Source organism: Crotalus tigris, unplaced genomic scaffold (genome assembly GCF_016545835.1).
Source record: "Crotalus tigris isolate CLP2741 ecotype Arizona unplaced genomic scaffold, ASM1654583v1 scf7180000017997.644853, whole genome shotgun sequence".
Taxonomy (NCBI): Eukaryota; Metazoa; Chordata; class Lepidosauria; order Squamata; family Viperidae; genus Crotalus; species Crotalus tigris.
This window is the reverse complement of record NW_024096763.1, coordinates 519093-644853: the sequence shown is the minus strand read 5'-3', so window position 1 is coordinate 644853 and position 125761 is coordinate 519093. Positions and strand designations below refer to the sequence as shown.

The 125761-nt window shown below is 46.0% G+C and overlaps 5 protein-coding genes across 9 annotated transcripts in view; 3 read left to right on the top strand and 2 right to left on the bottom strand.

Moving 5' to 3' along the window:
• Positions 1-4366: 4366 nt before the first annotated feature.
• On the top strand, positions 4367-30701 carry PLEKHB1 (pleckstrin homology domain containing B1). The gene is made up of 7 exons (XM_039346473.1): positions 4367-4522; positions 7688-7758; positions 13047-13199; positions 16643-16745; positions 22076-22115; positions 23797-23899; positions 26040-30701. The coding sequence occupies exons 2-7, from the start codon at positions 7722-7724 to the stop codon at positions 26174-26176; spliced, it is 573 nt and encodes a 190-aa protein (XP_039202407.1). The 5' UTR covers positions 4367-4522; positions 7688-7721; the 3' UTR covers positions 26177-30701.
• Positions 30702-32174: 1473 nt separating this feature from the next.
• RAB6A (RAB6A, member RAS oncogene family) lies at positions 32175-95860 on the bottom strand. 4 transcript variants are annotated; one of them, XM_039346469.1, is made up of 8 exons: positions 95447-95860; positions 48286-48344; positions 42548-42601; positions 40221-40326; positions 35681-35792; positions 34343-34436; positions 33964-34030; positions 32175-32582 (listed from the first exon to the last, which is right to left on the bottom strand). In XM_039346469.1, exons 1-8 carry the CDS (start codon positions 95514-95516, stop codon positions 32518-32520), a joined length of 627 nt encoding a protein of 208 aa, XP_039202403.1. In that variant the 5' UTR covers positions 95517-95860; the 3' UTR covers positions 32175-32517. The 4 variants fall into 4 exon arrangements, with proteins under 4 accessions (XP_039202403.1, XP_039202405.1, XP_039202402.1 ...); XM_039346471.1 differs by lacking the exon at positions 95447-95860 and adding an exon at positions 49734-50661; XM_039346468.1 differs by lacking the exon at positions 40221-40326 and adding an exon at positions 40028-40133 and having other exon boundaries at positions 32178-32582; positions 95447-95856.
• Positions 95861-102924: 7064 nt separating this feature from the next.
• Positions 102925-117598, top strand: MRPL48 (mitochondrial ribosomal protein L48). Its single transcript, XM_039346467.1, has 8 exons — positions 102925-103083; positions 105418-105470; positions 106191-106234; positions 108827-108912; positions 112839-113011; positions 113918-114020; positions 115327-115416; positions 117270-117598. The coding sequence occupies exons 1-8, from the start codon at positions 103063-103065 to the stop codon at positions 117342-117344; spliced, it is 645 nt and encodes a 214-aa protein (XP_039202401.1). The 5' UTR covers positions 102925-103062; the 3' UTR covers positions 117345-117598.
• A 3702-nt stretch (positions 117599-121300) lies between these two features.
• On the bottom strand, positions 121301-124463 carry LOC120309333 (cytochrome c oxidase assembly factor 4 homolog, mitochondrial). 2 transcript variants are annotated; one of them, XM_039346466.1, is made up of 2 exons: positions 124362-124463; positions 121301-121755 (listed from the first exon to the last, which is right to left on the bottom strand). In XM_039346466.1, the coding sequence occupies exon 2, from the start codon at positions 121743-121745 to the stop codon at positions 121476-121478; it is 270 nt and encodes an 89-aa protein (XP_039202400.1). In that variant the 5' UTR covers positions 121746-121755; positions 124362-124463; the 3' UTR covers positions 121301-121475. The 2 variants fall into 2 exon arrangements, with proteins under 2 accessions (XP_039202400.1, XP_039202399.1); XM_039346465.1 differs by lacking the exon at positions 124362-124463 and adding an exon at positions 124202-124297.
• PAAF1 (proteasomal ATPase associated factor 1) overlaps positions 124430-125761 on the top strand; it is a 20266-nt gene continuing 18934 nt past the window's right edge. The window contains exon 1 of the mRNA XM_039346464.1: positions 124430-124548. Coding sequence (XP_039202398.1) covers positions 124496-124548 — 53 coding nt within the window. The 5' untranslated portion in view covers positions 124430-124495. The remainder of the gene's footprint in view (positions 124549-125761) is intronic.

Below are 125761 nucleotides of genomic sequence, written 5' to 3'. Positions count from 1 at the left end.
AGAAGCTGAAAAAACAGTGGACCACCTGGTAAGCTGCTGCAAGAAGATCGCACAGACTGACTACAAGCAGCAGCATGACAAAGTAGCAACAATGGTGCATTGGAAGATCTGCAAAAAATATCATTTGCCTGTAAGCAAAAACTGGTGGGATCGTAAAATAGAGAAAGTCATAGAAAATGATAAAATTAAACTGCTCTGGGACTTCAGAATTCAAACAGACAAGCACCTGCAACATAACACCCAGACTTAACAATTGTCGATAAGAAAGACAAAAAAGTCTGGATAGTGGATGTGGCAGTGCCTGGAGACAGCAGAAGAGAAGAGAAAGAACTGGAGAAGATAACAAAATACAAAGACCTACAAATAGAAATAGAAAGACTGTGGCAAAAGCAAGCCAGGGTAGTACCAATAGTGATAGGCTCCTTGGGTGCAATCCCAAAACAACTGGAGCACCACTTGAACGCCATTGGCATTGCAAATTCGCTATTAGTCAATTGCAAAAGGCGGCCTTACTAGGAACTGCTTCCATCCTGCGACGATATCTGTAATACCATCAAACATCCACATCTGCCTATCCCAGGTCCTGGGTAAGGACTCGATAGGTAGACAAAATGCCAAATCCAGTCTGAACATCTGGCTGACTGTGCGATGATCGATAATAATAATAATAATAATAATGTGATCCCCTCCCCCCGGGACACTGCAAGCTGTCATAACTATGAGTCAGTGGCCAAGTGTCTGAATTTTGAACACGTGACCATAGGGAGGCTGCAACAGTTGTGTGAAAAATAGCCATAAGTCATTTTTTTTCAGTCCCTTTGTAACGTTCAATGGTTATTAAATGAACTGTTATAAGTCAAGGATTATCTGAATGAGATGTAAACCAGACTATGATAGGAGATTATTATGTGGTTTGTTAGATGTCATATGAAGCTAGACAATTTTTGGGGGTTAACTCAAGAGTTCAGGCTTAGAATATTGCAGTGTTTCTCAGCCGTGGCAACTTTAAAAAGTCTGGACTTTGATTCCCAGAATTCCCCAGTCAGCAAGCTGAGTGGGGAATTCTGGGAGTTGAAGTCCACACATCGCAAAGTTGCCAAGGTGGAGAAGCATTAATCTACTGGGTGCATATAACCAACAAAGACATTTTTTTGCCAGATTTGTTAAGCGAATTGCTACAGTTGTTAAACGAATCGTGCAGTCGTTAAGCCAATCCAGCTTCCCGCATTTGACTTTGCATGTTGGAAGCTGGCTGGGAAGTTTGCAAATAGCCGTCATTTCCTTGTGGTCTCCTTTCCGCAGAAACAGGCCAAAGATTCCAAAGCCAGACGTAGTTAGCCCTTTGCTGGTGCATCTTATTAAATTTGTCTGAAATGGTATAGGGTTTCCTGCCTGAGTAGGGGGTTGGACTAGATGACCTCCAAGGTCCCTTCCAACTATTATTATTATTATGGATCATTGCACAGTCAGCCAGATGTTCAAACTGGATTTGGCATTTTGTCTACCTATCGAGTCCTTACCCAGGACCTGGGATAGGCAGATGTGGATGTTGGTGGTATTACCGGTATCGTCGCAGGATGGAAGCAGTTCCTAGTAAGGCCGCCTTTTGCAATTGACTAATAGCGAATTTGTCAATGCCAATGGTGTTCAAGTGGTGCTCCAGTTGTTTTGGGATTGCACCCAAGGCGCCTATTACTATTGGTACTACCCTTGCTTGCTTTTGCCACAGTCTTTCTATTTCTATTTGTAGGTCTTTGTATTTTGTTATCTTCTCCAGCTCTTTCTCTTCTATTCTGCTGTCTCCAGGCACTGCCACATCCACTATCCAGACTTTTTTGTCTTTCTTATCGACAATTGTTAAGTCTGGGGTGTTATGTTGCAGGTGTTTGTCTGTTTGAATTCTGAAGTCCCAGAGCAGTTTAATTTTATCATTTTCTATGACTTTCTCTATTTTATGATCCCACCAGTTTTTGTTTTATTATTATTATTATTACTATTATTATTATTATTAAATGTAGCCCCATTTTCTATCCCTGCCAACGCAACCCGTGATCTGAAAGAAAGGAAATGTTTATGAATAATTTGTCTTTGCTGTAGAAGGTGGCACCCTGCTGAGTTTTGAGCCAAGATCTTTGCAGCCAGCCCAGAGTGGATAAAAACATGCTATCCACAACTGAGGTTTCTCTGCCCAAGAGAACGAATTATCCTTATATATTTGATTTAAAGATGGAGCAGCAGGGAGCCTGATGCTTCCTTCAGCTTAATTTCAAACCTTACATTAAAAACTTTTTTTAGCTAAGGATTGTATAATAATAATAATAATAATAATAATAATAATAATAATAATAATAATAATAATAATAGTAACAGGGACGACAGAGTAACAGGGACGACAGAGAATGAGATGGCTGGATGGAGTCACTGAAGCAGTAGGTGTGAATTTAAATGGACTCCAGAAGATGGTAGAGGACAGAAAGACTTGGAGGAACATTGTCCATGGGGTCGGACGGGTCGGACACGACTTCGCAATTAACAACAACAATAAATAATAGTAAAGTTGGAAGGGACCTTGGAGGTCATCTAGTCCAACTCCCTGCTCAGGCAGGAAACCCTACACCATTTCGGACAAATGGCTGTCCAATCTCTTCTTAAAAACTTCCAGTGTTGGAGCATTCACTGCTTCTGGAGGCAGGTTGTTCCACTGATTATTCAAAGTCAACCTCTATTTATCTAGATTTTTGGCTGCGGTAGCAGCCTAAAAAGCTAATACAATCCTTTCTTTTTTTATTATTATTTTTTTCATCAACATATGTTAATTTTTCCAATCAACAAGTTGTCTGGAGTTTGCTAAGCTATTACATGTTCAATTCCTAATCCATCATTCTTTTCTCTAACCAAGAATAAAATAAATTCCAAATTCGATAGTAGTCTGTATCTTCTTTGTCTTTCAACCTCATAGTTAATCTGTCCATCTCTGCACATTCCAGTATTTTCCTGAATACAGTCCTTGATTGTATAAACAGAGGCGTAGAATCAAAATCACGTGAAGTATTAGTACCGCTTTATAAAGCCTTATAAAGGCCACACCTGGAATACTGCATCCAGTTTTGCTCACCACATTACAAAAAAGATGTTGAGACTCTGGAAAAAAAAATGCAGAGAAGAGCAACTAAGATGAATAAAGGCCTGGAGACGAAAACATGTGAAGAACAGTTGCAGGAATTGGGTATGTCTAGTTTAATGGAAAGAAGGACTAGGGATGACATGATAGTAGACTTCCAATATTTGAGGGGCTGCCACAAAGAAGAGGGGGTCAATTTATTTTCCAAAGCAGCAAACGGCAAGACCAGAAACAATGGATGGAAACTCATCAAGGAGAGAAGCAACCTGGAATTAAGGAGAAACTTCCTGACAGGGAGGACAATTAACCAGTGGAACCACCTGCCTCCAGAAGCGGTGAATGCTCCAACACTGAAGGTTTTTAAGAAGAGACTAGACAACCATCTGTTGGAGATGGTATAGGTTCTTCTGTTTGAGTAGGGGGCTGGACTAGAAGACCTCCAAGGTCCCTTCCAGATTCTATTCTATTCTATTCTATTCTATTCTGTATTTCTATTCTATTCTATTTCTATTCTATTCTATTCTATTTCTATTTCTATTCTATTCTATTCTATTTCTATTTCTATTCTATTCTATTTCTATTCTATTCTATTCTATTCTGTATTTCTATTCTATTCTATTTCTATTTCTATTCTGTATTTCTATTCTATTCTATTTCTATTCTATTCTATTCTGTATTTCTATTCTATTCTATTTCTATTCTATTTCTATTCTATTCTATTCTATTCTATTCTATTCTATTCTATTCTATTCTATTCTATTCTATTCCTTGCCTCCAGTAGTTGTGGGTACTCCATCACTGGAGACTTTTAAGAAGAGACTGGACAGCCGTTTGTCTGAAATGGTACAAGGTCTCCTGCTTGAGCAGGGGGTTGGACTAGATGACCCCCCAAGGTCCCCCTCCCAACTCTGTTATTCTGCAATTGAATAGAGGCGCGTCCTTACAGCAACAGCGGGATAATCGAATCTCGCTGCCCTCCTTTCCTAGCCGGTAGGTGACTCGGCCTCCTCCTCAGGCTGGGGATGATGGGTCAGAGGGGCCGTCATGCGCCAAGCGGCGCACGGTGCTGGGCGTCTCCGCCTCTCCCATCCTGGCGAGGGCGCGCTCCGTCCAGCCAGCCCAACGCAGGGCAGGCTCCGCCGGCTGCCTGGCTCGCTCGCGGGCGCCTCCTCCGGCCCGCGGGGAGAGACGGAGTCCAGCCCCGCCGCCTCTGCCCTGCCCTGCCCTGCCCAGCCCAGCCCAGCCCAGCCATAACTCCCGGCAGGCCGTGTCAAACGCCAGCTGGCAGGCGCGGAGGGGAGGCCAGCTCCGCCGACGCTTGCAGCTCCGTGGCGGGTCTGCCGGGGACGGAGGCGGCGGAGGAAGCCGTAGCGCAGCCCGCTCTAGGGCTCCCGAGCCCAGGTAAGCCCAGGAAGCTCCAGACGACCCGCCGCGGCCGGGATATCCGCCTGCCCTTCTCCCACTCTGCGCCTTTACGCATCATCTGCGCCTCTGCCCGGCCTCGGCAGCGCAGCGAGCCTGGCCCAGATGCGGGTAGTGGGGTGGGGGGGTCGTGTGAATGGGGACGGAGGAGGGGGGGAAGATTAGCCGGTCGCGGGACCCAAAGCAGCCCCTTGCGAATCGGGAAAGAGGGGTGAAGGGTCTCCCCTCGCCGGCTTTGGAGAGCGCCCGGGGTCGCTTCCAGGCACCTCTCTGCCTTCCTTGCTTGCATGGTAACCCCTGGGCACTCGGGCTAAGAAACGGAGTTGCTTCCCCTTCGTGCGCCCCTTGTCCCCCGAACATTTGTCATGTGCCCCAATATGTCATGTGCCCCAATATTTGTCATGTGCCCCTAATATTTGTCCTGCACCCTTGTGCCCCTATTTGTCATGTGCCCCTAATATTTGTCATGTGCCCCTATTTGTCCTGCACCTTTGTGCCCCAATATTTGTTATGTGCCCCTAAAATTTTTCCTGTACCCTTGTGCCCCAATATTTGTCATGTGCTCCTAACATTTGTCATGTGCCCCCTAATATTTGTCCTGCACCCTATTGCCCCTATTTGTCATGTGCCCCCAACATTTGTCCTGCACCCTTGTGCCCCAATATTTGTTATGTGCCCCTAACATTTGTCATGTGCCCTCTAATATTTGTTCTGCACCCTTGTACCCCAATATTTGTCATGTGCCCCTAACATTTGTCATGTGCCCCTAATATTTGTCCTGCACCCTTGTGCCCCTATTTGTCATGTGCCCCTAACATTTGTCATGTGCCCCTAATATTTGTCCTGCACCCTTGTGCCCCTATTTGTCATGTGCCCCTAACATTTGTCATGTGCCCCTAATATTTGTCCTGCACCCTTGTGCTCCAATATTTGTCATGTGCCCCTAACATTTGTCATGTGCCCCTAATATTTGTCCTGCACCCTTGTGCCCCCAAACCTGGCTTTTCACCCTCGGCCTTGACTTTGGGCTTAAGTGCAGATTCTCTGCATGTCCTCACGGTTTTCCTAGATTTGGCCTTTCAGGGCAGTCCCAAGTTCTGTTTGCCAATGACCCAATTTGTCTCCAAGCCAACGGAGAGGCTGGGGACTGGGGCCCCAGACTCCAAAACTGGATCTCACAGGTTGTTCCCTTCTGTTACTGGTCTGGATGCGAATCAGGCTTATCCTGGGGTTTGTAGAAACCTGGGGAAGGGGCAGAATAACAGAATGGCAGAGTTGGAAGGGACCTTGGAGGTCTTCTAGTCCAACCCCCTGCTCAAACAGTAAGCCCTATACTCATTTCAAACAGATGGTTGTCCAGTCTCTTCTTAAAAACCTTCCAGTGTTGGAGCACCCACAACTTCTGAAGGGAAGCCAGTTTCACTGATTAATTCTTCTCACTGTCAGGAAGTTTCTCCTTAGTTCCAGGTTGTTTTTCTCCTTGATGAGTTTTCATCGATTGCTTCTTGTCCTGCCTTCAGGCGCTTTGGAGAAGAGCTTGACTGCCTCTTCTTTGGGGCAGCCCCTCAGATACTGGAAGGCTGCTATCATGTCGCCCCTCGTCCTTCTCTTCATTAAACCAGACATACCCAATTCCTGCAACTGTTCCTTGTATGTTTTAGCCTCCAGTCCCCTGATCATCTTTGTTGCTCTTCTCTGCACTCTTTCTAGAGTCTTTACATCTTTTTTACATTGTGGTGACCAAAACTGGATGCTGTATTCCAAATGTGACCTTACCAAGGCATTATCAAGTGGTGTTTTGGTCTGTTTGCATTTTGCACCAATCCCAGGCCTCTTTTGTGCGGTTCTGGTGGAACAGCAGAAGGAGATGTTTTCAAACAGTTGAATGGAAAGGGGTGGGTGGTGTTACTCCCCTTTGGCTTCTGTTCCTGAATCTGTGTTTACACAGCCCAGGCGGGGGGGGGGCATTATGTGAACAGCCTTTGAAAAAAAAACCCAGAATAGGGATGTTTGCAAAAAAAAAAAAAAAAGAAGAACAAAAAAAACGAGTTGAAAGAATTTTCAGGAATCTCCAGGGATTCTCCTAATGAAAACAACAACAACAACAATAACAACAACAAAGCAGAGGGCTTTGGATCGAGACAAATTCAAGCGCTAATCTCTAACTCCCACCGAGGGATATGAATTATCTCTCTCTTGAGCTGCCTTGAAATATTTTACATAACGGGGATAATTCAGGAAGAACGTTTAAAAAAAAAAAAGAGAGAGAGAGAGAGAGATATCAGGTTAGCAGGAACTTGGGTCTATATTTAGCAGCCCTGTGACCTCGATTTTCTCACGGAAGCTGGCAGTAGGACTACAGTGTAAACCTCTTGCTAAACACCAAATTATTTTCAGGATTGGACAGCCATTTGTCTGAAAGAGTATAGGGTTTAGACTAGAGCATGGGGTTAGACTAGATGACTTCCAAGGTCCTTCCAGCTTTGCTTTATTCTATTCTATTCTATTCTATTCTATTCTATTCTATTCTATTCTATTCTATTCCATTCCATTCCATTCCATTCCATTCCATTTATTCTTCTCTTCTCTTCTCTTCTCTTCTCTTCTCCTCTCCTCTTCATTCTCCATTACAGTGATGGTGCTCCAGCACTGGAGGTTTTCAAGAAGAGATGGACAGCCATTTGTCTGAAATGGTATAAGGTTTCCTACCTGAGCATGGGGTTGGACTACTAAATGACCTCCAAGATCCCTTCCAGCTCTATTCTGTTCTAACAGACTGGACAGCCATTTGTCTGAAATGGTCTAGGGTTTCCTGCTGAGCATGGGGTTGGACTAGATGACCTCCAAGGTCCCTTCCAGCTCTATTCTATTCTAACAGACTGGACAGCCATTTGTCTGAAATGGTCTAGGGTTTCCTGCCTGAGCATGGGGTTGGACTAGATGACCTCCAAGGTCCCTTCCAACTATTATTATTATCGATCATCGCACATTTATTATTATTATTATTATTATTATTATTATTATTATTATTATTATTACTTCGAAGTCAAGAAGATGCTATGGAGCACAGCTTGATGGTTTAATATTCCTAACCCCCGGTGTATATATATATATTTTTTCTTCTTCTTCTTCCATTTGATCCAGATATTTCTGTGGAGAAAAAAAGACTTGGCAAAAGATGGCTCTATTGAAATGCGGCTGGCTCTGGAGACAGAGTAAGTTAATTGAGGAAATTTCCTAGTGTGCAATTGCAATTGGAATTTCTTTTACCAGGTCCATCACCAGGGGGGTTTTCCCCGTCTGGGTGGTGATTAGGTCCTTTAGGAGGCTCAAAGGGGGGGAAGGTACTGCTGATCACGGAAGCTAAGTAGAGACAGCTTGGGTTTGTATTTGTATGGGCGGATTGATGAGAATTCCAGAAGGGTGAGAAATAAAGGGGAAAAGATCCCAGAAGATGACAGTGGTAAATCATCTGTGCAAATACTGGTCCAAAAGTGACGTGGAGAGGAAGTTTGATGTAGTGGTGAAGGTGCTGGCTTAGAAACTAGGAGACTGAGAGTTCTAGTCCCACCTTAGGCATGAAAGCCAGCTGGGTGACTTTGAGCCAATCACCAGGAGATGGTGAGTTCTAGTCCCGCCTTAGGCATGAAAGCCAGCTGGGTGATTTTGGGCCTATTATCAGGAGACAGTGAGTTCTAGTTCAGTCTTAGGCATGAAAGCTGGCTGGGTGACTTTGGGCCAATCACCAGGAGACGGTGAGTTCTAGTCCCGCCTTAGGCATGAAAGCCGGCTGGGTGACTTTGGGCCTATTACCAGGAGACGGTGAGTTCTAGTCCCGCCTTAGGCATGAAAGCCAGCTGGGTGACTTTGGCCCAATCACCAGGAGACGGTGAGTTCTAGTCTCGCCTGAGGCATGAAAGCCAGCTGGGTGACTTTGGGCCAATCACCAGGAGACGGTGAGTTCTAGTCTTGCCTTAGGCATGAAAGCCAGCTGGGTGACTTTGGGCCAATCACCAGGAGACAGTGAGTTCTAGTCCCGCCTTAGGCATGAAAGCCAGCTGGGTGACTTTGGGCCTATTACCAGGAGACGGTGAGTTCTAGTCCCGCCTTAGGCATGAAAGCCAGCTGGGTGACTTTGGCCCAATCACCAGGAGACGGTGAGTTCTAGTCCCGCCTTAGGCATGAAAGCCAGCTGGGTGACTTTGGGCCTATTACCAGGAGACGGTGAGTTCTAGTCCCGCCTTAGGCATGAAAGCCAGCTGGGTGACTTTGGCCCAATCACCAGGAGACGGTGAGTTCTAGTCTCGCCTTAGGCATGAAAGCCAGCTGGGTGACTTTGGGCCAATCACCAGGAGACGGTGAGTTCTAGTCCTGCCTTAGGCATGAAAGCCGACTGGGTGACTTTGGGCCAATCACCAGAAGACGGTGAGTTCTAGTCCCGCCTTAGGCATGAAAGCCGGCTGGGTGAACTTTGGGCCAATCACCAGGAGATGGTGAGTTCTAGTCCAGCCTTAGACCCCGGACGTGCTCCTTTCACGCATTTCCCCCCCAAATCTGCATCCTTCCGAATTACGCATTGCAATTCAGTTTCAAAATTCTTCAGCTCGGCAGTCCCTCCCTGCAGCAGATCAGGGCCTCCGTGTGAAGGTTGCGTGGGTCAATCGGCGGGTTTTAAATGGGAAGCTGGAAGGGGTCCAAACCCCCTAGGAGAAGAACAGACGGAAAATCAATGCAAAGGCTCCAATCGCGAAGTGTTGGATGACAAGCTGGCCCTGAGGTTCTGCAACATTTGCACTTTCTTCGCTTCCCACATCTGTGGGCGACCGTTTCGCTCCAGGCTTCCGATCAAAAGGCGCTAGGAAAGAAATGCCCAGAAGGTTCTCGGAAAAGAGGAGAAGAAGAGGATGGCGGGAATTTGGAGAGAAAGCAGTTAAAATGTACAGGTAGTTCTTCACTTGCAACCATTCGTTTAGTGACCGTTCAGTGTTACAACAGCAATGAAAACAGAGACTTATCATCCTTTTTTCACACTTAATGACCTTTGCAGGTCATCAAAATTCGGACACTTGGCAACTGGTTCCTATTGATGACGGTTGCAGCATCCTGGGCTCACGTGATCCCCTTTGCGACCTTTTTATAAGCAAAGTCAACGGGGGGAAAGCCAGATTTACTTAACAACCGTGTGACTAACTTAACAACTGCGGTGATTCGCTTAACAACTGTAGCAAGAAAGGGTTGTAAAACGAGTCAAAATCCACTTAACAAATGTTTCATTTAGCCACAGAAATTTGGGGCTCAAAATCTCTGCCATGCCCTTGACTGCTGCAATTCCTCACTTCAAAGAGAAAAAAAATCAAATCCTTAGCACCCAAATTCATTCAGAAATGTGAACTACGAATAAATATATAAATATAGGTAGTCTTCGACTTGCGACCACAATTTGAGCCCAAATTTTTTGTTAAGCGATGTAGTGATTGAGTGATCAATTGCAACCAATTCTACATGGGACAAACATCATGTCAGTTAAAAAAACAGGATCCACGAACACTTGCTGGCAGTCGAATGCCCCAATCCCGAATCCTTAATCTCCACCCACACTGAGACCAAACAGCACCAGTTCGATTGGAACAACACAAAAACCATCGGCCACACTCCCAGACGCCACGCTTGTGAGTCCCTTGAAGCCTGGCCCTCCACATGCACTTCCATCCACAGATACATCGACCTATAACCAGCCCACGATCAGGATCCAAATCAACTGACCAGAGACAACACCAAGCTTCAACTATCCCGCGCAATCCCCCATTTTCCACCAGTGGTTTACCTCCCAATCACCCTGAGCTGATGTGACCTCCCTATACAAGATCCATCCCAAGACCCTCACTGATGACTCACACCTGACTCATCACGAGACCCTCGCTCAACACACCCACACCTGAAGCCCTTATAAGCAGAGGGACACTAAATTCTAAACTTCCCTAAACTCTGCTGAAGATGTTACCTAGCCTGGTAGCAAAGAAATCGACCCACAAGTTCGGAGAATGAGCCTCCACCTGCATAAGTGATTAATTTCCGGGGCCTTTTACTACCAGTTGGCTCATCTGTGCTACTCAACGTTCATGCACTTCTCTTAGTTTCTTTAGCTAGTGTGGTCATGTCCATTGGCTCTCCATTTCAAAAAGTTCTCGATCCACTGGTAGATGTAGGCTGCTGACCGATTCGTCTAGGGCAGGGGTAGGCAACCTTGGCTCTTTTATGACTCATGGATTTCAGCTCCCAGAATTCCTGAGCCAGCATGGGGGAACTATGGCCCTTTCATGATTGGTGGACTTCAACTCCCAGAATTCCTCAGCCAGCATGGGGGAACTATGGCCTCTTCATGACTTGTGGACTTTAACTCCCAGAAGTCCTCAGCCATCATGGGGGAACTATGGCTGCCTTTATGACTTGTGGACCAACTCCCAGAACTCCTCAGCCAGCATGGGGGGAACTATGGTCCCTTCATGACTTGTGGACTTTTTAACTCCCAGAATTCCTGAGCCAGCATGAGTGAACAATGGCCCCTTCATGACTCGTGGACTTCAACTCCCAGAATTCCTCAGCCAACATGGGGGAATTATGGCCCCTTCATGACTCGTGGACTTCAACTCCCAGAATTCCTCAGCCAACATGGGGGAATTATGGCCCCTTCATGACTCGTGGACTTCAACTCCCAGAATTCCTCAGCCAACATGGGGGAACTATGGTCCCTTCATGACTTGTGGACTTCAACTCCCAGAATTCCTGAGCCAGCATGGCTCAGCTTGGAAACCTCTCCCTTCCCCTCAGCATGGCGGGCTGAGGAATTCTGGGAGTTGAAGTCCACGAGGCATAAAAGAGCCAAGGTTGCCTACCCCTGCTCTAGGGAGATCGCAGAGATCTGTTCTCAGATCCTGCGACCACTTTGCAGTGGAGTTATAGGTCTTTTTTTTTTCTTCATATGTTCTTCCAGTAATCTTCCGTTTCAGCGGCTGGTGGCTGTGCTGCAAGCCCTCGACTTACGACCACAACTGAGCTCACAATTTCCTTTGCTAAACAAGTTGTTAAGTGACTTTGGCCCTGTTTTATGAGCTTTCTGACCACAGTTAAGGGAATCACTGCAGTTAAGTTAGTAACTCAGTTGTTCAGTGAATCTCGCTTCCTCATGGTCAGAAGGTCACAAAAACAGATCACGTAACCCCCAGGAAACCACAACCATCATAAATATGAGTCAGTTGCCACGTGTTTGAATTCTGATCACATGACCATGGGGAGGCTGTGACGGTCACAAGCGTGGAAATCGGTCCTAAGCAGTGGTGGGATTCAGCTGGTTCGCACCACTTCGGCAGAACCAGTAACTAATTTTTTGTTGCCCGGGCCCAGAATGGACTTCCGGAAGCGGCATCCACACACAGAACCGGTTGTTCACATGTCTGAATCCCACCACTGGTCCTAAGTCATTTTTTTGGGTGCCGTTGTAAGTTCAAGTGGTCAGTAAACAAATGGTTGTTAAGTCGAGGATCACCTGTGTGTGGACTAGCATTTCTGATGGCGCCACCTTGGCTGGCACATTTAGTTCACTTGTTTTGGATTGTTTTATAATCCTTTTAATTTGTTTTCTTATTTTTGTTGTTGTCTGGGAGCTTTCTCGAGTTCTGTCGCCCGTGGGCGGCTGCCTAAATCCAAAGAGGAAATGACAGAATAGAATAATGATGAATTGTACCAAAGTAAAATAATTAAGCTGCTTTGGAATCGTGTCTGTGCGATTACTCAGCCTATCCAAGCTTTTAAAGTGCTTAAAGCATTGAAGGATGATAACATATATGCTAAAGAGTTGATTCACAAGGATGTAGATGTAATCCTCGACTTACGACCACAACTGAGCTCAACATTTCTGTTGCTAAGCGAGGCCTTGTTAAATGAGTTTTGCCCCATTTTGTTTTACTTTTCTTGCCACAGTTGTTAAATGAATCATTGTTAAGATACCAACACGGTTGTTAAGTGAATCCAGCTTCCACGTTGCCTTTGGTTGTTGGAAGGTCGCAGAAGGGGAATCACATGACCCCAGGACACTGCAACCGTCGTAAATACAGGTAGTCCTTGACTTATGACCACAATTGAGCCCAAGGTTTCTGTCGCTAAGCGAGACATTTGTTAAGTGAGGTTTGTGCCATTTGACAACTTTCTTTGCCACGGTTCTTCGGTGACTCTGGCTTCCTCCATTGACCTTGTTTGTCAGAAGGTCACAAAAGCGGATCACATCATCCCGGGACCCTGCAGCCCGTCATAAATACGAATCGGTTTCCAAGCGTCTGAATTTGGATCACGTGACGGCAATGGTCATAAGTGTGAAAAACGGTCCTAAGTCACTTTTTTCAGTGCTGTTGTATCTTTGGTCATTAAATGAACGGTTATAAGTCGAGGACTATCTGTACTATTTCCCCATTTTTCTTAATTCTTTCCCCCATCCCCCCGGCCTGTGCAGGTTCTATTCTGCGACGCTGGAAAAGGAACTGGTTCGTGCTGTGGGCGGACGGCAGCCTCGTCTACTACCAAGATGATACCGGCCGCGAAATGGACGGAAGAATTAACATCAGATCCAATTGCCGAGACGTCAGGACAGGCCGCGAATGCCGTGGTGAGTAGACTTGGGGTTGCCAACTGGATCTTTTTCACAGATACCAGAATGAAAGCCCACTGTTTATTCTTAAGCTAAGTTTCTAGTCCTCAAGGCTGTGGGGAGACTGCCACAGAAGCAAACATGTTAAGATATTTAAATTTAGTAGCTGGAGCGGTGTTTGCGTTTCTGTGTGTCTCTCTCTCTCTCTCTGTGTGTGTGTGTGTGTGTGTGTGTGTGTGTGTCTGTGCGTGCAGTCAGCCAGAACAGCCAATTGTGGCTGATTGATTGGAGAGGGTTGGCTCCTGCGTGAGGCAATCTGTGCTGTGATTGGTTGTTGTGGAGGGGGAGGGGAGGTTCCTTTTTTCCCGCCTTTTTCTCCTGTGCGCTCTGTAATTTACCTCACGAAGCTCCTGCTGTGTTGATTTACCTCATGAGGCTCCAGTCAGCCGGACTTGTCTAGTTTGCTGTAAACACAGATGTTAAATAGGTTTATTTATACAAAACTGCAAGTTCATGTCAGTGGTCTCTAACTTCATTTGGACACCGGCTGTGCAATGTTCTGACCAAACAGCTCTTCCATTTTCTTTTCTTTAAAACCCCTGCAGTCGGTTCTCTAAGTCACACTTACAGGTAGCTGTTGACCGCCTGTCTTTCTGGCAGCCCCTCAAAGAGAAGAAGAGGAGAGGAGAGATGGAATGGAATGGAATGGAATGGAATGGAATGGAATGGAATGGAATGGAATAGAATAGAATAGAATAGAATAGAATAGAATAGAATAGAATAGAATAGAATAGAAAATATGGAATGGAATGGAAGAAAGCTGGGACCTTGGAGGTCTTCTAGTCCAGCCCCCTGCTCAAGCAGGAAAACCGTATACCATTTCAGACAAATCTCTTCCTGAAAACCTCCAGTGATGGAGCACCATCACTAGTAATGGAAAGGGTTGCATTCCTGTCTCCTGTAGTCCTGGCAGTGCTGGGCTGAATCACCCCAAATGTCCTCTTCCTACACAATGGAGGGACACAGCAAGTCGAAACAGAGGACCCTTTCATTTGACACCAACACAACTGCCAGCAGTGCTAAAGGAACAGTGGCTAGTTTTCTGCCAGCCTCCAGCTAATTCTTCCTTCCTTCCTTCCTTCCTTCGTATCTGTGTGTGTGTGTGTGTGTGTGTGTGTGTGTGTGTGAGAGAGAGAGAGAGAGAGAGAGAGAGAGAGTGAGAAAGAGAAAAAGAGAGAGAGAAAGAGAGAAAGAGAGAGAAAGAGAAAGAGAAAGAGAAAAAAAAAGAGAGAGAGAGAGAAAGAGAGAGAGAGGGAGAGAAAGAAAGAGTGAGAGTGAGAGAGAGAAAAAGAGAGAGAGAAAGAGAGAGAGTGAGAGAGAGAGAGAGAGAGAGAGAGAGAGAATTACAGGAAATTGATGGACACCATCCAATAACCTCATAGCCGTTTGTTCATCTTGCTTTGCTGCCTGATAGGAATAGAATAGAGCTGGAAGGGACCTTGGAGGTCTTCTAGTCCAGCCTCTCGCTCAAGCAGGAGAACCTACACCGTCTCAAGACAAGTGACTGTCTAGCCTCTTCTTAAAAACCTCCAGGGATGGAGCGCCCATGATTTCTGGTGGCAAGGAGTTCCACTGGTTAATTGTCCTCACTGTCAGGAAGTTTCTCCTTAATTCCAGGTTGCTTCTCTTTTTGGTCAGTTTCCAACCATCGTTTCTCGTCCTTCCTTCTGGTGCTTTGGAGAATAGCTTGACTCCCTCTTCTTTGGGGCAGCCCCTGAGATACTGGAAGACTGCTATCCTGTCTCCCCTGTTTTGTTTTTTTTAGACTAGCCAAACCCAAGTCCCGCAGCCGCTCTTGATATGTTTTAGGCTCCAGGCCTTGGATCATCTTAGTTGCTCTTCTCTGAATTTTTCCCAAACTCTCAACCTCTTTTTTGTGACATGGTGACCAACACTGGCTGCAGTACTCTAGGTGTGGCCTCCCTAGGGTTTTATAAAGCAGTACTAATACCTCGCGTGATCTTGATTCCGTGCCTCTGTTTATACAACCCAGGATTGGAGGGTATATTTGAAAATACATTTCACCCCCCCCTCCTTTACAGCTTGACACACTAGTGAGGGTCCCTTTTTGTCACACCTCCATTTCTGCTGCAGGCTCAGCTGCCTCTTCTCCGCCAGTTGTGTAGCTTGCAGTTCTGCCTCCTGTCTCCCAAGCTCGTTCCTGCAAACCATCCTTGCAAACAATTAGAACAATTAACCAGTGGAACCACCTGCCTCCAGAAGCGGTGAATGCTCCAACACTGGAAGTTTTTAAGAAGAGACTGGAGAGCCATTTGTCTGAAATTGTGTAGGGTTTCCTGCCTGAGTAGGGGGTTGGACTAGATGACCTCCAAGGTCCCTCCCAACTTTTTTTATTGTTGTTGTTGTTGTTGTTATTATTATTATTATTATAAACTGCTCTCCTGCCACATCTTCAGGCGTCTGGATTTTGGAAAGAGCTCACGACTTGTTTTTTCATCCTCTCTGAACGAACATCCTGGAATCTTTTCCTGGGAGGCAACAAGCCTCTGTGTTGTTGTGTACCACACAGACGAAGGTTTTGGCCCTCCGGGGTCAGTATGGCAGCTTTTGTTTGAGATTTGTTGTGTCCCCTGGGACATCCGCCAAGGCTGCCTAATCCCCTGCTGTTTGTTTCACTGTGACTCCACAACTCAAGAGTTACTTTGACAACTGATCCCCCGAGGTCCTAATTTTGCGGCGACTCTCCTGGCTTGCAACAGACAACTAGGATCGCTTCAGAGATATTTAGCCGGGAAGACGTTCTTTGCTTTAAAAAAACACCCACCCATCTTACGACGGCAACTTTTATTTTTAAAACTGCAGGGAGTCCTCAACAGTTCATTTAGTGACCAAAGTCACGACGGGCACTGGAAAAAAGGGACATGAACGTTATTCACACTTACGACCGTTGCAGTGTCCCCAGGGTCACGTGATCAAAATGGATGCTCGGCCACCGACTCACATTTATGATGGTTGCAGTGTCCCAGGGTCGTGGCAACTGGCTCGTATTTATAATAATAATAATAATGATAAAGTTGGAAGGGACCTTGGAGGTCATCTAGTCCAAACCCCCCCCCCCCGTCGCCCTGAGGGTGTTTCCTGCAGTTTTTTAATCAGGGACCTGCATGAAAATTATGCCTAATTAATTCTGAGTCTGTTGGGAGTCCGATGTTGATCCCAGGCACAGAAATGAAAATGAAATATTATTCGTAATAATATTATGACATGTTTTGATCAGCATTTCCCACCCAGCTTTAATGAAGAACAGGTAGGATTCGGAGGGAAGTCCTGGGGAGTGTCTTGTTTACCACGATCCCCTTGAGGTCTAGAAACCTATTATTGAGATAGAAAGAAAAACGCCGGCCGGCTCTCTGCTTATGTCTCCTTTCCTGTCTTTATAGATATCCAGCCTCCGGAAGGGAAAACCCGGGAGTGCCTGTTGTGCGTTGTGCAAAGGGCTGGGCCCAAGACCATGCTGTGCGCTGAGAGCGAAGACGATGCGTTGTAAGTTGTGGGAAGCGAGGACAGAAAAATCAAGATAGCTGAAGCCCTGACCCTTTTTGTGATGGGTAGGGTTTCAGTCATATAATCTTGACATTTCTGAAACCACTCATGGTCCATCTGCAACGCAGTGGCCACACCCAAGGACCGGTCATGGGAAATGGTGTTTTTTAGTTTTTATTTATTTATGACTAGCTGTACCCAGCCACGCGTTGCTGTGGCTCAGTGTGGTTAAATAGTGGTTCTCAACCTGTGGGTCGGGACCCCATTTGAGGTCGAACGATCATTTCACGGGGGTCGCCAAACAACGCAGTCGCCATTTTTTTCTCCCCTTTTCCTTAGCTGTGCTACTCCCTTTTATTCTATTGGCTTCTGAAAGCCAATAGAATAGGCTCTCTTGAATAGAGTCTAATTCTATTGGCTTTCAAAAGCCAATAGGAATTGTCCAGGCTGTCTCTGCCCTGCTGAGCCCGCCAAAAGTCCCATTCTGCAAACAGTGCTGCACCAGTTGAGTAGTCTTCGATTTACGACCAGTTGAGTAGTCCTCGACTTACGACCGGTTGGGGGTCGCGGCATTAAAAAGGTTGAGAACCACTGGGTTAAATGGAAAAGAAAGAAAAGAGAAAGCGCACGTTTGTAATATGTTTAATTTCACAATGCTTGTGGGTATACAATACTTTTTGTTGTTCCACTGTGTGTGCAGATATAGAGATTACGTCCAACAGATGGTGCTGTTTTTCAAAAAAAGCAAGTTTTTACCTGTCACAAGTGTGACATCTATATAATATAGGTGTATAAAAACACGCGCGTATTCGAATACAACGTTGTGTCAAAATTTCAAAGCAATCGGTGAAGAACTTTCGGAGATTTGAGATTTTGAACAAATGAACATTTACATTTTTATTTATATAAGATTAGATTTTATATATAACTTAAGGTGCCAAACATAACTAATATGCTTCCTCCTATTTTTTTTACCACATCTACTCTTTGAGTAGGTTGGGTTGAGAGAGAATGACTAGCTCAAAGCCACCCAGCTGGCTTTCATGCCTAAGGCAGAACTAGAACTCACCATCTCCTGGTGATTGGCCCAAAGTCATCTAGCTGGATTTCATGCCTAAGGCAGGATTAGAACTCATAATCTCCTGGTGATTGGCCCAACGTCACCCAGCCACTTTCATTCCTAAGGTGGGACTAGACTAGAATTTACTGTCTCCTGGTGATTGGTCCAATATCACCCAGACGACTTGCATGGCTAGTGAGGAACTAGAATTCACCGTCTCCTGGTGATTGGTCCAAAGTGACCCAGCCGGCTTTCTTGCCTAAGGTGATACTAGAACTTACCGTCTCCTAGTGATTACCCCAAAGTCACCCAGCCGACTTGCATGGCTAGTGAGGAACTATAACTCACCGTCTCCTGGTGATTGGCCCAATGTCACCCAGCCACTTTCATTCCTAAGGTGGGACTAGAACTCCCAGTCTCCTGGTGATTGGCCCAAAGTCACCCAGAAGCTTTTTATGTTTAAAGCGGGGCTAGCACTCACAGCCCCTGGCTTTTTAGTCTGGCACCTTAACCACCAAACCAATCTAGTTCTCCACATAGCCCCCACATAGCCCTCCTCTCTTCCTGTTTGTTTGTTCTGGTTCTTAAGCAAAACAGTTCCTCAGTTTCCCATCTGCAAAATGAGAAGGGAAAAATGATTGCCCCTCTAGGATTCAATATCCGGTCTCTTATGCCCCCAAAAGGAAATGTTTATGATTAAAAAGCTCAATGCAGGAGAAGAAGAGGAAGAGGAAGAGGAAGAGGAAGAGGAAGAAGAAGAAGAAGAAGAAGAAGAAGAAGAAGAAGAAGAAGAAGAAGAAGAAGAAGAAGAAGAAGAAGAAGAAGAAGAAGAAGAAGAAGAAGAAGAAGAAGAAGAAGAAGAAGAAGAAAGAGAGTTGAGAGGGACCTTGGAGGTCTTCTAGTCCAACCCCCTGCTCAGGCAGGAAACCCTACACCATTTCAGACAAATGGCTGTCCAGTCTCTTCTTAAAAACTTCCAGTGTTGGAGCATTCACCGCTTCTGGAGGCAGGTTGTTCCACTGATTAATTGTTTTAACTGTCGGGAAGTTTCTCCTTAGTTCCAGGTTGCTTCTCTCCTTGATGAGTTTCCATCCGTTGCTTCTTGTCCTGCCTTCGGGCGCTTTGGAGAAGAGCTTGACTCCCTCTTCTTTGGGACAGCCCCTGAGTTACTGGAACACTACCACCATGTCCTCTCTCGTCCTTCTCTTCGTTAAACTAGACATACCCAATTCCAGCAACCGTTCCTCATATGTTTTAGCCTCCAGTCCCCTGATCATCTTTGTTGCTCTTCTCTGCCCTCTTTCTAGAGTCTCAAAATCTTTTTTACCTCGTGGGGCCCAAAACTGGATGCCGTATTCCAAGCGTGGCCTTTCCAAAGCCTCGTAAAGTGGAATTAACCCTTCACCTGATTCCATCTCTCTGTTAATTCTATCCTGTCAGTCCTATATTGCCTTGTCTCAAAACCAAATCAAGAAAGGTCGCTTATGATTACGGTTATTCCTATCATCAAATTTATTGGCTGCCGGTCTCACCGTTCAAGGCCACCTCTGTATGGTTCCTTCCTTTTCATTTTAATTATCTATTTGGTTGTTTACGCTGACCGCACCTTTGGGGAGCTTGTGTTGGGAATGCAAAGCTCTCTGCAGGGAAGACACTCTTGCAAAATTTTCATCTTGTTGTTCCGGGTTATGTTTACAGGGGAAAAAGAGGGTTCACGGTTTCTGGTTTCATTCGGGCTGGAAATTATGTCATAGATGTCCCAAAGGTGCTTTTTTTTTCAGGAGGCAACCGGTGTTTCTTGTTTTTCCTTTGAAGACAGTTCGCTTCTCATCCAAGAAGCTTCTTTAGCTCTGATTGAACCTGGAAAAGCTGACAACTAGCCCAGGAGGGGATGACTTCAGATGAGTTCAAAAGAAGATGTTGAGAGTTTGGAAAAAGTTCAGAGAAGAGCAACTAAGAGGATCCAAGGTCTGGAGACTAAAACATAGGAAGAACGGCTGCAGGACTTGGGTCTGGATAGTCTAAAAGAAAGAAGAAATAGGGGAGACATAATAGCAGAATTCCAGTATTTGGGGGGCTGCCCCAAAGAAGAGGGGGTCAAACTATTCTCCAAAGCACCAGAGGGAAGGACGAGAAACAAGGGATGGAAACTGATCAAGGAGAGAAGCAACCTGGAATTAAGGACAAACTTCCTAACAGTGAAGACACTGTTACACAGAAGACAATTAACCAGTGGAATAACTTGCCTCCAGAAATCGTGGGTGCTCCATCACTGGAGGTTTTTAAGAAGAGACTGGACAGTCACCTGTCTGAGATGGTATATAGCAGTGGTTCTCAACCTTTTTAATGCCGTGACCCCCAACCGGTCGTAAGTCGAGGACTACTCAACCGGTCGTAAGTCGAGGACTACTCAACTGGTGCAGCACCGTTTGCAGACTGGGATTTTGGGCGGGCTCAGCAGGGCAGAGACAGCCTGGACAATTCCTATTGGCTTTTGAAAGCCAATAGAATTCGACTCTATTCCAGAGAGTCTATTCTATTGGCTTTCAAAAGCCAATAGAATGAAAGGGAGCAGCACAGCTAAGGAAAAGGGGGAAAAAATGGCAGACTGCGTTGTTTGGCGATCCCCGTGAAAGGGTCGTTCGACCCCAAATGGGGTCCCGACCCATAGGTTGAGAACCACTGGTATATAAGTTCTCCTGCTTGAACAGGGGGCTGGACTAGAAGACCTCCAAGGTCCCTTCCAGCTCTATTCTATTCTCAGTTCTAAATGTCTCTTCTGAGCTTCCTCAGCGCATTAGTCTCTGCAGCTAAAGGGATCTTGGCATGCTGATCACCCTCCAGGACTAACCGGAGATGGCAGGCTGACATCCCGGCTAATCCTGCTTAGACCTATGACTCAAGATGGTTTGACAGCCACAGGTGACCTTGAGGTCACGAAGGAGCCAGGATTAAGATAATCTCCCTCTAGGTAGGAGAGGTCCCAGCTAGGTCACGGAGAGGAACAAAAGTTGATAGAAAGATTCTTATGTTCCCACCTCCCCTTTGGCAAAGCACCCGGTCTGGTTTGAGGAAGACTTTCCACCCTAATGGAAACCGTCACAAGCCCAGGAGTTTTCCAGCTCAGATTCTCGCTTGCTCCCTCCATCAAGGCCGGCAGGGGAATTCTGGGAGTTGATGTTCACAAAGAAGAGGGGGTCAGCCTGTTCTCCAAAGCGCCTGAAGGCAGGACAAGAAGGAACGGATGGAAACTCATCAAGGAGAGAAGCAACCTGGAACTAAGGAGGCATTTCCTGAAAGAGAAAACAGTTAACCAATGGAACTCCTTGCCACCAGAAGTAGTAAATGCTCTAACAGTGGAGGTTTTTAAGAAAAGACCGGACAGCCACTTGTCTGAAATAGTACAGGGGGCTGGACTAGAAGACCTCCAAGGTCCCTTCCATCTGTTATTCTGTTATCCATCCTTCCTTCCTTCCTTCCTCCCTCCCTCCCTCCCTCCCTCCCTCCCTCCCTTTTAAGAAGAGATTTTACAGTCATTTGTCTGAAATGGTATAGAGTTTCCTGCCTGAGCAGGGGGTTGGACTAGATGACCTCCAAGATCCCTTCCGACTTTTATTATTATAATTAATAATTATTATTTATTTATTATTATTAATTATTAATTCAAGTTCCAGAGTCCTCGACTTAGAATCACACTTGAGCCCCAAATTTCTGTCGCTAGGTCAGACCGTTGTTAAGTGAGTTTTGCCCCATTTTACAACCTCCCTTGCCCCCGTTGCTAAGTGAATCAGTGGAGTGGTGAAGTTAGTAACACGGTTGTTAAATGAAACTGGCTCCCCCCATTGACTTGGCTTGTTAGAACAGGGGTCCCCAAGCCCCTGTATGTGGACCGGTACCGTGCCGTGGCACACACCAGCAACCGGTCCGCACAAACAAGCCAAGCCCCATCCGCGGGATGCAGGCAGCACACGAAACCACGCCCCCTCCGGTCCACGGAAAAACCTCTCTCCACGGAACCGGTCCCTGGTGCCCCAAAAGTTGGGGGGCCTCTGTGTCAGAAGGTCGCAAAAGGGGATCGCGTGACCTCAGAGACACTGCAACCGTCCTAAACATTTAGTCAGTTGCTGGTCTTGGACCGTGCAGGAACCCCCTGCAAGATTTCCATAGTTTATTCTTGCAGGGAATTGTAGGAAAGCCACTGATAGGAGAGGGCTGTTAAAATCTCTCCTTTCCCTTCGGGCTGAGCTGATTTTCCTGTTTTTGTCCACAGAGCCTGGAAGATGGCCATTTTGGAAGCGAAAGCAACCCAGGTGAGTCTCCTTTACGGCCCTGTCTTGAAGTGGGGGGGGGGGTAGCTGAACATAATTGAATGCTTTGACAGTAGCTCAGGGTTGAACTGTGGGGCCCTCGGTGCTCTCTGAGCTGGATTGCTTTCTTGTAGAACAGTGGTTCTCAACCTGTGGGTCGGGACTCCATTTGGGGTCGAACGACCATTTCACGGGGGTCGCCAAACAAGGCTGTCCGCCATTTTCCCCCCTTTTCTTTGGCCACGCCCCTGGCACCCGGTGATATATAAGTGGTTGGGAGTCACCACAACATGGGGAACTGTATTATGGGGTCGTGGCATTAGAAAGGTTGAGAACCACTGGTGTAGATGTTTCATGACCCAACTAGGTAACATCATCAGGGCTAGGAGAGTTTGGAGAGAGGAGAAGAAGGAGGAAGAGGAGGAGGACTGTGGGGTCCTCTGTGCTGTCTGAGTTTGGTTGTTTTCTTGCAGACATTTTATTATCCAACTAGGTAACATTGTCAGAGCTAGAAGGGAATGGGGTTTGTGGAGAGGAGGAGGAGCAGGAGGAGGAGAACTGTGGGGTCCTTGGTGCTCTCTGAGCTTGGTTGCTTTCTTGCAGACGTTTCAAGACCCAACTAGATAACTTTATCAGTGCTAGAGGGGAGTGGGGTTTGTGGGGAGGAGGAGGAGGAGGACGACGACTATGGGGGTTCTTGGTGCTCTCTTTGTTTTCTTGCAAAAGTTTCAGGACCCAATTAACTAACTTCATCAGTGCTAGAAGGGAGTGGGGATTGTGGAGAGGAGGAGGAGGAGGAGGAGGAGGAGGAGGAGGAGGAGAACTTCACCTCTCACCTTTCCCCAGCCAGCCTGTGAATTTTGCCGAGTCACTTTCTGATTTTCAGCCCTGTCTGGTTACAGATCGATAAATGCAGTTCTTATAAGGTTGCAGAAATGTCTCGAAGGCTGGATCGATTTTATAAAGAGACATTGGAAAGAAAAACAAATATTGGGTGGCCAGCCAGGTGTCCCTGTGGGGTTAGGACAGGGGTAGGCAACCTCAGCTCTTTTATGACTCATGGACTTCAACTCCCAGAATTCCTGAGCCAGCATGGGGGAACTATGGCCCCTTCATGACTCGTGGACTTCAACCCCCAGAATGCGTGGCTCAGCTTGGAAACCTCTCCCTTTCCCCTCAGCATGGCTGGCTCAGGAATTCTGGGAGTTGAAGTCCACGAGTCATAAAAGAGTCAAGGTTGCCTATCCCTGATCTAGTCCAACCCTCTGCTCAGGCAGGAAACCCTATACCATTTCAGACAAATGGTTGTCCAATCTCGTCTTAAAAATCTCCCAACGATGGAGCAGCCACTGGTGCTGGTGGCAAGCTGTTCCACTGGTTAATTGTTCTCACTATCAGGAATTTTCTCCTTAGTTCTAGGTTGCTTCTCTCTTTGTTCAGTTTCCATCCGTTGTTTCTTGCCCCGCCTTCTTCAGGGGCCATTAACCGGTCTGTCTTTGGTTTGCAAGTTTGGTTTATCTTGTGAAGGGCTGACAGGGATGGGTTTAGTAGAGAAACCTGCTGGGAAGAGGGCTGGACTTGATGACCTCTACGATCCCTCCCAATTCTGTGTCCGCAGCCCAAAGGGACCAGAGTCGCTTTGGGCTCTCAAGTGCCGACCTTGGGGTGTCCTTCTGTCTTCCAGGTTCACCTCTACGACCCTTACGATGACTACTACCAAACGGTACCCCTGGACTCGTACCAGGCGATGTACGTCAGCTCGGATTATCACGGCCACTCGTATATCGGTAAGTCTGCCAGCGCCATCTCCCAGGTGACGTTTAAAGAAGGAATCCTGATTACAGGTAGTCCTTGACTTAACGGCCATACCTGAGCCCAAGATTCCCGTTGCTAAGCGAGACAGGCGTTAAGCAGGCTTTGCCTATTTTTACGAGCTTTCTTGTCACCGTTGTTAGAGCTCACAGCGCTAGAACTCACCGTCTCCTGGATTCCAGCCTGGAGCCCTTATCAGCCCTTATTCATTGGCACTGCCGGCCCTCCAAACACGGCTGTTTAACAGACTCACAGAATTGGAAGGGACCCGAGAGGTCATCTAGTCCCACCTCCCGCCCAAGCAGGAGACCCATTGCTTTTTCAGACAAATGGCTGTCCAGTCTCTTCTTCAAGACCACCAGGGCGGGCGCATTCACAGCCCACAAAAGGCAATTCGTTCCACTGACTGTTCTCGCTGTCAGGAAAGTTCTCCTTAAATTTCATTATCTTTGTGAGAATACAAACATTATTTATTTTATTTATTTATGAGACTTATATACCGCTTTAAGTGCAAGCACTCTCTAAGCGGTGTACACCAGTAAGCAATGTATATATATATATTTACATTGCCTCCAACAATCTGTGTCCTCATTTTACCTACCCCGGAAGGATGGAAGGCTGAGTCAACCTTGAGCCGGTGAGATTTGAACCACTGACCTGCTGAACACAGTCAGCTAAAGTGGCCTGCAGTACTGCACTCTAATTGCTGCGCCACCTCGGCTCTTACAGAATCACAAGAGTCGGAAGGGAACTTGGAGGTCTTCTAGTCCAACCCCCTGCCTCAGGCAGGAAACCATGACCATTTCAGATGGTAGGGCCAGAGAAACGGTGTTTTGCCCAGCTGTCTGGACCAATGTTACCTTCTTCAGCTGATGCACAAGGGTCAAGGGTCTCCAAACCTGGCAAGTTTAAGAGTTGTGGACTTCAACTCCCAGAATTCCCTAGCCTGAGAAATACACAGAATTCTGGGAGTTGAAGTCCATCCACCTTAAATTCACTGAGGAGTGGTGGCCTGGAGGACAAGGGTCTCCAAACCTGGCAACCTTTAAGACAGTGGTTCTCAACCTTTTTAATGCCGCGACCCCCAACCCGTCGTAAGTCGAGGACTACTCAACTGGTACAGCACCATTTGCAGAATGGGATTTTTGGCGGGCTCAGCAGGGCAGAGACAGCCTGGACAATTCCTATTGGCTTTTGAAAGCTAATAGAATTAGACTCTATTCAAGAGAGTCTCTTCTATTGGCTTTCAAAAGCCAATAGAATAAAAGGGAGTAGCACAGCTAAGGAAAAGGGGGAAAAAAATGGCGGACTGCGTTGTTTGGCAACCCCTGTGAAATGGTCATTCGACCCCAAATGGGGTCCCGACCCACAGGTTGAGAACCACTGCTTTAAGACTTGCGGGCTTCAACTCCCAGAATTCCCTAGTGTAGGACTAAGAAACGCACAGAATTCTGGGAGCTGAAGTCCATCCACCTTAAATTCACTGAGAAGTTGCTGGCCTGGATTAAATTCCAATTTCTCCCAAATCAGCCATTCCTTTGGGCTGAACACTTCTTGAGGGCTGGAGGGACATCTAGTGGCCGAATCAGGTATTGCCGTAGATACAACAAAAGATTAAAAAAAATCTATTACAGGCCGTCCTCCATTTGCAACGGTTCATTTAGCGACTGTTCAAAGTTACAACAGCACTGGAAAAAGTGACTTTTTTGCAGTAACCACCGTCGCAGCCTCCCTGCGGTCACGCGATCAAAATTCAGAGGCTGGCAACTAGTTCCTATTTACGACGGTCGCCGTGTCCCGGGGTCACACGATCCACTTTGGCGACGTTCTGACAAGCAGTGGTCAGTGGAGGAGCCTGACTCGCATCACAACCACATTACTAACGTAACAACTGCAGAGATTCACTTAGCAGCCATGGCAAGGAAAGTCATAAAACGGGGCCAATTTCGCTTCACGAAAGCCTCACTTAACGAGAGGAATGTTGAGCTCAATTGTGGTCGTTAAGTGGATAACCTGTTCCAATTTTTGGACCATTCGCGAATTTCCAGTCACAACCTCTCCAGGCGTGCTTCGGCTTTGCCGCTGACGGGTGTCTCCTCCCTTCCTTCCTTGCAGCCCCTGGAACGACGCACGTCATCATCCGCGAAGACCCCCACCGCGTGTCCGGAGATCAGATGGCCCTGGGCCTCCTCGCCGGAGCAGCCACGGGCGCCGCTTTGGGCTCGTTCATGTGGATGCCTTGTTGGTTCTGACCCTCTGCTTTTTGGTAGACCGGCCAGCCCGGCCTGGCTGACCCCCTCCCCTTCTTTTTTCCAGGCAAGACCCCCCCTATTTCGAAAGCAAAGAGGGAAAAACCGACGGGTCTCTTGGCACATAGACTCCCGGGAATTCTGCAAGATTTTTGGGAAGGTTTTTAAGCACCTGCTGTGTTAACAGTAACTTAGTTCCCATGTTGCACTGCTAGGCACTCCCTGGTTCATTTTAAGACTCCCGGGGGCAGATCTAGGGCTAGTTAGGAGGCCGCTGACCCTGCCCCAAGTCTATAGGTCAGCATTTGGTTTGAGAAAGCTGTAGTAGGGTTATGTAGGAGGAACCACCAGCTTGGAAATCCATTCTAGACACTCTCATAAAATCCCTTTCTGCACTAGCCATGTTCCTGTAACCTCCTTAGCCAAGGTGGAATCCCAGTTAAGTCTTTTTTTTTTTGCAGCTCAGGGCTGAGTCTTAATGGGTTTTCCGTAACCAGGTTCGGCGTGTTGTGTATGTGTATGCGGCTTCCCTTTGGGATGTCCGGCTTGTTGGATTCGCAAGCGAAATGGTGCCTCGCGCAATGTCCTTGCAGTGGCGCGTTCTCAGCGTCTTCCTGCTCAGATCATGTGTCTTGGCTGTTCTTCTCCAGGGTAGTGCCCCCCCTTTCCACCAGGGTACGATCAGAAAAGTCCAGATGGGGCCACAACGGTGCAACAGAAACTTCGTTAAGTTTTTTGTGGCTGCACATTACAAAAAAAACCCCAGATTTAACTGCATCACTGAGTGGAATATTGGATCATTATTATTTTTTTTACACCATAGGAAATTGTGTTAAGTTTTTGTGGCTGCACATTACAAAAAAAAAAACAACCCAGATTTAACTGCATCGCTGAGCGGAATATTGGATCATTATTATTTTTTTTACACCATACCCTGTGGGTACAATTCCTTTGCCCGCCCTTTTTGGCCACCTTCCTATTTCCTCCACTTCTTATGTTAGAAGATCTCCAAGTTATGTGAAGTTACTGCATCCTGGTCCCTGAGGTAGCTACCGCAGCTCCTGTCCTGCCTTCTTGGCCCCGTTGGCTGGGGATAATGGGCGCACACTACCATAGGAAGGCTTGGAGAAATATGGTGCAAAACCGGAGCGATCTCCAATTGGTTTCCAAGCAGACGGGAATCTCGCAGAGCTGTTTGTGGATGCATAAAGTCATCCTTTTTCTAAAACAGGTTCATCTCTGTGCAGGAGCAAAGTAGATCCTTCCCAGAGCGCTTTTGAGAAAGAATTGTGGGTAAACATGAGGGGGAAAACTTTCATTTCTCACACACCAAAATTTTACTTAGGGTTATTCCCGTGTCTGCCACAAAGATCTCTCCCCCCCACCAGGTGCTGGTTCATCCTTGGAAGGCGTGCAAACACAGCCTTCGCACAGACCCTTTTGTGGGGTTGGCGCAGCTAAATGACTGAAACACTGCCAGGTCAGCACAAGAGAGATTTCTGGGCCAAAAAAAACCTGCACAAAAGTCACAATTGCTAGCAGTAACATGGCTGTTGAGTCACACCCCAGTAAATACTTATAATAATAAAGTTGGAAGGGACCTTGGAGGTCACCTAGTCCAATCCCCTGCTCAGGCAGGAAACCCTATACCATTTCGAACAAATGGCTGTCCAGTCTCTCCTTAAAAACTTCCAGTGTTGGAGCAGTCGCCGCTTCTGGAGGCAGGTGGTTCCACTGGTTAATTGTTCTTGCCAGACCGCTCCTGGTTGTAAGGGTTACTTTACCCTCGTTTCCAGATGAACTGATCGCTTTCTTTACAGCAGTGACCAATTTTTTTTTTTTTTTAGGGAAAAAAAGAAAAAAAATCTTACCAAAGGCAAAATTGAATCCTGCAAATATATATATCCAAATTTCTTTTTCTGACAAAGAGTTAAAGAATTAAATTAAATATATATATAAATTCCCTAGTTGTTCAGAGGGAGCATTTCCTGCACATATCCATGCACACCGCGGAATGAGAGTTGCACACGAAATTTAGTCGATTTGCATTGGAAGAGAACGGCTCGCGTTTTAAAAGAAGCCACCGGGAAGCGGTGCCCACGGTTCTCGATGGTCGTTTTTTTTTTTTTTTTAGCCAGTAGTGGCTTTCCTGGGGGTATCCCATCCCTGTGGCAGAGTCTGCTTCAGATGGTGGGTTGGGGGCTTCCCAAGCAAGCCAGGAAGCGGGCCAGCCGGGCCTCCCCCTGTAGTCATGTCAAAAACACACCTCGCTTCGCTTCTCTACGCACCACGCAGCCATTCACATCCCAGTTGTGTCTGTTAGTTTGCCGTTTGATTCCATCAAACGCTTGAAGCACTAATAATAATAATAATGTATATTTTGGAAGAAAAGCTATTTAAGGATTAAAAACAAAATGCTCTTCAACGCAGTGGCCGTTTTTTTTTTTCTGTTCTTCCGCAACATCAGATTGCAATCTTGTAGTTTTTTTCCCTTCTGGCTTGGCTGGGTGCCAATCAGCTGCTAAGCAGTACCTGTTGAATATCCACTTTTTTCTCAAGAGAGTAAATAAGCATTATTAAGGCGATGCAGGCTCCTAAATTCAAAAGGCTGTTTTAGCCTTGGGCCTCTGCTCCCCCCCCCAAATTGTATTTAAAGTTCATCTGCATTTAACTTAATTAGGGAGCATGAGAGCCTAGTGGGGGGGGGGAAGTACCAGGATTGTCATTTACACGTGTGTTTAAGAGAAGAAAGGAAATTGTCTTTATTTTCCAATTAGTTCCTCTCTCGGTATGTAAAGAGCAGACTAAATAATAACATTTGGCCTTCTGACAAGTTCATAAAGCTGCTGCATTCAGTCAACAGGTCTGCTGCTCAAGTAATGTGAAAAAGCCACTCTTGAAACTGTAATTTACAAATGGTGGATAATGCACACACGCACACACACACAAATTCCTGGTCGCAAAAAAGTATTGCTGTGCAAAATGCAGAAAAGGAATGAAAAGGAGCAAAACAAAGATGACACAAGAAAAAAAAAAAAAAAGGAACTAGCTAAAATCTGGTTCACGACCGAAGGCGAATCTACGTGTCCCGGGATAACGCTGCAGGAGCCAATCTGGGTGGGTCACCGGGACCAAAGGTTTTGTCTTCTGAGCTGCGTGCTCTGGGCTGTTGTGCGTGTGATATTTATACGGATGCCAGGTTGCATGTGGCTTTTTAGATGTTGTTTGGGGTGTTGGCTAAGCGGTTGTCTTGTTGTTTCCTTGTGCTGCCCAGCCCTCGCCTAAGTAATTGATAGGCTGGTGGTAAATCAGACCGATTGAAAGGGACCCATTTCCCAGGCTGTTTTTGTACCTGCCCACCCAACAATCTGAATAGCTGCAAATCTAGTTCACGCTTCACTGTACCCGTTTTTTTGTGAAGCAGCTTTACAAGTAGTCCTCAACCACCACAATTAGGACCGGGATTTCTGTCGTTGCGGTCGTAAGCAGAATCAAGACCCCATTTTTTAATGTTGGTTAAGCGAATCGCTTAACGACTATGCTGGCTGGGGAATTGTGCAAATTGAAGTCTGCCCACCTTAATGTGGGCAAGGTTGGGAAACTCCAGTCCTACTTGGGAGTTGCACACTCGCTTCCTGTTTGGAGGCCAAAGAATGAGTGTGATGCTCAGCTCCGGCGCCGAGTTCGAAACAAGCCAGAACTACCGAGGCCGGCGATGGGGAAGGGAGCAGAAGCAAAAGAAACAAAAGGGAGAAACCTTTTTTTTCTCTCATAGTGTTTTGATTAGATACTTTATTGGAAGCAAAAAATTCTGTGCATGTTTTAAAAATCTAACCCGTGTACACATTTAGTTGCTCAAAGAACCCAAACCACGGAAAACTCAAAAAGTTATTCAAAAGCAGCGAGATGGGATTCTTTTCTTTAAATTTCCGCACACGTAGAGTAACGACGATACAAGGAAGAGAAAAGAAAAAAGAAAAGAAAGTAGCCCAGTCTCTTTGAGTTTCTTTTCAGGATTAAGTTCATCGTCGGTTGCCGTAGTTTAAACATTTATTTCTAGACATGCTACTTTGAAGAAGAAAAAAAAAAAAAAAAAAGGAAAAAAAAATCACCTCTTCAATATTGCATTAAAAGCATCTGTAGGTCAATCTGCCCTTTTAACATGAGATTATGCAAAATCACTGGAAACTCAAGTCAAAAGTAATGAATTTGCCATTTTTGACTCCAACAATGCAAAGGGGGGGATTTTGCGTTGAGGCCTTTTCAAAAACCAGCCCTTGCAAGGAAAAAAGGGAGCGTTTCCCACATCGCCCCTCCCTTCCACAAACTCTCCTGGCAAACAATGTATTTACAATTGTGTTAAACTTCTGTAGCAACTTCACAATGACTAGTACAGATTAAGAGTGCACTTCTGCAGTGTGTGTGTGTGTGTGTGCACGCGCGTGTGTGAGACAGAATATGCATGTCTGTGTTTCCTAAATCGTGGAATCTTGCAACATTGCCAAAGCTTTAAATGGAAAAAAAAAAAGAGAGAGAGAGAGAGAGAGAGAGAAAGAAAAAAGAAAGAAAGAAGGGAGGGAGGGAGGGAATAAAGAAAGAAAAAGGAAGGAAAGAAAGAAGGGAAAGGAAGGGACAGAGAGAAGGAACGAAAGAATGGAGAGAGGTAAGAAAAAGTAGGAAAAGGAAGGAAGGATGGAAGTGAGGAAAAAGGAGAAGGAAAGAAAAAGAGAGAAGGGAGGGAGGAAGGAAAGAAGGGAGGAAGGGAAAGGAAGGAAAGGGAGAGACAGAGAGAAGGAAGGAATGAAAGAATGGAGAGAGGGAGGAAAAAGGAAAAGGAAGGATGGAAGTGAGGGAGGGAGGAAAAAGGAGAAGGAAGGAAGAGAAAAAGAAAGAAGGGAAGAAAGAAAGAAAAATAAAGGAGGAAAGAAAAAGAAAGAGAAGAAAAGGAAGAAAAGAAAGGAAGAAAAGAAAAAGGAACGACCTTCTTGAAGGTGAACCAATTTAAAGCAGAGAAAATAAATAGGGAAGGGAATCACCGTTAATGATAGTTAAGTTAAACATAATGCTAAACAAACAGTTACTTCACCAAATTAAGTAGCACATAACGTAGATTCGAGACCGAATGTTTAAAAAAAAAAATACATGCTGAAAGTAAAGGCAACAGTCTGCATAATTGAAAGCTTTCTTTCCATCTTATGCCACCACCCCCCATTCATCCTTTTAAAAATGGACTTTTATAACTGTCCCTGTCTCCAGTTGCGTCTTTGAGCCTGCCAAACGGCCTCATTTGTCCCGTTCGTCCTTCCTCGCTTTACGGAGAACTTACAAGTAGTAGTGTACCCTGCCTCTGTTTTAGAAACGCGACTCCACCTGCGGGTGCCGGTTCTGAAAATATTGCCAGAAACGCAATAAACAAGAGACTGCACTGCCAAGCCAGTTTAACCGTACTTTGGGCTTTCTCTCCAAGGAACTACGAGGTTGTCGAGGTTTTTTTTTTTTTAAAACACCCCAGATGGGCGTCGCGAAGAGATCTGGAATCCATGCCTCTTTAGCCGAGGCCGGTTTGTTCGCGCTACGAAAGCACGGAAGCAAAGGACGCAGCGGAAAGCACGATTTAAGACGCCGGCGTCGGATTTTGCTTTTCCCAAAAGCAAATGTGGGGCCGAAAAGGCAGCGCAGTCTTAAGGTTTTTGCCCTTCCGTTAACGCTCTACTACGGCCTTGCAACGGCGTCTTCCTACCCTGCGCAACCCAACGCCCTCCTTAGCCCCCCAGTTTCCATCCATTTGACAAGTGCAATGTTTTACATTTAAAAAAAAAAACCAAACAAAACAAAACGACGGGGCCTTAACAAAGTTGTCCCCACCTTTTCTAGGACTACTGGGAGACGTGTAGGGCTGCTCTGGGCTGTTTTTTTTTCCCCAGCCCCTTTTTCCTTCTAATGCAGGGGTTCTCAACCGTGGCCACTTTAAGACTTGTGGACTTCAACTCCCAGAATTCCTCAGCCAGCTTTGCTGGCTGAGGAATTCTGGGAGTTGAAGTCCACAAGTCTTAAAGTGGCCAAGGTTGAGAACCCCTGTATCTCATGTGATGAAGACACCGACTTTTGTGCTTGTGAAGCTAAACAGAGCACCTTCACCAGACGACAGGCAACGATGAGGGTCCCGTGCTGGGGTTAGTGGGGAGAAGAAGAAGGAGGCAAGGCAATTCGTCCACACGGCTGTCGCCCCGGGAGGAAGGGAGGGAGGAAAGGAAGGGGGGGGGCAGGAGAAGCCAGTGATGGTTTGAGGAGGAAGAAAAAACGAAACAGAGCAACAAAACAAAACAAAACAACCCAACACACTATTAGCAGGAGCAGCCTCCTTCGCTGACTGCTTGCTCTTGAGGCTTTTCGAGTTTGATGTCAATCACTGGGGGGGGGGGGAGAGGTTAAGGAAAACGGAAAGGCAAAACGGCATCTCAGCTCCGGTTTCATGGAAAGGGCCTGGCATATGGGGGGCGGGCTTGGTGATCTCTCTGAGCTGTTTTCCTGCAGATGTTTCAGGACCCATTTAGGGCAGGGCTTTTCAACCAGGGGTATGGGTACCACCTGTGGTACATTGGCACCTGGCAGGGGGTACGCGGCCATCCTAGAATAGTAGTAGTGGGGAGGGGAATGAGCTGAACCGGGGGCAGCACCGCACAAGCCTGAGCGAGAGACGGCTGGAGCTGCAGGGCTGTCGGGGCTGAGCGGAAGTGCCAGGATCAGCGCCAGGCTCCAGCTGGAGCTCGGCGCTGATCCTGGCGCTTCTGCTGAGCCCAGAAGAAGCGCCGATCAGCTGGAATGTTGCAGCCTCTCCAGGGTCTTGTGATTTACATTCAGATGCTTGGCTACTGATTCATATTTATGACGGTCACAGTGTCCCAGGGTTATGGGAAGTGACCAAAACCTGCTGCAACCACCCAGCAGACGGGGGGGGGGGGAATAAAAACCAAACACCCCCCATCCCACCCCCGCTGCCAAACCTCAACAGAAATGCTCACAACAATGAAAACCTCGGACAGGAGGAAGAGCGCCACCGGGCAGGCAGGCGTCTTGCTCAGCTGTTGTTTGGGGGGCACTTTTTTCAGTGCCATTGTAACTTCGAACAGTCATTAAGTGAACTGTTGTAAGTCGAGGACTACCTGTACTTTATCACTCCCCCCCCCTTTTTTGATCATCAAGTTTTAGACACACTATGCTAGGCGACTGGTGGTACTCGGATATTGCCATATCCTAAAAGTGGCACAATGGGTGAAAAGGTTGAAAAGCCCTGCTGGAAAGAAAGAAAGAAAGAAAGAAAGAAAGAAAGAAAGAAAGAAAGAAAGAAAGAAAGAAAGAAAGAAAGAAAGAAAGAAAGAAAGAAAGAAAGAAAGAAAGAAAGAAAGAAAGAAAGAAAGAAAGAAAGAAAGAAAGAAAGAAAGAAAGAAAGAAAGAAAGAAAGAAAGAAAGAAAGAAAGAAAGAAAGAAAGAAAGAAAGAAAGAAAGAAAGAAAGAAAGAAAGACTGTGGGGTCCTTGGTGCTTTCTGAGCTTGGCTGTTTTTTTGCAGACATTTCATGACCCAACTAGGGAACATCATCAGTGCTAGAAGGGAGGAGGAGGAGGAGGGGCCTGAGTGGCCAAAGCATCCTGCAATTTATTTATTTTTTACAATATGCTGTTCAGCTGTCCTCATACCCCTCTGCCTGCTGCACTCATCCCGCCCCCCGTAAGCCTCAACCCCGATGACTAGATTGCTCCCCTCCACCAAAGATGGTAGACCAAAGGATACTGTCTTCCCTGCTTTTGTCCTGCGTGCTCTCCATGCCGGGCAAAGCAGCAGCCACACGTCGGAAAAGCTGAAGGAGAAAAATCAAGAAAGAAAGAAGGGGGGAAAAAAATCAAGAGGGATCAATAGAAGAGCAGCAGGACAATCTACTGCATTTTCATTCTCCACATTTTTATGTTAAGGGGGAGCAGAACTGCACTGAGGCTTTTCCAAAACATCTGCGCCCAATAAAAAGCATTGGCTTGAATGGAAGGCCTAGGCCAGGGGTCTTCAGATGTGGCCCTTGGATGACTGGTGGACTTCCACTCCCAGAATTCCTCAGCCAGCCATGGAGACCCCTGCGGTTGAAAACGTTACGGACCTGCAGCTCCTGATTACTCACTTGTTTTACATTGTATCCGGCCTTTGCGCTGGTCTCAATGAACATCACGTTCAGCTCTTTGGCTTTCCTTTCCCCTTCCTCAATAGATACTTGCCTGGAAAAGAAAGGAGGAGAATCGTAGTAAGGGAAGGGCAGCTTCCTCTAAGAATTGCGCTCCTTTTATGTACAAAGGAGAAAAACAGTTTCAGAACGGTTACAGTTCTACAGCTTAGATCAGGAGTCTTCAAACTTGGCCCTTTGAAGACTTGTGGACTTCAACTCCCAGAATTCCTCAGCCAGCATGGGGAAACTATGGCCCCTTCATGACTGGTGGACTTCAACTCCCAGAATTCCTCAGCCAGCATGGGGGAACTATGGCCCCTTCATGACTCGTGGACTTCAACTCCCAGAATTCCTCAGCCAGCATGGGGAAACTATGGCCCCTTCATCACTTGTGGACTTCAACTCCCAGAATTCCTCAGCCAGCGTGCCTGTCTGGAATTCTGGGAGTTGAAGTCCACAAGTCATCAAAGGCCCAAGTTTGAAGACCCGTCTTAGAGGCTTCAAGGAACAAACCCCCATGAATTAGTGGGGCTCCTGCTTACGCTTTTATTTACATGGTAATTTACAAAGCAAAGTCCAAGGGCTAATTTGTAGGGAGGGGGAGTGGAGAAGACAAGCGCATGAAAATGCTGTTTAAATGGTGAGGAATAAAAATTAAGCAGTTTAGCAGGAAAGATTGCAGGCGGGCATCCCAACACTCAATGGATGCACAGGTGTTAAAAAAAAAACCAATAACCCCGGAGCAACCTCTAACGCAGGGGTTCTCAGCCTGTCGGTCGGGACCCCATTTGGGATCGAACGACCATTTCACGGGGGTCGCCAAACAACGCAGTCCGCCATTTTTTCCCCCCTTTTCCTTAGCTGTGTTACTCCCTTTTATTCTATTGGCTTTTGAAAGCCAATAGAAGAGATTCTCTTGAATAGAGTCTAATTCTATTGGCTTTCCAAAGCCAATAGGAATTGTCCAGGCTGTCTCTGCCCTGCTGAGCCCGCCAAAAGTCCCATTCTGCAAACGGGGCTGCACCAGTTGAGTAGTCCTCGACTTACGACCCGTTGAGTAGTCCTCGACTTACGACCGGTTGGGGGGTCGTGGCATTAAAAAGGTTGAGAACCACTGCTCTAAATAAAATAAACGGAGCCCTATTGCCACATCTACACATTCTCCGAGTTCATACTTTAATACCACTTGACAAGGCCTTGGTAAGGCCACACTGGGAATGCTGTCTCCAGTTTTGGTCGCCAGGCTGTAGAAAAGATGTTGAGACTCTAGAAAGAGGGCAGAGATACTCTCCTTACCTCTTGTCTGCTAGATCTGTTTTGTTTCCTACAAGCATGATGATGACATCACTCCCCCTTTCCGTTCTGACATCATCGATCCATTTTGTGGTTTGCTGGAATGAGTTTACATCTGGAAAGGAAAAACACACCAAATAAAACCTATAGCGTGTTGTTGACAAAGCACATTGTCTACAAAACATCCGTTAAGCCAGGGGTAGGCAACCCTGGTTCTTTTATGACTCGTGGACTTCAACTCCCAGAATTCCTCAGCCAGCATGAGGGAACTGTGGCCCCTTCATGACTTGTGGACTTCAACTCCCAGAATTCCTCAGCCAGCATGAGGGAACTGTGGCCCCTTCATGACTCGTGGACTTCAACTCCCAGAATTCCTCAGCCAGCATGGGGGAACTGTGGCCCCTTCATGACTTGTGGACTTCAACTCCCAGAATTCCTCAGCCAGCATGAGGGAACTGTGGCCCCTTCATGACTTGTGGACTTCAACTCCCAGAATTCCTCAGCCAGCATGGGGGACATGACTCGTGGACTTCCTCCCAGAATTCCCAGCATGGGGGAACTGTGGCCCCTTCATGACTGGACTTCAACTCCCAGAATTCCTGAGCCAGCATGGGGGAACTGTGGCCCCTTCATGACTCGTGGCTCTGAGCCAGCATCAGACTCGTGGACTTCAACTCCCAGAATTCCTCAGCCAGCATGGGGGAACTGTGGCCCTTCATGACTTGTGGACTTCAACTCCCAGAATTCCTCAGCCAGCATGAGGGAACTGTGGCCCCTTCATGACTTGGACTTCAACTCCCAGAATTCCTCAGCCAGCATGAGGGAACTGTGGCCCCTTCATGACTTGTGGACTTCAACTCCCAGAATTCCTGAGCCAGCATGGGGGAACTGTGGCCCCTTCATGACTCGTGGACTTCAACTCCCAGAATTCCTCAGCCAGCATGAGGGAACTGTGGCCCCTTCATGACTCGTGGACTTCAACTCCCAGAATTCCTCAGCCAGCATGGGGGAATCTATGGCCCCTTCATGACTTGTGGACTTCAACTCCCAGAATTCCTCAGCCAGCATGGGGGAACTATGGCCCTTCATGACTCGTGGACTTCAACTCCCAGAATTCCTGAGCCAGCATGGGGGAACTATGGCCCCTTCATGACTTGCGGACTTCAACTCCCAGAATTGGGTACCTGGGTCAATAGTAGTAACCTAGTAGCAACCTAGAACTAAGGAGAAACTTCCTGACAGTGAGGACAATTAACCAGTGGAACAGCTGGCCTCCAGAAATCGTGGGCGCTCCATCGCTGGAAATGTTTTAAGAACCAACTAGAGATTCACCTGGCTGAGATGGTATACTATAGGTCAGTGATGGCGAACCTTTTAGAGACCGAGTGCCCAAACAGCAACCCAAAACCCACTTATGCATGGTCGGGTGCTGGGTGCGCATGGCCCATTGGGTGGGCGTGGCTGCGGTGGTAACGGCAGACTGGGTGGGACTAAAAAGGTTCAACCAATCAATTCCAACTTTGCAAGATCTTTTTTTTTCCCCGCGAGAAGTTGAAATTGACTGATTGATTGAACCTTCTTTTTTTTTTTTCCACATGGTGGCGGAGGCCTAAAGCGAAAAGATTTTATAAAAGCCAGCTGAAGGCCCAGGACTGGGGCGCGCGTGCCCACCGAGAGGGCTCTGAGTGCCGCCTCTGGCACCCATGCCACAGGTTCGCCACCACTGGTATAGGTTCTCCTGCTTGAGTAGGGGGCTGGACTAGAAGACCTCCAAGGTCCTGTCCTGTTCTACCCTATTCTATATTTCTTTTCTATTCTATTCTATTTTTCCTATTCTATTTTTCCATTCTATATTTCTTATTCTATTCTATATTTCTATTCTATTCTAGTCTATTTTTCTATTCTATTCTATATTTCCTATTCTATTCTATTCTATTCTATTCTATTCTATTCTATTCTATTCTACTCAGTGGAAGACAGTTATCATGTCACTCCAGGTCCTTCTCTTTTATCCCTCAATCGTTCATTATATGGTTTAGCATCCAGACCCCAAATCCTCTTCATTTATATGAGGACATAGCGCTAGAAATAGCAAGCAAGAAGTCATCTAATAGGTACTTATGGAGAAACTGCCTGTTCAAAAAGTGTGCTTTTGAAATCTGGGTGCTTCTGGCGTTAAATCCGTGTTACTGGACAGCAAGTGACCAGCCTGGTTAGAACCATCGCCTAGATTGTGATATGACCAAACTGGAAAAGCAGAAAAAAGAAGAACAAACATTTCTACCTTGAAATGGTATCATCTGCAGTCCATTAACAGTATTTTTTTTTTCCATGCTTGGAAATAAGTGGAGTCATTAAAACTCCCAAAACTTTCCATTCCAACTAAGCCTAGATTTTATAAGAATAATAAAAAAAAAGATCTCAATTTTTCCACTTCGTCTTTCAACATCAATTCCTCTTCGTTCGGTTTGTCTATTTCAAAGGCAGATTTGAACCTGAACAAAAACAGGAGTTGCTTAGCGTGATAAGGTTTTTTAAAATGGTTATTAGTAGTGTGTGTGTGTGTGTGTGTTTCAAATGGAGATGGAAGAATCTAAATGCAGTTCTTTGGAAAGCACATACCTTTACCAGGAAATTTAACCGTGAAATTAATTAGAAGGAAGGGGAAGGAGAAAAAAAAGAAGGTTTTTGTCTACATGAGAACGGGATGTTACAATCCCTGGAGCTTTTGGGAGCGATGCAAAAAAAAACAACAAGAAAGGATTTCAATAGAGGAACTCGAACTTAAAAAGGCAACACAGGACAATAACACCCCACAGAACAGCCGATGAATGGAGAGACCGTGATGAGACAGACCGGCCTGCTTTCCGGCAATCTGAGCACGCACACAGGGAAGAGAAGGAATGCAGAAGAGAGAAGACGGAGAGAAGCAGAACCAACAAAAACAGAGAGGATTTGCCTCTAGAGCAGTGTTTCTCAACCTTGACCATTTTAAGGCATGTGGACTTCAACTCCCAGAATTCCACAGCCAGCATTGCTGGCTGTGGAATTCTGGGAGTTGAAGTCCACATGCCTTAAAATAGTCAAGGTTGAGAAACACTGCTCTAGAGTCAGCAACCTTTGGGCAAAAACTCCACGGTTGTGCTCAGGAGATGGACAGAATGTTTAAAATTTAAAAAAGAGCTGGAGAAAGCAGGAGTCGTCTTTCCCCAAAAGCCCAGCGTTTGAGCCGGAGTCCGTTTTCGAATCCTTACCACGCAAATGAATTTGGCCTAATCCACGGGGGGAGGAAAAAGCCTCCTGCACATGTTCAAAGCCATCCTTGTGGTCTCGTTAAGATTACGGGCGCAGGACCTGGCCGTCTCTAGGGTTGAGCCCCGGTGGAGGGGAAGCGCCTAGAACAGGGTCCCATCCATTTGAAACACGGTAGAGAGTCTCCCGCTTGAAGTCTCCAGGCAACAAAACCATTTTCATGCCACAGTGAGGGACAAGCACAACTGTGGTATAGCATGCACAGCTTGCCTTGAGGGAAGGGGAGAGAGAGAAAAGGAAAAGATGGGAAAGGAAGGGAAGGGAAAGGAAGAGAGAAGAGAAGGGAAGGGAAGGAAGAGAGAAGGAAAGGAAAAGAGAGGAAGAGAGAAGGAAACGACAGGAAGGGAAGGGAAAGGAAGAGAGAAGGAAATGACAGGAAGGGAAGGGAAGGGAAAGGAAGAGAGAAGAGAAGGGAAGGGAAGGGAAGGAAGAGAGAAGGAAAGGAGAGGAAAGGAAGAGAGAAGGAAACGACAGGAAGGGAAGGGAAGGGAAAGGAAGAGAGAAGAGAAGGGAAGGGAAAGGAAGAGAGAAGGAAATGACAGGAAGGGAAGGGAAGGGAAAGGAAGAGAGAAGGAAACGACAGGAAGGGAAGGGAAGGGAAAGGAAGAGAGAAGAGAAGGGAAGGGAAAGGAAGAGAGAAGGAAATGACAGGAAGGGAAGGGAAGGGAAAGGAAGAGAGAAGGGAAGGGAAGGAAGAGAGAAGGAAAGGAAAGGAGAAGAAAGGAAGAGAGAAGGAAACGACAGGAAGGGAAGGGAAGGAAAGGAAAGGAAGAAAAGAAGAGAGAAGGAAAGGACAGGAAGAGGGAAGGGAAGGGAAGGAGAGGAGAGGAGAGGAAAGGGAAGGAGAGGAAAGGGAAGGGAAGGAAGAGAGAAGGAAAGGACAGGAAGGGAAGGAAGGGGAAAGAAAGTGAAACGGGAAGGAGGGAGAGAGGGAAGGAAGGAAAAGGAGGGAGAGGAGGGAAAGAAGGAAGGAGGGAAGGGAAAAGAGGGAGGGAGCACATGCGCCAAGAATACTGGAAATGCCCCCCCCCCACTCACTTGTGATATCATACACAACAACGGCAACAGTGGAGTCACGAATGTAGCTAGGAATCAAGCTCCTGAACCGCTCTTGGCCTGCCGTGTCCCACAATTGCAACCGTACCTAATGGGAATCAATCAAAACAAGCAAGAAGGGGGAAAAAAAAAACACACGTCAAAAGCCAGAGCTTAAAAAAAAAAATGTACCTACTTGTAATATCGTATACTACTACAGCAGCAGCAGAGTCGCGGATGTAACTGGGAATGAGGCTACGGAAACGTTCCTGGCCCGCAGTGTCCCAGAGCTGCAACCTGATCTGTGGGACGGGAGGAAAATTTACAAAGAAAAAGAAAAAAAGAAAAAAAAAAAAGCCAAACTGCCACTCCAGTGAACAAAATTTTCAACTGCCTTTTTTTTTTTAAATAAAAAAAGCAAAAAGCAAAGCTTTTTAAAATAATAATAATATATATTAAAAAACCCATCGTGCACAGAAGGTGTTAACTTTGAAAGAGCAAGCAGAAGCAGGCCGTGAGAATTACTCGGGGGACCTGGTTGAGTCCAGGAGCCCTTTTTGGGGGGAAAAGCAGGGAAACTCAGCTAACTTTGCAGATCTGGCAGGTGGCCTCAGGCGTCTCTTGGGGCAGCATGCAAACAAAGGAAGATCAGGGAGAAACCCAAGCAGGCAGATGCCACCTTGGCAACGATGACTTGTGGACTTCAACTCCCAGAATTCTCCAGCAGAGTGACAGAAGAACAGAGTTATAATAACAATAAAGTTGGAAGGGACCTTGGAGGTCATCTAGTCCAACCCCCTGCTCAGGCAGGAAACCCTAGACCAGGGATGGCGAACCTTTTAGACACCGAGTGCCCAAAATGCAACCCCCAAACCCACTTATGTATCGTCGGGTGCTGGGTGGGCGTGGCCCGTTGGGTGGGTGTGGCCCATTGGGTGGGCGTGGCTGCAGTGATAATGGCAGACTAGGCGGGACTAAAACATTCAATCAATCAATTCCAACTTTGTGAGATCTTTTTTTTTCCCCGTGAGAAGTTGAAATTGATTGATTGGTTGAACCCCCCCCCTTTTTTTTTTGCACATGGCAGCGGAGGCCTAAAGCAAAAAGGTTTTATAAAACTCAGCTGAGGGCCTGGGACTGAGGTGATGGCATGCGTGCCCACAGAGAGGACTCTGAGTGCCACTTGTTTGCCACCACGGCCCTCTACCATTCCGGACAAATGGCTGTCTCTCTTCTTAAAAACTTCCAGTGTTGGAGCATTCACCGCTTCTGGAGGCAGGTGGTTCCACTGGTTAATTGTTCTAACTGTCAGGAAGTTTCTCCTTAGTTCCAGGTTGCTTCTCTCCTTGATGAGTTCCCATCTGTTGCTTCTTGTCCTGCCTTCTTCAGGCGTTTTGGAGAATAGCTTGACTCCCTCTTCTTTGGAGCAGCTCCTGAGATACTGGAACATGGCTATCCTGTCCCCCCTCGTCCTTCTCTGCCTTAAACTAGACAGACCCAATTCCAGCAACCGTTCTTTGTATGTTGGAATTGGGTGCGTCTAGTTTAATGAGTTGGAAGGCACTGCTCAGGCAGGAGATACGATACGGTGGCGGGGGAATCTGGGAGTTGAAGTCCACAAGTCTTAAAGTCGCCCAGGTGTGTGTACACACCCCTGCGCTTGAGTTAAAAGATTTTGCAAGAAACTTGGGATAACTAAAAAGCAGCTGTTTGGAATCAGCGGGCCTTATGAACAAAGCCAATCGCCAGCCATATGCTGGGTAGCTTGATCCCGCGTTGAATTTTAAAGCAAGGTAAACGAGAAACAAGCACTGATGGTAATAAGAGGGCTGGAAATGTTTCCTAACGGTGTGATTTTAAAAAATTTAACCAATCTGGCAAAGGGTTATCATTTTGAGAGCGTTCTCTTCAAAATGATTTGCTGGATTGGGACGGTAAGAAAAATTTGATAGCTTGATTGACATTCAAACTGGAGATGGTCAGAAGGAACTCAGGGCCCTTGCAGCTAGAGAGGGCCTGAATCTCCACATTGCCTAGGCCAGGGGTAGGCAACCTGGGCCCCTTCATGACTCGTGGACTTCAACTCCCAGAATTCCTGAGCCAGCATGGGGGAACTATGGCCCCTCATGACTCGTGGACTTCAGCTCCCGGAATTCCTCAGCCAGCATGGGGGAACTATGGCCCCTCATGACTTGTGGACTTCAACTCCCAGAATTCCTCAGCCAGCATGGGGGAACTATGGCCCCTTCATGACTTGTGGACTTCAACTCCCAGAATTCCTCAGCCAGCATGGGGGAACTATGGCCCCATATGACTTGTGGACCAAGTCCATGCATCTTGGCAATGTTGAGGCATATGGACTTCAACTCACAGAATTCCCTAGCCAGCCATGCTGGCTGGGGAATTCTGGGAGTTGAAGTCCACGCATCTTACAAACTTCACAAGGTTGGGAAACCCTAATTTAGGCAACGCAATGCACCATCAATGTTAAAACAGGCTAGTTACTGCAAAACTCTTACTCACTGTGCGATCTTCCAGGTACATAGTTTTCGATAAGAAGTCAATGCCGATTGTTGCCTGCAAAAAGCAATTCAACAGTGAGTACATAAATGCACACACACACACACACACACACACACACACACACACTCCTTTTGCTAAAATATGCACAATCCACTCAATGAGCGGTCAAGAATAGTGAAAATCTGAAATATTAGCCATTGTGCTCGATCCATTTAATCAAGGCAATTGGCGTTTTCAAATTGTAGATGAACAGCTGGCAATTAATCTAGAATCTAATCTAAGGCAAAGATCAAACTTTTACATCCATTACAGGTCGTCCTCAACTTAAAAGCTAATACAATCCTGGGTTGTATAAACAGAGGCATAGGAATCAAGATCACGCGGGTATTAGCACCGCTTTATAAAGCCCTACTGAGGCCACACCTGGAATACTGCAGCCAATTTTGGTCACCACATCACAAAAAAGATGTTGAAAGTTTGGAAAAAATTCAGAGAAGAATAACTAAGATGATCCAAGGCCTTGAGGCTAAAACGTACGAAGAACGGCTGTGGGACTTGGCTTTGGCTAGTCTAAAGAAAAGAAGAAACAGGGGAGACATGATAGCAGTATTGCAGTATTTGAGGGGCTGCCGCAAAGAAGAGGGGGACACGTTATTCACCAAAGCACAAGAAGGAAGGATGAGAAACAACAGTTGGAAACTGACCCAAGAGAGAAGCAACCTGGAATTAAGGAGAAACTTCCTAACAGTGAAGACAATTAACCAGTGGAACTGCTGGCCACCAGAAATCGTGGGCGCTCCGTCACTGGAGATTTTAAAGAAGAGACTGGACAGTCATCTGTCTGAGATGGTATAGGTCTTCCTATTTGAGCAGGGGGCTGGACTAGAAGACCTCCAAGGTCCCTTCCAGTTCTATTCCTATTCCTATTCCTATTCCTATTCTATTCTATCCTATCCTATTCTGTAATCCTATTTTATTCTGTAATTCTATTCTATTCTACTCTATTCTATTCTATAATTTATCTATCCTATCCTATCCTATTCTACAATCTAGTCTATTCTATTTTATTCTATTCTTATTTCTATTCCATTCCATTCCATTATTCTATTCTATTATTCTATTCTGTAATTCTATTCTATTCCATTCCATTAAGAGGCCTTTGGAATTGGGGAGAACGTTTCTCTTGATGAAAATTCCCTTTTAAATCTTTCAGACGGCTGTTCTGTCGACAAGGAACTTATGCTGCCAACTGAGGAGGAACAGATTCTGCCCAGTCGGCTCCTAAACGATCTCCCCTTGTTGCTACTCTCCGCCTTCCCTTTGAGCAGCTTCATCCCTTGTGCTTAGTAAGTGAATCCAGAAGCCCGACATTTGGAAGCAGGGAACGTTTCTCCTGTTGTGCAAATTTTATCTGGGCACGCAACTGGACATTCGTCTTGGTGCGGGCAGAGGTGGTCTCCCTCCCTCCCCGTCAGAAAGCTCGTTGTGTGCAAAGCCCCCGAAGCCGTGGGCTGTGCAGGCATGAGAGAATGCTCCGGGGCGAACAGATTGACGGAGGACTTGAAAGAAGCCTTGCACGTCACTATTCAGCCGACCTTTTCTTCTTCCGCACGGCTGCTCTCGGGCTTCCTCGTGCCTCACAGTGCAGGAAGCAGGGTTTCTAGCTTGGAAAAGGCAATGGGGGGGGGGTCTTTCGAACCTTGCCCTCTCCCCCCGCTATCTGTTTCCAACCAGAGGAGGGGCACAGAGACGTAGCTGCACTGGGCTTGCTCAGTCACCGACGGAGAAAGCGAGAGAGGAAGGAGCAGTGTGCTTAGCAGAAGAACGGTATAACAAGAGTTGGAAGGGACCTTGGAGGTCATCTAGCCCAACCCCCTGCTCAGGCAGGAAGCCCTACACCATTTCGGACAAATGGCTGTCCAGTCACTTCTTAAAAACTTCCAGTGTTGGAGCATTCACCGCTTCTGGAGGCAGGTTGGTCCACTTGGTGGGGAAATTATCAAAACAATTAAAAAACGAAAATTAGAATATTTCGGACATGTGATGCGGCACCCAGAAAAATACGGCCTACTCCATTTAATCCTCCAGGGAAAGATGGAAGGCAAACGAGGTCCAGGCAGAAGAAGAACATCATGGCTTCAAAATCTAAGGGACCGGTTCGGACAAAACTCAGCAGCACTTTTTCGTGCAGCTGCTGATAAAAACAGGATCGCCAACGTCCGGTAACGGATATGGCACAAGAAGAAAAAGAAGGTCACTTTAGTACATCAGCTGTGCTGATGCTAAAGCCTCACTGCGGAATAGCATCTTGGAAAGGCCTTTATAGTTCTGCAAAACTCTTCTCCTGAAGAATGCCAAAACTAAAGTTTGAGTATCCTCAAAGAAGAACGCAAAGCACTCGTGCACAGGTTTCAGAGATGAGGTTAATTGATCGTGGCTGGGACTTTTAATTGAAATAAACGAAAAGAATTAGTCACCTAACCCAGTGATGACGAACCTTTTAGAGACCGAGTGCCCAAACTGCAACACAAAACCCACTTATGCATCGTCAGGTGCCAGGTGGGTATGGCCCATTGGCTGGGTGTGGTCAATTGGGTGGGCATGGCTGCGGTGGTAACGGCAGACTGGGTGGGACTAAAAAGTTCAATCAATCAATTCCAACTTTGCAAGATTTTTTTTCCCCCGCAAGAAGTTGAAATTGACTGATTGATTGGATCTTTTTTTTTGCACACGCCAGTGGAGGCGTAAAGCGAAAAGGTTTTATAAAACCCAGCTGAAGGCCTAGGACTGGGGCGACGGCGCGCGTGCCCACAGAGAGGGCTCTGAGTGCCGCCTCTGGCACTCATGCCATAGGTTCGCCACCACTGACCTAACCTATGCCTCTTTTTATGCAATCTTCCTCAACTTTCAGAACGAGGAAAATACAACAAATGCATGAGTATTTTTTTTAAAAAAGGAATTTGCTTGGTCTGATTAGTCTCAGTCAGAATTTGCCTAGTTTGACTTCCAGTCTCTAAGCAGGTGAAATAATGTTTATGTTGCCAATTCCTGGATAACGTGAATTTAACAATTAAATCAAACATTGTTAAGATAATGCATTAATAATATGTTTAACTGAAATACAAAAAAATTGCAGGCACTCAGTGTGGAAGGAGATAATTATAGAGCTTTTACAATCAGCCATTCAGCAGCTAATGAATTAGTTCAAATTAAAAAAAAAACACAAGATAAAATAACAGTGCTGCAGAATGGTAGGATGGTTTTGTTCTTCCCTATAAAGTATTATAAGCCAGAAGAGAGAGTTCAAAATTACAGATAGTTAAGTTACTAAAAGAAAAAATGGCACCTTCTTGGCTTATATTCCAAAATATGGATGGAGGCCAAAATTCAAAACTCAATTCCGTTAAGTTTTGCAGAGAACACGAGACTTAATGGAATACTGAGAAACCAAATTAAAAATATATCTAGTACAAATTTCTGGCTATTCGTATTTACTTCAAATACGAATAGCCAGAAATTTGTGCTAGATATATTTTTAATTTGCTTCTTGGACTTTTCCAGCTGCTTTGAGATTTCAAACCTCACATCGAAGCTTGTCGAGGCCAAGCCCAAAGATGATACAGTGAAATCCAAACAAATTAAATCCTTTATTTACTTATAGTCAACTAATAGCATCTTGGCATATTAAAGCTATAGCCTTCTAACCTACTAGATCAATGGTTCTCAATCTGTGGGTCGGGACCCCATTTGGGGTCGAACGACCATTTCACGGGGGTCCCCAAACAACGCAGTCCGCCATTTTTTCCCCCCTTTTCCTTAGCTGCGCTGCTCCCTTTTCTTCTATTGGCTTTGGAAAGCCAATAGGAATTGTCCAGGCTGTCTCTGCCCTGCTGAGCCTGCCAAAAGTCCCAATCTGCAAACGGTGCTGCACCAGTTGAGTAGTCCTTGACTTACGACCGGTTGGGGGGTCGCGGCATTAAAAAGGTTGAGAACCACTGCACTAGATCTATCCTGAGAGTTTCCAGGGTGTGGCTGCCGTGAACATCTTCCCTCCTGCCCCATCCATCTCGGGTTTCTGCAGCCTCTTAATCTGGGCTTCTCTCTGGGAAAGCTATAATAATAATAAAGTTGGAAGGGACCTTGGAGGTCATCTAGTCCAACCCCCTGCTCAGGCAGGAAACCCTATACCATTTCGGACAAATGGCTGTCCAGTCTCTTCTTAAAAACTTCCAGTATCGGAGTATTCACTGCTTCTGGAGGCAGGTGGTTCCACTGGTTAATTGTTCTAACGGTCAGGAAGTTTCTCCTTAGTTCCAGGTTGCTTCTCTCCTTGATCCGTTTCCAACCGTTGCTTCTCGTTCTGTCTTCAGGCGCTTTGGAGAATAGCTTGACTCCCTCTTCTTTGGGGCAGCCCCTGAGATATTGGAAGGCTACTATCATGCCCCGCCTTCTCTTGGTTAAACTAGACATACCCAATTCCAGCCACTGTTCCTTCTATGTTTTAGCCTCCAGTCCCCTGATCATCTTTGTTGCTCTTCTCTGCACTCTCTCTAGAGTCTCAACACCTTTTTTTACATCGTGGTGACTAAAACTGGATGCCGTATTCCAAGTCCAAGCTGTGCGTTCTCAAAATTGGCCTCCACTTAAGTCTCCAGGTCCACATTCCATCACAAAGGTATTGGGAATGGTGGATGATCCATTTTCTATCCAACCTCTGGCCACAGCCTTCTACCCTTTCTTTTCAAAAGACTTCATGTTTTCCACATTGGCCAAAGTTGAGAAGGAGAAGAAGCAACAGATGGAAACTAGTCAAGGAGAGATCTAGGAGAGCTAGAACTAAGGAGAAATTTCCTGATTAATCAGTGGAGCAGAAGTTGCCTTCAGAGGTTGTGGGTGTTCCATCACAGGAGGCCTTTAAGAAAAGACTGGACAGCCACCTGTCTGAAATGGTGTAGGTTCTTCCGCTTGAGCAGGGGGGGGGCTGGACTAGAAGACCTCCAAGGTCCCTCCTAGCCCATTTATTCTATGTTCTATCTCAGAATGTACGTGCCAGAGCACCCTCCTGTAATTCAGGCTGAATGTTTTGAGTGTGGGACTGCCATCTGACAAGTGGGTTACGTTCACTACATATACAAAAAGATCTGTACCTTTTAGTTTGCATAAACCTTTTTCCTTACTTATTAAAGTATCTGGTTACTTCTGCAGAACCAATATTAGCCAGAAATACAGAAACACATAAGGGATAGTTGTGAAACACGAAAAGAGAAAACAGTTTCCAGTATTTTTTACAGGGTGCATAACTAGTACAGTCTTTCCTTGAAAGCAGACATATTGACAATAAAGCCAGAAGCATTTCTGATTCCTATGTGTTAGTAACAGAGGCCTGACCTTCTACTATTTCTATTCTATTATTGAACAATCTCGAGAAACATCTTTATCACTTTCCTGCTGCATGACTTTAAAAAAGAGACAGAAATCTCTATTAACCTGAAACATTTCAGAAAGGCTCTGAAACAAGTTTGGAAGTATTTAATATTTATTTGCTACGAATATGTAGGGATGTGGGTCTACACATATGTTGTTCATAGTATGTTTAGGTGTGCGTCATGTATGCGTTTCACTTTGAGAGCGGGCAACTCAATTTCATTTTTTGATGTGTGCCGTTGTGCCCACAGTAAAAAAAAAATGACAATAAAAGTTATCTTATATCTTAAGTCAGAAAACCAAAACGTTCTTACCTGGTAGGTATTGTCAAAGCTGTCATACATGAATCTGGTGATCAAGGAAGTCTTCCCAACTGGAAAAACAAACAAACACATTGGTAACATCCAACTAAATTCTAAGCATCAATCTAGAGCAGTGAAGGAAAAGGCAATCTGACATCAATCACATTTTGACAAGGATTGTAATTTAGTGACAACAATGAAATGAGCCACATGGCCCCAAACTGTTCACTTTGAAAGATTTTTAGCTAACAGCATGTGAGCGAACATTTATTGTTAACAACTGTCTCCATTACAGTAAGATTCAGTTGTCAAAAAGCTTTCACACTTTTGCAACTGTGGCTCTGTGTTGTCCAGTTGAACTTTGGGAAAAAGAGCCTACTAATCCAGGATTGGCCAAACACAATGATCAAGGACAGAGCCTCCAAACTTGACAACTTTAGGATTTGTGAACCAACTCCCAGAATTCCCCAGCCAACCAGAACTGAAGCGGCTTCTTGGATGAGAAGCAAAACATTTTTAAGGAAAACAAAACAAAACGAGAAAATCCAGTTGCCTTTAGGAAAAGCAGCTTTTGGGCTCCATCTCCCCTCCTGATGTTCCAGGAATCCTTAGCTATGTCACCAGCCCCAGGGAAAACTGGAAATATGTATAGATATCCAGTACAGAGGTGAACGTACTTATTCTCTCTCTGCCTAGGGTTTGTATAATTTATATTTAGCAGTATTTAATTTTTAATACTGATTTTACATTTTATCATGATAGTTTATATTTGCATTGTGCTTTACCGGCAGCCCAGTCATTTTTCTTGTGATGGCAGCCATGATAGATAAGATAGAGAAGATAGATAAATAGATTAGATATAAAGATAGACACATAAATACATGAATAGAGATAAAGATAGATGTAGATTAGATATAAAGATATAGATTAGAGAGATAGATAGATAGATAGATAGATAGATAGATAGATAGATAGATAGATAGATAGATAGGAGAGTGAGTGTGAGTGAGTGAATCACAAGGAAAAAGTAATTCAATTCAAATGGAAAATTATGAACAACAAAATTTCATTGGGTTGTCAACCATAAGTCACCTGTTGCAAAGAACGAATAAGGAAGCTACTGCCAGTAACTCTTATGAAAACTTGAAATCATCCCCCCCACCTCACCTTGAACTCAATAATTAGAACAGGAGAATGGAAACCTCACCAAAGAACCAACTGTTGTGTGTTACAAAAAAAAAAAAGGCACTTAGATTCCTTTAATTCCTTAAGTAGGTTTAGTACTAAAAATTGCAGCTCAGTTGGCAGGGAATATATGAATATTCTAAAATTCGTGCAAAGAAAGGAGGCAATATGCAGGATTACAGCTCTCATCCTCTGCAGCCGATACCCCAATGTGGCAGAATTAATGGGAATTACAATCAACACAAGGCTTTTGTAGAGAAGGGGCGTTGTCTTACCTGAACGCTTTTTTCCTCAGCATGACGATGGAGAATCCACGCATGGGGTTGATTTAGCCTTTCTGCCCTACAGACTAAGTCAATCAATTTTGGCCACGCTTCTCTTCTTCCAGCTAGGAATCCCCAGTCACGACGAAGGCACAGCGGTGGATGATTTTACGAAGTGGTGTTGGCTCAAAAAAAAAAAAAACAACCCTGACACAGGACTGGATGGATCCAAGGGGGGTGGAGTGGATTCTCCATTGTCATGCTGAGAAAAGGCGTCCATGTTAAGACCTCTTCTCCAGCATGACGAGGGGAGAATCCACGCATGGGACATACCAAAGCTTCCACTGTGGAGTGCCCTCAGGAGTGTCAGCGGAGGCAAACTCATCTAATTTATAGCACCTAACAAATGGGGAAGGAGATGACCAAGTCTCTGCCTTGCATTATCTCTTCGATGGATACCTGCGTCGCTGCAGAAGTAGCCACAACTGCGAGTGGGGTGTGCGGTGATTCAGCTGGGAACTGGCAAGGAGTGTGTTTGGTACGCTCCTGCTATGCAAGCCTTAGTCCATCCGCCAACAGTCGAGGCAGTCACCTTCTGACCCAGTGAAGAGGGGTGGAATGAGGCGAAGAGGGCTTCAGATTTGCAAAAGAAGGCAGTTCGCTTAATATAGCAAGGCTCTACAAACGTCCAAGGGGTGCCGTTTACGTTCCGGGTCGTGGGACGGCTTCGGGCAAAAATTTGGCAGCACAAGCTCCTGTGTCCTGTGAAACAATGAGTTGATTTTGGGGACGGAGGGGTTTAAGCGTAGGACCACCCTGTCACTATGGAAAATGCGTACATCATTTCTAACCGAGAGAGTAGCCAATTCCGAAATGCACCTAGCCCAGGGGTAGGCAACCTTGGCTCTTTTATGACTTGTGGACTTCAACTCCCAGAATTCCTGAGCCAGCATGGCTCAGCTTGGAAACCTCTCCCTTTCCCCTCAGCATGGCTGGCTCAGGAATTCTGGGAGTTGAAGTCCATGAGTCATCAAAGAGCTAAGGTTGCCTACCCCTGACCTAGCCGATGTGATGGCTATTAAAGAAGGCAACCTTGAGTGTCAAGAACCATAGAGTGGAGGTTCTGACGGGCTCAACTGGAGGTGAAGTGAGAAACTGCAAGACCTTGGACAGGTCCCCAAGCGGGATATCTGTGAACCACGGGCAGTTTGCTGTTGATTGCCTCCCTGACAAAGGAATGTACCATGGGGTGTTGAGCCAAGGGCTCAGAGTTGTCATATCTGAGCACCGTGGATAGAGCAGCTACCTGCCTGCGGATTGTGTTGGGTGCTAAGCCCTTCTTAAGTCCCTCCCATAAATAATTCTTGGAATAGTAATTGTAGCTGGGTCTAACTGTTGCCTTCCACACCAGTTGCAGAAATTCTTCCAAGTGGACTCATAAATTCAATTTGTTGCCGGATTCCTTGAAACCTGAATTATGGTAATCACAGCTGGTGAGTAGAATTCCTTCATTAAGAGTCTCCTTTCAAATGCCAGGCGGTTAACTGGAACCACTGGGGCTCTGGGTGTTGTAGAGTCCCCTGGCTGAGGGAGATTCAATACTGAGTAGCCTCCATGGAGGAGAGATCAATAGACGTACGAGGTTGGCAAACCACGTCCGTCTTGGCCAGCAGGAAGCAACGAGTATCACCTCTGCCCTTTCCGGCAGCACCTTCCGGATGACTGCTTGCATCAGAGGCAGAGGAGGGAACGCATACAGGAGTTCTCTGGGCCACGGGCTGCGTAGGGCATCTACCCTTTCCGCCCCTGGAGATGGGAACCGGGAGAATCTCAGGAGCCGGGAATTCGCCGGGGTAGCGAACAAGCCCAGTGCTGGATGACCGAACCTCTCCGATATCTCCTTGGATGCAGGCGCCGCTCGGAGTGGTCCACTGTTGTCCTCAAGAAGTCCGCTTGCCGGTTCGTCTCTGAGAGGTTGGTCTCTGCCCAGGTTCCCAATAACTGAGCCTCGGCCATGAGAGATCTCGAGTCGGTACCCCCTTGCCTGTTGACATGGGCTTTTGTCGCCCCATTGTCCGTTGAGGACTAGAACGTCTTGCCTTGCCACTGTGTTGCAAAAGTGGCGTAGAGCCAGATGGATAGCCCTGAGCTCCAACCAGTTTCTGTTGTGCTTGAGCTCTGATCGGGACCACCGGCCCTGGGCCAACTGGGATTGTAGGTGCGCTCCCCCAGCCGAACAAGCTGGCATCCGATGTGAGGATGAGTTGGTTGGGCTCCTTGAATATAAGGTCCCCTTGGCCATGGCTGGTGAGACCCACCACTGGAGGGATTTCAGGGTCTGTGACGGGACCTGTACCCTGCAACTGTGGTGCCTAGTCTCTGGAACGGTAGTTAAGAACCATTGTAGGGTTCTGGAGTGGAGTCAGGCCCAAGGAACTACCGCTATGCAAGACACCATCTTTCCTAGCACTTGAGAAAGAACTTCTAAGGTGACTAGAGATCGGATGCTGTTCCGACGTTCCTGAGACAGGTAAACCTCACACTTCCTTGTATTTATCACCATGCCCAGGTAAAGGATGTGGGTACAGGGAATTATCTGGCTTTTTTGAACATTTACTGAACACCCATGATCCTGGAGGGTCTTGATGGACAATGCCAGGTCTGACTGAGCCAACTGGACCGATGAAGACTGAAGGAGGATGTCCTCCAGATAACATTGGACATGCACCGGAATGGTGCTTAGATGCGCTGCCTCCACCGCCTTTGTGAATGCTCTGGGAGCCGATGACAGGCCGAATGGTGGAGCCCTGTATTGAAAATGGTGGTCTGCGTAGCAGAACCTGAGGAATTTCTGGTGTCCTGGAAGGATGGGAATGTGAAGGTAGGCCTCTGTCACATCAATGGGCATCAGGAAGTCCCCCTTTCTGACGCTTGCCAATATGGATTGGAGCATTTGCATCTTGAACTTTTTATATGTCAAACGTGTATTTGATTTTTTTAAATCTAGGATTGCTCTTCACCCTCCCGAGGCCTTTGGAACGATGAACAGGATGGGATAAAACCCCCGCCCCTTATGCTCTTCTGGTACTGGTTCTATGGGCTGGATCTCCAGATGTCGAATGGCTTCTTTCATGAGGCCTTTTTTGACCGGATTTTTGGATAATGGGCAAGGGACGAAATGTCTCGGGGTGGGGTGGGGGGTGGAGTGGAACTCTAGAGCCAGTCTGAATCCGATGGGGTTGAGAACCCAAAAAGCTGTAGTGGTGGCCTCCCATTTGTGTACAAAGAGAGCCAACCTGCTCCCTATGGGAGGGACACCTGTGCAGTCACTTGGATCGTCTAAAAGGACGGTGTCCCGCGCCTCGAAAGGGCCGCTTGGCCTGAGATTGCTGTCTGGACCTGTCCCTATTATCCGGTCTGTTGAATTGAGATTCTGGTCCGGGAGAATAAGGACTGGAGTAATGGGTGAATTCCGACCCTGTGTCGGTTGAGTGAAAGGACCGCTTGCGGGGGTAAGGGGTAGCTCTCCTGTCTGCTCTCCTAACAAGATGGGATATGACCTTACGCTTATCCTTGTTCTCAATCAGATAAGAGTTTAGCGCCTCTCCAAATAACTGGCCTCCCCTGTAAGGGGCTGTTGCCAACTGCCATTTGGACTTAGCATTTGTTTGCCACTGTCTGAGCCACAAAAGTCTCCGAGACAAAACATTAGACGCCAATGCCTGAGAGGAAAATCTGGCTGCGTCCAAGGACGAGTCCGCCATGTATTCTGATGCAGCCACTAATTTATTTAAGTCTTGATGCATCCGTAGGTCTTCTGGCCGGACCCTAGCTTTTAATTGGCGGAGCCAGAAAACTGAAGCTCTGGCGAAAAAGGAAGTAGACAGAGCTGCCTTTATCGCCCATGCTATGGCTCGATGAGTCCTGCGGAAAGTAAGCTCTGCCTTCTTATCCTCGGCTTTCAAAACCTCTGCTAAATCTCTGGGAACGGGCGAGGAAGAAACCAAAGTTGCTAACGGCTCGTCCACCTCGGGGACTGCTAGCAACTCGGACAGCGCTGGTGCCACATTAAACAACTTTTGAACGGTCTCCTCTGGGGATGGAAAAGTACCAGGCGTCTCCCATTGTCCTCGGACCACGTTGAGAAAAAGCGGAGGGCAGGGAATGTACTGCTCAGTGAAAGTCGGCTGTGAAAAAACCCCACTGTTGGGTTCCTGGCTGGGGGAAGGCTCAGCCTGAGGAATTCCGTCAGACTCAATCGGAGCAGCGTTCCTGGCCTTGTGGAGCAAGGACCTAAAGAGGGCCGGATTAAACAGGCCCACGGATGGAGGAGGATCCTGGGCTAAGTCCTCACAGTCTGACATCGCCTCGTCCTGCCTGTCTTGTTCCTCGTCCCTGGGGTGGTCAGACCGATTGCAACGGCGGGGAGGCTATCGAATCGCCTGAGGGCAAAAAAGCCTTGGGATGAAAGAGCCGGCGGACTTCTCTGCAGCAAGCTGCCGAATTTAGGCAGGCAGCCTTCCGTGAAAAGCCTCGGTTTGAACTTGGGGGGGGGGGGAATCCTTCTTGGGAAAAGGCGGTCGCCAGAAACGGGTCTCCTGTGGTTTGAATTTTAACCGGAGCTTCCAGGTCGGTTAGCAAAAGTCGCCGGCTGGATTCCTTTCGAAATGACCGTTATTTAAATGCAAATAGGCGAGCTGGAAGGGAGAGATCTCTTCCCCCCCCCCCGCTCCGGCCTAGGAAGCGACACGTGCGGCGCTCAAAATGGCGATCGCGATCGATCCGGCCTGCCTGAAATCACAAAGACTTGGAAAGCGGGAGGCTTCGGCCGAAGGCTGCAAAAAAAAAAAAAAAAAGCAGCAGCCGTTCTGAATAACAAGAGCGGTTTAAACCCAGCGCTGCTCTCCCCGCTGGGAAAGGAAGGGAAGGGAAAGGTACGACCTGGTTGTTTAGCCTTTCTGCTAAAGATGAAGAGCCAACCTTCCCCGCGTCTCTCTCGGGCTAAGACTGACTCAGAACTGGAGCTTCCCAGCCGGAAGAAGAGAGGCGTGGCCAAGGTTGATTGACTTCGTCGCTAGGGCTGGAAAGCTAAATCAACCCCATGCGTGCATTCGGCATGCTGGAGCAAACCGGAAATACGTGTAGATATCCAGTACAGAGGTGGATGCGCTTATTCCCTCTCTGCCTAGGGTTTGCGTAATTTATGTTTACCAGTATTTAATTTTTTAATACCGATTTTACATTTGAGCATGAAAAGTTTTATAATTGCATTGTGCTTTACCGGCAGCTCAGAGTCATTTTTCTTGTAATGGCAGCCATGATAGAGAGAGAGGGAGAGGGGTAGGTAGGTAGGTAGAAGATGGATGGACAGGTGGATAGAGAGAGAGAGAGGGAGGAGAGGTAGGTAGGTAGAAGATGGATGGACAGGTGGATGGATAGATAGATAGATAGGGGTGGAAGGATGGATGGTTGGATGGAACTAGAAAGGAGGATGGATGGGTAGGTAGGTAAGTAGATAGATAGTAGGTTGGTAGGTAGAAGATGGATGGACAGGTGGATAGGTGGATAGATAGAGGGGAGGGAGAGGTAGGATGGATAGGTGGATAGATAGAGAGAGAGAGAGAGATTGGTGGAAGGATGGGTGGTTGGATGGAACTAGAAAAGGGGATGGATGGATGGATAGATAGATAGATAGATGATAGATAGATAGATAGTAGGTTGGTAGGTAGAAGATGGATGGACAGATGGATAGGTGGATAGATAGAGAGGGGGAGGGAGAGGTAGGTACAGAGGTAGGTAGAAGATGGATGGATAAGTGGATAGGTAGAGGATAGAAAGATGGTGGAAGGATGGATGGTTGGATGGAACTAGAAAGGGGGATGGATGGGTAGATGATAGATAGATAGATAAATGGTAGGTAGATAGAAGATGGATGGACAGATGATAGGTGGATAGATAGAGGGGGGAGGGAGAGGTAGGTAGGTAGATGGATGGATAGGTGGACAGAGAGAGAGAGATTGGTGGAAGGATGGATGGTTGGATGGAACTAGAAAGGGGGATGGATGGATGGGTGATAGATGGATGGATGGATGGTTGGAGCAAGAGGGGATGGATGGATAGATATGGGTGGATGGAAGTACAAAAGGGGATAGATAGATAGGTAGGTAGGTAGGTAGATAGAAGATGGATAGATAGATATGGGTGGAAAGATGGATGGATGGTTGGATGGAACTAGAAAGGAGGATAGATAGATGATGGATGGATGGATAGATGGAGCAAGAGGGGATGGATGGATAGATATGGATGAATGGAGGAAGAAAGGGGGATAGATAGAGTGAGTGAGTGAATCACAAGGAGAAAAAGTAATTCAATTCAAATGGAAAATTACGAACAACAAAATTTCATTGGGTTGTTAATCATAAGTCACCTGTTGCAAAGAACGAATAAGGAAGCTACTGCCAGTAACTCTTATGAAAACTTGAAATCATCCCCCCCACCTCACCTTGAACTCAATAATTAGAACAGGAAAGTGGTAACCTCATCAAAGAACCAACTGTTGTGTGTTGAATAGGCAGATTCCTTTAATTCCTTGAGTAAGTTTAGTAGTAGAAATTGCAGCTCACTCCCAATTGGTAGAGAGTATATGAATATTCTAAAATTCATGCAAAGAAAGGAGGCAATATGCAGGATTACAGCTCTCATCCTCTGCAGCTGATACTGCACCTTAGCAGAATTAATGGGAATTACAATCAACACAAGGTTTTTGTAGAGAAAATACCAGGGGATTCCTGTATAGTATATATAATATTAAACTCACAGGGTGGCTTAATATTAAAGAAGGCTGAGGCAAGAATTTGCATCCCAGCTATACTTAAAGTTGGCTGGCTTAACCAGCCTTCCCTTTCCTATTTGATAACAAAACAAAATGCAAAACTAACACAAAGAAATTTACAGCCGTGATCTGGACCCTAACCCAGGGTCTTCCAAGCAAAAATCAAAGAGAAGATAGCTTTGCACGCTGTGTAAAACTCAGATGCAATTGCCATCACTCTGAGGAAGCAGCCTTTTGTGTCGTTGCTGCTTCAAGCGAGGCTGTATTTCAGCCAAAATGTATTTACTGAGAAAACAAGAGGTTTATATAGTCCGTTAATAGGTGGCAAGTATTTTATATGTCACCCTTCAAACGAATAAGCGTGGTACGTATGATTTAACTCTGAAAATCTGAGGTTCCTGGCTAAATCACTAAATTTAGTTGTGCATTTATGAAAGCAAGTGCAGGAAGCTAGAAAAGCTATTTCCGGTACACCAGGCTCTGCCCACGTAGATTTCAGCAGCCAGGAACATCATGTACTGCTAGCAAAGCAAGAGGACCCTGCTCAATAGCACGATCTTTTTTCACAGATGTGCTGTTGGAAAATTTCTCACACAGTCTGAGTGAGGATGTAAATTGACAAAGCCCAGGCCCCCACGGGCACCCTTGACGCGAACGATGTAGAGCAGCAGTTCTCAACCTGTGGGTCGGGACCCCATTTGGGGTCGAACGACCCTTTCACGGGGATCGCCAAACAACGCAGTCCGCCATTTTTCTCCCCTTTTCCTTAGCTGTGCTACTCCCTTTTCTTCTATTGGCTTTTGAAAGCCAATAGAATAGACTCTCTTGAATAGACTCTAATTCTATTGGCTTTCCAAAGCGAATAGGAATTGTCCAGGCTGTCTCTGCCCTGCTAAGCCCGCCAAAAGTCCCAGTCTGCAAATGGTGTTGGACCGGTTGAGTAGTCCTCGACTTACGACCGGTTTGGGGGGGGGGTCGCGGCATTAAAAAGGTTGAGAACCACTGATGTAGAGCTAGCCACACCCACCCAGTAGGCCACACCCACCCGACCCCCTGAGGGCAACTGCAATGCTGATGTGGCCCTCAATGAAATTGAGTTTGACACCCCTGCCCTATGAACCTTTGTATACCTTAGTCCTGCCTCTTTTCTGCAGTCAGGACTTGGTACTTTCAAGGGGTGTGCTATCTTCTCTCCTGATCCCAACCTATGAGATAGGGTTCTCGCTCCCTGCTCTGACAAAGTTCAGATGGTCCTCAACTTACGACCACAATTATAATAGTAATAATAATAAAGTTGGAAGGGACCTTGGAGGTCCTCTAGTCCAACCCTCTACTCAGGCAGGAAACCCTATACCATTTCGGACAAATGGCTGTCCAGTCTCTTCTTAAAAGCTTCCAGGGTTGGAGCATTCACCGCTTCTGGAGGCAGGTGGTTCCACTGGTTAATTGTTCTCACTGTCAGGAAGTTTCTCCTTAGTTCCAGGTTGCTTCTCTCCTTGATGAGTTTCCATCTGTTGCTTCTTGTCCTGCCTTCAGGTGCTTTGGAGAATAGCTTGACTCCCTCTTCTTTGGGGCAGCTCCTGAGATACTGGAAGACTGCTATCCTGTCCCCCCTCGTCCTTCTCTTCATTAGACTAGACCAGTGGTTCTCAACCTTTTTAATGCCGCGACCCCCAACCGGTTGTAAGTCGAGGACTACTCAACTGGTCGTAAGTCGAGGACTACTCAACTGGTGCAGCACCTTTTGCAGAATGGGACTTTTGGCGGGCTCAGCAGGGCAGAGACAGCCTGGACAATTCCTATTGGCTTTTAAAAGCCAATAGAATTAGACTCTATTCAAGAGAGTCTATTCTATTGGCTTTCAAAAGCCAATAGAATAAAAGGGAGTAGCACAGCTAAGGAAAAGGGGAAAAAAATGGCAGACTGCGTTGTTTGGCGACCCCCGTGAAATGGTCATTCGACCCCAAATGGGGTCCTGACCCACAGGTTGAGAACCACTGGACTAGACACACCCAATTCCAGCAACCGTTCCTTATATGCTTTAGCCTCCAGTCCCGTAATCATCTTTCTTGCTCTTCTCTGCACTCTTTCCAGAGTCTCAACATCTTTTTTCCTTCGTGGGGACCAAAACTGGATGCAGCATTCCAAGTTACCAAGGCCTCGTAAAGTAGTATTAACATTTCATGTGATCTTGATTCTATCAATTGAGTCCAAACTTTCTGTTGCTAAGTAAGACTGTTAAGTGAGTTTTGCTCTGTTTCTCGCCACGGTTGTTAAAGCAAATCACTTTAATTGTTCATTTACCAACACGGTTGTTAAGTGAATCTGGCTTCCCCCACGGACTTCGCTTGTCAGACAGTCGCAAAAAGGGATCACAACACACACACACACACACACACAAACAGCCGGGCTGCTGCAACCATCATAAATACATGCTGATTGCTAAGCAGTTGAATTTTGGTCACGTGACCACGGGTAGGCTGCAGCAATTGTTTAAGTGTGGAAAAAAACGGTCTTAAGTCACTTTTTTCAGTGCCCTTGTCACTTTGAACGGTCAATAAATGAACAGTTGTAAGTCAAGGACTGCCTGTATAACATTGCTTTCTTCACCGAGAGAAGGAAGATTTTAAGGAGAGATTGCACCCATCTCCCTGGAAGACACAGAAATATTTCCTAATGTCATTTTGAGCTATGCAGAGTGCAGGGGTTCGGCTGACACCCCCTTTTTTGAGGGGAGGAAAAGAGCACCACCATTTCCTGGCTAGCTGACAGGTCACCAGGTATCTCCATTAGCGTCGCTAAGTGTGTCATCGCTTTTCTCTATTAAGGGTCCATTGGTTTGCCGCGACTATAACCTCATTAGTTTTAAGTATCCATTTCTTTACCCCTTTCGGTTATTTATAACAGATTATAACATGAAACACATCAACCAAAGGATTCCTTCCCTTTATGATAACTGGTTCCTCAGTACCCCTGAAAGGAGAACAATGGCTATTGCCCTGTAGATGATGATGATGATGATGATTATTTGCAGAGGCCACTTGTTTTCTGAGCAGTTTAATTTGGCTATACCTCATAAAACCTCTATAGCATTCTCCTTTCATGTTTTTACCAGCAAAGGAATTGTCTGGGCTTAGTCTGGGAAGTTAAAGAACATTTCGAGGAAAAGCCATGGAAAATCATTTCTATAGTGTTGCCAAGAAAACTGCATGGGTGAATCATGTATTCGCTAGGAAATAAGTTGGGGAATGTGGGGATTGCTGAAGCCTGGAAAAGGTCAAATCACATCTCTGTTATTCAGATGAGAATGGAATGGAATAGAATATAGAATAGGACAGAATAGAATAGAATAGAATAGAATAGAATAGAATAGAATAGAATAGAATAGAATAGAATAGAATAGAAAATATGGAATGGAATAAAAAATATGGAATGGAATAGAATAGAAAATATGGAATGGAATAGAAAACATGGAATGGAATAGAATAGAAAATATGGAATGGAATTTAATGGAATGGAATGGAATAGAACAGAACAGTGGTGGCGAACCTATGGCACGCGTGCCAGACGTGGCACTCAGAGCCTTCTCTGTGGGCACATGCGCCATCACCTCAACCCCGCCTCCCCCCACAGCCCCATCAGCAGCCCCCCCCAGAGGAGAGTGGCCGAAACGCAGGCCGACGGAGCAGCGCAGCCAAGGATATGGCAGCCAGGCATCAGGGACAAGACTCCGCCCTCGTATCCCATCGCTGTGCAGTTGATGCTACGGGGTGCAGGTGGAGGGTGTAGCTGCCATGGTGCTACTGGGCCACCCGGGCGATTGGCGGGCTGTAGAGTCAGTGGGTGGCCTTGCGGGTGAGCAGAGCGGGGGCGGCCCGGGAGTGGAAGATGGGGGCAGTTTTGGGGCACTCGGTCTCTAAAAGATTCGACATCACTGGAATAGAATATGGAATGGAATGGAATAGAATATAGAATAGAATGGAATGGAATGGAATAGAATAGAGCTGGAAGGGACCTTGGAGGTCTTCTAGTCCAGCCCCACACTCAAGCAGGAGAACCTATACCATCTCAGACAAGTGACTGTCTAGCCCAGTGGTTCTCAACCTTTCTAATGCCGTGACCCCATAATACAGTTCCCCATGTTATGGTGACCCCCAACCACTTATACATCACCGGGTGCCAGGGGCGTGGCCAAAGAAAAGGGGAAAAAAATGGTGGACAGCCTTGTTTGGCGACCCCCATGAAATGGTCGTTCGACCCCAAATGGGGTCCCGACCCACAGGTTGAGAACCACTGGTCTAGCCTCTTCTTAAAAACCGCCCACAATTTCTGGTGGCAAGCTGTTCCACTGGTTAATTGTCCTCACTCTTAGGAAGTTTCTCCTTAATTCCAGGTTGCTTCTCTCTTTGGTCAATGTCCAACCAGAATGACAGACCATTCTGATAAGCAAGCTATATTAAGTAGAAGTCGCATGTTATGTGTTTCCGATAAATCCATTCAAATGGCCATGGCAGTACCTTTACGCTTCTCCTACCTTTTCTGAATACTTCTATTATACTATCTGATTTTTAATTGAAGCGGTGCGCTCTTAATTAAGATTAAGAGAAACTTCCTGACAGTTAGAACAATTAACCAGTGGAACAACCTGCCTCCAGAAGCTGTGAATGCTCCAACACTGGAAGTTTTTAAGAAGAGACTGGATGGCCATTTGTCTGAAATGGTCTAGGACAGTGGTTCTCAACGTGTGGGTCGGGACCCCATTTGGGGTCAAATGACCATTTCACGGGGGTCGCCAAACCACACTGTCCGCCATTTTTTCCCCTTTTCCCTAGCTGTCCTACTCCCTCTTATTGGTGGCCACACCCACTTGGGGCTCACTACAACATGGGGAACTGTATTATGGGGTCACGGCATTAGAAAGGTTGAGAACCACTGGTCTAGGATTTCCTGCCTGAGCAGGGGGTTGGACAAGATGACCTCCAAGGTCCCTTCCAACTACTACTACTACTACTACTACTACTATTACTACTACTACTACTTCTTCTTCTTCTTCTTCTTCTTCTTCTTCTTCTTCTTCTTCTTCTTCTTCTTCTTCTTCTTCTTCTTCTTCTTCTTCTTCTTCTTCTTCTTCTTCTTCTTCTTCTTCTTCTTCTTCTTCTTCCTCTTCCTCTTCCTCTTCCTCTTCTGCTAAGTAATGCTGGAATCAAAGACCCATCAAGCAAAGAAATACTGGGGCCAGATTTTTTTTTTTTTTACTCTAATTCAGATGATTCTTAAATGAAATGGGAAAGTGAAACCAGAGCTTTTTAAGTCTTGTATGCATAAAGATGGATAACATGAATTCCCACAATGGAAGAATGAAAAAGTGACTTAGGACCATTTTTCCCACTTAACAACCGTTGCAGCCTTCCCGCGGTCACGTGACCAAAATCCAGATGCTCGGCAACTGGCATGTATTTAGGGCAGTTGCAGTGTGTGTTTGTGTGGGTGGATCATCCCGGGGTCATGTGACCCCCCTTTTTCGACCTTCTGAGAAGCAAAGTCAATGGGGGGGAGCCAGATTCACTTAACAACCGTGTTACCAGTTTAACAACTGCAAGGATTCCACTTAACAACGGTGGCGAGAAAGGTCCTAAAATGGGGCAAAACTCATTTTAAACTGTGTCACTTAGCCGCAGAAATTTTGGATTCAGTTGCGGTGGCAAGTCGAGAACTTCCTATACGTACATACATCATAATAAAGAATAATAATTTAAAATTTAGTTTTGGCTTCCCTTTGCTGAAATAAACTTCCAATTACTAAGATGCAAGTCCTTGTACACCAAATGTAATAGCAGCCACGTGTTTAACTTCAAATCTTTGGCTTCCTGAACCTGAACCATCTATAAATATGTATTTCTCTATCGTTGTAGGGTATTTTCCATCTCAAGTAAGATCCCAGCCTTTAAAAAAGGGCCCCATTTTAACTCTCAGGCGCCAATTCTCTTAAGCAGCCCCTCTGAGCTGCCAAACTAAGACAAAGACTTTTTTAAAAAAAGCAATACAGGCCATTAGCTAAGAATACAAGATTAACCATCATGAATATTCATGACTGTCTGGTTGCAAAAGAGCAGTGAAGGGAAGGAAGGAAGCGAACAGAATAGCCCGAAATGGCAAGAAATAAGGGAAAAAGAGACATGTATTTAACAAAAGAGCAAGAAATGGCAAAAAAACCCCCAGAAAATATTGTACCGAGAAAGGAAAATATTTGCAGACGTTTCATGAGCCAAACAAAGTAACATCATCGGTGCTATTGACCAGGTTGAAGTTAAACTGGTACTACCATTTCTTTAAAGCAGAGATGTCACCCTGCCAACAAAAGTGTGTATAGTCAAGGCCATGGTTTTCCCTGTTGCAATATATGGCTGTGAAAGCTGGACCATAAGAAAGGCTGAGCGCCAAAGAATGGAGGCCTTTGAACTCTGGTGCTGGAGAAGACTCCTGCGAGTCCCCTGGACTGCAAGGCGATCCAACCGGTCAGTCCTGGAGGAGATCAACCCTGACTGCTCCTTAGAAGGCCAGATCCTGAAGTGGAAACTCAAGTCCTTTGGCCACCTAATGAGAAGGACGGACTCACTGGAGAAGAGCCTAATGCTGGGAAAGATGGAGGGCAAGAGAAGAATGGGATGACAAAGAACGAGGTGGCTGGATGGAGTCACTGAAGCAGGAGGTGTGAGCTTCAATGGACTCCAGAAGATGGTAGAGGACAGGAAGGCCTGGAGGAACGTGGTCCATGGGGTCGCGATGGGTCGGACACGACTTCGCAACTAATAACAACCACCATTTCTTTCTATGGGAATTTTCAATGAAAAGACAATCTCCCACTCTCAGCCATTTTTTTCTGTGGACCGGATGGTAGACAACGCTAAGCCCGTATTGCCCAATGGAAAACGACAGAGAAATGCACTCATTTTGAGTTTTCATTGTTCCTTAAAGAAAGAACACCCGATGAGGCTTAAAGTTCTGTTCAGACAGAAGGCTAGGTATTTAAAATGTTCCAGCAGCTGGCATTGCATTGTTCCAAGCTCAATAGCCAGATTTGAAATTATTTCTTCTACAGATATTAACGGAAAGCGTGTCTTCCGGTTCTTTGTAAATCAGTAGCGGCGTACATTAAAGTAACGCCACAAATGGAATTTCAGAAGCCCGCTGCTTGCTGAATTAATTAAATTTGTCTTTCTTTCTATTAAACACCCAGCGCGACCAATAGCAATTACGTAAGAATTAAAGATAATATAATTAGACTAAAAAGAAAATTTAAAGGTATTGTTAAATTCAAAGCTAACCATTAAACCAACAATTAAAAGGTACGAAGAAAGAAAAATATTGATTTCCTTTCTTTTCCTAAAGGCTGCTGGAGTGGAGGCCAATTGCACTTTCTTAAGGAATGCATTATACATCCTTTCTTAAACAAATGAGATGGGTGAACAATAAAGGAGGGTCTTCAAAAAAAAAGCCTCTTAATATAAATAGGCATATGTATCTAGAGAGGGAGAGATGGTGCTCCCTCAATCAGGCCCTAAGCCATACCACCATAAGCTGGTTATTTTTATTTTATTTTATACTTTATACCCCACCTTTATTATTTTATGAATAACTCAAGGTACCTTGCTCAATAGTAGCAACTGTGAGAGGGATCTTGGAGTCCTAATGGACAATCACTTAGATATGAGCCAGTAGTGTGCTGCAGCTGCCAAAAAAGCCAACACAGTGCTAGGCTGCATTAACAGAGGGAGAGACTCAAGATCACTTGAAGTGTTAATACCATTTTACAAGGCCTTGGTAAGGCCACACTTGGGATCCTGCATCCAGTTTTGGTCACCATGATGTAAAAAAGATGTTGAGACTCTAAAAAGAGTGCAGAGAAGAGCAACAAAGATGATTAGGGGACTGGAGGCTAAAACATATGAGGAACGGTTGCTAGAATTGGGTATGTCTAGTTTAGTGAAGAGAAGGACGAGGGGGGACAGGATAGCCGCGTTCCAATATCTCGGGCTGTCCCAAAGAAGAGGGAGTCAAGCTATTCTCCAAAGCGCCTGAAGGCAGGACAAGAAGCAACGGATGGAAACTCATCAAGGAGAGAAGCAACCTGGAACTAAGGAGAAACTTCCTGACAGTGAGAACAATTAACCAGTGGAACCACCTCCCTCCAGAAGCGGTGAATGCTCCAGCACTGGAAGTTTTGAAAAAGAGACTGGACAGCCATTTGTCTGAAATGGTATGGGGGGGGTCTCCTGCCTGAGCAGGGGGTTGGACTAGATGACCTCCAAGGTTCCATCCAACATCATCATCATCATCACTACTACTACTACTATTATTATTATTATCCCTGCTTCCTGGCTCTGGTGGATTGGGTAGATGTAACTGGGAAAGGACAGTCCTTCAAATAACAGGGAGGGAGCCACCACAGAGAAGGCCCTTCCTTCTTCTGGGTCCCACCAGATGGACCTCCTCAAGAGACGGGACCCATAGCATTCCCTGCCTCTCCGCTCTTTTCCTTTGAAGGAACGCGTGCCTGGCTGAGGAATTCTGGGAGTGGAAGTCCACAAGTCATCAAAGGGCCAAGTTGGAAGACCCCTGACCTACTACTACGTTTTTCCCCCAAATGCAGACAGTTTTCAAAGGCAGCCCCACATGAAGCATTGCGGCAGTCAAGCCAAGTTGTAATCAAAGCACGGAGAAGTAGGAGAAGTAGCCGTAAGCCCAACTCAATCAGAACGGCTCGCAACAGCACACCTCTCTACTGTTATGCAAAATGAACCCCTTTATCAACAGCCCCTCCCCTCCCAAACGAAAGATGGCTCAGGCCAAAAACCACTTTCAATATTTATTCCACTTATATCATTAGCAATGCACTAATAAGAGCTGTGGCTATTGCAGAGGCAATTTCTTCTACTACATTATTGATGCCATTTCAAGTGCGCCTCAAAGCAATGTATTCCAGGCTTGTTTCAGACAAGATTCTAGACTCTTATCTTTTGTGTTAGATCAGTGTTTCTCAACCTTGACCATTTTAAGGCATGTGAACTTCAACGCCCAGAATTCCACCGCCAGCAATGCTGGCGGTGGAATTCTGGGCGTTGAAGTCCACATGCCTTAAAGTGGTCAAGCTTGAGAAACACTGTGTTAGATTAAACGTTCAAGGCATGTATATTCTTTAAAAGGTTTCCTCAGGCAGACATCACAGGGCGTAGAATAGGCAACCTTGAGGTTCTGTTATTTTAACAGACCACTTTAGCATTTATTATAGCATTTCTTTTCCTTTTAAGAAAAAAAAATCTTCAGACTTCAGGGGCAGCTGCCGTTGTGGTGCACGAAGTGTGAAGCGAGAGTGGTAACACTTTCGGCAGGAGAATAAGCTGCGCCTTTTTCTGGGTTGCTTGCCTACCTTTCCCTCGGCTTTCACCTGTGCTCCCTCTACCTCAGTGGTTCTCCACCTGTGGGTCGGGACCCCATTTGGGGTCGAACGACCATTTCACGGGGGTCGCCAAACAGTGCAGTCCGCCATTTTTTCCCCCCTTTTCCTTAGCTGTGCTACTCCCTTTTATTCTATTGGCTTTCGAAAGCCAATAGAAGAGACTCTCTTGAATAGAGTCTAATTCTATTGGCTTTCCAAAGCCAATAGGACTTGTCCAGGCTGTCTCTGCCCTGCTGAGCTTGCCAAAAGTCCCATTCTGCAAACGGTGCTGCACCAGTTGAGTAGTCCTCGACTTACGACCGGTTGAGTAGTCCTCGACTTACGACCGGTTGGGGGTCGCGGCATTAAAAAGATTGAGAACTACTGCTCTACCTGCTCGTAGATACCTGGGCAACAGCTTCAGCATGCCAGCCCAACCAAGCAAGGTTAGCCAATAGGCCTTAAACCCTCAGTGAGACAGGGAGCTGCAGATCTCAGCAGGCAAAGTTCAGACACTGGTGGATGGAGTAGACGAGACCACTGGAAGGGACAAGAGTCAGGAAGGTGACCTACAGGCTTTGTAGAATAATGCAAAGAGGATAATAATGCAAAAAGCACAGGAGACATCTTGATCATCCACTGCACTTAGTCCCATCTCAAGATGCTGAGACTCTAGCAAGAGTGCAGAGAAGAGCAACAAAGATGATTAAGAGGACTGGAGGCTAAAACATACAAGGAACGGTTGCAGGAATTGGGTATGTCTAGTTTAATGAAGAGAAGGACGAGGGGGGACATGATAGAAGCCTTCCAGTATCTCAGGGGCTGCCCCAAAGAAGAGGGAGTCAAGCTATTCTCCAAAGCGCCTGAAGGCAGGACAAGAAGCAACGGATGGAAACTAATCAAGGAGAGAAGCAACCTAGAACTAAGGAGAAACTTCCTGACAATGAGAACAATTAATCAGTGGAACGACTTGCCTCCAGAAGTTGTGGGTGCTCCATCAGTGGAGGTTTTTTAAGAAGAGACTGAACAGCCATTTTGTCTGGAATGGTATAGGTCCTCCTGCTTGAGCAGGGGGTTGGACTAGATGACCTTCAAGGTCCCTTCCAATTCTGTTATTTTATTAATTAACCAGTGGAACAACCTGCCTCCAGAAGTTGTAGGCTCTCCATCACTGGAGATTTTAAAGAAGAGACTGGGCAGTCATTTGCCTGGAATGGTATAGGGTTTTCTGCTTGAGGTGGGGTTGGACTAGATGACCTCCAAGGTCCCTTCTAACTCTCTATTCTATGCTATGCTATGCTATGCTATTGTATTCCATTCCATCCCATTCCATCCCATCCCATTCCGTATTTCTTTTCTATTCTTTTCTATTCTATTCTATTCTATTCTATTCTATTCCATTCCATTCCGTATGTCTATTCTATTCTATTCTATTCTATTCTATTCTATTCTATTCTATTCTGTATTCTACTCTATTCTATTATCTAATTCTATTCTATTCCATTCCATTCCATTCTATATTTCATTTCATTCCATATTCTATTCTATTTTCCATTTCATTCCATATTCTATTCTATTCTATTCTATTCTATTCTATTCTATTCTATTCTATTCTATTCTATTCTATTCTATTCTATTCCATTCCATTCCATTCCATTCCACTCCACTCCACTCCACTCCATCCCTGCATCATGCTGGAGTAGCTGTTGGAGTCACCTCTGGACACTTATTAGCCTCACAAGAGTGTGACCAACCAACTCACAACACTAAAGCTTCCGCTACAGAACATGGCAAGCCAGACTGGTCAGTTCCTATGGCCCAGAATGACCAACCCAGATGAGACAAAAGACAAATCCTACGAAGAATTAGGTGCCCTAATTAATCTTGCTTGGCTAACTTCAATTAAAAAAAAGTAGGGTGCAATTCTGCAGCCTGGCAGAGCGTTGCTGGTAGGTATGGTGTAACCAAGTACAGGTAGTCCTCAACTTACGAGCACAATTGAGCTCAAAACCTCTGTTGCTAAGCAGACAGTTGTTAAGTGAATTTTGCCCCATTTTTTTACAACCTTTCTTGCCCCTTTTTGTTCAGTGAATCATTGCAGTTGACAGGTTAGTAACACGGTTAAGTGAGTCTGGCTTCCCCGTTGACTTTGTTTGTCAGAAGGTCGCAAAAGGTACAGAGAAGAGCAATAAAGATGATCAGGGGACTGGAGGCTAAATCATATAAGGAACGGTTGCAGGAATTGGGTATGTCTAGTTCAGTGTTTCTCAACCTTGACAATTTTAAGGCATGTGGACTTCAACTCCCAGAATTCCACAGCCAGCAATGCTGGCTGTGGAATTCTGGGAGTTGAAGTCCACATGCCTTAAAATTGTCAAGGTTGAGAAACACTGGTCTAGTTTAATGAAGAGAAGGACCAGGGGTGACATGATAGCAGTCTTCCAATATCTCAGGGGCTGCCCCAAAGAAGAGGGAGTCAAGCTATTCTCCAAAAGCCCCTGAAGGCAGGACAAAAAGCAACGGATGGAAACTCATCAAGGAGAGAAGCAACCTAGAACTAAGGAGAAACTTCCTGACAGTCAGAACATTTAACCAGTGGAACCACCTGCCTCCAGAAGTTGTGAATGCTCCAACACTGAAGTTTTTAAGAAGAGACTGGACAGCCATTTGTCTGAAATGGTATGGGGTTTCCTGCCTGAGCAGGGGGTTGGACTAGGTGACCTCCAAGGTCCCGTCCAACATCATCATCATCATTATGTTGTTGTTATTGTTGTTAAAAGGTCATCATAAATATGAATCAGTTGCCAAGCATCTGAATTTAATCACGTCACTGTGGAAATGCTGCAACGATGGCAAATGTGAAAAATGGTCCCAAGTCACGTCTTTCAGTCCCATTTTAACTTCGAACGGTCCCCAAATGAACGGTTAAGTCGAGGACTGCCTGAATAATCCGTTAACGGCCTACTCTTACTGGAGACCTGTGTAGCACACAACGTCCTCGTCCCCCGTACAATTTTCCGCCTGCCTATTTATAATAAATTCTCCTAGGTGCATCTTATGGACTGTGTCGTTGTCAGGAGGAAAGACAGCAGGATGTGTCAGTTGAGTGACCAAGGCCGTTGTGTGGTGCCGACTCTTCGCAGTTCACAGGCCCATTGTCTCCGCACCAACCCAAGAGGCAACCCGAAGGAAACAAGGCCATGAAAAGAATTAAGCCCAGCGCGGCTTCGGCACCGGCTGAAGCTTGCTGACCTACATCTTGCTGGCAGGCAACGCTGAGGACGACCAGGAATGCTTCAGGAATATTGTCCATTCAACTGCACTGAAGTTGCTAGCTAGGGAGTTGTAGTCCACAAATCATGAAGGGGCCAAGGTTGCCCCCCCCCTGCCCTACACCATTTCTGACAGATATGACCAATGGTGTTGAGGTCTTCATTGATGACATGGAGTACAGGCAGTCCTCGATTTACAACAATTCGTTTAGTGCAGTGGTTCTCAACCTGTGGGTCGGGACCCCATTTGGGGTCGAATGACCATTTCACGGGGGTCGCCAAACCACGTTGTCCGCCATCTTTTTCCCTTTTCCCTAGCTGTCCTACTCCCTCTTATTGGTGGCCACACCCACTTGGGGGTCACCACAACATGGGGAACTGTATTATGGGGTCACGGCATTAGAAAGGTTGAGAACCACTGGTTTAGTGACTGTTCAAAATTACAATGGCATTGAAAAAAATGTGACTTATGACCGTTTTTCACACTTACAACCATTGCAGCATCCCCAGGGTCACGTGATCAAAATTCAGACGCTTGGCAACTGACTTGTATTTATGACATCTGCAGTGTCCCGGGTTCCTGCGATCCCCTTTTGCGACCTTCTGACAAGCAAAATCCATGGCAAAAAAAGGGTCGTAAAATGGGGCAAAAAGATCACTTAACAATTGCCTTGAAACGATCATTATGGGCTCAATTGTGATTTACCTGTAAACAAAATAAGAGTGTTAAAGCTACAACTGCTTTCTGATCATTCTTGGTGGTCTGATGCCCTCCCCGTATTTTGGCTACATAGTATTTGAATAAATGATTGAATCCCAATAGCTATCTTTTAATATTTTAGTTGTTTCTTCCATTTATATTCTGATGTAATGGAACACTGTATAAAATCTTGTACTCCAATCTTGTGCAAGCAAATAATCAGCAAGTGATATAGCGGAAAAACTTAAAAAAATACATCGTCAGCCTTTATTTCAGATTTCTTGCAATGGCAGGTGGTTTCCAATAACCATGGAAATATTGAGCCTGCTTTCAAATTTACTTGCATAACGTGCCAGTACCAAGTCCATAAAACTTAGCCAATCATTTATGATAAGACACATTAAAATGGGAGGGGTTGTTCTTTTTTCCATTCCAGTAGAAAACTCTTCCTGGAGCATAGAAATTAGATTATTAGCTCAGACATGTCAAACACAAGGCCCGGAGGCCGGATGCGGCCCGCGAAGTGGTTTCATGTGGCCCGCGAAGCCATCCTGGAAACAGTGAGGGAACGGCCCCCGCTGCCTTGGCCCTGGCCCAGGCCGGCCGGGAGCCAATGTACAATTTTGTGGTGGCCATCTATGCTGAAACGCATTCAGTCTTAGCTCCACAAGGCTGTCTAGAAACAACGAGGAACCAGCCCCTGCCATGTTGGCCCCACCCCCTGGGTGCATGCTGGGGAGGTGTCCCCCTTTGTGAGGAATGAAGAAATGGACCATACCTGGGCACTTGCCCCGGTCCCACCCCCTTCTGCCAGAGACCCTCAGATCTGCCCCACTCCTGCCCACGCCCCCACGGGCACCCTTGACGCGAATGATGTAGAACTGGTCACGCCCACCCAGTAGGCCACACCCACTCCATCCACGCCCACTCAGTAGGCCTCACCCACCCTGGCCACCCCCACCCCCAGGGCAACCGCAATACTGATGCGGCCCTCAATGAAATTGAGTTTGACACCCCTGCTATAGCTTAAACAGCAGGCAAAATGGGTGATAATCCAGGAGGAAAACAAACGTTGGCGATGCTGAAAAACAGGAGGTGATGACCTCAAATGAAATACTGAGAGAAGCTGTGCATCTTGGGTCACCTTGTGGAAGGCAACAGAAGAACCTGGGTAGGCGTAAACAAAGGGACAAAACACTTTGCTTTCATACAAAAGACCATTATCTCACAAAGGAAAATTCAGATACTGTTGATTTTTCTTACTCAACTGATCTGTAAAGCAGGGCTTTTCAACCAGGGGTACGGGTACCACCTGTGGTCCATTGGCACCTGGCAGGTGGTACGCGACCATCCTAGAAAAGTAGCAGGGGAGGGAAATGAGCTGAACCGGTGGCAGCACCGCACAAGCCTGAGCGAGAGACGGCTGGAGCTGCAGGGCTGTCAGGGCTCAGAGGAAGTGCCAGGATCAGCGCCAGATTCCAGCTGGAGCTCGGCGCTGATCCTGGTGCTTCTGCTGAGCCCTGAAGAAGCACCAATCAGCTTGAAAGCAGCACTGATCCTGGCGCTTCTGCTGAACCCCGAAGAAGCACCAATCAGCTGGAATGTTGCAGCCTCTCCAGGGCCTTGTGATTTACATTCAGATGCTTGGCATCTGATTCATATTTATGACGGTCACAGTGTCCCAGGGCCGTGTGAAGTGACCAAAACCTGCTGCGACCACCCAGCAGACGAGGGGAATAAAAACCAAATACCTCCCACCCCACCCCTGCTGCCAATCCTCAACAGAAATGCTCACAACAATGGAAACCTTGGACAGGAGGAAGAGCGCAGCCGGGTGGGCAGGCAGGTGTTTTGCTCGGCTGTGGCTCGGGGGGCACTTTTTTCAGTGCCATTGTAACTTAGAACAGTCACTAAGCGAACTGTTGTAAGTCGAGGACTACCTGTACTTTATCACTTTTTTCTTTTTGGGGGGGAGTCATCAAGTTTTTGACACCTTGCTAGGCGACTGGTGGTACTTGGATGTTGCCATATCCTAAAAGTGGTACAATGGGTGAAAAGGTTGAAAAGCCCTGCTGTAAAGAATCAAATTGCTAGATTCGTATAATACAGGTAGCCCTTAATTTACGACCACACAGCCAAGCCCATACTTTATGTTGCTGGGTGAGAAATTTGTTAAGTGTGGGTTTTTTTGCCCGGTTTTACAACTCCTCTTGCCATATTTGTTAAGTGAATCACTACCGGCGTTAAATTCGTTAACACGGTTGTTAAGGGGATCTGGTTCCCCCCCACTGACTTTGCTTGTCGGAAGGTCACAAAAGGGGATCACGTGATCCCCGGGACGTTGCAACCGTCATGAGTATGAACCAGTTGGTCAAGCATCCGAATGTAAATCGCGTGATCGTGGGGATGCTGGAACGGTCGTAAGTGTGAAAAATGGCCGCAAGTCACTTTTTTCAGTGCCGCCCTTATCTTTGAACGGTCAGTAAACAAACTGTTGTAAGTCGAGGACTGCCTGTAATGGGAGAAATGCAATAAAGACTAATGGGGAGAGTTGAAGAAGAAGTGGTCCCTTACCTTGAAATAACCGACGCTCGGGATGGCAGGGACCAAGCCCAGAATGGCTTGGATTGTGGTGGGACAACCGGTGGAATTTGATTAACAACTGCAATGGGGAGTGCCAGGATTGCTGTCACTAAGTGAAGCAGTCACGTGACGTTGAGCTTTACAACTGCATTGCTTAGCATTGGGACTTTAGTCCCAATTATTGTCATAAGGACTATATATATATATGGACAGATCTAATAAAAATAAAAATAATAAAAATAAAGTTGGAAGGGACCTTGGAGGTCATCTAGTCCAACCCCTTGCTCAGGCAGGAAACTCTATACCAGGAGTAGGCAACCTTGGCTCTTTTATGACTCGTGGACTTCAACTCCCAGAATTCCTGAGCCAGCATGGGAGAACTATGGCCCCTTCATGACTCGTGGACTTCAATTCCCAGAATTCCTGAGCCAGCATGGGGGAACTATGACCCCTTCATGACCTGTGGACTTCAACTCCCAGAATTCCTGAGCCAGCATGGGGGAATCTATAGCCCCTTCATGACTTGGGGACTTCAACTCCCAGAATTCCTGAGCCAGCATAGCTCTGGAAGTTGAAGTCCACGTGTCACAAAAGAGCCAAGGTTGCCTACCCCTGCCCTATACCATTTCGGACAAATGGCTGTCCAGTCTCTTCTTAAAAACCTCCAGTGTTGGAGCATTCACCGTTTCTGGAGGCAGGTTGTTCCACTGGTTAATTGTCCTCACTGTCAAGAAGTTTCTCCTTAGTTCTAGGTTGCTTCTTTCCTTGATTAGTTTCCACCCGTTGCTTCTTGTCCTGCCTTCTTCAGGCGTTTTGGAGTTACAACACTATGGAAATGATGTGCCAATGCCATTTTTTAGGATATACTGCTGCTTTTTAAAATCCTAGTTTAGCTTAGTATACTACTTTTAACGTTATGCTTATGAACGTACTATGAACGTACTATATACTGCAGCAAAACACCAGGCCTCTTTTGTTATCCGCAGGGGCAGATAGCTTGGTTTACAGCTATGTTTAATCCGAGTCCAGATCAGAGGGATTCATGGGAAACATAAGCCGCCTCCAAGAATTAATATATTACATATTTCAAAAGCCCAGATTGCAGCACTTCTTTTCAAACAATCGATTTGTGAATCCCCAGCTCAGCAGTCTGACAAGAATGCAAAGGTGGCAAGCAAGATAAACCTGAAAGAGAAAATAAGATTCCAGCTATAGATGCCTACAGCATGACGACGACTGTGATCGTCAACCTGAATAAATAAGCATTAACAACGGGAACCATTACAAAGAAGCATCCAGCTGGAAATACTCTTAAGAGAACTTTTATCAATTTGCAGAGCTGGAAAGCCATCGGTGTTACAAACTGAAAGAAGTCAAGAGACTAAAGCATGCCTGCCACATGGAATAAACGATGAGTGGGCTTATGTTGCAGGGTGATTTAAAAACAGAACCGTTAGAAGGGAAATGCAGAAATTGCTTGGAATACTCTCCCGATAATAAGACATTTCAAAAGGAGTAGAGTCATCAAACAAATTTATGCTTAAACTTGAGAAATTATTATTCTTATATTCTTATATTATTCTTATATTCTTATTCCCTTACTGGGGAAAAAATCCCCTTTGGGGTCTGAATTTCAGTTCCTGCTCTAGGAGAATTTAGACATTTTTAGAGTATTCAATTAAAATAACCTGTTTAATTCCAACTAGCTTAAGCTAAAAATCCTAGCTACAGTAGAAATAATCCCCCAATGGGAGAGACTATACCTGCCTAGGAGCCAAAGTTGAAAACGTCTATCTTCTGGGCAAGATCAGTCAAGACTGGGAAGTCGTGGTCCAGGACAGGCGTGGCAACTTTGGCTGACTGATCTGATTGGGCAGGAATACAGTCTCAACCCACTGAGTGGATTATCCATCTCCAGTGCTGGAGAATTCAGCCCCCCGAGTGATAGTGGGTGCTCCTCGGTACGCCCACGTTACACCTATCCTCCGTGAGCTGCACTGGTTGCCTATTGGTTTCCGGGTCCAATTCAAGGTGTTGGTTATTACCTTTAAAGCCCTATGTGGCTCAGGGCCAGGCTATTTGCGAGACCGCCTACTACCTCATAGTTCCCTTCGTCCGGTTAGATCCCACAGGCTGGGCCTCCTTCGGGTCCTGTCGGCCAAGCAGTGCCACTTGGCGGGGCCGCGGAGGAGGGCTTTCTCTGTGATGGCGCCCACGTCTTGGAACCAGCTCCCCCCGGAGATTAGGACCGCTCCCACCCTGTTGGTTTTCCACAAGCTGCTTAAGACCTGGCTTTTCCGGCAGGCCTGGGGTTTATAAAATCTGACCCCTGGATGACTGTTATTGTACTGTTTGTTTTGTCATGTTTTATGTTGTTTTTATTGTTAGCTGCCCAGAGTCCTGCGGGAGTGAGGCGGTCTATAAATTTTAATAAATAAAATAAAAATAAATAAATAACTTTTCACCTCTCCCTCCTTCCTGCACATGCAGTTTCTTCAATTTTTGTTGCGTTTGCTTGAAGGGGAAGAATATACCTAATCTGCGAGTCAATCCAACACGGCACAAGCGATGAACAAGCCTTTTCTGATACCCACGAAAACAACTGCACAACACTGAGATACAATTACAGTATCCTATAGGATATTAGTGCTGTTAAGACTCTTGCCACCTGCCACTCAACACCTAATGTGCAAAATTAATAGCAAAAAAACCCCGCTTTCTCGTTTGTCTTCTTTGTTGAAAAAAAAAATGTTACAATCTCCAGTTGGGCCATACTTTTTTAAGGGTCATATTCTGCAAAAGACTAAGCAGGTTTCAAGTCCTCCGGCACTCAGTGAGGTTGAAAAGGGATGCAAAACACAAGAGAAAGAAAAAGAGACCAAGATTCCAAAACCAAGACGGATGTCTTGAGGTCATGAGGTTTGTTTTAACAGCGCTTGTTGTGGCATTTCTATTCCACTCATGTCTAGACCAGTGTTTCTCAACCTTGACAATTTTAAGGCATGTGGACTTCAACTCCCAGCCAGCCATGCTGGCTGTGGAATTCTGGGAGTTGAAGTCCACATGCCTTAAAATTGTCAAGGTTGAGAAACACTGGTCTAGACAGTTAATATTCAAGTAAAAACTATCATCATCACTCCGAATGAGATGACAAAAATACATAGGAGGATTACGGGACTGTTTAACTCTCCAATACTCTCTTCAAGAGAAATATGTTTCATGCTCTACAGAATGCAGAGGCAGCATATTCTATATCAGGGGTGTCAAACTCAATTTCATTGAAGGCCGCATCAGCATTGCGGTTGCCCTCGGGGGGGGGTGTGTGTGGCCAAGGTGGGTGTGGCCTACTGTGTGGGTGTGGATGGAGTGGGTGTGGCCTACTGGGTGGGCATGGCCAGCTCTACATCGTTCGCGTCAATGGTGCCTGTGGGGGCCTGGGCAGGAGTGGGACAGATCGGAGGGTCTCTGGCAGAAGGGGCTGGGACCAGGGCAAGTGCCAAGGCATGGTCCACTGGAGGAGCCTCAATGTTCCTTTCAGGCCATATGGGGGGGGGGCTGGATGGTGGTGCGGGCTGCCTGGAGCCTTGGGCAGCAGAGGTCAAACGCCCAGCCTGGCCCTTGAGCACCCGTGGCACCAAGCCCTGCCCCACTACCCCAAGGGGGTGCCCAGCTGCACTTACCGCCTCCTCAAGGCTGCTGCTGCTGTGCTTGCTCTCCTTAGCCAGGTTGCTCATGATGGGTACCAGGGCAAAGTCAGAGGGAGACTGAATGCGTTTCAGCATAGATGGCCACCACAAAATTGTACATGGGCTCCCGGCCGGCTGGCTTGGGCCAGGGCCAAGGCAGTGGGGGCCGTTCCCTCACTGTTTCCAGGATGGCTTTGCGGGCCACATGAAACCTCTTTGCGGGCCGCATCCGGCCCCCGGGCCTTGTGTTTGACATGTCTGCTCTATATGGAATGGGGTAGCTATCAGAATAACAATATAACAGAGTTGGAAGGGGCCTTGGAGGTCTTCTAGTCCAACCCCCTGCTGAAGCAGGAAACCCTACACCATTTCAGACAAATGGCTGTCCAATCTTTTCTTTAAAACCTCCCGTGATGGAGCATCCACAACTTCCGTTCCACTGATTTAATTGTTTTCACTGTCAGGAAATTTCTCCTTAGTTCCAGGTTGCTTCTCTCCTTGATTAGACTCCATCCTTCATCACTGCTTCTTCTGCCTTCAGGTGCTTTGGAGAAAAGGTGGATTTCCCCCCCCCCTTCTTTGGAGCAGCCTCTTTCTGAATCCACCCATCTATTGGGGAGGGAGAATCGAGAGCTTCATTATGTGGATAGATCAAACCGGAAAGGTAATTTCTCTCTGGAAGGGTTGGATCCATAAGTATGACCATATATTCCTCAGCCTTGTAGGACTTTGCAGGTTATAATCAGCACCTTGAATTATACAGTATGTAGAAACAGTCTGGCAATTAATGCATCGCTTGTATCGTTGGTGCATCATCCACCAGCATAGAGGTGGCTATATTTTGCATAACTGAAAATGTCTGACTAATCTTCAAAAGCAGTTCAAAGTACAAAACACTGTAGCTTACATCTACATTGAAAACAAAGTACAAGCAGTCCTCCTGGGGCATCCATTTGTTCAATGACTCAAAGTTTCAATGGTGCTGGAAAAACATGGACTTTTCTCTAAAAGCTTTGGCCAGCACAGCACCCTGTGATCAAGTCCAGGGTATAACTGGGAACATCTGCATATGGATGGTACCTCACTCTGAACAGAGTACATTTCTTAGAAATTCCATACAGATGCTAAATAATATGGGACAAGACAGACTAATCTGTCTGGGGGGACATGATAGCAGTCTTCCAATATCTCAGGGGTTGCCCCAAAGAAGAGGCAGTCAAGCTGTTCTCCAAAGCCCCTGAAGGCAGGAGAAGAAGCAATGGATGGAAACTCATCAAGGAGAGAAGCAACCTGGAACTAAACTTCCTGACAGTGAGAACTATTAACTAGTAGAACAACCTGCCTCCAGAAGCGGTGAATGCTCCAACACTGGAAGTTTTAAAGAAGAGATTGGACAGCCATTTGTCCAAAATGGTATAGAGTTTCCTGCCTGAGCAGGGGGTTGGACTAGATGACCTCCAAGGTCCTTTACTACTACTACTACTACTACTACTACTACTTCTTCTTCTTCTTCTTCTTCTTCTTCTTCTTCTTCTTCTTCTTCTTCTTCTTCTTCTTCTTCTTCTTCTTCTTCTTCTTCTTCTTCTTCTTTCTTCTTCTTCTTCTTCTTCTTCTTCTTCTTCTTCTTCTTCTTATTATTATTATTATTATTATTATTATTATTATTATTACAAAGATGATTAGGGGACTGGAGGCTAAAACATATAAGGAACGGTTGCTAGAATTGGGTATGTCTAGTTTAACGAAGAAAAGGACAAGGGGGGACATGATAGCAGTATTCCAATATCTCAGGGGCTGCCATAAAGAAGAGGGAATTAAGCTATTTTCCAAAGCACCTGAAGGCTGGACAAGAAGCAACGGGTGGAAACTAATCAAGGAGAGAAGCAACCTAGAACTAAGGAGAAACTTCCTGACAGTGAGAACAATTAATCAGTGGAACAGCTTGCCTCCAGAAGCAGTAAATGCTCCAACACTGGAAGTTTTTAAGAAGAGACTGGACAGCTATTTGTCCGAAATGGTATAGGGTTTCCTGCCCGAGCAGGGGGTTGGACTAGATGACCTCCAAGGTCCCTTCCAACTTTACTACTACTACTACTACTACTACTACTACTACTACTACTATTATTATTATTATTATTATCTTTATATGGTAGAGTAATCAGGGCTTGAATACTCTGTTCCAACTTACAGGTAGTCCTCAACTTATGATCCCAACATCTGAGCCCAACTTTTCTGTCGCTAAGCGATATAGTTCTTAAGTGAGCTTTGCCCCATTTTATGACCTTGCTTGCCACAGTTGTTAAGGGAATCCCTGCCGTTGGCTGCTAAGTGCATCTGGCTTCCCCATTGACTTTGCTTGTCAGAAGGTCACTAAAGGGGATCACGTGACGCCGGGATACTGCGACCGTCGTAAATACGAACCAGTTGCCAAGCGTCCAAATTTTGATCACGTGACCGTGGAGATGCTGCAATAGTTATAAATGTGGAAAATGGTAATAAGGAGGTCACTTTGAACAGTCACTAAACAAATGGTTGTAAGTCAAGATGGGTGGCAAATACATTTAATAAATAAAAATAGATAAATATCAATTAAAGCAGCTAAATCACAACAGAGCCAATGGTTCCTGGTATCAAATGTCGCTAAGAGAGGTACAAGGACCAGGAAAACCATGCTTCTTCTCTCCAGATCCCATTGGTCATTTACAAGAGTAATGTAGACTAAGTTAATGTAGGATTAATGACATTCAGCCTGAACCCTAACGGAGCAATTTAAGCAAAATATAAAGGGACCTTCAAGTTTCTAGGTTCTATAATATCCCAAAGACTTAAAATGGACACCTAACATCAAAAATGTCATCAAAAAGTGGCATTTCCCACCCGTAAGGCTAGCCAAAAAGGGTTCAAACATCTCACCCCTATGCTGGAAATGAAACAGCGATAGGTTCATACTACCATATGTGGTGGGAATGCCCAAAGACTCGTGAGTATTGGAACAGGACACGAAACTGGTTGAGGGATATATTAACATTGGACTTAGAGTTAAAACTTGAACTCTTCTTGTTGGGAATAACGACAGAAAAATACGACAAGGGAACAATCTACCTGCTGCTACACATCCTGACTGCAGCTAGGCTTGCTTTAGCGCAAAAATGGAAGAGCAAGGAAATTCCCACAGAGGAAGAGTTAATATATAAAATATTAGCATGTGCGGAAATGGACAGGCTCACAATGGTATTAAAAGACAAAAGTGGATCAGTTTATTATGAAACCTGGGATAAATTTTACCGCCGGAGGAATTTGAAGAGGACGGTCGGGATTAAAGATGAATGTTAAGAAAGATACGTTATTTTAGAACAAGCATTGTACATAAAACTTAGATGTATATGTAGAGATGAAGAATTCATTGTCAAAAGTGGAATAATCTGATAAGAATGTATATACTGGAATGTCACGTTAAATCCAATGTTTGTTTGTTTTTAACTGTATTATAAATAAAATTTGTAAAAAAAAAATGTCATCAAAAAGCACAAGAAAGAATGTTCTTCCTGTGCCAACTCAGGAAACTGAGGCTGCCCAAGGAGCTGCTGAGACGGTTCTACGGAGGAACGGCTGAGTCTGTCGTTTGCACCTCAATAACTGTCTGTTTTGGCACAGCAACCAAACAAGACGGACACAGACTTCAACAGATAGTTAGGACTGCAGAAAAAAAACTATTGCAACCAGCCTTGCCTTCCATTGAGGAGTTATATATTGCACAAGCCAGAAAGAGGATTGTAAAAGTATTTACAGAAACCTCACATCCTGGATATAAACCGTTTCAACTTCTTCCTTCAAGACGATGCTGTAGGGCATTGCATGCCAAAACAACCACAAAGACAGCCCCTCCCCCCCATGTTGTCACTCTGCTAAAGAATTAATTCCCACAAAACTGTCTTATTTCCTGGGATGTCAAACCACCTGGTAGAGCTGTATTACTATTATCCTTCTCATCTTTCCTATTACCTATTCCTTTAGCACCTTATGACTATAACTTTGTTGTATCTCATGATTTATGTCAGAGGTCTTCCAATTTGGTCCTTTTGACTTGTGGACTTCAATTCCCAGAATCCCTCTGCCAGCGTGCCTGGCTGAGGAATTCTGGGAGTTGAAGTCCACAAATCATAAAAGGGCCAAGTTGGAAGACCCCTGATTTATACTGATAGTTTCTACTTAGTATCTTTGTATCTTGATTTGTTTGTATCTTACGATTATGTTGATTGTTTTTATTTAGTATCCTGTTATGATTTATGCTGACGACTATCTTATCACTTGTTGCTTGTATCTTATGTTGATTGTTTCTATTTAGTATCCTGTTAGCATTTATGTTGACGACTATCACTGAGTGTTGCATCTTATGCTTCATGATGATTGTTTATGATTATGATCATGATTTATCATTTGTTGCTTGTATCTACATTGAGAACTGATGTAGGAACAAATTCCTTATGGGTCCAATCACACTTGGCCAATAATGAATTATACTCCATTCTAATTTTTAAAAAATAAATAAATAACTTTTTGTATTTTGTTATCTGTCAATTTATTGTTAGATACTTAAAGCGTTTATACGAGCGACCTTAAAGTCTTTTGAATAAAAATTAAATATATGTCAAAATTTACGGTTTGTAAAGGAATATTGTGACTATAGGTTTAATTCTTCTGGGCTTTTAGAAAGATTTAGCATGATCTAGCACAGGGGTGTCAAACTGAATTTCACTGAGGGCCGCATCAGTATTGCGGTTGTCCTCGGGGAGGTGTGGCCAGGATGGGTGCGGCCTACTGGGTGGGCGTGGATGGAGTGAGTGTGGCCTACTGGGTGGGCGTGGCCAGCTCTACATCGTTCGCGTCAAGGGGACCCGGGCAGGAGTGGGACAGATCTGAGGGTCTCTGGCAGAAGGGGGTGGGACCAGGGCAAATGCCGAGGCATGGTACATTTCTTCATTCCTCACAAAGGGTGACAGCTCCCCAGCATGCACCCAGGGGGCAGGGGCGACGCAGGAGGGGCTGGTTCCTCTCTGTTTCTAGATGGCCTTGTGGAGCTAAGACTGAATGTGTTTCACCATAGATGACCACCACAAAATTGTACATTGGCTCCTGGCCAGCCTGGGCCAGGGCCAAGGCAGTGAGCCGTTCCCTCACTGTTTCCAGGATGGCTTCACTGGCCACATGAAACTACTTTGCGGGCCGGGCCTTGTGTTTGACATGTCTGAGTTAGCAAATCGTAAAAGAAGAAACTTTGAGAGGTCCATGAATATGGGCCACTGTAGACGTTTCCATTTTGTGATGAGGTCAGCTCAAAGCGGTGTGACACGTAGAAGCAAATAAAGAAGTCAACTTAAATATTGCTTCACTGCCCTTGACCCAGCTAATGGCACGGTGACTCTACCAGCATGACCAAAGTCCAGGTGACGAAAGCCGTGAAATTCTTTGAAGTGACCCTTAAAGTATTAATTCTATTGATTTTTTGTTTTATTTTTAATGGCGACTAAAATAAAAACCAATTGTAAAAAAAACACAGCTGAAAAATGCACACGAAGGTGTTTGGAAATTGTCTAGCGAGAGACAAAAAGGGACATTCCAAAATGATAAAGTGAAAGACTCATCTTTTTTTTTTTTTTAAATTACAACAGTGCCTCTAATCCAGTGGTTCTCAACCTGTGGGTCGGGACCCCATTTGGGGTTGAACGACCATTTCACGGGGGTTGCCAAACAACGCAGTCCGCCATTTTTTTCCCCCTTTTCCTTAGCTGTGCTCCTCCCTTTTCTTCTATTGGCTTTTGAAAGCCAATAGAAGAGATTCTCTTGAATAGAGTCTAATTCTATTCGCTTTCCAAAGCCAATAGGAATTGTCCAAGCTGTCTCTGCCCTGCTGAGCCCGCCAAAAGTCCCATTCTGCAAACGGTGCTGCACCAGTTGAGTAGTCCTCGACTTACGACCGGTTGAGTAATCCTCGACTTACGACCGGTTGGGGGGGGGGTCGCGGCATTAAAAAGGTTGAGAACCACTGCTCTAATCAAAAGAGAATGTCGGCATCGGTTGTTCAGATTGAGCCACCTATCATGATGAAAGCAATACACGCTGAGTTGGCCTGGGCTCCATTCTCAGCTGCAGAATGAAGCTGCTCCTTCGGCCGCAGAAGAAGTGGGCCGGCGAGGTGTGCGTCGATCCACGGGAGGCCTGCTTGCAATGGTAAGCTCCAAACCCCCACCCCAGCTTGATTTTTAGGCATGTGCCTCGCCCCAAAACTAGGGCTTATATTAGGCCCAACCCCCCAAAAAATCAATCTAAGGCTTATTTTCGGAAAAACACGGTAATTTATGACATTTGCGGCGTCCCCGGGTTATGTCATTACTTCCTGCAATCTTCTGACAAGCAAGCAAAGTCAATGGGGAAGCCGGATTTACTTAACTATCGTGTTACTAACTTAGCAACTCCAGGGATTCCCTGAACCGACCGTGGCAAGAAAGGCTCCAAAATGGGGCAAAACTCACTTAGCGGATGTCTCGCTTAGCAACGGAAATGTTGGACTCAACTTTGGTCGTAAATTGAGGACTGTCTGTATAAGCAGACAGGGAGCTATTAAAAGCCTCTGTGAGTCTGTTAGATAACTTCCCTCTATGCCTGCCCTTAGAGCAGGGGTAGGCAACCTTGGCTCTTTTATGACTCGTGGACTTCAACTCCCAGAATTCCTGAGCCAGCATGGGGGAACTATGGCCCCTTCATGACTTGCGGACTTCAACTCCCAGAATTCCTGAGCCAGCCATGCTGAGGAGAAAGGGAGAGGTTTCCAAGCTGAGCCATGCTGGCTCAGGAATTCTGAGAGTTGAAGTCCACAAGTCATGAAGGAGCCATAATTCCCCCATGCTGGCACAGGAATTCTGGGAGTTGAAGTCCACGAGACATGAAGGGGCCATAGTTCCCCCATGCTGGCTCAGGAATTCTGGGAGTTGAAGTCAGCAAGTCATGAAGGGGCCATATAGTTCCTCCCTGATGGCTCAGGAATTCTGGGAGTTGAAGTCCGCAAGTCATGAAGGAGCCATAGTTCCCCCATGCTGGCACAGGAATTCTGGGAGTTGAGGTCCACAAGCATGAAGGGGCCATAGTTCCCCCATGCTGGCTGAGGAATTCTGGGAGTTGAAGTCCACAAGCATGAAGGGGCCATAGTTCCCCCATGTTGGCTGAGGAATTCTGGGAGTTGAAGTCCACGAGTAATGAAAGGGCCATAGCTCCCCCATGCTGGCTGAGGAATTCTGGGAGTTGAAGTCCACGAGTCATAAAAGGGCCAAGGTTGCCTACCCCTGCCTTAGAGCGTCAAGAAATCTAAAACGCCAGAGCTATGATACCCGTTCAACTTTTCCAGGCGCAACTCAAAGACTCTGAGGAGATCCAGTCTCAAACTACTTCCTCTGGTGGGACAAATGTCAATCATCATCCTTCAAGGAAAAGGAGGAATTTCTGACAGGCCCTCTGTCTCTTACGACTGCAAAAATTCTATAAAGCCCATTAGCCGTCCAGCGATTTCTCCCAGGGGGGGTTGAACTGACTAGAAGAGATATTACAGCTGCCTATATAAAGCTTCAATTAGCTGTAGGATGCGCTGATGCCATTAAACTTGAGTAGAGTAAGAAAGCTGCTGAGACAATCTCTCTCGAATTAACGGAACTGCAATAAGCCTGACCAGAAGCCGTTCAGTACAACTGGAGCTGACCGAGGTTTTATTTCTTGCTGCCCTTTTTCATTGAGGGCCTGTGCCTGACTTACTTAATTTGCTAACTGCTTGGAAACTTTGGAAAAAGTGCAGAGAGGAACAACAAAGATGACCGGGGGGCGGGGGGGCTGGAGGCTGAAACATATGAAGAACGGTTGTAGGAATTGAGTGTGCCTAGTCTAGAGAAAAGAAGAACCAGGGGTGATAGGATAGCAGTATTCCAGTATCTGAGGGGCTGACACAGAAAAGAGGGGGGTCAACTTGTTTTACAAAGCAGGACCAGAAACAATGGATGGAAACTGATCAAGGAGAGAAGCAAGCTGGAATTAAGGAGAAACTTCCTAACAGTGAGGACAATTAACCAGTGGAACAGCTTGCCTCCAGAGGCTGTGAATGCTCCAACACTGGAGGTTTTTAAGACGAGATTGGACAACTACTTGTCTGAAATAGTCTAGGGTTTCCTGCCTGAGCAGGGGGTTGGACTAGAAGACCTCTAAGGCCCCTTCCAGTTCTATTGATAGACAATAGAGCAGTGGTTCTAAACCTGTGGGTCGGGACCCCATTTGGGGTCGAACGACCATTTCACGGGGGTCGCCAAACAACGCAGTCTGCCATTTTTCCCCCCTTTTCCTCAGCTGTGGCTACTCCCTTTTATTCTATTGGCTTTTGAAAGCCAATAGAATAGACTCTCTTGAATAGAGTCTAATTCTATTGGCTTTCAAAAGCCAATAGGAATTGTCCAGGCTGTCTCGGCCCTGCTGAGCCCATCAAAAATCCCATTCTGCAAACGGGGCTGCACCAGTTGAGTAGTCCTCGACTTACGACCGGTTGAGTAGTCCTCGACTTACAACCGGTTGGGGGTCGCGGCATTAAAAAGGTTGAGAACCTCTGCAATAGAGCTTTCTCTTTCAACCTGGCACCACCAATTTCCTCTGCAAACCTCAAAGTAGCCATACAACCTCCAATAGAAATAGATGTTCATACAACTGTGGTGCAGTCCACATTTCGACACTGTGCAGGTACAGCCTTAAGAGACTGTACCATAGGGGTCAGGCAGGAAAAAGAAGCAATTAGCCATCCCTCTGACGGCAAGGATGGATAATAATTCAGGGCCATTCTTTGGAACTACGGGTAATCCTCAACTTACGATCACCATTGAGCCCAGCATTTCTGTTGCTAAGTGAGTTTTGCTCCATTTGGCAACTTTTTTTTTTTTTGGCCACATTTGTTAAATGTTGTTAAGCCGGTAACACAGTGGTGAAGTGAATCTGGCTTCCCCATTGACTCTGCTTGTCGTGAAGGTTGTCAAAAGGGATCACGGGACCTTGAGACCCTGCAATTGTCGTAAATATGAACCAGTTGGCAAACATCCCAATATAAATCACATGACCATGGGGATGCTGCACTGGCCATAAAATCATTTTTTTTTTCCAGGGCGGTCATTAAATGAACTGTTAAAGTCGAGGGCTACCCGTATTAGGCAGAAACACAGCCTTTGGGGGCCCCTCTGCAAGAACCCAATCTGAGCATCTGGTCAAGCAATGTGTTCAATTAAACTTTGGTGTTCAAGGCTTTACTGCCTGGCACTTTTAAGCTCCCAATAAGGTCGCTTGGACAGTTCCTGCCATGGATGTCTAATATTACCAGCAAATTTTATTTTGGATATGGCAAGGCCTGTGCAGCGGAATCCACTGCTGTGGAAATAGGCACCTCTTTATCACACTTTAGGAATGGGGTGGAAACCTATAATTTTTAGGTTTAGATTTAGATGGGCTTTTAGGCCTAGTGTTCCTTTTAGCGTTTTAATTCATGCTATTTATTATTGTTATAAACCACACGCCCAGCCATTGAAATAGGCATGAAATGTATACATTTATAAATAGGATTAAATATAGATTAAAATTCTGTATGTAATATGCGGCCTCCTAACTGCTACAATTTTATGTTCAGTTATATCTGACAATACCATTTTTGCCCTATTATAACTCACTGCTGGTGGGACGATTAGTGTCCCTGGTTCCCTCAGCTAAAGATTGCTTAGTTTTATTGCACCAATTCCAAAGTGTCTTGTCAACACTGCTAACATCGGATGTTTTTGCTTTGACAACAGATGGAGATGCAACCATTTTCTTATGGTTTACTCTTAGAGTTAGAGTTAGATGATGCTAGGGGGAGGAATGTGCATGAGAGGTTAGCTAGACATAACAATGCTAAACCTAGTGTGAGAACCAAGGTTATTGAAATAAGAGATGATAAGAATTGTCGGGCTGGAGAACTGGAGGGGAAGCCTGCATTTCAAACTAATTGGAGAATGTGATTTATGACTGTTAATTGGAGGAGGGAATTGTGCTTTGATACTATGTGCACAGGGGAGGGGAATTCAGTTTTTGGCTTTGACTATGTTAATGCCGATGCCATGTTACTCAAATAAAGATTCTTTAAGGTAAACAATGCCTCCAAGTTCTTTGAAGAGTTTCATCTGTTGGAACCATGACAGTCTCATTTTTTGAAAACAGTCATAATTTCCAAAATTATTCCAAAATTCTTAGCCTTTCTTTTACTCTGGCCAAAGGCTTCTCACAGTAATAAAAAAATTGTGTCACCTCGTAGTATTCAATTTAATTAAATTTTGGGTAGCCTATAAATCACACTAACTGCTCAATAACAGAGTTCTAACAGCATTCCAAATCAGTTCTATCTGGAAAACCTCAATTTCTTGAACCCCCCCCCCCCCAAAATATATTACATCACCTTACTCCCAACACTGGGTGCTGTGTTTATACAGCTCACAGAATGGACAAGGATTGAATTGAATTAAATACTTTATTTGGCCAAGTGTGATTAGACACGGAAGGAATTTGTCTCCGGTGCAGAAGCTGTCAATGTATTATTGTGCATAACATAAATTGGCATGAATTTATGCATTGATAATTTTGATTAAAATGTGTTATACAATTTATGAGCATGCTTAGGGTGGAAAGGATCCTCAACTTTGCAATAATATTCTACGGATCAAAATGGCCTTTGTTTTTCTCCGAATCAGTAGGGCTGAAAAGCTTAATATATGCAACGTCCTTATGCTTCAAGAGAACTTCAGCAGAATACTGAATACTCTAGTTAACTAGAGCAGAATTCATTTTTAAAAAGTGGCCATTTGCTTGCTTACACTCTCACTTGGAGATTTAAAGTGGATAGGCAAGAAGGCAATTTGATAGGATTCTTCCAAGCTCATATTTTCTTGCTCTTTCATCAAATCAAGCCTGTTAACATCTACAGGCTTCTTGCTCTTTCACAAGTATGTTTGTATGTATACACAATCACACACACACACACACACACAGTTCATCTACAGAATTCTCACTTATGATTAGAGAAAGTTCTTATCTTTCAGAATAAAATAAGCAGACACAAATAAGTATATCTTTGCCAACAATTCCATTCAACTAAAGAGGCTGGGTTGGGCGACAACAGCGCCTTAGAATTTTAAGTGCTAGCTGTATGGTCTCACTTCCTTCAGCAATTAAATCCACAACACACTAAAAAGCCACACTGAGTACATATGAATACTTAAGCTTTAATTTAATAATTGATCACAATGGGATTACTGCACGTGTACAATAGATTTATACAGGTAGTCCTTAACCTATGGCCACAATTGAGCCCAAAATTTACGCTGCAAAGTGAGAAACTGGTTAAACGAGTTTTGCCTTTGTTAAGTGAATCACTACAGTTGTTAAGTTGTTAAGCGAATCTGATTTCCCCATGGGCTTGGCTTCTTAGGCTTCAAAAGGTGATCACATGACTCTGGGACACAGCAACCGTCATTAATGTGAGTCAGTTGTCAAGCATCCGAATGTAAATCATGTGACCGTGGGGATGCTACCATGGTCATTATGTGTGAAAAATGGTCGTTAAGTCATTTTTTTCCCCAATGCCATTGTAACTCTGAACGGTCACTAAGCAAACTGTTGTAAGTCGAGGTCTTCCTGTATACAAAAGGTCATCTAAAGTGTCAATAAACTGTTTCATCCCCCCCCCCAAAAAGAGAGAGAGAATGGATTCAATCAATTATCTCAGAGAAGATGACCACAACCAATGCAAGATCTTGGCTAAACATTAGGAGACACTCACTGTTGACACTGAAACAATTCCAATTTTATATGCCAAAACACCATGGCAATCTGTGAGAAATGCTGAAGTTTTACCCAGCATTACAGATCTGGCATTCTGCAGAAACCTAGACTGGATGACCTCCTTCTTCCCTTCCAGCTCTGTATGTAAAGACAGTGACAATTCTGGGGGGCTGTTGCTGTGATCCCTATCTAGTTTTAGACAGCCTTCTCTGATCTGATTTCTTCTGGAAAGTTCCATATTTTTTTCTGCCAAGCTGGCCAGTACATCTGGAGGGCATTAGGCTAGGCAAGGCTACAGTAGCTTACTCTTGTGCTGCTTCCAGATTCCATCTCAAACACAAAGTCGAATGACACAATTATAAATCTTACGTGCTGCAAACAAAAGCGGGCATGAGAAAAACTTTGAAATATTTAATAGCTATCCTACAAAAGGTAGCAAAGGGATGCTTTGGCCTCATGACCACTACACAGGCTAAGCCAGTGATGGCGAACCTTTTAGAGACTGAGTGCCCAAACTGCAACCCAAAACCCACTTATGCATCGTCGGGTGCCAGGTGGGTGTGGCCCTTTGGGTGAGCGTGACCCATTGGTGGGCGTAGCTGCGGTGGTAACGGCAGACTGGTTGGGACTAAAAAGTTTAATCAATCAATTCCAACTTTGCAAGATCTTTTTTTTTTCCCACGAGAAGTTGAAATTGATTGATTGATTGAACCTTTTTTTTTGTACATGGCGGCGGAGGCCTAAAGCAAAAAGGTTTTATAAAACCCAGCTGAAGGCCTAGGACTAGGGTGACGGCGCGCGTGCCCACAGAGAGGGCTCTGAGTGCCGCCTCTGGCACCCGTGCCACAGGTTCGCCACCACTGGGCTAAGCTAAATTACACTAGTGGCGGAATTGGGTCTGAATTTCGGAGGCCCCAATTTCTTGTTGCAGAACCTTAAATCATTTTTTTTAGAAATAACCATGTCTTCAAATAAACGCAAACTTTGCCAATGAAGTCTGAAGAATCTTTGCAAAATAGTAGTTGAAGAACTGCTGCTGAAATCAGTCAGTCCAGGCAAGTCCAGAGAATGATTACAGGGTTCGTTCCAAACTAGAATTTGGAATAACATACTAAAGACCTATAAGGAAGCATGGAATTTAGTCTTCAAAGATATATAATTTACAGCTACTGTTGTAATGGCAAAACGAAAGACCAGGAGAACTAGGATTAAAGAAAAGTTACAATGAATTATTTAATTCAGTCAGAACCTCCCTTAAGAATTACGGTGGCTCAAAGACTGGAAGATGTGACTAAATGCCACAATATTTTTTTTTTTTTAGCATAGATCAGCTGCAATTTCCATTTCTAAATAGAATATGTTTTTAAGCATAGATAAAAATAGAATCACTGCAGATCTCCGGTAGCACCCTTATAAATCGATATTTACTGTTAAAATTGGGGACCTGAACTTGAATTAAGAATCAAGAAGTATTAACAGTTAACAGTAAGATTTATGCTACCAGACTAAAAAGAACTGAAGTACCATGTTAAAGGAATTTCCTACAAGTTGTCAACCACTTTCAACAACTGCAAATGTACCGCTGCAACCGCAGCATTCCATGCTATTAAATCTAGCAGTAAGACAGGCTGATTTTTTTCCAGCAAATATATTCAAAGTATATGCCTCGGGATCTTTCAATTTGGGTTGTATATTGTTTTCTCTCTACTCTGTTCATCCTTCTCTGAGGTAACAAGTCTAATTGTCTCTGGAGAAAAACACTGCTCTTTATAGTGCTGCCAGTGTGCTTCACAACTCTTGCAACAGTACTTTATAGAAAATATCCTGAGGGACAGTGATCACGGCTAATAGCTCTATAAATCAAGTTTGAAAACCTGAACAATAGGAGTCCAAATTACTAACTGAAGGATGTAAAAGGGGAGGGGAGGAGAAGGACCCTTGGCTGACATCCTGTTCTCAGCTTCTCAGGTACAGGTTCTTGAATTCCCCAATTTTCCTCCAAGAAACTATTGTGTAATCTTTTTTTTTTTTCCTGAATGAGGCTAAAAGAGTCGCTTGTCTGAAGTTCATCCAAATGGCATTTAGTTTCTCAAGCACACAACCTGTCAATATATACAGAATGAACCATTAAGTCAACCCTAATTAGATGACTTCCCCAAGAGCATCGAAAAAACCACCAGGTACTGTATCCATTGTTTTGGAAAGGTGAAAGGAAAATCTTAAAATTTAGATCCCCCTGCAGATCCCTATATAAGGGCATTGATTTCGGTGTACTGCCGTGAAGAAATCTGTGTGTTTGTGGCTCCATTCATCTTTGCAATAATGAAACTATTCTTGCCAAGTCATATCCATAAGCCTTTTTTGCTAAGTAAGACAATTCCTAAATAAAGGTTGTTTAGAATCTATTTAAAGCTCAACAATAAAGGGATGGATTCATGTCCCTATACCAGTGTTTCTCAACCTTGACAATTTTAAGGCATGTGGACTTCAACTCCCAGAATTCCACAGCCAGCAATGCTGGCTGTGGAATTCTGGGAGTTGAAGTCCACATGCCTTAAAATTGTCAAGGTTGAGAAACACTGCCCTATACCTATATATTTTTTTATAAATCACCAAGGAAATGAATATTATGGTTTTGATTATTTCATCTGTAGCTTATTTTTCATCACAAAATATCACCAGTGGCCTACAAAGAGTCTAAAAACAAAAGTTTGTGAGTTAAGAGTCTAGAAAACTGTTCCAGTTCCTTTAAAGACAGAAAGCTCATTGGATGAACTTCAGACACTGACTTTTTTTAGCTTCATTTCCCGAGGGCTTTTGTTTTTCAGGAAAAACAAATGGCACATGATAATGGGCCTTCTTGGAGGAAAGGTGGAGAATTCAAGCACAAAATAAACCAGGAACATATTCATAAACAACACTGCACATATACAGCTCGTTTACATGTGTGTTGAGTAGATATAAGTGATAGGAAAAACACATACAGAAACATGCACAGTTCAGTTCACAATTACTTCAGAAAAGTATGGATTTCATTTGGAAATATTACTATTTAATCTACAATAAATATGCCTTAAGATTTTATTTAGATCTGTGGTATGCTTTTTCCCAACATACCTGCTGCATCATACAAGCAATGGCATCAAGCAAAATATGAGACAAAAAAATATCTATTATTCCTAACTGATGGAAAATTATGATTTACTGAGCCAAATGGTAACCATTGGAAGTATATAAATTATGAGTTGTCTTACCTGTGAGATTGGCAGCATATACATTTAATAAATAAAGATATAAAGGTACTTTAAAAAGATTCACTTTAGCATTTTTACTGATTCCATGCATATACCACCAGAATCAGACACCTTGCAGCTGTTCATGATCTCAGGACATTTGTCTAAACCAGTGGTTCTCAACCTTTTTAATGCCGCGACCCCCAACTGGTCGTAAGTTGAGGACTACTCAACCGGTCGTAAGTCGAGGACTACTCAACTGGTGCAGCACCGTTTGCAGAATGGGACTTTTGGCGGGCTCAGCAGGGCAGAGACAGCCTGGACAATTCCTATTGGCTTTTGAAAGCCAATAGAATTAGACTCTATTCAAGAGAGTCTATTCTATTGCTTTCAAAAGCCAATAGAATAAAAGGGAGTAGCACAGCTAAGGAAAAGGGGGGAAAAATGGCGGACTGCGTTGTTTGGTGACCCCCGTGAAATGGTCGTTCGACCCCAAATGGGGTCCCGACCCACAGGTTGAGAACCGCTGGTCTAAACACCCAGTTAGCTAAGATTTTTTTTTAAACTAGAAAGATTAGGGTGAAATCATTCCACAGTGTTTTATGACTAAGTGGCTCTTATCCCCTGCAAAATAATGAAAACAATAAGGAATTCTGGATTTTGATCTTGATTGAAGAATGGGAAAGTAGAGAAGATACAACAGATATCCTGTAGTAAATGTTTAGATCAGAGATGTCAAACTTGCCACGTCATGTGACGTACTGCGACTTTTTCCCTATTGCTGGAGCTGGGGTGAGCACGGTTTTGGCATGATACATCTGGCCCGCGGGCCGGCAGTTTGATACCCCTGATTTAGATTATTACTACTTGAAATGTTTTGTTTCTAAGACTCAATGCCTGTCTTTAAAGCAAACTGACTGTTTTTCACCTCACTCCACACCCTATAAAGCAGTGTTTCTCAACCTTGATAATTTTAAGGCATGTGGACTTCAACTCCCAGAATTCCACAGCCAGCGTTGCTGGCTATGGAATTCTGGGAGTTGAAGTCCACATGCCTTAAAATTGTCAAGGTTGAGAAACACTGCTATAAAACCACAGAAACCGAATATGAATCAGCAGTATTGTTTTACTTTGCAGGTATGTAAAAATATTCTCTAATCATTTTTAGGAGCATGAAATTAATAGAAATGTTCATTTCTGAAGAGGGATGGCAATTACATTCAAGCAGACCTGTCACAATGCTATACCACAAGGACACAATTCCAATCACAGTTGAGAAAAATCTACCTTTTCTCTCTTAATGGATCCTATCACTCTTCCACTGAGGAAACCAGACCAAAACAAACAGTAAATTAAAGTGCTTACCAAAATAATATTTTAAAAGGATCAGCCCTTAACAAATTTAGTGATCATTAATTCCCAAAAATATATAAAAGCCCTTTCTAGTTTTCAACCCAATCAACACTGTCAGGGACAGGTACACCAAAATACAAAGATAATATTCATGTTCGTGATTTATTCTTATTCTTTCATCAAATTGAAAATCTCAGCATAGAACTGACTGTGTTGAGTACATATTTATCCTATAAAAAACCACTTTCTTTTTTCATATGGTGGGGATCCAAGCTAAATTCTGATGACAAATCTGAAACTACTAAATTATTCCAGACTAAATTCAACAAGAGGTTTCAGAGTGAGTGAGGATTTATCTATTCCCAGCAAAAGAAGAAATTACAGAAAATCTTAAAATGCAATTGAGAAAACCAAGTCTCTATGGAACCTAGTCAACAGATATTTTTAAAAAAAAAAATATATTAGAAAAATGTAGTAATTCCCAGATCTGGAAAATAGTAAAATTCCTCCTAAAGTTAGAAATAGCTAGGATTTTTAAAGCTCATGGTTTCCAAATTAGCAACTGAACCATGACAGGGAGAAACAGCCAAAGAAAATGACAGGGTTTCTTTCCACCGTTTGTGTTAGCTTCCAGTTGGATGCCACCGATGCTCCAGAGAAAACCAAAACAGGCTCAGACACAACACGATACAGAAATCCCATCGCTTCAGTTGGTTTATCGAATCAACCCAGCCAACTAGATGTGCATTAGCATGCTAAACTGGATTCACAAAATACATTTGCCAACAGCCATGTTTTGGCTTATTATGCAGTATAAATACAAGCCAAGCCTCAGAATTGGAAATAAACACATGCATTGAGAGGGGCCTGGCACTCTGATCTGGATTAAAAATTGGGGTGTTTCCTCCCCCCCCCTCCACAGAAAGATGGGCCAGCAGCAGAGAATGCCAAGTTGTCCAGCAACCACTGTGAGCCTTTTAATACAAAGATATAAAAATGCAATGAATGAATGTATTATGTCGTTTTCCAGGTGGCTTCTCCTGTTTTTTTTTTTTTAGAAGTGATCCAGTGAAAGCAGAGGTGGTTTAATACAGAGGGGCTTCCTCGAGAAAGGGGAGGATTTTTTTAGGATGGGGGAAAGAGGCCAAGGTGATCGGGACCCTTCCTCCCCCCCCTATTTATCGTTCCTTCCAAATGGAGGTAATTAATAATACAAATAATCAAGGTTCCTTTGGGCCCCACCCGGGATCTGCCTTTCTTTCCTGTCCCTCATTGGTCAGATGGAGGAGGAAATCAGAGCACAGGAGAATAACAAGGAGGAAGAGGAGAGGATGATGATGAAAATGAAGACGAAGATGATAATATGATAATGAAAATGAGGAAGATGATGATAATGAAGAAGTTGATGGAGGTGATGATAAAAATGAAGATGGAAATGAAGATAATGAAGATATTATGAAGTTGATGGAGATGAAGATAAGGTGACGAATGGAATGAAGATGGAGACTAACAAAGATGGAAATGAAGATAATGATGAGGATGAAGATAATGAAACTGATGGAGATGAAAATGATAATGAAGATGAAGACTATAATGAAGATGGAAATGAAGATAGTGAAGATGATGATAATGAGGAAGATAAGGTTGATGGAGATGAACGTGACGAAGATGATAATGAAGATGAAGACTATGAAGATGGAAATGAAGATAAGAAGATGAAGCTAAGATGAGGAAGATAATGAAGAAGATGGAGATGGAGATGGTAAGGTGACAAAGATAATGAAGATGGAGACTAACAAAGATGGAAATGAAGATAATGAAGATGATGATAATGAAGATGAAGACTATAAGGAAGATGGAAATGAAGATGAAGATGAAGATGATAAGATGAGGAAGATAATGAAGAAGTTGATGAGATGAAGATAATGAAGATGATTATGAAGATGAAGATGATAAGATGAGGAAGACAATGAAGAAGTTGATGGAGATGAAGATGACAAAGATGATAATGAAGATGAAGACTATAAGGAAGATGGAAATGAAGATGAAGATGAAAAGACGAGGAAGATAATGAAGAAGTTGATGAGATGAAGATAACGAAGATGATTATGAAGATGAAGATGATAAGATGAGGAAGACAATGAAGAAGTTGATGGAGATGAAGATGACAAAGATGATAATGAAGATGAAGACTATAAGGAAGATGGAAATGAAGATGAAGATGAAGATGCTAAGATGAGGAAGACAATGAAGAAGTTGATGAGATGAAGATAACAAAGATGATTATGAGGAAGATGAAGATGATAAGATGAGGAAGACAATGAAGATGGAGATGAAGATGACAAAGATGATAATGAAGATGAAGACTATAAGGAAGATGGAAATGAAAATGAAGAAGATGAAGAAGATGAAAAGACGAGGAAGATAATGAAGAAGTTGATGGAGATGAAGTTGAAAATGAAGAAGTTGATGGAGAGGAAGATAATGAAGATGAAGACTATAAAGAAGCTAATAAGAGAAGATAAGGAAAAAGCTGATGGAAATACTGAAGACGAGAGAAGGATAGAAGTCTCCTGCCGGAGCTGGAGGGCAGCCAGAACCCAGGCGAGACGGACCCGGAGCAGCCCCCATCCCCACCCCGCCGCCTCGCCCGCGCGGGGGCTCATGGGAGTTGTAGTCTCCGCGCTGAGGCGATCGGCGCGCCGCGATTCCGTAAGGGCAGAACCGGGCCGGGCCGCCCCGCCACTCACCGCTTTGCTCGCCGAGGAAGACCAGCTTGAATTTCCGCAGCGGGTTGCCGAAGTCCCCGCCCGCCGACATGACGAGGAGGAGGAGGAGGCGGCCGCTGCTGGAGGACGACGAGGAGGAGCGGGAGAAGGAGCCGCCGACGGGTCTCCCCGGCTGACTCTCGGGGGGAGGGAGACGAGGAGGACGGGCCGCGCCGCCGCCTCAGGCGTTCTCCTCAGGCGCCTGAGGAGAGTTAGGCCTTTCCCGCCCAGGAGCCGGCCCGACGCGCGGAGCGAGGGAACAGGCCGGGAGTCGGCCGGGAGTCGTCGGCAGCTCCTCCGGCGGGACTGAGGGAAGCGGCTCCGAGCACACCCTCGGCCACGACACCAGCTTCGCCCGCGCCGCTGAGGCAATGCCGGCTCCGCCCGCCGTCCGCCTCTCCTCAGACCGGGCCCCGCCTCCCGCCCGCCCGCGGCTCGCCGCCGCCCAATCAGGAAGGGGAACAAACAGCCCTGCCTCGCGCGGATTGGAAGAATCAGGAAAGCGGGGGGTGGGGCCGGACTCCCGTCGCTCAGCTGCCGGCTCCAACCGCCGGGAGGAGCAGGAGGGTGACGCCAGCAGGAGTAGTGCGCAGGCGCCAAGCGGGAGGGAAGCCTTGGGAAAAGAGAGGGGGGGAGAGAGATAGAGGGCGTGTTTTGCGAGGTGATGACGTCGACCTACCAGCGGCGTCGCACGGACGGTAACCATTGGTCGAAATGCCCCCGGGAGGCGGGTTTTGTGGGAAATCGTTGCCCGTTCCCATGGTTACCCGCACCTCCTCTCCCTGCTTGGGTCTCAGGGACAGCCTTCACGGGAAAGGCGTCTGCAACGTGGCGCCCGCGAGCATTATCGTTATTTCTTTACATTTGTATTCCGCCCGTCTCGCTATAGACTAGGGAGTATTACAGCTTCCATCATCCTCGCCCTGACACGAAGGGAGTTGTAGTCTGAGAGTTCTGAACTGCACCTTGACAGAAGAAAGTAGAAAAATTGGGATAATTTCATTTATATATAACATAACATAACATATAACATAACAATATAATACAATACAATACAATAATATAGTATAGTATAATAATATAATATAATATAATTAATATAATATAATGTAATATAATGTAATATAATATATAATATAATATAATATCAACATAATAATATAATAATACTATAATATAATAATACTATACCAGTGGTGGCGAACCTATGGCACGCGTGCCAGAGGTGGCACTCGGAGCCCTCTCTGTGGGCACACGTGCCATTGCCCCAGCCTTGCCTCCCCCCCCCGTGACCCCCTCCTCACCAGCAGCCCCCCTGGAGGAGAGTCACCCCCAAGTGTGGCCCACGCGGAGCAGCACAGCCAAGGACATGGCGGCCAGGCAGCGTAGACAAGACTCTGCCCTCATGCCCCATCGCGCACAGTTGATGCTGCAGGGCATGGGCAGAGGGCGTGGCCGCCATAGCCCTGCTGGGTTGCCTGGGCAATCTGCGGCGGGCTCTGGAGGCGGTGAGTGGACCTGTGGGCAGGCAGGGTGGGAGCAGGGCAGTGGGTGGAGCAGGGGGCGGGGCCAGTTTTGGGCACTCGGTCTCTAAAAGGTTCGACATCACTGTACTATACTATAATATACTATACTACCGTATTTTCCGCGCATATAAGACAACTTTCTAAAGCATGCAAATCGGCTCCGAAGTCGAGGGTCATCTTATATGCCGAGTCGTCTTATACGCCAGAAATTATGGTAGTTTCCGGCGTATGAGACAACTTTCTAGGCATGCAAATCGGCTCCGAAGTCGGGGGTCGTCTTATACGCCGAGTCGTCTAATACACTGGAAAATACGGTATATAATACTAATATAATATAATATATATAATATATAATAATACTATACTATAATATAATATATAATATATATAATACTAATATAATATAAATATAATAATTAATATAATATAATATAAAATATATAATATAATATAATTAATATATAATAATACTATACTATACTATACTATAATATAATATATATAATATAATTATAATATAATATAATTAACATATAATATAATGTTATTAAAATATAATATAGTATAGTATACTATAATATAGTATAATATAATATAATATACAGTATTGCAGTTTGAAATCTGTGCAATGCCTTAAATTGTTGGGTGACTGTGATTTTCTGTTAAAATTTATTCTTTTCTCCTCTATGCTTGTGAGATTCTGTACCAACACATCAAACAACTGGAGAAATGGCCCCTGTGTGGTCTCCACTCCATCCCAATTTACTGCCTTCCTTGCCACAGTTGTTAAGGGAATTGCTGCAATGGTTAAGTTAGTCTCGTGATTCTTAAGTGAATCTGGTTTCCCCTTTGATTTTGCTTGACAGAAGTTTGCAAAGGGGATCACGTGAACCTGGGACACTGCGACCGTCATAAATACGAGTCAGTTGTGAAGTGTCTGGAGTTTGATCAAGTGATGATGGGGAGGTGCGGTGGTCGTAAGTGTGAAAAACAGTCGTAAGTTATGTGTTCGAGCCGAACTTCGGACGGGCACTAAATGAACTGTTGTAAGTCGAGGACCACCTGTACTATTTATTTATTTATTTATTTGATTTGATGGCTGTCTATCTCGCTTTGAATATAAAATCATCCTGGCTTTAGAAAATGTCTAGGGCTAGGCCAGGGGTTGACAACCTTGGCTCTTTTATGACTTGTGGACTTCAACTCCCAGAATTCCTGAGCCAGCATGGGGGAACTGTGGCCCTTCATGACTCGGAGACTTCAACTCCCAGAATTCCTGAGCCAGCCTGGCTCAGCTTGGAAACCTCTCCCTTTCCCCTCAGCATGGCTGGCTCAGGAATTCTGGGAGTTGAAGTCCACGTGTCATAAAAGAGCCATGGTTGCCTACCCCTGGCCTAGGCCTATACCCTATAGAAGACCTCCATGGTTCCTTCCAACTCTGTTATCACATACAATGACAAGCTGCAGGAATTGGTTATGTCTAGTCTAATTAAAAGAAGGACCAGGGGTGACATGACAGCACTCTTCCAATATCTCAGGGGCTGCCCCAAAGAAGAATTGGGGGTCCACCTCTTCTCCAAAGCCCCTGAAGGCAGGACAAGAAGCAAGAGATGGAAACTAATCAAGGAGGGAAGCAACCTAGAAATTTCCTGAGAGCGAGAACAATTAATCGGTGGAACGGCTGGCCTCCAAAAGTTGTGGGTGCTCCATCGCTGGAAGCTTTTAAAAAGAGACTGGTTTAAAATGGTTTTGGGTGCCCTGCTTGCAGAAGGGGGTTAGACTAGAAGACCTTTAAGGTCCCTTCCAACTCTGTTGTTCTATGTTGGAAGTTAAGATGACCACAGAGCTGCTTCAAAATGCCTTCACAGCATTTAAACAGCAGGACAACTCGTGTGTTTTTTTAAACAAATGGCGGAGCGACATCGGTGTCCCTTTTCAACCAATGGGGAGAAAAGCGGGGCTCGTGAAGGCCGGCCTGGCGAGGAGAGCGACTTTGTGATTGTCTTTTCTTGCTGGGAGCCTCGGATAATTGATCAGGAAACGAATGAGAGCTGCCCAACCTCACCTAGGCGTGCAGAACCCTCCAGCCCCCCCCCCCGTACAATTCCCACGCCTTTCAATCAAGTTTGCTGCAAGGCAAAAACTCCCCGGTGGATTGATCCCATTAGCAGACTCGTGGGTTGCTAAGCACCTGCCTCCGAGGATATCAAACCATCGCTACCTTGCAGCAACACATTACTGCGTGATCTTTATTTTCTCTTCCCCAACCTCTGCTAAACGGAAGGCGCCGTCTGTTCTATTCCTAACCCAGCCAGCTTCCTCCGTGTTCTGTGATTCATCCTAGATATTCAAGAGCGGGCAACGGCGAAGACCTGCAATCAAAGCTTACGGCACGCAGCATGACAGGTGGAGGCTCCAGAGATTTCAATCTAGTTCATTGGTTCTCAACCTTTTTAATGCCGCGACCCCCAACCGGTCGTAAGTCGAGGACTACTCAACCGGTCGTAAGTCGAGGACTACTCAACGGGTGCAGCACCGTTTGCAGAATGGGACTTTTGGCGGGCTCAGCAGGGCAGAGACAGCCTGGACAATTCCTATTGGCTTTTGAAAGCCAATAGAATTAGACTCTATTCAAGAGAGTCTATTCTATTGGCTTTCAAAAGCCAATAGAATAAAAGGGAGTAGCACAGCTAAGGAAAAGGGGGAAAAAAATGGCGGACTGCGTTGTTTGGCGACCCCCGTGAAATGGTCGTTCGACCCCAAATGGGGTCCCCACCCACAGGTTGAGAACCACTGATCTAGTTCCACTTAAGACAGTGGTGGCGAACCTATGGCACGTGTGCCAGAGACGTCACTCGGAGCCCTCTCTGTGGGCACACGCGCCATGCTCCAGAGATGGCAACCGTTCTCTTCAACCAGCCGCCCGCTAACTCGCCAAGGTCCCACGTGGCTGGATACATCCCAGCACCCATGCGCTTGCTGGCCTTTGTGTGCGTGGGCCAATGGTGTCAGGCAGCGGCCATCCCGGCCACTGCCTCGCCTTGCCCTGCAACATGGCACCACTGCTCTGCCTCGCCTCACCCCGCAGAACCAGCCGCCTGCCCACTGCCCCACCCGCCAGAGACCCCTGGATCTCCCCCGATCCTGCCCGGCCCCCATAGGCGTCCCTCCCCAAGAGCAACATTGAGCTGGCCATGCCCACCCTGACCACGCCCACCCATCTGCCATGACCATTGTAGCCATGCCCATCCGGCGGGCCACACCCACCCGGCGGCCACGCCCACCCGGCACCCAACAGTGCATAAGTGGGTTTTGGGTTGACGTTTGGGCACTCGGTCTCTAAAAGGTTCGCCATCACTGACTTAAGATAAGATGATAAGACAAGACAAGACAAGACAAGATAAGATAAGATGGTCTCTATCTATGGAGGTTCTCAGCCATCCAGATCCTGGTTGTCCCAAAGGTGCTTTTTCTAGAAGCAAGTGGACTTTCTTGTTTTTTTTTGAAGACGTTTTGCTTCTCATCCAAAGAAGCTTCTTCGGCTCTGACTGGATGGTGGGGAAGGGAAGGATTTATACTCCTTGCAGACAGCGGGTCATTTGCATCCTTTTAGAGCAGTGGTTCTCAACCTTTTTAATGCCGTGACCCCCAACCGGTCGTAAGTCGAGGACTACTCCACCGGTCGTAAGTCAAGGACTACTCAACTGGTGCAGCACCGTTTGCAGAATGGGACTTTTGGCGGGCTCAGCAGGGCAGAGACAGCCTGGACAATTCCTATGGGCTTTTGAAAGCCAATAGAATTAGACTCTATTCAAGAGAGTCTATTCTATTGGCTTTCGAAAGCCAATAGAAGAAAATGAAGTAGCACAGCTAAGGAAAAGGGGGAAAAAGTGGCGGACTGCGTTTTTGGCAACCCCCGTGAAATGGTCGATCGACCCCAAATGGGGTCCCGACCCACAGATTGAGAACCACTGTATTAGAGCGTTGTTGAGGCTACCTGGAGGTTTACCTGTGTCCTCAGGCTCACCTGAGTGGTGCAAATGGGTGTGGAGCTTTCTTGGAACTGCTGAAAGGATTGTGTTGCAGATTGAAGATAGATAGATCACTCATTTGCACCACTCGGGTGACCCTGAGGACACATGTAAACCCCCAGGTAGCCTCAACGACCCTCTAAAAGAAGGCAAATGACCAATTTTTCTGCAAGGAGTATAAATCCTTCTGTTCCCCACCATCCGGTCAGAGCTGAAGAAGCTTCTGGGATGAGAAGCGAAACGTCTCCAAGGAAAAACCCAAAGATGTTTTTTCAGGAGGCAACTGGACTTTCTTGTTTTTTCTTTGAAGACGTTTCGCTTCTCATCTTCACCATCCGCTCTGACCGGATGGTGGGGAATGGGAAGATTTATACTCCTTGCAGAAAAACTGGTCATTTGCCTTCTTTTAGAGAGTCGTTGAGGCCACCTGGAGGTTTACATGTGTCCTCAGGGTCACCTGAGGGGTGCAAATGGGTGTGGAGCTTTTGTGTGTGTGTGGAACATCCTGCAGCTAAGAAGGCTCCACACCCATTTGCACCCCTCAGCTGATCCTGAGGACACACACAAACCTCCAGGTGGCCTCAACGACCCTCTAAAAAATGCAAATGACCAGCTGTCTGCAAAGAGTTATGAATCCTTCCATTCCCCGCCATTCAGTTGCCACAGTTGTTAAGTGAATCACTGCAGTTGGGAAGCGAGTAACACGATTGTGAAGTGAATCTGGCTTCCCCACTGCTTGACCCCCAGATGCTGCAATCATCATAAATATGAGTAAGTTGCCAAGCATCCCAATTTTGATCATGTGACCAGGGGGACGCTGCACCGGTCATAGGTGTGAAAAACGGTCATAAGTCACTTTTCTCAGTGCCATTGTGACTTTGAACAGTCACTAAACAAATGGTTGTTAATAATAATAATAATAATAATAATAATAATAATAATAATAATACAAACATCCACATCTGCCTATCCCAGGTCCTGGGTAAGGATTCGATAGGTAGACAAAATGCCAAATCCAGTCTGAGCATCTGGCTGACTGCGATGATCCATAATAATAAAAGTTGGAAGGGACCTTGGAGGTCATCAACCCCCCGCTCAGGCAAGAACCCTACACCATTTCAGACCAATGGCTGTCTAGTCTCTTCTTAAAAACTTCCAGTGTTGGAGCATTCACCGCTTCTGGAGGCAGGTGGTTCCACTGGTTAATTGTTCTCACTGTCAGGAAGTTTCTCCTTAGTTCTAGGTTGCTTCTCTCTTTAGTTAGTTTCCATCCGTTGCTTCTTGTCCTGCCTTCAGGTGCTTTGGAGAATAGCTTGACTCCCTCTTCTTTGGGGCAGCCCCTGAGATATTGGAACACTGCTATCATGTCCCCCCTCGTCCTTCTCTTTGAATATCTGTAACCACCTCCGGAATGAAACGGGCCCCATCCAGTCCCCAAACCAGGTTTTAAGTCTTTTACCAAAGGCCAAAAGGATGGGGGCAGATCGCACCTGAAAAGGCTTTAATGTGCTGGTTGACATTCATTCCCACATATAAGCCACCATTCCTGGATTTGCACAACACAGGTAGCCACACGCAAACAAACCCAGATGCAGGTGGTGCTTTTTTGTTTCCAAGCTGAGCCATGCTGGCTCAGGAATTCTGGGAATTGAAGTCCATGAGTCATAAAAGAGCCAAGGTTTCCTACCCCTGGTATAGGATCTCCTGCTTGAGCAGGGGGTTGGGCTAGATGACCTCCAAGAGCCCTCCCAACTCTGCTATTCTGTACAATTCTCTACCGCTTCCTCTTTATCTCTCTCGGTGCTCCTTTCGTAGCCAATCAAAACAGCCACTGCGGAGAGGCCACTCCTGATTGGCTGCCGCGGAACAAACTCGCCGCGGAACTTGGAGTCCGCGGGAGAGGGAGGAAGGGGGGCCGTTTTAGCGACGGACCTCCGAGCTGCGGGGGAACGCATTAGGGTGACCTCTCCGGATTCGTGATTTCAGCCCCCTCCCGTCGCCGTGGTTACCGCCTGGAGGGTCGGGGGCGTCGCTGAGCATCATGAGTGCGACCTTGGGGAAAGTAGGTATCTTGGGCAGGGGACGCCCCCGTCCCGAACCCCTATCCTCCTCTGCCAGGTGGGTGGGATTCCAGCTCCCATCATGCCCAGCCGAGCCCTCTGGGGGTCCTCAAGGTGGGAGACCGTGAGTGGATGGGAAAGGGGAGGGGGGAACCGAGCGAGTGCTTGGGGAATTGGTGAATTACTTGTCTGGGGCTAATTTGGTTTATCCAAACTTTCTTATTTATTTTTTTTCCATAATAGGGATGTAAATAAAACTATTAAATATATGTAAATATGTAAATATAACTATTATTGTTGTTATTTTATTGTTATTGTTATATTTCTCTGCTTTTGCACTTTCTACTTTCTTTATTTGGGATTTAATACACTTTACTCCTTTATTTCTTTGAGGTTTTATCCTGCCTTTCTTACTGTTTATAAACATGTCCCCCCCCAAGAATAGCTATTTTCTTCCTAAAAATGCCCCATTCCCCTGATAGATGTTCCAATTGGTTATTTATACTTTTCAAGGCCTTTTTTTTTCCCTTTTAAAAATGTAAATCTAGTGTCAGGACAATCGAGAATTAATCCTTGACTTGGACCACAATTGAGCCCCAAAATAGGGACATGGGCAGCATGCAGCTAGTCCTCAAATTACAACCGCAGTTGAGCCCAATTGGTGCTAAGTGAAAGAATTGTTAAGTGAGTTTGCCCCATTATATGACCTTTCTTGCCACGGTTCTTAAGTGAATCTCTGCAGTTAAGTTAGTAACACAGTGATAAAATAAACCGAGCTTCCTCATTGACTTTGCTTGTCCGGAGGTGTCAAAAGGTGATTCTGGGACACGGTCATAAATGTCAGTTGCCCAAGCCTCCGAATTTTGATCACGTGAGCACAGGGCTGAGGCAACGATTGTGAGTGTGAAAAACCGTCGTAAGTCCCTTTTTCCAATGCCGTTGTAACTTCGAACGGCTACTAAATGAACTGTTGTAAGCTGAGGTCTATCTGTATTGAACTAAAGATATGTGTATCATACATGAAACTCAGCATTAAGAAAACCAAGATCATTGATAAGAAGAGGGTTGAGAGAGATTAAAAACTTCAATATACATGGTAGAGATACTTGAAGTGATAATTTGTTGATGTAAAACAATAATTGATTATGGTAATTTTAAATTGATAAAGCTTTAAAACAGGTGGACTAGTAACAGAAATTTAAGCTAGAAATGGAATATATTAAATCTATTATGTTATTTGTGAGAAATAGAGAGATGATAGTGAATGTATTAAGTTGAGCTGTTTATGTATGTTTTTTTACCTTCAATTGTTTGTTTACCCAAATAGCACGGTGTATCTAAAGTACTCTTTGTTAAAATTAAAAAACCAATAAAATATATTTAAAAAAAAAAAGAAAACCAAGATCATGGCATCGGCCCTCTCAATTCCTGGCAAATAGATGGGGAAGAAATGGAGGTAGTGACCGATTTTATCTTCCTGGGCTCCAGGATCACCGCAGATGGGGACTGCAGCCAAGAAATTAAAAGACGCTTGCTCCTGGGGAGGAAAGCTACAGCAAATCTAGACAGCATACTAAAAAACAGAGATGTCACCCTACCAACAAAAGTGCGTATAGTCAAGGCCATGGTTTTCCCAGTTGCAACGTACGGCTGTGAAAGTTGGACCATAAGAAAGGCTGAGCACCAAAGAATGGAGGCCTTTGAACTCTGGTGCTGGAGAAGACTCCTGCGAGTCCCCTGGACTGCAAGGCGATCCAATCGATCAGTCTTAGAGGAGATCAACCCCGACCCCGAGTCCTCCCCAGATCCTGAGGTTGAAACTCAAGTACTTTGGCCACCTAATGAGAAGGAAGGACTCACTGGAGAAGAGCCTCATGCTGGGGAAGATGGAGGGCAATGGAAGAAGGGGGCGGCAAAGAAGGAGGTGGCTGGATGGAGTCCCTGAAGCAGGAGGCATGAGCTTAAAGGGACTCCAGAAGATGGTAGAGGACAGGAAGGCCTGGAGGAACGTTGTCCATGGGGTCGCCATGGGTCGGACACGACTTCGCAAGTAACAACAACAGTCATACATTTTAGGTCAAGAGTGCAAGATTAAGGATGAATTTAGGCTTCGTTGTTCCCCTAAATATTGTACTGTTGAAATAGTTGCCTGGAAGGGAGAGAAACGAAGCAGAAAGAGAAATGTAGGACATCAGCTGGGTTACTGTTTCTTACAAACAGTTTTGCAGGTTTATACAGTCAATTTTGTAAAGTCACTAAGTAACCTTGTACTTTGAAAAGAGCTTGATACGTATTTCTTATTTCAATAACTGACGATTTTAACTTTCTTCCTGCAGGTTTTGTCCCTGGGAAAGGAATCTGTTTTAAAGCAAGGATCTGCTTTTTTCAGGTAGCGTACCCGGTGCTCTGCACATTACAGATAATCCTTAACAACCATTTGTTTAACAACGGTTTGAAGTTACAGTCGCCTTGGAAGAAGTGAGCTATGACTGTTCCTCACGCTTGTGATCATCTCAGCATCCCGATGACCACTTCATTAAGATTTGGGAGCTTAGTAATCAGCATCTATGATGGTTGCAACGTCTCAGAGTCATATGATCACCATTTGCAATCTTCCCAGATAGCTTCTAATGAGGAAACTCAATGAGAGAACTGGATTTTGTTTAGCAAAGGCTGATCCACTTAGCATCTGCAGCGGTTTGCTTAACAATGGCCAAAGTCATAAAATTGGGGACAACTCAATAGACAACTGCCTTGCTAAGCAACAGAAATTCTGGCCCCAGTTAATTGACAACCATCTGTGTCTTGTTTTGTGTCCTGATGGAAGATATCGCTAAAAAGACAAGAAGAATGTTGACACTTCTTGTAAACGTTGTAAGAGGGAAACTCCTTTTGATAGAAGAAATAAATGAACGCAGGATTGTTGTCTTTGGTTTTTTTTTTTTGACTTGCACTTTTCGTAGAGATTTGCAAATTGCCAGTTGGGAGGGGAGATTTGCATGCTAATTACATTTTAATTAGAGAAGCTCAAGAAGGCTGTGAAGGTTTTTGTCCTGTGGCAGTACTTCCCAAGTTTAATAAGGATTTTATCTCTCTGTTTGTGTTTTAGCCTTTTGTTAAAATCATCCAGAAGGAATCCAATCTGTTCTGCAGGTAAGAAGATTTTGTGTTTTTTTTTAAAAAAACAATTTGTCATAACCTGGGAAAGAGAACCGTCTTTGGGGCTATGCTGTGATTATGATGAATTTGCTGCTCAGAGTTGTTTGTTACGAGATGGGCAGCAAATAAATTCAATAAAGAGATGAGAGGATATTATATTCTCCCCTTTTTTGGTCAAAACAGCTGGCCATAGAGTGGGCCTCTCCCCAGTCATTTTCCCACAGTAAAAATGTTTCAGACGGATCAGCCTTCCCGGGTCTATTCCCTTTGACATGCTGGATAACAACCACTGCATTTCCCAGCTACACAGTCGTTCCAACATACATGAGAGATACTGTTACATACATGCACATAATCAGAATGGAATTGGAAGGGACCTTGGAGGTCATCTAGTCCAGGGCTTTTCAACCTTTTCACCCATTGTGCCACTTTTAGGACATGGCAACATCTGAGGACCCCCCCCCCCCGTCGCCTAGCAAGGGGTCAAAAACTTGATGACCAAAAAAAAAAAAGGGATAAAGTACAGGTAGTCCTCGACTTACAACAGTTCGCTTAGTGACTGTTCAAAGTTACAATGGCACTGAAAAAAGTGCCCCCCCAGCCATAGCCAAGCAAGACACCTGCCTGCCCGCCCGGCCGTGCTCTTCCTCCTGTCCGAGGTTTCCATTGTTGTGAGCAATTCTGTTGAGGATTGGCAGTGGGGTGGGGGGGGTGTTTGGTTTTTATTCCCCCCCCCCGTCTGCTGGGTGGTTGCAGCAGGTTTTGGTCACTTCACATGACCCTGGGACACTGTGACCGTCATAAATATGAATCAGTTGCCAAGCATCTGAATGTAAATCACAAGACCCTGGAGAGGCTGCAACATTCCAGCTGATCGGCGCTTCTTCTGGGCTCAGCAGAAGTGCCAGGATCAGTGCTGCTTTCCAGCTGATAGGTGCTTCTTCAGGGCTCAGCAGAAGCACCAGGATCAGTGCCGAGCTGCAGCTAGAGCCTGGCGCTTCCGCTGAGCCCCGACAGCTCTGCAGCTCCAGCCGTCTCTCGCTCAGGCTTGTGCGGTGCTGCCACCGGTTCAGCTCATTCCCCTCCCCCACTACCCCTTTTTTAGGATGGTCGCGTACCCCCTGCCAGGTGCCAGTGGACCACAGGTGGTACCCATACCCCTGGTTGAAAAGCCCTGGTCTAGTCCAACCCCCTGCTCAAGCAGAGGACCCTGTGCCAGAGATCACCAACCTTTCTTGGTTGGCGGACCTGAGGGAAAGGGGGAAAGCGTTCTATGCATGCGCACACACACACGGGGCCGCAAGCACGCACGTGATGCAAACGGGGCGGGGCTAGCGCTTGCGTGAGACTCGCTAGCCCTGCCCCGTTCTTGTGCACAGAGCCCTGTTTCTGCGCCCTGAGGTGTGGCCCCATTTTCATGCGCCGTGGTGTGGCGGCGTCCTGTTTTCATGACTCATGGCGCAGCAGTGTCCCATTTTTGCGCCCTGTGGCGCAGTAGTGGCCCATTTTTGATCCCCGAGGCGGCGGTGGCCCGTTGTGCCCTGAGGCGCGGCAGCGTCTCGTTTTTGCAGCCTGAGGCACTGCGGTAGCCCGTTTTTGTGTTCTGAGGCGCGGCGGCAGCCTGTTTTCACAGCCTGAGGCGCGGCAGTGGCCCGTTTTTGCAGCCTGAGGCGTGGCGGCGGCCGGTTTTTATATTGTGAGGCGCGGCAGCAGCCTGTTTTCGCAACCTGAGGCACAGCAGTGGCCCGTTTTTGCAGCCTGAGGCGTGGCAGCAACCTGTTTTCGCAACCTGAGGCACGGCAGCCTGTTTTCGCAACCTGAGGCCCGTTTTTGCACCCTGAGGCATGGTGGTGGCCCGTCTTTGCACCCTGAGGCGCGGCGGCGGCCTGTTTTCGCAACCTGAGGCATGGCAGCGGCCCGTTTTTGCAGTCTGAGGTGTTGCGGTGGCCCGTTTTTGTGCCCTGAGGTGTGGCGGCCCGTTTTTCACAGCCTACAATGTGGCAGCGGCCTGTTTTTCTACCCTGAGGCGTGGCAGCAGCCTGTTTTCGCAGCCTGAGGCGCAGCGGTGGCCCATTTTTGTGCCCCGAGGCGTGGTGGTGGTCCGTTTTCGCAGCCTGTGGCGCGACGACAGCCGTTTTTGCACCTTGAGGCACGGCAGTGACCCGTTTTCGTGCCCCAAGGTGCGGCGGCGGCCCGTTTTTGTGTCCCGAGGCATGGCGGCAGCCCATTTTTGCACTGTGCAGCGCAGCATCCTGTTTTCGCGCCGCATAGTCGCGGCGCTAGAGCGAGTGGGTGGTTATGCACGCGCGCGTGCACACACTGGCCAGCCTGTGCCGTGGCCCAGTGGCCAGCAGCCCACGGCCCTCTACTGGGCCACGGCCCACAGGTTGAAGACCCCTGCCCTATGCCATTTCAGACAAGTAACTGAATTATTTACATTTGATCTCTAATTTCCAATTGACCTCACACCGGCCCGACAGGAACTGGATGTGGCCCGGTCAAGGTGCGTGTGTGTAGGTGTGTAAAATGCTGAGATCTGCTCTAGATCTTTAAAATCTCTGTATTTTTTTGTTTGCTCTTTCAAAGGCGTCGTACAGCAGAATTTTCAGAGGCACTACAGGTCTCAGCCCACCCACGGCATTGGCCGGTACAGACATCTCCTTCCGCCAGAGGTGAGCATTAACAAATCTCAAATTTTGCTGATTCTTAAAGACAAGATTCCTAGAGGGGCACGACTATCGGCTGAGGGCTCTCTGGGTTGGGAGGAGGCTATGGATTGCTCAGCAAGCTGTTAAAAAGGCGATTAAAAAGGAGATTACAACTGATTACATGTCAGTGTTGCCGTTTTTATTCCTTCTGCTTTTTATTAGAGCGATTTTTTTTAAAATGTTTTTATTCATAATACAATTAAAACAACAATGGACAAACATGACATTCCAGAATGAATTTTCCTATCAGTTCCTATCATGGTACAAAAGTTTAATACATTGTTCTTAACCTCTATATAAGTCTCATCTTCTATACAATACAATTATATATACAATTATATATACAGTTATATATATCTTTTAATTCTACCATTAACTTGAAGTCTGAGCAGTTCTCCTTAATTCATACCAAAGGTAAAATTTGCCCCAGATTTCGAAATATTCGTGTTCTGTCTTGTCTTTCCTAATCATTGTAAGCCTGTCCATCTCAGCACGTGATAAAATTTTATGCAGGATCTCTTCTTCCGTTGGAGTTCCCTTATTCCTCCAATTTTGAGCAAAAACCAGTCTGGAAGCCGTTAAAATGTGTAGCATTAAATAAAGTACGCCTTTGTCATGCTTTTGCATAGTTAAACCTAATAGAAAGAGTTCTGGTTTCGGTTCTACCACTTGCTCTAATATTTCTTCCAACCGTACTTTAATCCTGTTCCAAAAATCACGAGCTCGCGTGCATTCCCACCACATATGATAGTAAGTTCCAATTGTCAAATTACATTTCCAACATTTAGGGGAAACATTGGTACACATTTTAGCCAATCTTGTGGGTGGGAGATGCCATTTATTAGAGCGATTTTGACATACAGCTCTTCGTTTAGCGGCGGTTCAAAGTTACAGCAGCAATGGGAAAAGTGATTTTTTGACCGTTTTTTTCCCCCCGCACAACCGTTGCGGTATCTCCGTGGTCACGTGATCAAAATCCGGACGCTGGGCAACTGGCATGTACTTGGGACGGTTACAGCGCCCGTGCTGTCCCCTTTTGCCACCTTCGGACAAACAAAGTCAATAGGGAAACCAGATTTGCTTAGCGACCCTGTTGCTAAGTTAACAGGGGTTCACTTAACAACGGTGGCAAGAAAAGTCGTAAAATGGGGCACTTAACAACTCTCTCTCGCTTAGCCGCAGAAATTTTGGGCTCGGTGGTTGTTAAGTATACACCTGGAATACTGCAGCCAATGTTGGTCACCGTGTCACAAAAAAAGATGTGGAGAGTTTGGAAAAAAAAATTCAGAGAAGAGCAACTAAGAGGATCCAAGGCCTGGAAACCAAAACATACGAAGAATGTTTGCGGGACTTGGGTTTGGAAAGTCTAAAGAAAAGAAGAAATAGGGGAGACGTGATAGCAGCGCTCCAGTACTTGGGGGGACTGCCACAAAGAAGAGGGGGTCAAACTATTCTCCAAAGGACCAGAGGGAAGGACGAGAAACAATGGTTGCAAACTGATCAAGGAGATAAGCAACCTGGAATTAAGAAAAAACTTCCTGACAGTGATGACAGTTAACCAGTGGAACTGCTGGCCACCAGAAATCGTGGGTGCTCCATCACTGGAGGCTTTTAAGAAGAGATTAGACCAGTAGTGGCGAACCTATGGCACGCATGCCAGAGGCAGCACTTGGAGCCTTCTCTGTGGGCACATGCGCCATCGCCCCAGCCCCGCCTCCCCCCACGCCCCCCTCCTTACCAGCAGCCCCCTGTTGCTAAGCAAGACAGTTGTTAAGTGAGTTTTGTGCCATTTGGTGGTGGCCAGCAGACGAGAAACAACGGTTGCAAACTGATCAAGGAGAGAAGCAACCTGAAATTAAGGAGAAACTTCCTGACAGTGAGATCAGCAAAGTCAAATGCTTGTCAGGAGATCGCAAAAGGGGATCACGCGACCCCGGGACACTGCGGCCGTCATACATATGAGTCAGCTTGCCGAGCATTTTGATCACACGACCACGAGGATTCTGCAATGGTCCTAAGTGCGGGAAACGGCCGTAAGTCACCGTTTTCAGCAACGTCGTAACTTAGAAGAGTGGCGAAGTGAACTGTTGTTGTTTTTTTATAATTTTTTTTATTGATTTTCTGATACTACGTTTACTTATTTGAAAAGCAACCTGGCGGCTGAGTTATGAGTAACTCAATTACATGCAGATACCGTTAGGACAGATCTCAAACTATTACCATAGATCAGTGATGGCGAACCTTTTAGAGACCAAGTGCCCAAATTGCAACCCAAAACCCACTTATTTATCGCCGGATGCCAGATGGGCGTAGCCCACTGGGTGGGCGTGGCTGTGGTGGGCGTGGTCACCTCGATGTTGCTCGTGGGGAGGGATGCCTGTGGAGGCCGGGCAGGGCTGGGGTAGATCCAGGGGGGTCTCTGGCAGATGGGGCAGTGGGCAGGAGGCTCGTTCTGTGAGGTGAGGCAAGGCGAGGCAGAGTGAGGGTGCCATTGTTGCAGGGCAAGGAGAGGCAGGGGCTACCTGACACCATCGGTCTGCGCACACAGAGGCCAGTGAGCGCATGGGGGCCGACGGTGTCCATCAGCAGCCACAGCCTGCCGGCCCCTCGACCGATGCACTCTGGGGCTTTGTAGCCCGCTGCCAGTTCAGAGAAGCCACTTCTGAGCTGGACGGCCGTCCGACAGCTGAGGAGACGATGCAGTGGTTCATGCCTGGGAAAAGGAGAGCATGCGAGACCAGGAGGGATAGGACGGGGGGGGGGAAACCAGCTGTGCTGGGATGCATCTGGCCACGTGGGACCTCGGCGAGTTAGCAGGCAGCTGGTTGAAGAGGGAGGGTTGCCATCTCCGGAGCATGGCGCGCGTGCCCACAGAGAGGGCTCTGAGTGCCGCCTCTGGCACGCGTGCCATAGGTTCGCCACCTCTGCCATAGATATTCCCTCTCTTTTCCCCCTTAATATATACTGTCTATGTTTAAATTAATTCTTATTCTTCCTCTCTCTTCCTCTTTGTATCTACTATCTCATATTTAGACTAATCATCCTTAAAGAACATATTTATCACATATATCAATAAAGTTTTAGCATATATATATACTTGCAGCTATGCAAGTAAAAATATGACTCTTGGGTATACTCATATTAAAATCAATAAATAGTCGAACACCAAGAGACAAATTATAAAAATGCTAAAATTTTATTTACTAAACCTAGCTTTCGTCAAGAGCTCTTGACATCATCAGGGTGTAAACGGTAGTCGTTGGGAGGGCTTATATGCAGCCTCCAATCATTTGCGCTCGGCTCTTGGATTGTGTCATGGAACTACACCCCGATGCAGGACACACACTTAGATTACAATGCATACAGCTGGGACCCATGACACGATCCAAGAGCCGAGCACAACGACTACCGTTTACACCCTGATGATGTCAAGAGCTCTTGACGAAAGCTAGGTTTAGTAAATAAAATGTTAGCATTTTTATAATTTTATTCTCTTGGCGTTCGACTATTTACCTTTATATGGCCTTTATACATAAATCAATATTCAAATTTAACTATTAGTACTTATACTTCTAAATTTTAAATAACCAAAGTTTTCTTTATCTTAATTCATAACAATATCTTATATTCCAAAAACACATCTTATCTATTTAGATGTATTTTATTTTACTTCTATACTTAAGTCACTACTCCATTCTTTTTGTCTTATTCTGTCTTTCTTTCTCTGCCTTATCGTCTTCCATGTCTGTGCTTTTGGATCGTCGAACACATCTCCTTGTATTGTTGTATCCATTATTTGACATTGGGAACCCCATCCAGTCGCCAGCGAAATGAACTATTGTTAAGTCTACCTGTATAAATTTAATAAACCCTTGCTGTCTTTTCCCCAGGAGCCTAAAAAAAGGAAGAATCATGTGGAAATGAAGGAAATTGACCCTGGCACCGAACATCAATATGGGACCTTGAACATTGTGCTGACGGGCTACGACGTCTCTCTGGTGGAGCACTACGCTTGCTACGTGCATCGGCTCTGCAACAAGTTGTCGATCAGTGTGGTCGAAAGGTAAGAGGCTCCGGATGTGAAAAGGTGTGCTGCCCACTCACTCACACACACACACACAACTGTGGTTTAGTGCAGAGGCCCCCAACCTTTTTGGGCACCAGGGACTGGTTCCACAGAGAGAGTTTTTTTCCGCGGATCGGAAGGTGCGTGGTTTTGTGTGCTGCCTGCATCTTGTGAATGGGGCTTTGCTTGTTCGTGCGGACCGGTTGCTGGTGTGCTAGTCCATGGCCTGGGGGTGGAGGTTGGGGACCCCTGCTTTTGTGATGACCCAGGGCACAGTACCGAGGCAATGCAGTCAGCTGGCAAGCCTCCAAAGGAAGGAAGGCACACACACCTCTGGCTGCCAGTAGTTTCACAAATCTGTGCTATCTCCCTCTTCCGTGCCATTTTTTTCCCCCCCTGTCCTGGAAAAACCCAGTGAAAAAGACAAGAGACAGCAGCACAAAACAATCATTCTTACTTTAAGATTCAGAGGTTTATTTGGCTAATAATTTGGAACATAGCAAGCATCATAACACAACATCGCTTACATTAACAACTCATTGCAATTATGACCCTATGGCAGTGATGGCGAACCTTTTAGAGACCGAGTGCCCAAAAACTGGCCCCGCACCTGCAGGGATTCACTTAACAGCGGAGGCGAAAAAGGTGGCAAAATGGGAGGAAACTCACTTTACAACCACCTCAGCAGAAAACGGGCTCAGTTGTGGCCGTAAGCCGAGGACCACCTGTGCGTTTGAATTCCTGTTACAGGAAGGTCGGATACGAACCTAAGAAATAAACAGGCCAAAATGCCTCTGGCGGGTACGACGGTCTCGCTTAGCAATGGAAATGTTGATGGCAGTTGTCGTAAGTCGAGGACTACCTGTAATCCCCCCCCCGTGTCTTCCTCTGTTTCTCCCCCAGCTATGCCCTACCCACGAAGACTGAAGAGCTGGTGTTGACCGGGGAACAGGACAACAAACTTCGAGTGGATGCCGTCCTTACGAGCCACCAGCGTGTCGTCCAGGTAAGTTGCCTTTCTGCATTTATTTTCCGCACTGCAGTTGGTCCTCAAGTTGACGATCACAATGGTACCCCAGATTTATGCCGCTAAGCAAGGCAGTTGTTAAGTGAGTCTGGCCCCCCTTTTGTTGCCAGAGTTCTTAAGGCAGGGGTAGGCAACCTTGGCCCCTTCATGACTTGGGGACTTCAACTCCCAGAATTCCTCAGCCAGCATGGGGGAACTATGGCCCCTTCATGACTCTTGGACTTCAACTCCCAGAATTCCTGAGTCAGCATGGGGGAACTATGGCCCCTTCATGACTTGGGGACTTCAACTCCCAGAATTCGTCAGCCAGCATGGGGGAACTATAGCCCTTCTATGACTTGTGGACTTCAACTCCCAGAATTCCTCAGCCAGCATGGGGGAACTATAGCCCTTTTATGATTTGTGGACTTCAACTCCCAGAATTCCTCAGTCAGCATGGGGGAACTATGGCCCCTTCATGACTCGGGGACTTCAACTCCCAGAATTCCTCAGTCAGCATGCGGGAACTATGGCCCCTTCATGACTTGTGGACTTCAACTCCCAGAATTCCTGAGCCAGCCACACTGAGGGGAAAGGGAAAGGTTTCTAAGCTGAGCCATGCTGGCTGAGGAATTCTGGGAGTTGAAGTCCACGAGTCATAAAAGAGCCAAGGTTGCCTACCCCTGCGCTAGAAGGAACCCAGTTAATGTCCTTGCTGCAGGTAGTCCTCAGCTTACGTCCCTAATTGGATCCGAATTTCTGTTGCTAAGTAACACGGGTGTTAATTAAGTGGTACCCAATTTTATGGCTTTTTTTGCTACTGTTGCTCCCTGCAGTCATTAAATGAATCACACGGTCATTAAGCGAATCCCCCCTTCACTTTGCTTGTTGGAAGCTGGGAAGGTCACAGATGACAATCCCGTGACCCTTGAATGCTGTATCCCTCATAAATTTGCCAAGCACCCAATTTTTTCCATGCAACCGTGGTGATATGGTCGTAAGTGGGAGGACCTATCACAAGTCCCTTTTTTCAGCGCCATTTTAACTTCAAACGGTCACTAAACAAATGACGGTAAATTGAGGACTACTGGTATTGTTTTATTATCTTTATGGAGACTTCAGTTTGGGCTGATTTTTTGTATGAGTGATCTTCCGAAATAGAAAAGGCGGGAAGTCTCCTGTAAATTAGGTGGCATTAAAAACAAAAACAAAACAGATAACTCAATAGGTCGCAATCATATGTCCAACGCTGCAAATTGGGTTTTCCCTTTTCCGCTGGAAAAACGATTCTTCTCCGTTCCTCCAGATTAAACAGCTGGCTGCCACGTTTAGTCCTATTTTCTTGGAAATTATTCAGAATAACGTGCCCGAAGGAATCCATCTATTAGTGAAAGAGGTATGTGGATGTTTACTGAAATGTTTAAATTGAGAATAAAGTAATTGAAACCATCAATACATTTAACCTCAATAACTTCGAAACACGGGGGGGGGAGGAGGACTGTGGGGTCCTTGGTGCTCTCTGAGCTGGGTGGTTTTCTTGTAGACTTTTTTTATTATTATTATTAAAAGGTTTTACAAAAATTGCAAAATATACCCCAAACCCACGCACCCTTCCCCCACTCCCCCACTTCCCAGAGCTGAATACAGGATAAAAAATATAATAATCATAATCTAACTAACATTAACCAACTATATAGATAAACAAATATAATGCGCTTTAACTCCCTTTTAACACAGAATAAACAATTTGCAAATAAACTTAATCATATAAACAAATTAAAATCCTAATTCATAAACAATACAATATAATAAAAATTCCACTATACTAAACTATTAATAATAATAATAATAACAATAATAATATTCTAAAATTTATTCATAAAATAAATGGAACTTTTTAGTCCCATATTTATTCTGAATATAGTCTATCCATCTTCTCCAAACCGAAATGTATCTTTCTTGTGAATGATCCTTCAAATAAGCAGAAATCTTAGCCATTTCTGCTAAATTTGACACTTTAAGCATCCATTCTTCTATAGTTGGCAAACAATCCTTCTTCCAATATTGCCCTACCAATAGCCTTGCTTTCTTGCAGACGTTTCATTACCCAACTAGGTAACATCATCAGTGCTAGAAGGGAGTGGGGTTTGTGGAGAGGAGGAGGAGGAGGAGGAGGAGGAGGAGGAGGAGGAGGAGGAGGAGGAGGAAGAGGAGGAGGAGGAGGAGGAGGAGGAGGAGGAGGAGGAGGAAAAAGGACTGTGGAGTCCTTGGTGCTCTGAGTTGGGTGGTTTTCTTGCAGACGTTTCATGACCCAACTAGGGAACCTCATCAGAGCTAGAAGGGAGGAGGAGAAGAAGGAAGGAAGGAAGGAAGGAAGGGAAGGAAGGAAGGAAGGAAGGAAGGAAGGAAGGAAGGAAGGAAGGAAGGAAGGAAGGAAGGAAGGAAGGAAGGAAAGAAAGAAAGACTGTGGGGTCCTTGATGCTCTCTGAGCTGGGTGGCTTTCTTGCAGACGTTTCATGACCCAACTAGGTAACATCATCAGGTGCTAGAAGGGAATGGGGTTTGTGGAGAGGAGGAGGAGTAAGAGGAGGAGACACAGTGGAGGTCCTTTGAGCTGGGTTGCTTTCTTGCAGACATTTCATGACCCAACTAGGCTACATCACCAGTGCTTGAAAGCCCGATATAAAACCGGCTGTGTATAAACAAATCTCTCATGGAACGCCATCAATTTCTCAAACAGCCCTAGAATCCTCTGGATCACATTCCGATCGACCCTGACACCAACCAAGTTAAAAGCTCGATTTGTAAGAACGTTCCGTTTTTTTAAGCCAAGTTTAATGCACAAATCCAGCCTCGGTCTCTGATAAATTTTATATCGCTTAGATCAGGACTTCCACCCCTCATCCCGGGCCGTGGCCTATTCAGAACTGGACCACGCAAGCGGCTGGCCGGAGTGTGCCTGCATGCGTGCCCAGCTCAACATGCCTGAGTGGCAGGCCGGCAGGCCCTCGTGTGTGCCCGACCCGCTTATGCACGTTGAGTTGTGCACGTGTGCGCCACTCCTGCAGAGGCCCATTGCCTGCATTGCCCAATATCCCTCTCTTCCCCGCAGCCGGGCTGTAGAGGTTGGAAACCGCTGACTCAGGTGATCTACACCTTGGCAGGTACAAAGGCTTTGCGACTTTCTGAAGCCACCCCAATTGTGCACGGGTCTGAGATCCTAACATTCAGTTTGTGCCTTCCTTTCAGCACACGGAGGAAGACTTCAGGATCCGATTGAAGGTCCGCACTGAACTGGATGAGCTTCGGGCTAAACTGCAGTGAGACGGGCCGATAGCCGATTATGCTTTCCATCGGTCGAAGCCATCCTTCCGGACTTCCTCAGCCAGCACGGGTGGGCTTCAGCTCCCACAGTTCTTCAGCCAGGACGGGGTGGACTTCAACTCCCAGAATTCCCCAGCCAGCATGGCTGGCTGGGGAATTCTGGGAGTTAAGAGTCCACCCGTCTTCAACTTGCCCCGGCTGAGAAACCCCAGCTTCTACGTAACTGGGAACATTAAACAGGTTCTGCAGCTGCAGTGGAATGAGTGTTCTTGAACTCAACCATCTTCAGCCAACTCTAATCTTTACAGTTAGGGTGGAGACACAGGTGAGACCACCAGGTGTTCAAACGGCAGCTGGAACGATAAGTGTTAATTAGCGCCATGGTGGTGCAGTGGTTATAATGCAGTTGTTGTTGTTAATTGCGAAGTCGTGTCCGACCTATCGCGACCCCATGGACCACGTTCCTCCAGGCCTTCCTGTTCTCTACCATCTTCTGGAGTCCACTTAAGCTCACGCCTCCTGCTTCAGGGACTCCCTCCAGTCCCCTCCTTCTCTGTCGTCCCCTTCTTCTCTTGCCCTCCATCTTTCCCAGCATCAGGCTCTTCTCCAGGGAGTCCTTCCTTCTCATTAGGTGGCCAAAGTCCTTGAGTTTCCACTTCAGGATCTGGCCTTCTCAAGAGCAGTTGGGATTGATCTCCTCTAGGACTGACCGGTTGGATCACCTTGTAGTCCAGGGGACTCGCAGGAGTCTTCTCCAGCACCAGAGTTCAAAGGCCTCCATTCTTTGGCGCTCAGCCTTTCTTAGGGTCCAACTTTCACAGCCGTACATTGCAACTGGGAAAACCATGGCCTGGACTTTACATATAATGCAGTATTGCAGACTAATTCTGCCGACTGCCAGTAGTAAGTGGTAAGTTCAATCTAGGCTGACTCAGCTGTCCCATCTTTCCAAGGTCGGTAAAGTGAGGACCCAGCTTGTTGGGGGGCAACAGGCTGTAAACTGCTTAGAGAGGGCTATAAAGCACCATGAAGTCGTACATAAGTCTATGTGCGATAGCTATTCCTTTCCTCCCTCCCTCCCTCCCTTTCTTTTTCTTTCTTTCTCTTCCTTCCCTCCCTCCCTCCCTCCCAGTGGTTAGAATGCAGTAATTGCAGCCTAACTCTGCCCACAGCCAGCAGTTCGATCCCAGCTCAAGGTTGACTCAGCCTTCTGTCCTTCCGAGGTTGGTAAAATGAGGATCCAGCTTGTTGGGGGGCAAATATGCTGACTTTGTAAACCACTCAGAGAGAGGGCTGTAAAGCAGAGCTCCCCAACGTTTCCGGCGCTGTGGACCGGTGGGGGCGGGAGGAGAGGGTATATTTCCATGCAAGCGGTCGGCAAGCCCCTGCGCAGACGCGCACAGCTCCGTTTCTGAAGCAAGATGGTGATCTGTGAAATTCTCTAGCCCAGGAAGTAATCGCTGGACTCCCAACGGCCAGAATTCCTGTGCCAGCCATGCTGACTCAGGAATTCTGGGAGTTGAAGTCACCCGGGTTGTAAAGAGGGGATAGCTGCCCCTCCCCTGTGTTTTGTTCTGCAAAAGGTCCAGATCCTTACCAGGTAAATCCACCTCAAAGGTTCCACAAAGTGAAGCACTTAAGTCTGAATTTAGAAGCGGCACTGCTGCCTTCTTGCTTGCCAGATGATTCCCCCAAAGCCTCTTTACAACTGGGAAATGTGTGTGACAAGGTTTTGCCTCTCTTTTGACAGGAAAAAGACTAAAATAACTCAGGAATGACAAAAACTGGAGGGTGGGAGGGGGAGAAAGAGAGCATAAACATGCTTGGTTCTATCTTTAGTAGCAACTGTGAGAGGGATCTCGGAGTCCTAGTGGACAACCACTTAAATAGGAGCCAGACGTGTGCTGCAGCTGCCAAAAAGGCCAACACAGTGCTGGGCTGCATCAACAGAGGGATAGAATCAAGATCAGATGAAGTGTTAATACCACCTGACAAGGCCTTGGTGAGGCCACACTTGGAGTACTGCATCCAGTTTTGGTCACCACGATGTAAAAAAGATGTTGAGACTCTAGAAAGAGTGCGGAGAAGAGCAACAAAGATGATTGGAGGCTAAAAGATAATAAAGAACTGTTGCTGGAATTGGGTATGTCTAGTTTAATGAAGAGAAGGACGGGGAGGGGGGGACATAGCCGGGTTCCAATATCTCAGGGGCTGCCCCAAAGAAGAGGCAGTCAAGCTATTCTCCAAAGCACCTGAAAGCAGGACAAGAAGCAACAGATGGAAACTCATCAAAGAGAGAAGCAACTGGAACTAAGGAGAAAGTTCCTGACAATGAGAATAATTAACCAGTGGAACCACCTGCCTCCAGAAGCGGTGAATGCTCCAACACTGGAAGTTTTTAAGAAGAGACTGGACAGCCATTTGTCCGAAATGGTATAGGATTTCCTGCCTGAGCAGGGGGTTGGACTTGACCTCTAAGGTCGCCTCCAAATCTATTATTCTGTTAAATACCTGTCCCCCCCCCCAAAAAAGTGGAAAAGATCAATGCTTGGCTCTTGTTTTTTTTCACCCCCAAGAAGCAGCAGCACCTTAATACAGAACAGCAGTCAGTTCTGGACTTCCAGCATTTCAGTAACACAGCTTTTCCACATTTTCCTTTACTATAGTATTTCTCAAACTTGTTAACTATTAAGATGTACGTATGAGCTTCAACTCCCAGAATTGCCCAGCCTGTTAACTTCCAGAATTCTGGAAGCTGATGTCCACACGTCTTAAAAAGTTGCCACATTTGAGGAACACTGCTGTTCTGTGAATTTGTATTGCCAACGGGGGGTGGGGGTGGGTGGCAGGCAAAGGAGGAAATTTTCAAGGCAATCCCAATCTGGCTTCCTTCCACCAGATGTGGCTTTATTTAGTTATCAAGTTTATATATGCCCCCCCCGCCCCGCCCCCCCCCCCCGGAATCTCATTATCAGGGAACTCTGAACTAAAATTGGCAGGTTGAGTTTGCCCATCAGGCTCTGCTCCTGTAGCTGTTGCTGAACTGTAACTGACATAGGGCACCACTCACTGGGCTAAATAACTAGGGTTGGTTTGATTTGGGACTTAGCATGTAGTGTGAATCCAGCCACACGTGGAGTGCACACGCATTCTGCTCAACCATACTCTAACCAGGAATAAATATAACACCAGAAACCAAACCTATTTGGCTTAACATACTATGTTAACTGAACTCTCAACTAGCCCAAGCTACCTTCCTTCCTCCCATTTTTCCTTCCTTCCCTCCCTCCCATTCTCCTTCCTTCCTTCCATTCTTCCTTCCCATTCTCTTTCCTTCCTTCCCTCCCTCCCATTCTTCCTTCCTTCCTTCCCATTCTTTCCTTCCTTCCCTCCCTCCCATTCTCCTTCCTTCCCATTCTTTCCTTCCTTCCCTCCCTCCCATTCCTTCCTTCCCATTCTCTTTCCTTCCTTCCCTCCCTCCCATTCTTCCTTCCTTCCTTCCCTCCCTCCTTCCTATTCTCCTTCCTTCCCTCCCTCCCTCGTATCCCACCCTTATTATTTAGAAATTGCACTCTTCTGGAGGATATCAGACTGGAAAACACATTCCCTTCTTGCTGTTTTTCTCAATCTGGACAATTTCCGAGAGATCTCTGAGCTGGGTTGTTTTCTTGTGGACGTTTCAATACCCCACTAGGTAACATCATCAGTCACCTCGTTCGGGCCAACGAAACATCTGCAACGAAACAGCCATCCGGGAGCAACCTGGAGCACTCATTTCAACCCTGAGCTATAAACATTCTCCTTTACGGGACGATTCCTAGATCAACTCCCAGAATTCTCAGCGATGAAATCCTAGGAACCGCACCAGATTGGGAAAACATTGCCGATGCCTCAAACAACGAACGGGGGAGAAACATCACGATTTCCTATTGAAAGCAAAATAAGTAATAAAAGAATTCCATGCCGTTTTTGTATTAACAGTGTACACAACGATGCCTACAAAAAAAAAAAAAAAACGAGCTCTTTCCAAATTTCCGAATCTGCGACGGCTCCGTCCAGCGCCAGCTGTGCCGGGCCTGGGTTCTTCTGTTGCCTTGAGAGTCTAGTTGGTCTGACTGGACTTCCCTTTGGTCAGCTGGCAGCCTGGTGCCGCTCCTGCCTCTCCCGCATCTCTTCCGCTCGCCGCTTCTGGTGTTCCGCCATGCAGGTCCGAAAACGCTGCACCGGCTCCTGGCACTTGCGCCAGTCCTGGTGCTCCACCATGCACTCCATCACGGTGTAGTGGAAAGCGGCGCAACCGGTGCGCTGGATCATCTGGTCAAAAGGGTCCACCTCTTCCTCCTCCTCCTCCTCTTCCTCCTTCTTTGCTTTGGTCTTCTGGCTCCAGCTGTGGCCAGACATCCTGGCAGATCTGGGGAAAGGAGACCCCCCCCCACAGCCGTTGCTTAAAAAAAGAAATCCTTGTAGTAGTTACACGAGTGTGAAGCTACTCAAGCCAAGTGAGGTTATCACCCCCCCCCCCAACGCAGCAGTTCTTTAACTTTTTAAAGTTTACTTTTAACTTTGAACAGTTCTTTTAATTCAGTGGTTCTCAACCTGTAGGTCGGGACCCCATTTGGGGGTCGAACGACCATTTCACGGGGATCGCCAAACAACGCAGTCCGCCATTTTTTCCCCCTTTTCCTTAGCTGTGCTACTCCCTTTTATTCTATTGGCTTTTGAAAGCCAATAGAATAGACTCTCTTGAATAGAGTCTAATTCTATTGGCTTTCAAAAGCCAATAGGAATTGTCCAGGCTGTCTCTGCCCTGCTGAGCCTGCCAAAAGTCCCATTCTGCAAACGGTGCTGCACCAGTTGAGTAGTAATAGTAATAGTAATAAAGTTGGAAGGGACCTTGGAGGTCATCTAGTCCAACCCCCTGCTCGGGCAGGAAACCCTACACCATTTCGGACAAATGGCTGTCCAGTCTCTTCTTAAAAACTTCCAGTGTTGGAGCATTTACTGCTTCTGGAGGCAAGCTGTTCCACTGATTAATTGTTCTCACTGTCAGGAAGTTTCTCCTTAGTTCTAGGTTGCTTCTCTCCTTGATTAGTTTCCACCCGTTGCTTCTTGTCCTGCCTTCAGGTGCTTTGGAAAATAGCTTAATTCCCTCTTCTTTATGGCAGCCCCTGAGATATTGGAATACTGCTATCATGTCCCCCCTTGTCCTTCTCTTCGTTAAACTAGACATACCCAATTCTCGCAACCGTTCCTTATATGTTTTAGCCTCCAGTCCCCTAATCATCTTTGTTGCTCTTCTCTGTACTCTTTCTAGAGTCTCAACATCTTTTTTACATCGTGGTGACCAAAACTGGATGCAGTATTCCAAGTGTGGCCTTACCAAGGCATTGAAGAGTGGTATTAATACTTCACGTGATCTTGATTCTATCCCTCTGTTAATGCAGCCTCGTAGGTCCTCGACCTACGACCGGTTGAGTAGTCCTCGACTTACGACCGGTTGGGGGGTCGCGGCATTAAAAAGGTTGAGACCCACTGTTTTAATTCAATTGCTGGTAGCCCTCAAGGGTCAGTTCCCCAAACCCACCCTCATCATTTTCCCTGCACATATATTCTACTTTTGGAGGGGTCTGCCATTCTGCTGGGGAGGGGGGGTGCTTGCATACACTTGGGGTGACTTTCGCTTTCTGCTTTTTCCTCCTGCCTCTTGTCTATTGAGAAAGGAATGTGTCTCCCTTTGTCAGGGAGACGGTTGCCGAGAAACTATCAGTAACTATCAGTTAGAAGCTATCTAACAAAATGAAATTCAAGGGTGAAAAAAGCAAGGTTCTACATTTAGGCAAGAAAAACCAAATGTACAGCTATAGTATAGGGGGTACCTTGCTCAACAGTAGTAACTGTGAGAGGGACCTCAGAGTCTAGTGGACAATCACTTAAATAGGAGCCAGCCGTGTGCTGCAGCTGCCAAAAAGGCCAACACAGTGCTGGGCTGCATTAACAGAGGGATAGAATCAAGATCACGTGAAGGGTTAATACCACTTTACAAGGCCTTGGTAAGGCCACACTTGGAATCCTGCATCCAGTTTTGGTCACCACTATGTAAAAAAAGATGTATCTGTATCTAGATATTTATCCACATATACAAGTATCTGTATCTAACGGATGTAATAATAGCTTTCCTACCTGCATTGAACCTTGCTAATGCCCCCCCCCTTTTAAAATGGGGCCAAATAAACCTCTGGCTTCCCCTTTGATCAGAGATGGGCAACTATGGCCCCTTTACCAATTGTGGACTTCAACTCTCAGAATTCCTGAGCCAACTATGGCTCCTTTGCGACTTGTGGCCTACAACACCCAGAATTCCTGAGCCAACTATGGATCCTTTGCGACCTGTGGACTACAACACCCAGAATTCCTGAGCCAACTATGGTTCCTTTGTGACCTGTGGACTACAACACCCAGAATTCCTGAGCCAAGTATGGCTCCTTTGCGACCTGTGAACTACAACACCCAGAATTCCTGATCTAATTATGGCTCCTTTGCAACCTGTGGACTACAACTCCCAGAATTCCTGAGCCAGCACCTATGGCCCCTTTACCAGCTGTGGACTTCAACTCCCAGAATTCCTGATCTAACTATGGCCCCTTTGCAACCTGTGTACTACAACTCCCAGAATCCCTGAGCCAGCACCTATGGCCCCCTTTATCAGCTGTGCACTACAACTCCCAGAATCCCTCGGCCAGCATGGCTTCCAACCAGCAAAGTCAATGGAGGAAGCAGGAATGCTGGGAGTTGAAGTCCACCCGTCCCAAAGGAGCCGCCCGTTGCTGCCTTAGATCCCCCAACTACTTCATTTTTACCTCTTCGGCCAATAAAACATCGAGAAGGAAGCGCTCGCTCCCCCCACCAAACCACCCTGAACAAGCCTACCCCGCAGGGTAGGAGTGCCCACCACCAGCCCTGCCAGGTAGGCCAAGCCGGGCCGTTGCCCCCCCACCCCACGCCCGTAGCCCCGCCCACCTCCGCGAGCGCCTCCAACCGCCGCCTCCGCCTCGCCGCCCGCCAAGCTGCTTCCGTGGTGGGCGGCGCCCGGGCCTTCCGGGGGGCGGGTCCCGGGCGGCGGCTTCCGGGGCGGGGCCGAGGGCGCTGCGAAGATGGCGCAGGCGCCGGTGCTGCGGATCCAGAGCGACTGGGACCAGGTCTTGAGGTGGGGGAAGCCACGCCCACCCCGACGCAGGCCGCGCCCCTCGGCCTTGGCCGGCGTGCCTGGCGGGGGAGGGAGACCACCCGGAGATCCCTGAAGGAAAAATCGGGGCAGAGTCTGGTGGGGGGAAGCTCCCAAAGACAAACTTTGGAGCCCATGGGGGGGCGTCTTGGGGGGTCAATGTAGACTCAGCCTTCTGGGTGCGGGAGTCCAAGGCAGAGAAGGCATTGTGCCTGTCCAGCATGCTTAGGGACTACACCACCCATGCTTCACCTCTGGGCCTCCCCCCTTCTGCTCCTCTGCCCGTTGATTGGTAGCCTTTGGGGATCCACTAGGAATCTTCCAGAAGGGGATCCAGCTTCCATCCAGCATGCTCAGGGACTACACCACCCATGCTTCACCTGTGGGGCTTCCCCCTTCTGCTCCTCTGCCCGTTGATTGGTAGCCTTTGGGGATCCACTAGGAATCTTCCAGAAGGGGATCCAGCTTCTATCCAGCATGCTCAGGGACTACACCACCCATGCTTCACCTGTGAGGCTCCCCCCTTCTGCTCCTCTGCCCGTTGATTGGTAGCCTTTGGGGATCCACTAGGAATCTTCCAGAAGGGGATCCAGCTTCCATCCAGCATGCTCAGGGATCACACTGCCCATACTTCACCTGTGGGGCTCCCCCCTTCTGCTCCTCTGCCCGTTGATTGGTAGCCTTTGGGGATCCACTAGGAATCTTCCAGAAGGGGATCCAGCTTCCATCCAGCATGCTCAGGGATCACACTGCCCATGCTTCACCTGTGGGGCTCCCCCTTCTGCTCCTCTGCCCGTTGATTGGTAGCCTTTGGGGATCCACTAGGAATCTTCCAGAAGGGAGATCCAGCTTCCAGTTGCTAGGCAACGAATATTTGGATTCTTCCCCCCTCAAAAAAATGTCCCATTAAATTGCTAAGGTTTTGGGAAGCCCCAGGAGTCAATGAGGTCCAGTTCCACAATCCTAATCATTAATCATATTAACGATATTCCTCTTTGAGGGAGACGGGTGGTTTAGACATAGGACCGGTAAATAAAAAATATTCATGTATTACCCAGTTTTTTCAAACTAGACTCTGAGGTGTCTTGAATTCTGCATGGAAATGTCACCACCAGGAGTAGCTTTTTGCCCTTTCTTGGTTGCTCCCTCCCTTCCAATCTGCCGGATTCCAACTGGTGTCATTAACAAATAAGGG

What these genes read in the sequence shown, in the direction of transcription:
- PLEKHB1 (XM_039346473.1), top strand. Translation starts at nt 7,722, where the DNA reads ATGGCTCTATTGAAATGCGGCTGGCTCTGGAGACAGA. An exon ending in CGGCTGGCTCTGGAGACAGA is followed by an intron (nt 7,759 to 13,046) that starts GTAAGTTAATTG and finishes CGGCCTGTGCAG; the next exon opens with GTTCTATTCTGCGACGCTGG. An exon ending in GACAGGCCGCGAATGCCGTG is followed by an intron (nt 13,200 to 16,642) that starts GTGAGTAGACTT and finishes CTGTCTTTATAG; the next exon opens with ATATCCAGCCTCCGGAAGGG.
- RAB6A (XM_039346469.1), bottom strand. Translation starts at nt 95,516, where the DNA reads ATGTCGGCGGGCGGGGACTTCGGCAACCCGCTGCGGAAATTCAAGCTG. An exon ending in ACAGATCTAGCAGACAAGAG is followed by an intron (nt 34,437 to 35,680) that starts GTAAGGAGAGTA and finishes TTTCTTTTCCAG; the next exon opens with GCAAGTATCTATTGAGGAAG. An exon ending in CCGGATACAATGTAAAACAA is followed by an intron (nt 34,031 to 34,342) that starts GTGAGTAATCAG and finishes TTTCTCCTTCAG; the next exon opens with CTTTTCCGACGTGTGGCTGC.
- MRPL48 (XM_039346467.1), top strand. Translation starts at nt 103,063, where the DNA reads ATGAGTGCGACCTTGGGGAAA. An exon ending in GAATCCAATCTGTTCTGCAG is followed by an intron (nt 106,235 to 108,826) that starts GTAAGAAGATTT and finishes GCTCTTTCAAAG; the next exon opens with GCGTCGTACAGCAGAATTTT. An exon ending in TCCATCTATTAGTGAAAGAG is followed by an intron (nt 115,417 to 117,269) that starts GTATGTGGATGT and finishes CCTTCCTTTCAG; the next exon opens with CACACGGAGGAAGACTTCAG.
- LOC120309333 (XM_039346465.1), bottom strand. Translation starts at nt 124,221, where the DNA reads ATGTTTTATTGGCCGAAGAG. An exon ending in ATGTTTTATTGGCCGAAGAG is followed by an intron (nt 121,756 to 124,201) that starts GTAAAAATGAAG and finishes TCCTTTCCCCAG; the next exon opens with ATCTGCCAGGATGTCTGGCC.